Source organism: Delphinus delphis, chromosome 1, assembly GCF_949987515.2.
Source record: "Delphinus delphis chromosome 1, mDelDel1.2, whole genome shotgun sequence".
NCBI classification, from domain to species: Eukaryota; Metazoa; Chordata; class Mammalia; order Artiodactyla; family Delphinidae; genus Delphinus; species Delphinus delphis.
In genome coordinates, this window is record NC_082683.1 from 96,365,658 (window position 1) to 96,508,343 (window position 142,686).

General features: G+C 43.9%; 5 protein-coding genes across 11 annotated transcripts in view; 3 read left to right on the plus strand and 2 right to left on the minus strand.

Annotated features, from left to right (window-relative positions):
* The first annotated feature begins 15,882 nt into the window (after positions 1-15,882).
* Positions 15,883-35,972, plus strand: RBM15 (RNA binding motif protein 15). Of its 3 annotated transcripts, XM_060026939.1 has the most exons (4): positions 15,883-18,915; positions 22,943-24,501; positions 31,005-31,164; positions 31,621-35,972. In XM_060026939.1, the coding sequence occupies exons 1-2, from the start codon at positions 16,050-16,052 to the stop codon at positions 22,963-22,965; spliced, it is 2,889 nt and encodes a 962-aa protein (XP_059882922.1). In that variant the 5' UTR covers positions 15,883-16,049; the 3' UTR covers positions 22,966-24,501; positions 31,005-31,164; positions 31,621-35,972. The 3 variants fall into 3 exon arrangements, with proteins under 3 accessions (XP_059882922.1, XP_059882931.1, XP_059882913.1); XM_060026948.1 differs by having other exon boundaries at positions 15,883-19,335; positions 31,005-35,972; XM_060026930.1 differs by having other exon boundaries at positions 31,005-35,972.
* Positions 33,720-59,617, minus strand: SLC16A4 (solute carrier family 16 member 4). 5 transcript variants are annotated; one of them, XR_009521482.1, is made up of 10 exons: positions 59,306-59,617; positions 57,980-58,098; positions 53,591-53,723; positions 52,722-52,865; positions 52,383-52,544; positions 50,590-51,105; positions 48,470-48,681; positions 47,308-47,401; positions 37,595-37,831; positions 33,762-33,880 (listed from the first exon to the last, which is right to left on the minus strand). XR_009521482.1 is itself a non-coding variant. In XM_060026991.1 (9 exons), the coding sequence occupies exons 2-9, from the start codon at positions 58,064-58,066 to the stop codon at positions 33,837-33,839; spliced, it is 1,392 nt and encodes a 463-aa protein (XP_059882974.1). In that variant the 5' UTR covers positions 58,067-58,098; positions 59,306-59,617; the 3' UTR covers positions 33,720-33,836. The 5 variants fall into 5 exon arrangements, 4 of the variants coding, with proteins under 4 accessions (XP_059882974.1, XP_059882943.1, XP_059882954.1 ...); XM_060026991.1 differs by lacking the exon at positions 37,595-37,831 and having other exon boundaries at positions 33,720-33,880; XM_060026960.1 differs by lacking the exon at positions 33,762-33,880 and having other exon boundaries at positions 36,157-37,831.
* Positions 59,618-68,079: 8,462 nt separating this feature from the next.
* Positions 68,080-72,420, minus strand: LAMTOR5 (late endosomal/lysosomal adaptor, MAPK and MTOR activator 5). The gene is made up of 4 exons (XM_060027004.1): positions 72,287-72,420; positions 71,366-71,427; positions 69,344-69,461; positions 68,080-68,411 (listed from the first exon to the last, which is right to left on the minus strand). Exons 1-4 carry the CDS (start codon positions 72,319-72,321, stop codon positions 68,351-68,353), a joined length of 276 nt encoding a protein of 91 aa, XP_059882987.1. The 5' UTR covers positions 72,322-72,420; the 3' UTR covers positions 68,080-68,350.
* Positions 72,421-110,497: 38,077 nt separating this feature from the next.
* On the plus strand, positions 110,498-114,911 carry PROK1 (prokineticin 1). Its single transcript, XM_060008297.1, has 3 exons — positions 110,498-110,569; positions 113,134-113,259; positions 114,792-114,911. The coding sequence occupies exons 1-3, from the start codon at positions 110,498-110,500 to the stop codon at positions 114,909-114,911; spliced, it is 318 nt and encodes a 105-aa protein (XP_059864280.1).
* A 27,218-nt stretch (positions 114,912-142,129) lies between these two features.
* Positions 142,130-142,686, plus strand: part of LOC132421913 (chymosin) — an 11,854-nt gene continuing 11,297 nt past the window's right edge. The window contains exon 1 of the mRNA XM_060006759.1: positions 142,130-142,191. Coding sequence (XP_059862742.1) covers positions 142,130-142,191 — 62 coding nt within the window. The remainder of the gene's footprint in view (positions 142,192-142,686) is intronic.

The following is a 142,686-nucleotide window of genomic DNA, read 5'->3' on the forward strand; positions in this document are numbered from 1 at the left end:
GCTTTTCATATGCAAGAACATCTTTTTCTAAGATTATTTCTGAGTGAGTATAAATAATGGACATGGACTCAAATTTCACTCAGAGAAAAGAGATTCAATACTTACTTCCCACCTCTTGGAAGAGGCTCAGAGTTCTAGACACAAGAAGGCTTCTTAGACTGCATAGTCCCTGCGTGGGTAAAGAGGGTGAAAACTGCTTCTCTGGTGTCCAGTGAGCTGGCATAAGAGTATCTTCATGATCCCAGGACTCATATTATAGTGCCCTGGTTCTCCTTTAGAAAATGACAATTCATACACATTTATGGTGTGCTCCAGCTTTCAGTAGCAGAGTGATCTTGTTAGGAGCCCTGGCTTTGGTGTCAGACTGACATGGGATAAGTTACTTCATTTCTATTGGCCTCAGTTTCCACTCTATAAAACAGATCAATAATAGCATCTACTTACAGGGTTAATATGAGGAGTAAATGAGATAACACCTAAGAAACGCTTTAGAATCTTGCTGGATACATGACAAATGTTCAACCAGTGTGAACTAGTATTAGCCTAAGACTTACTAGCAAGTTTAGGATATTGGGATGAATCTGCATTTATCTCAAGACATAAGGCAGAATTGAATTTATTTTTAAATAAACACATTGCCTAAGTTGTCTCCATACCTTTGTCTCTTCTTCCTTTCCTATTTACCTTTCTATTTACATTATCTAGTTCTATAGACTTTCAGAGAGAAAGGTCACAAGATATAAACTTGCTTGGAGTTTCTTATGTGAAAAAAGAAGGAAAGTCAATATGGAAATTCTCTCCAGCATTCCCTGGTTATTTATAAAATCTACCCAGAGCAGGAAACAAAACTCTAAATATAAAAACCACGTGAAAACTTCCATTTAGGGAGCTCCAAAGTGCTTTATTTTTAATTTATTGTTATGACTGTGGAGGCTATTGTTAAATTTCAGACACTGTGGGGTGGTAGGAAAATCCCAAGTGAATTTTGCCCACAACCATTCTGGGGTCCAAGGGAGGAGGGGTTGCTGTGAGTGGCCTTCAGAGCCCAAGCACACACAAAGGTGCCTGAGTGGTGGCTTCTGGCGGTGCACTTTGGGGATGCCTTTCCCTCTGCCCAAAGCAGTAATGACTCTGCAAACAGAAAGATGCTCCTCTGGGGGATTCCTGCCCAGGTGTGCCCTGGGTGTAAGAAAGCTATATCCGGGTTTCTGATGCTCTGAGGGCAGGAAGACAGCTCTTGTTCCCATGGGCTTCCAGAGAATGCACCAACATTTATCTCCCTCCCTCGACAATGGCTAGAATGCTGCCTCTCCAGGCAAAAATAATTGCTTACCATAATTACACTTGGCATTTGGGTAACACTTTATGGCCACTAATTAGTTAAATGTACACAGCACCCTGTGAGACCAAAGGATCCCTGGCTCTGCTTTATGGGGGGGGAACAAAGGGACGGGGAGTAACCTCAGGCTGTGGCTCAAGTCAGACTGGGCTTGTGCCCAGCGCCTGCTCCCGCCCCAGACCCAGCACAGCAAGCTCTGCACAGCTGGCAAGGGTTTTAGCTTTCTTCTTCCCCAGAGGGACAAGGAAGTGGTGGTTTCCTAAACCATTCATTCTGCTTTGGTAATGGATATTGGAAATGGTACTCTCTGAGCAATCTCTACAGTAACCAGAGGCTCTGGTTAACCAATCGCCAAGCATCTCTTGAGGTCCAGCTGTAAGTATGTGGGGACTTATCTCTGTGCTGATGTCCTGGGGAAAAGGCATGCCTCCATTCCTCCCCCAAAGAGTGCATAACCTAGCTTGGGTGGAGTGAGGCAAAATAACGTACAGGAAATAATTAGAGTGTAAGACAAAATGGAGAGAGTGACATGGAATGGAGTTTGCTGAAGGTTAAAAGAAAGAAGGACTTGAAGGTGAGCCTGGGAGCACTAAGGAGAAGGTGAGCCTTGGGTGGTGTGATTGAAGAGACAAGGGTACCAGTGAATGTGGAGAATGTGGAGGACTCTGTTGTCCCCGCTCCTGGGAATGCTGTGAGCAGACACCTGCCGCTGTCAGCCATTTCAGGGCTTTCCTCAACTACAGAGAGCTGCCTTACCCCCAAGGTCACGATCCTTTCCACAGTGGTCTGATGACTAAACAATGCAGAAATACAAAGGCCCAGGCATCTCAGCTCATCTTGGGACAACTCTGAAGGCCACAAATTAGTGAGACCTTCTAACTCCAGAGCCCCCCATGGGGTCAGCTGAGGCTGGCGTTGGGTCTGATTGCAGGTCCACATTTCCTTCCTCCCAATCCTAGCTCTTTCCCTTTCCTTCCACAGGCGTCAATCTCAAAGTCACTACTTAAGAAACACCCTGCATGCTGAACTTTTTCCAGGGAACCCACTATCAGAAAGTTAGGTAAATGGATTTCCATTAGGGACCACTCCAGAATGTTGAGCAGGAAAGTCGGATGTGGGCTTTGGTAAAGACTAACCAGGCTAGAGCATGTAAAATGGGTAAGAGCAAGGGAGAGGGTGGAGGTGAGAAGACCAGCTCGGGGCCAGCTGGACCAAAGGGAATGCAGGCAATGAAGAGAATCCAAGAAATCCATATGAAGAAGGAAGAAAAGACAGGATTTGGTAGCAGGTTATTTTTCAGAGAAAGAAAGGTCAGAGATAAAAGGGTTAGTCTATGTTGTTTTTTTAAGTTATCACATTACCAAAATAATAAGATTACAGGATGGAGGACTATTGTCCTAAATTCTGTTTTAGACTTGAGTTTGAGGTGACAATGAGACTTCCCAGTGAGATATCTTGTGGGCAATTGTGTATCTAAAACAGGAGAGTGGATAAGAGGTCAGGATTGGAAAGCTTGATTTGGGAGCTATGTCAGTCTATATCTTTCAAAGATGGTCATGACAATATCTCCCATTGCACATGCTCTTCTACATTGTGACCTGGCTACTGGCCCCATTGAGAAGTGGAGTCTAATTTCCTTGCCCTTGAACCTGGGCAGGCTTGTGAAAGCTTTGATTAATAGAGCACAGTGGAAGTTCTGCTGTGTGACTTTTGGGCCTAGGTCAGAAAAGGCCATGCAAAAAAACTAAATATAAAATTACCATATGACCCAGCAATCCCACACCTGGGCATATACCCAGAGAAAACCATAATTCAAAAAGACACATGCACCCCAATGTCCATTGCAGCACTGTTTACAATAGCCAGGTCATGGAAGTTTCCCAAATGCCCATTGACAGATGAATGGATAAAGAAGATGTGGTACATATATACAATGGAATATTACTCAGCCATAAAAAGGAATGAAACTGGGTCATTTGTAGAGATGTGGGTGGACCTAGAGACTGTCATACAGAGTGACATAAGTCAGAAAGAGAAAAACAAATATCGTAGATTAACGCTTATATGTGGAATCTAGAAAACTGGTAAAGATGAACCAGTTTGCAAGGCAGAAATAGAGACACAGATGTAGAGAACAAACGTATGGACACCAAGGGGGGAAAGTGGGGTTGGGGGTGGTGGTGGTGGGATGAATTGGGAGATTGGGATTGACATATATACACTAATATGTGTAAAATAGATAACTAATAAGAACCTGCTGTATTAAATAAATAAATAAATAAATAAATAAGAAAAGGCCATGCAGTTTCTGCCTGGTTATCTTGGAATGGAAGCCAGATGCCACGTAAGAAGTCTGACTACCCTCAGACTACTCTGCCAGAGAGGCCGTGTGTAGCAGATTACAACCAATGTCAACTGCCAACCAAGTGAATGACTCATCTTGGATATCCAGCCCAGATGGAATGACTAAAGCCCCAGCCAACATCTGACTGCAACAACATGGGAGACCTGAAGTTTGAACCACCCAATGGAGCCCTTCTCAAATTCCTGATCCATGATTGTTTTTAGCTGCTAAGCACTGGGGTAATTTGTTACACAGCAATAGTAATCGGAACACGGGTCATTAGCATAGGAGAGAGTAGGACCTCATCATTGTGTTCTGCATAATAAGCTCCCGTCCTCTAATCTGTTCCATGACACTGCATCCTGCCTCACCTTCCCTACCCTACCACCACTCACCTTCCACGGAACTGCCAGGGTTCTTTCTTAAGTGGTTCCCAAGTAATCTTATCAAATCGCTTCCCTTCTTGAAAACCTTCCACAGTTCCAAATGGCCTGCAAAGGTCCTCAAATTTCAGTATGTACTATAAAGTGGTATGGTGGTCAACTGTAATGACTGTGGGGTGCCCAGACATTTGGTCAAATGTATTCGGGATGTGTCTGTGAGGGTGTTTCTGGATGAGATTAACATTTGAATTGGAAGACTGAATAAAGCCGATTGCCCCCCAATGTGGGCTGGCCTTATCGAATGAAAGATCTAAATAAAACAAAACGGTTGTGTAAAAGGCAACTCCTCCTACTGCCTGATTGAACTGGGATTATGGTCTTTTCCTGCCTTCAGACTCAAACTGAAAACTTCTCTCTTCATGGGTCTTGAGCCTGTTGGCTTTTGGACTGGAACTGACACCATTGGCTTTCCTGGTTCTCAGGCATTTGGACTCTGACTGGAATTTATACTGTCAGCTTTTCTGGGTCTCCAGCTTGCCGACTGCAGGTCTTGGGACATAGCTGTATCTATCTGTATCTGTATCTGTGTCTTAATCTGTATCTATATCATCTATCTTTTTTTTTTTTTTTTTTTTTTTTTTTGCAGTACACGGGCCTCTCACTGTTGTGGCCTCTCCCGTTGCGGAGCACAGGCTCTGGATGCGCAGGCTCAGCGGCCATGGCTCACGGCCCTAGCCGCTCCGCGGCATGTGGGATCTTCCCGGACCGGGGCACGAACCCGTGTCCCCTGTATCGGCAGGCGGACTCTCAACCACTGCGCCACCAGGGAAGCCCTATATCATCTATCTTTATCTATATCCTACTAGTTCTGTTTCTCTGGAGAACACTGACTAATACAGTTGGAGTCTGGGAATTGATTCCCCACGTGATTTTGATTCTGACATCGGTTGACAAACCCTAGCCTACAGGATACAGTCCTTTACAACCCAATAGTCTGCTCCCACTTCTGTTAAACATCTCACCACTACCCTCAAGAGGACAATGGCTTTGCTGCAGAACCTCTATATTCTTTATTTATCTACCAGCTTTCATAGTTTGAGCTTTAATTTCTGTAATTTGTATTATGAAAATAATAATTGTATTCTCAATATAAAAATATATAAAATGAAATTGTAAATTAATAATTTACATAATGTGCTTTTAAATATGCATGTGCATAAAATTTATAAATTAAATAGTAACAGTAGGAAAAAGTATCTCTTTCAGATAAACATCCCCGTCACCACCCCTTCCATGCCCCTGGAGAATCTGATATTCTGTCCCACTGAGCTAAAACCACTACTTTAGCCAGTAGGGCTCCCTGAAGATCCCCTAATCATGCTAGTCTCTCTTCCTGGAAGGGTTTTTGTTCCTTTGACATATATTTATTGAAGATTTAGCATGTGCCAGGCACTGTGCTATGCAACGTATCCCCCCCTTCCAGAGAGAAGCAATTGATTCTTTCTCTGAGGACCATAGCCCCTGAGTCTGTACTTGTATCCTAGCCTCGTCCTGCCATGATGTGTTAGTTGTCGCCTTCCCTAGACTGTGCAGCTTCTCAGGTCAGGGGTTGTTATCTTGCTCATATTTGTATCTCAGTCACTGGCACAGTGCCCGATACCTAGTAAGAACTCAATGAATGTTGATGAATGAGTTCATAAATGAATGATGATAGCCCAGTGTCTGGCACATCAGAGATGATCAATAAATATTGGTTGAAATGCTATAGAACTGAAAGTACGGGTCACAGAAACAAGGTCAGGAAGAATTTCAAGAAGAAAGGTTTCTTGAACGCAGTCAAAAAGATCCCAAAAGATCAAGAAGGGTGAACACTGAGGGGAAAAAGGAAACATTGGATTTGACAAAAAGGAAGTTAATGTTAAATCCTAGGAAAAAAATAGCAATTGACAAAATGTTTATCACAAAACCAACAAGTGAAGATCAGTGTTTACTTAGCTTCCGAGCGTTAGTGGTACCTCTTTACATCCTGTAACTGGGTGAGCTCCTGTGAACCCTGAAGTTTATTATGCCACAGTCTTCACTGAGTAGCCAGTTAAAATGCCCATACATTAACCATCAAAGCTTAAAAATCTTTCACTCACACTTGAATTTTAAGCTTAACCATACAGTTATCTTTCTTAAGAAAAAATGGGACCACTAGCTGAGGGGTTATTACCACATAATTTCTCTCTCCATTCATTCTTTGAGCACATATTTATTATGCTACAAGCTGTGCTGAGTAGGGTCCATTCTTCAGCTAATGGGGCAGATTCTATTAGTAGAGCTCATGTGTACTTGTGGCTCCATTTTTCAAATCCTAAATCCTAGACTTGCCGGGATTCCCAGGGCAGTTTAACTCCTGGGAAATTCCTCTTAGGAAACACTTAAACTCTTCTTACCATTTGCTGTACCAAAAACAGCACTAGCTCGGGCAGCTAGGATGTCTCCCTTGAGTGGAAACATTGCCCAGAGTACATCCTAGGGAACCCTGGTTTACATTCTGGGTCATATTAAAATGAAGGCTTCTTTACTGCAGGATTTGAGAGAGTCCTTTTTTTTTTCTTTCTTTGCCAGTCTTTTATATGCAAAGATGCATGGGGGCAGGGTCGGAGGCTTGGATAATACAGTATAAAGTGTTTTCTAAACTCATTTTTTTCTTCTTGGGACCATTTTATGGGATACTGGGAAATACTGATATAGATTATGTATGTTCATTCACTCAACAAAAATTGTTTGTGTCAGTTATGTGCCTGATGGTGTGCTGAGAACTGTGGATAATATGGTAAGTAACCAGACACACAGGACTGTCCTTATGAAGAACTGGGGGGAGAAAAAGACATAAATCAAACGCACTAAATTGTAAATCGAATATTTACAACAGTAAAATTGCAATTGTGACCGTGCAATGAAGGAGAGCCACACTACATGGCAAGTGAGAGCCTGTAATAGGGGACTTCAGTCTGGTCAGGGAAGGCTGCTCTGAGGAGGTAACCTGGAAATGATCCCTGAAGTATGAATAGGAGTTCACCCGGTGATGAGAGTGGAGAAGAGCATATGCTCTGGGATGGGAGGGAGTTCCGTGAGTGTGTGGGACAGAAAGAAGGCCAATGGGGGATGGGGAGCAAGATGAGGCTAGAATGGTATAAAGGGCCAAACCATATAGGACATTATAGGCCATGTTAGGAATTCTAGTCTTTATTTGAGGAGCAATGGAAACCATCGATTTGTGTTTTGGAAAGATCATTCAAGCTGCTGAGTGGACAACTGATTGGAGGCGGGCCAGGGTGGATCTAGGTGGACTGTTTAAAAGGCTATTGAAGTGGTCTAGGATGATGGCTATTTGGTGATGGTGGTGGAAGAGATGATGACAAGAATTCATCCTCATTGGTCTAGATCAAGTCTCTCTTCTACAAAGCAGCTGAACCCACACAGAGCTGGGTTTGTAATAATACACAGGTACCATCCACTTCACCAGAAATCTTCTCTCTGCACCTGAGGGATTGGGGGTGTAGAAAGGGGTGGTCTGCTCTTACCTCAATTCATTCAAGCAAATCACTGTATAGAAGCTTTTGTCCTCAGATTAGAGATGCTCTCTGGAGCATCTGTCATTAGGATCCAAAGAGAGCCCCTGACTGTAACCATGTTCTTTGGGGTCTGCTTTTACCCTATGGGACTATAGGTTTGTTTCCAGGCATCTGGGAATTTCAAAGCTGGGAGGTGTCACAGAGATCTTCTTCACCCTCAACTGTATGCAAGAATTTCTTCTAAAAAAAAAAAAAAAAGAATTTCTTCTACATATTTGAAAACACCTCAAACAGGTGTCCATTCATTCTATCCCCAATTACAGTAGCTATAAGCTGTCTCATCCTGTCCCCAAGCCTCTGGGGTCTTTAGAGCTTAAACACTATCTCATAACTCACCCATAATAATTGCTCTCATTCTCATATTTTACATACTCTCTCATTTCCTCACAATAGCTTCAATTTACAGAGTTTAAGTGACATGTTCACAGTAAGGAAATTTAGGGTCACACCCTTATGAAACTTTGCTTGGAACATACGATTCTACCCTGTGCATTCTACGTCGTCTGGAATTTTACAATGAACACGTATAATTCCCCTGACTACTCCAGCCCACACTGAGTTCTCTTATAACTAAACTTTTATACTTAACTTTAAATTTTTTATATTTTAATAATTCAGTGACTAATTTTAAGTGTACCTGATTTTTTTTTTTTTTTGGCGGTACGCGGGCCTCTCACTGTTGTGGCCTCTCCCATTGCGGAGCACAGGCTCCGGACGCGCAGGCTCAGCGGTCGTGGCTCACAGGCCTAGCCGCTCCGCGGCATGTGGGATCCTCCCGGACCGGGGCACAAACCCGTGTCCCCTGGATCGGCAGGCGGACTCTCAACCACTGCGCCACCAGGGAAGCCCTAAGTGTACCTGATTTTTATCCTCATCCAAGGAAATTCTGGGTAGGGATCATGTCATACAATTTCTCCCTGTATTTTCACTATGCTGGGCACATAGAACATGCTTTTAAAAAGATTGATTAATTGATTAGTTAAAGGAGCTCATAATTTTTAAAATGTCATGGAAATACTGTCTATGGTCATGCACAAACATGTGCAAATATTTGCAGAAATCCATTTCTTCTACTAGGTTATTTACAGTTGTGTTGAGGGGCTGGGTTTCCCCAAAGCTGGTTTCTTCTTGCTAATAGTGGGCTCACAGAGATAGCTTGTGAGATCTCAGAACTTAATTGCATTTGTGTGAGAAATTTTAGGTACTAAACACACCAGAAAATATAGAATCTACAACTTTTTGTCATATTCTATTAACTTTATAACCTCACCAGTGTTTATAAGTGGATGGAATTCGACATGAAAGATACAGGAAGACTACATACAACACACCATCCAGAACTCCTTAAATTGGAATCTCCACCCGACATGGGAGCAGCAAGAGGATTTTGCCTAATACCCAATAAGGAGCAGCAAATAAAGCTTTGATTGCCTCTGACTTTAGAAGTTTTGTCCAATAATTGAGAGTCTGTGAGTTCCCATCTCCTTTGCAAGTCAGCTAATTTTTGCCTCTAAATTGACTACAATCAAATGAAATACTCTCTTCCAGTTGCTATAAACTGCTGAGGTTAAAACACCATTCTTAAAGTAGGCAGATACTAACACAGTTACTATATATTTTCCCACTATGTTAGTGAGCTAAGGAATTGTCTATGTCATTTGTTGTAAAATTTTTTGTTACAATTTTCCCTGTCAAAGTATTGTATCTGTTCACAACATAGAAGGGGAGAATGGATATTGGGGAGGCAATCAGCCTCTAGTGTCACCCCTAATATGTAGGGATGACTTCAAATCAAATGCTTTCACAGACTGGGAAAAAAACCAAACCTACACATTGTATTCTTCTTAAATATTTATAAAATATATTGGATCTCTAAGCCTGTTTCCTTACCCGATAAAAAAAAGGGAGGGATTATAAGCCTGCCTATCTCCTTGGGTTGTTGTGAGGGTGAAGCAAGCCAATGCAAGGAAAGTTTTTGCAGAATGCCTGGTATGTAGTATGCGCTCAGTAAAGTCTGGCTTCTATTTTTATTATCTATTCGTGAATTATGTAATCCGATGTACTTGTTCAGATTTCAACCTGTGGGAAGGAGAGGCTGCTGCTGGAGAACGATGCATGTCATTTTCAAGAACCTGGTTCATATGGGGTACAGTGGAAAGCATCCCGCAGTGGGACTTAGTTAGTGGACTTAAGTTCTGTCCCCCACCTTGCAGACTTATGTGCCAGATTCAGAAAGCCACAGAACATAGAATTACAGGACTTTGTGGAAGGTAGATTTTGTCGAGAGAAGCCAGGACTCCAGAATTGGGCTACTACTGCTCCTTTCCCTTGGACTTTCTTTAAAACAAAACAAACAAAAAGTACCACCACCAGCAACAACTGTATTTAGCCTCTTGAACCAGTTTCCCAATCTGCAATTAAGATAATCATATTTTCCCTAACTCATATGATTGCTATGAAGATCAAATTGGATAATGTAAGTGAAATCATGAAATGACAGTTTTAATTGAACCTTGCTAAGTACCTTGAGCTTTCCATGCATTGTGTCATGTAATTTACCCAGTAGGTAGTTGTGGAAGAGACCGTTGGTGACCCCAATGCCTGTTCTCCCCCTTTTCCTTAGAAATAAGACCCCTGATTTTTAGCTGGGCTAAAGTAGATACAGAATATACTTCCCGGCTTTCCTTGCTAAGTGTGGCCAGAGGTCTACCTTCTGGCGAGTGAGATAGAATCTTATTGTGTTACTTCCAGGTAGTGTCTTAAGAGGAGGAGGACATGCTGTTGTTCCTCCCATCATCTGCCCTTTTGGGTGACTGGAATGGTTATTTGATGACTGGAATTTGAAAAGCCATATTAGATTGTGTGGTAGCGTAAGAATTGCAGGGCATCAAAATAGAAGGAAATGATCCATTCCTTGAAAGTTTTCTGATAATATGGAAGAGTCATAGTAACATTATGAATGAAAAATGCAAGTCTCAGGAAGACTACAAATACAAATTCGTATAAAGTTACAAAATAAGCAAAACGAAAATAACATATTTTTAAGGTGATGTGTGTGCATGTGCATGAGCGCCCATGCATACACACATACATATATATTAAGGAATTTTAAAGAATTCATATATATATATTTTTTCCCCAAACCTCATGACAGGGATTTTAAAATTTCTTTAAAAAACTTTAAATTCCATTAAACATTTTTTAAGTTCTTAAAACAAAACAAGGGATTTCTAAATACCAGATTCAGGATAGTAGCCATCTATGAGGGTAGGCAGTGGGTAAGGAAGAAACATTTATGTAGGTGTAAATTATTGGTAACTGTCTTTTTCTTGCATTGAATGATAGGTTCATGGGTATTCACTATGTTCTTGATAAGTAAATGAAAAGTTTAAAGGCCCATGGACGGACCATTGATGATTATGTGTCATGAACTAAGGATTATGATTAATCCAATTCTGTGTACTCAAGTTCAGAGAGAAAAGATACTAGCAATAGCAATACATGCTTACTGTGTACTGGGCACTGTTCTTTTTTTTTTTTTAGAGTAATAATTTTTTAAAAATATTTCTTTATTTATTTGGTTGCACTGAGTCTTACTTGTGGCAGGCAGGCTCCTTAGCTGCTGCACGCGTGTGGGATCTAGTCCCTGACTAGGGATCAAACCTGGGCCCCTGCTTTGGGAGCGTGGAGTCTTATACACTGCACCACCACTAGACATCTTCTAAGCTCTTAATACAGTCAGGTGACCCACGGTTGGTTGGATCCAAGGATGCAGAACCTGTGGATACTGAGGGTCAACAGTGTGTTTTAACCCATTTAATCTTCCCAGTAAAGAGGTTCTATGATTATTCCCATTTTACAGATGAGAAAATAAAGGCCCAGAGAGATTAACAGTAACTCTTGAGACCCACAGCAGAGCTAGGATTTAATCCAGGCTGGCTGTTTCCAGAGTTCATGCTCTTAGACACTGCCCTATGTCTAAATAAATGAAAGAGATAATTGTATTAGGGCTTAGTCAAGTAGGAGAAATTATAACAGAGGCTTTCTGTAACAATGTTAAAGGATGAACCACATGCACAGCTTTTTAAGTATACTAAACACCACTGAACTGTATGCTTTAAATGGGTGAATTTTATGGTACGTAAATTATATCTTAATAAAGCTGTTTTTAAAAATTCTACAAACCACAAATAAGTGACTTTATAATGCAAACTGTGTCCCAAATGATTGTTCGCTATTTTAGGGATTTCATATATGTCTATGGGTAAAATACACACTTTTTCTGCAGAGCAAACAAAACAAACCTTACTGTTAGGAAACCACTCACTTTATGAAAGAAAATGAAGCAGAAAATTTTAATCCACTACTGTGAGTGGGAAAATTTTTTTTTAAAATTCCCAGCTTCAGGCCTTTTTGTATCTGTCAGGGAAATCAAAGGGCTCTCGGCTCCCAAGATAAATTTCATATTGCAGTCATAACTGTCTCTGTATGTACTGAGGATACACAAACAGTAAAACCTAGGAAGGAAGAGGGTGGAAAGAACACATTTGATTGAAAACATATTGATACCTTTTAATTGCACAGCTTTCTTCCATGCACATAACTTTTATTTTGCTTTCCTTTTTAATCTAAAACTGATTTTAAAGGAGATGGAGAAAGCACTGCATTTAGACAGCTAGTTGTGGCCAATCTCCTGCTGGGTGCGTCCTCTAGGGCCTTTGAGTTGTACAGCTCCAAGTGGCCAACACTGACACCACAATGGGCAATGGCAGCTTTTCCTCAACACTATTTCTTCGTTTTCGACAAGGCACTAAAAGGAGAGATCAACATGCTGCTATGATAGCTTGGTAGCTTAACTCTGTTTTCATGACCGCTGAAAGATCCTTCTCACAGTCAGTTATCCTCACAAATCTGGCCATAGATCACAAGGAGACCAGATGAAAGCCTGGACTGGACCTCAACAACTCGCTCACCAACACAAGAAAAAATGTTTAAAGTCTTGGCCCTCTAAACCATGGGTCACTTTTATCCTCTCTCAGCTCTCTCTAAAGTGCATGTGTGAACATAGGCTGATATAACCTCACTAAGCCACTTCATACTTTAAAAAACACAGAGAAAATGAAAACAAAATAAATTACTTATTTTAAGTACATCTTGGATCAACATATCATGTCATTATTCAGTTCTGTCCTACCGACACACACACACACACACACACACACACACACACACACACACACACACACACACCACAGGCTATATTTTGGCTCTGTTATTGATAATGGAATCCAGTCCTTTTCCGTCTACCCATTAAACTTACCAGTCCTCTTGATACCAGACAGGCTGTCAGCTCCCCACCCCTTAGATAAACCTTCCTACTGCAGCCACATGTGGGCAGTATCTTCCATCAAGTTCCCTAGTATTTCAAATGGCAAGCCACTAAGCCTAGCAGAGCCTCAGGCACTGCCACACATACTGGTATTGCTCTCTGACTTCTCTCCCTCAATTCTTGTGCTCCCTCAGTCCCTATGATGAGATTTGGGAAACTATACTTATTTGGTCCTTTTTTTTTTTTTTTTTGATCAGTGAGTCATCTAAGCAGGTCAATTTAGGCCAAAAATAGTCACCTTGGATGGAACCTGATTTATTTGGATTGGCTATAACACTGATTAAAGTAATCAGATAATGGCTTAACTTCAACTTTGTGTTGTGTTACTATAACCTTGAAACAGATGAAAACTGAAACCCCCTAACTATGCAAAGTTTTTTCTTTTGAATAATGTGTTTTTTTAAATTCCCTAGCATCCAGATTTCTATCTGTAAGTATCATTTCTCACTAAAAGGAACCAGAACCCCTAGGAGAAATGGCTGATTCCATGTCAGGGGCAGATAAAATAATGAAGAGGGGGAAGAGCAAGAGGACAGTGTAGATGAAACAAGATTGACATGATTTGAAAACTGTTGAAATTGGGTGTTGGGCACAAGAGAATTCTTTATAGCATTCTACTTTTGTATATTTTTTAGTTTTTCCATAAAAAGTTTTTTAAGGAAAGCTAAAAATAATCGCTATTTTGAAAACAATGAAACAGCAATAGCATGCACATGGTAAACAAAAGTTTTCTTTTAATAATGCATAAAGGTATAGAATGAAAACTTGTCTTTTTCCACCTAGCCCCTCCTTAGCATGATCTCAGTAACAACTTCTAAGTATTCTCAATTAAGTTTCTATGAATATATATTAAAAAATGTACAAACACATATACAGGTATATCATTTTTTAAAACCACAAATGGTAGCATATCATACACATCGTACTATGTCTCATGAAGTTATTTCATTACCTGGTTTTAATACAATGACTATGTCTACACAATACAATATCATAGATATGCTTTTACATACTGGGCTTCTTTCAAGTTTTTTGATGTAATCAAGAGACAAAAGGCTCATATCTTCACCTTCCTCAAGATTACTTAATAAAAAGAAGGATGGCTAAGGCTGGGGTAAACAGGTTGCAGTCCCTAATCTTAAAAGTTTCAAGTTTAGGTTTCAGTTTGGGGGACCCTGTTACCTTGAAAAATGCCTTTAAAAAACATCTCATATTCTCTCCTTACAGATAGGATCTTGAGAGGTGTGGTTGAGAGGATCAATACAAGAATCCTCTTAACCTCTGCCCGGAGGATATCGGGGAGGACTGCAGAAACCTAACCCCTGTGATGAACTCAGCACTACCTCCCTTCACCAGACGGTGGGCAGCCGGACAGAGGCTGTACCTGTTATCATCTTGGTCTCCGGCACCTCGCGCAAGTGCTTTATCGTCTGACACGATGAAGATCTGTGGAAAGAAAGTTGGGTTTTAAAGCGGTTAACGATTGAAAGAACTAAAAGAGATGGGTTTACAGACAGAAAGGTGGCTGTTCTACTGGGTTCTAGTATAGACTAACCCGGGGTGGGGTGACGTACAAGAAGCCACAGAAAAAAACGCGACACATCTGCATGGAGCGTAAATTGCACTCGATTATTCAACAGGGAGGGATACTACATATGAAAAACAAACGCAGCTCTATTACGGAACTACAAAACCCCAAATCCACGTAAATTTGCAACACAAAACAGGAAGCCCTGACCCCTCCGCCCTGGCCTGACAGTCCCCACCCCGCCCGCGGGCGGCGAAACTGGAAGCATCAGTGACTCTCCTGGGTTGCCCGGGGGCACTCAGGCGAAAACGGAACACGCAGAGGAAGGCCGGCTCCCGAGCCAGGGCTGCGCCCCAGCTCCGCTGCGTCCTGGCTGCGGGTCCCCAAGAGCCCAAAACTGCCTCCGCCCCGCCCCTGACGTTAGTGTGAGCCGGCGCTTTGTGAACTGTGAACTCCCGGCCCCGCCCACCTGCCCCGCGGGCCCCTGAGCGCTTTCTGGCGCATGGGGGAGTGGGGCTTTTTCAGGCTGTTCCCGCAGAGGCCAGAGGGGCTAGGATGGTGTCCGGTGGGCCCCCCGCGACGGCTTCCTGAAGGGTGCGTGGGTCCCGACAGCCGGAGAGCCTGCCCAGACCCTTGTCCCACACAGGTAGGAAGTAGGAAGCCGAGAAGTTCTGAGGCCCGAGGACCAAAGCACAACCAAGTACGCAGCGGGACCGAACAAATGTTGGAGAGGAGAACGCAGAAAGCGTGGGGAGGCGGATCTGGTTTATGGTCACCGTCTCGCGACGTCTAACTGACGTCGCAGAGCAAGCGCGTATTCTACTCTTTCACCTTCAGGCAGCCTCCTCAGTGTAGGGGCCTACCCCTTTAAGCGAGTGATGGACAGTTATTTCGGCCTATCAATTTCCTCGTCAACGTCCAATCAGATTTAAACTTCTTTCAGCCGCCGGAGGAGTTGGAAGAAGGGGGTAGAAGGAGGGAACCCTCCCCCTCTCTTTTTCTCTCTCTCTCTCTCTCTGTCTCACACTCTGCCTCTCTCGCGAGATCGCAGTGACCCGGCCTCTCAGAAAAAAATGCTAGAACATATGGCCCGACTTCCCAAATAGTAGGCTAAAGGACGGGGTCGTAAACCAATGAAAGGGATGAGGAGGTGGGATCACCGCTTTCACCGCGCAAGAAGTACCGTTACAGGGCAGACTTTTTGTCCAATCAACGCCTCCAGACTTCGGGTCAGGTGACCATAGAGTGCGGGGGGCGGAGCTACAGTCTGGCGCGAGGAACCGTTAAGACGGACAACGACTAGAACCAATGAGATACTCTGACTAGGGCGTTGGGAACCCAATAACAGTGGTCGGGCGGGCGCCTTCCCGGAGCGCGGGGAGATGTAAAGACAGACAAATAGTTTTCCCAATGAGACTGTAGAAGAGAGGAGCTAATTGACCAATGAAGACTGCGGGGCGGGAACCTCTGCCGCGGCGGAGTCCAAGATGGCGGCGTGCGGTTCCGCTGTGTGAAACGAGCGCGGGGCGGCGGGTTAGTCAGTTTCGCGGAGAAGACCTCCGACGACCCGCTACAATGAAGGGAAAAGAGCGCTCCCCAGTCAAGCCGAAACGCTCCCGTGGTGGTGAGGACTCGACTCCCCGCGGGGAGCGGAGCAAGAAGTTAGGGGGCTCTGGTGGCAGCAATGGGAGCAGCAGTGGAAAGACCGACGGCGGCGGCGGGTCGCGGCGCAGCCTTCATCTGGACAAGTCTAGCAGCCGAGGTGGTAGCCGCGAGTACGACACCGGTGGGGGCAGCTCCAGTAGCCGCTTGCATAGTTACAGCTCCCCAAGCACCAAAAATTCCTCGGGCGGGGGCGAGTCGCGCAGCAGCTCCCGGGGTGGAGGCGGGGAGTCACGTTCCTCTGGGGCCGCCTCTTCAGCTCCTGGCGGCGGGGACGGCGGGGAATACAAGACATTGAAGATAAGCGAGTTGGGGTCTCAGCTGAGTGACGAAGCGGTGGAGGACGGACTGTTTCACGAGTTCAAACGCTTCGGTGATGTAAGTGTCAAAATCAGTCATCTCTCGGGTTCTGGCAGCGGGGATGAGCGAGTAGCCTTTGTGAACTTCCGGCGGCCAGAGGACGCGCGGGCGGCCAAGCATGCCAGAGGCCGTCTAGTGCTCTATGACCGGCCCCTGAAGATAGAAGCTGTGTATGTGAGCCGGCGCCGCAGCCGCTCCCCTTTAGACAAAGATTCTTATCCTCCGTCAGCCAGTGTTGTCGGGTCCTCTGTAGGTGGTCACCGGCACCCCCCTGGAGGAGGTGGTGGAGGCCAGAGATCACTTTCCCCTGGTGGCGCAGCCTTGGGATACAGAGACTACCGGTTGCAGCAGTTGGCTCTTGGCCGCCTGCCCCCTCCACCTCCGCCACCATTGCCCCGAGACCTGGAGAGGGAGCGAGACTACTCGTTCTATGAGAGAGTACGCCCAGCCTACAGTCTGGAGCCAAGGGTGGGAGCTGGAGCAGGTGCTGCTCCTTTCAGAGAAGTGGATGAGATCTCACCCGAGGATGATCAGCGCGCTAACCGGACGCTTTTCTTGGGCAACCTAGACATCACTGTGACAGAGAGTGATCTAAGAAGGGCTTTTGATCGTTTCGGAGTCATCACAGAAGTAGATATCAAGAGGCCTTCTCGGGGCCAGACCAGTACCTATGGTTTTCTCAAATTTGAGAACCTAGACATGTCTCACCGGGCCAAACTAGCAATGTCTGGCAAAATTATAATTCGGAATCCTATAAAAATTGGTTATGGCAAAGCTACACCCACCACCCGCCTCTGGGTAGGTGGCCTGGGTCCTTGGGTGCCTCTTGCTGCCCTGGCACGGGAGTTTGACCGATTTGGCACCATACGCACCATTGACTACCGCAAAGGTGATAGTTGGGCGTATATCCAGTACGAAAGCCTGGATGCAGCTCATGCTGCCTGGACCCATATGCGGGGCTTCCCACTTGGTGGCCCAGATCGTCGCCTTAGAGTAGACTTTGCAGACACAGAACATCGTTACCAGCAGCAATATCTGCAGCCTCTGCCCTTAACTCATTATGAACTGGTGACAGATGCTTTTGGACACCGGGCACCTGACCCTTTGAGGGGTGCTCGGGACAGGACACCACCGTTACTATACAGAGATCGTGATAGGGACCTTTATCCTGACTCCGATTGGGTGCCACCGCCGCCCCCAGTTCGTGAACGCAGCACTCGGACTGCAGCTACTGCTGTGCCTGCTTATGAGCCACTGGATAGCTTGGATCGCAGGCGGGATGGCTGGTCCTTGGACCGGGACAGAGGTGATCGAGATCTGCCCAGCAGCAGAGACCAACCTAGGAAGCGAAGGCTGCCTGAGGAGAGCGGGGGACGGCATCTGGATAGGTCCCCGGAGAGTGACCGTCCACGAAAACGTCATTGTGCACCTTCTCCTGACCGCAGTCCAGAATTGAGCAGTAGCCGGGATCGCTACAACAGTGACAATGATCGATCTTCCCGTCTTCTCTTGGAAAGGCCCTCTCCAATCAGAGACCGGCGAGGTAGTTTGGAGAAGAGCCAGGGTGACAAGCGAGACCGTAAAAACTCTGCATCAGCTGAACGGGATAGGAAGCACCGGACAGCTGCTTCCACTGAGGGAAAAAGCCCTCTGAAAAAAGAAGACCGGTCTGATGGGAGTGCACCCAGCACCAGCACTGCTTCATCGAAGCTGAAGTCCCCTTCCCAGAAACAGGATGGTGGGACAGCCCCTGCAGCAGCAGCCTCTCCCAAACTCTGTTTGGCCTGGCAGGGCATGCTTCTGTTGAAGAACAGCAACTTTCCTTCCAACATGCATCTGTTGCAGGGTGACCTCCAGGTGGCTAGTAGTCTTCTTGTGGAGGGCTCAACTGGAGGCAAAGTGGCCCAGCTCAAAATCACTCAGCGTCTTCGTTTGGACCAGCCCAAGTTGGATGAAGTAACTCGACGCATCAAAGTGGCAGGGCCCAATGGTTATGCTATTCTTCTGGCTGTGCCTGGAAGTTCTGATAGCAGGTCCTCCTCTTCTTCGGCCACCTCAGACACTGCCACCTCTACTCAGAGGCCACTTAGGAACCTCGTGTCCTATTTAAAGCAAAAGCAGGCCGCCGGGGTGATCAGCCTCCCTGTGGGGGGCAACAAAGACAAGGAAAACACCGGAGTCCTTCATGCCTTCCCACCCTGTGAGTTCTCCCAGAAGTTCCTGGATTCCCCTGCCAAGGCACTGGCCAAATCTGAAGAAGATTACCTGGTCATGATCATTGTCCGTGGTGCGTCTTAAAGTCCATATGTAACTTGTATTTAGTACTTTGACATGGTTCCTGTTTTGTGATGTGTGATGGGATACAGCATTGGATGAAATTTTCTTTTTAATTAGTTGTTTAGTTGTAGCTTTCTTCTTTTTTATATTTTTATAAACCTCTTTAAAATAGAAGTCAGGAGAGTTTAGCTATTATTTTAAGTGAAAGGGATGCCCTAAAGGTAGCAGGCAAATGGATTTACTTTAATTAGGAGTTCCCACTCTTATGAGTAACTTTTTTCCTCTTTTTCTGCAGTTTTTTTTTTTTTAAGCTTAAGCTTAAAAAAATCCTCCAAGTTACAAAACCAGAAATTTGAAAAGTCAATTTGGAAAACAAAGAGCCCACTGACTATATAAAGATGATAATATACACCTGAAAATGGCTTGATTGGTATGTAGGTAAATAATTCCTGTACCAGAAATGTTTGTGTGGCTGAAATTTGATCAGGAATCTCATTAGTATAAGCTGGTAAATCATATAGCATTGTGATTATTTTATTCAGGTATTTGAGTATTTCTCTTAAAATACGTGGTTTATTCCCAGAGAGTTTGCTTTAACATACACATTTTTATCATTGGCTCTTGAGTTCTGTATCCTGTATATGCACTTTTGGTTTGTAGCGGTAACTGTTCAGTAAAAATTGAGGAGTATGTTACAAACCACATATGTCTTATGCTTACACTAGTATGCAGGAAGTGAGTAGGTGCTTTTAAAATCAGAATTCTTTGGTCAGTTGTTGGTGTGTGGTGGTGGTTTCACTGACTTTTTCAGAGAGATGTAGCAGGTACAGTTCTAATTTAATTGTGCATATTTCAAAACTTGTGTTTTTCATCAGAGATGAGTTTTTATTTTTGTATCCATTCAAATTTCTGATTTCAATAATAGAAAGAAGAGTTGTCTGCAGGCTCATAAGTCATCTTTTGTTTCAGTGGGCATTAATCAGCCATATGTCATCGTGAAATGCCTTTGACATACTCTCCAAATTTTGCTTGTATTTTTATTTTCATATTTAAACGCTAGCAATGACATTACATTATTGAAAATACTTTGAATATCTTTGAAATTTTGTGTTTATATTTTCACTGGTGTCCAACCACAGAAAATTGAAATGTCAGTTTAGGAAAACTCTTTTTTAGTGGTTTATTTTCTCAGACACCTGGAATGAATACAAAATAATTTAGCCCATCCTGACAGTTTTTTTCCAAAACTGAAGATTATATCAACTTCTGGTTCTTAACAAGGGTTTTTGCTGCTTAACAGTAATGGGTGTTTTCCTTGTTTGTCTTTATTTTTCATCTACCCCCATCACCCCCACCCCTAGTTTCTCAGGTCATTTGTAGGTATATTTTCCCCTGTGATTTAAATGTTGAGGACTTTAGCTAAGGCCTTTGATATTTAATTATGATTAGAAACTTGAGGACCTTTGGATCATGGTCGTGTTTCTAGTCTGTGTAAGTGACTTCTTGAAAGCCTGGCAGAACCCAACTGTTTTCTTTCTGTTATCAAAGCTGATAGTTTTGAAATAGCACCAATAATAACCCAGGGAAACGTCATGTAATTTTTAATTGTCCGTTATGACAGGTGTCTAATGCATGTCAGCATGAAAGCCTCATCACTCTGTGTCATCCTTTTTGGTTTTCACTATGCATTTGTAAATTTTCTCTTTAAGTTTGGAAGTTTTTGTATTTTTTGTTTTTAAACTGGAAAAACTAGCCATTTTGAGAGAAGGAAGATACTAGGCTCTGAGCACAAAGGTCCTTGGTGTGCCTGTAGGGAAAATACCTGAAATCCTACAATTAAGACTTTTGGTCCTTTTTGCTTTTAAAAGGCTTTGCTTGACATGCTAATGTGGAGTAGACACCTGTTCAGAAACTTATGCAAGTGTGCAGTCTGTGCATAAGTGGGGTCAAAGTACAATTTGTGGCTAGATACATTTTTTTCCAGTTTAAATAATCTCACTAACCATTAACTTTTGAATATCTTTTGATAAGATGGCTGGACAAATAATTTTACTCTTTTAGGGAGTGAAGTCCATGACATCTAATTTTACTCTAATCCAAAGTGTGTGTGGTTTTTGTTTTTTTTTTTAAGTTGATGTGACAGCTTACCGAAGAGCAGAGTACTGTGGGTTTTGCTCCATGTTTGTTTGAACCTTAATCTGACATTGTGGCTTTTGTTAGATCTGGGCAGTTTGTGCTTCAATGTTTTTGAAACAATGGCTTGATACCATTTCTAAGTGTATGTATTATAACTATGTTTAGTTTAGTGTTTACCTGCAGAGTGCCATCATTCAGATGAATCTCTTAATTTGTGTTGCTCGTTCTGTTGTGCAGGTTCATAATATTGGTAAACTACTTAAAACTTCAGAGTGTAATGAAAACAAATGTCTAAAACTATCTGGTTCTAATTCTCATTAGCCAGAATTTCATAATCTCAACATTGGATGTTCTTTGTGACAACCAATTGTTTCTTTTACTTAAAAAAAATGTATTTGTTTAATTGATTTTTTTGGAACTCAGTTCAAATGAATGGAAAGAATTTCTTCAGGATATCATTAAATGACTTATTAAGTATTACTGGTAAAAAAAATAAACCATCAAGCTAATTTAGATTTTTAATCACAACTTCAAAGTTTATGAAAAATTAATCATTCAGCTCCTAGCCAATTTTTTTATATTATTTTGTTGGTTATAACTGGTATCCCTATAAAGAGTTTTCCATGCAAAAAATTTAAATTCCTGGTTTAAGATGTATATTTTGACTCTCACCTGAGAGTAGATAGAGTTTTCCCTTTAAGGATTATATCTTAAAATGTCCATCCTCTGGCTGGTATAAGCTCTTGTCACATTTTGAAGGTAATATATATACTCTGGACCTTCTTAACTCAGATCATTTGAGGTACAATAGTAAAAGTAAGTTGGGTGTTGCTTTCTGAGTCAAACACTTGTTTAGGTTTATTTAAAAACTATTTTATGAGCAGGTTTTCACTGACAATTTTTGTGTTGTTTTTTGTCTTTTTGATTTTAAATCCACTTTCTTCAGACAGTGAAATTGCTCATTTGCAGATACAGCTTGAACTGCAGTTTGGTTCCCTATAGGACCCACTCACCAAAAACTGTGGTAATAGAACTAGGAAATCTTGTTGAGAAGAGGGCCTTAATGACCTTTTTTGTGAAAAAATTTTTGGAGAGAATTTCTGGACATTTTTTTTCTGTCTCTGCCACAGTGTTTGGTTTGGAGATAGGAGTTAGGTATGAGAACAAGAAGAGAAATGGAGCTGACCCTCTTAACATTCTGGTTTTAGTGATGTGCCTAAAGGGAGAAAATGATTTCAGGTAACCACGGTGAACTGTCTAGCTTAATGAAGAGTTTTACATGTATGATGTAAACAGAGTTGGAAAGTAAAAGTCCTACAGTGTTCTTTGGCTGTTTAGCGATTGTTTGTATGAGGGTTTTCTTAAAAGAAAATAACAGCTGCTGTCTTTGGTAACACAGATGAAGGTGGATTTTTAAAAGGCTTTGTATCTTGACCCCTTTGTACAGTAATGGAGTAGGTCTGTATTGCTCCATATAAATTACAGAATGAAAATAGAGGGGGTAAAAGTTTGACTAAACTCCACCTTTTTATAGTTTCATTTTTTAAGTTATATTTAGAATATATTGATTATAAATTGATTGTAAACTTGCTTTTTTCTGATATGTTTTACTCAGTTACATGAGTACCAAGGATATTTTCAGTCCTATAATCCTCACTTAATTGCAGTCTTTAAAAAAAAATCCACCCTATTGTTTTACTTGTTGTCTATTCATACAGTAAATTCATTTCAAGGTTTGTGCCAGTGGGTATTATTGGTGCTTTTTGAAGTCAAGGTGGACTATCCAGGAAGGTCTTGTTAATGTTATGTTTAGCTATAATGGCATAGGGGAAATATATATATTTTTAATATTGTAAACGTTTGTACTGAATAACCTTTTTCCCCTCCCCCCCCCTCGCAAGCAAAACTGGTGAACAACGGATGAAGATACGGAATTCAAAGCTCTAATGGACCTTTTTGAAGAGAAGTTGTGGCTTATGTGGAGTTTACATGGGCCTCTTGATGGAAGAAAGCTAATCTGTTTAGTATTTGTGCATTTTACTAAAATGGCAGCTTAAAGTTGTGTATCTGCTATTGTGATGCCAATGCCGGTGTTTTAAGTGGAAAAAAAATGACCTTGCTTTGTGCTGTGTACACAAGATTTCTGGAAAAGAAAAACCCTTTTTATGGCTCACACAGCTTAAAAGTAGCTGTCACTCAAACGTGCGCTCACAGTTGAGCTGCTTTTGTTTTATTCTAAATAAATTGTTTCTTTTGAGGAAAATGTTTTTCTGCCTGGAAGTGAATTGACGGCAAACCTTTGACCCCTTTGTTTGCAGCTGAGGGGGTACTTGCTGCTGCTCAGATCTTGTATGTCTTGAGCAAGAAGCAGGGAGACCATCATTTTGACTATCACAGTGTGTCAATTCTGAAGGATCACTAGTGTTACTGTGACCCCCTTTGTTTGCAGTGAAGGGGATCGTTTGCTTCTCAGTCCTCAACTTGATGAGGAAATGGTGCTGTTTGCTGGCACGCAAGAAGCCGGGGCAAGCACCGTAAGCCTCACCACAGTGCACGAGTCGGGGGCTTTGCTGGTTTGAAGAGCCGGAGTTGCTGAAATTTAAGTTTTGATTTATTTTGTTCACCCATCACGTTTGGCCTTAGTTTCATTTTTAATTTGAAGAAAAGTTTGAAATTGCTTTATCTTGCTCTTAACATTTGCACCAAATTGCCAAAAGAAGGAGAAATGCTCCGCTTGCTTTTTAAATGTTAATGATGATGTTAATAAAGCCTTTCCTGACACATTTGAGGAGCTCCTCCATCTTCAGGGGCTTCTTACCAGAGTTATGCAGTGATGGGTTTAGTTCTGAATGGATGAAGAGTTCCTGAGAGCTAGCGTTTGTAATTAGAACCGTTACTTGGTATCTGTGCCTTATTTGACCTGTGGTTCCACATGCCTTGGATGTGCATGCACCGTGACGGTTTCATAGGTACGAACGCACACTCAGGCCCAGTCACTTCGGTTGGTAGTACAGATTGTGAGGAAAAAATGGAGGCATCCTTAAGGAGGAAAAAGTGTTTGCCTTTAGTTCCTGCATTATCCTGTACAGGGGCTCCTGAGCTTTGGAAGCTGTTTCCAGTACAGGAGAACAACTCCCCTGTTTGCAGCAGGAGACTTCGGTGCACAGTGACAACGCTGGAGTTCAAGAGGAAGCCAGCAGTGCTGCACCATTGGCTTCAGACACCATTGTTGTTTGCCAGTTTTAAACTTAACTAGTTGCAGACGAAGACCACCTTGAAATGCAGGCTTGTTGGGCTTGTTTTGAATTTTAACCTCGGATGGAAGAGGCCTAGTGCTGTCTGTCTCCATGCGGGATGATGATTACTTAGGCAACAGGTGATTATCAACAAAGGATGCCACGCTTATACTCTGCAAGGTGGTGTTCCAGTGGCAAACAGCTGTATAAACTCTTGTAAACAGGTAAGAGGGTTTTTAGAGGTCAAAATGCATTATAATTATTAGGGTGAGGGCTTTTAATGTTTTGGGGTATGTTTCTCTGATTGGAAGTCTTTAGGTACTCTGCTGCTGTTACTAGCTTCCTCCCCTCACCAAAGTGTTGTATTAACAAAGTTGCAGGCCAGAACTTTTGTTCTACTTGATATTTTGAGTTTTAAGTTTTAAAATTTGTTTTAACGTTTGAAAAAATTATTTTAATGTGAGAGCCAAAGTATTAAAATCCTGGTTATGGATTTGGATCTACAAAAAATTGACGTTTTCTTTTAGCCATAGCCTTCACCCTTAGTGGTGATTTAATGGTGCTGGAAGAACTCAGCTGGTGTAAAAATGTTGCTTATTACAAACACTGATTTCTAAACCTCCAAGTTAAGAATATTTTAGTATGTATAGCAAAAAAGTGTATTATCAGACTGGGAATGACAGATAACTTAGCCAAAATAGTTAATTTTGTTCTTTTTCCACAGGGAGATTTATTTAATTATAAAATTAGGTAGCTACAACGAACTTTAGGAGGTGAATGGGCAGTGTTGAGGAAGATCTAGCGCTTAACCATTTTCATTGTCCATTTAGCCCTGCCAGCCTTCTGAGCCCTTCCAGCCCCTCCCTCCAACATTAATCAAGTGTGAGGCTTTGGCCGCTTAATACAAGCACAACTTCTTGAATGTATAATACAACTTAGGTTTCCTTGCCTTATTTTAAATGGGATCACATATTTTGAAGAGAATTTTTCTTTTTCATGAGATTTTTATCTTTCATCTCTTTCCAGAGGGGAAAAGTGAAGTGCGATGGTTTTTAGGTTCTCAGTATGTCATTTCAACAGTTTTTAAAACATGAGTTGGTAAATGATCTCTCATGTACATTTCTTTAAACAGTTTATTCCTTTTGGAAATGTTAATTTCCAGTGTGTTTTCTTTCTCTGACTACTGAAAGCCCGTTAAGTAGTTTTTACAATTAGTAAAAAAATATTTAAAATCACTGGCAATTTGAGGAAGATTTTGTTACACTCTACATATTTCTCCATGTTTGGTATCTTTCTAAGATCTCAGGCTTCATCTTTCAAGAAGAAGAAAAAATGTTGCAGACAGTGCATTTGTTTATTTGTATCTGAAACCATGTCATGCAAAATGGAAGGATACACAGTTTTTTGAAACTACTCATGAAATCATTTTATTTCCAGCTGTACCATGAAGAAAAAATATTAATTGGGTTGAGTATTAGATCTAGAGTTCTGGTTTTATAAATTGGAAAGTGCCCTTTGGAATTATATGTGTGGTTTTTCCAGTGTCTTTTGTATGATCTAAATTTAGGGTTCTCCTATAAAGGAAATAGTTCCAAGAACACCCCTGAGTTGACTTGTGCTCATTTTGAAAAGTCTGGTTGTATTAAAATTGAAAATGGGGATTACCCTGAGTTTAGTAAAACAACCTAGATTTTATAAATTGCCACTTCAGTAGCTTAAGGCACATTATTATTTACAAGCTGTTTATCTGAGGCAATAAATTTAGTGCTTATGGCTTGTACAGCATCTATTTTTCTTCTTTGCAATAGGATATATGGTTATGGCTTATCTGACCATCACCACCATTTCCCATTCAAGTTTGCTCTTTTTAAGCTTTCCTGGTTAAAATAGGATTTTTACTTAAAAACTTGGATTATAACCTAGTTATACGTTCTAAGCAGAGGAGTTTATTGAGTAACAAAATTCCTTCAAACCTCAGACAAGATTGTTGCTAAGAAGCAACCAAAAAGAGATTTTGATTTTGAGGTAAAATTACTTAGCATGCTTCTGTACCCAAATGCTGTGATATTAAGCATTCAGGTAGGGTTCCTGTATAAATTAAATGCTGGCTGTATGTTAAGAACTAAGATGCTGAGTATGTAGAACAAAGTATCAAATAGTGTCTACCCCTGTCAGCAACTTGTACTCTAATTGGAGAAACTAGATATAAACAGGTAAATAGTTAAATATCAGGGGAAAAAAGTTCATAGTTTAAGACAACTATGAGAGATGTCACAGGTCAAATTTGATTAATTGAATTTTTACTGGCCATATGGGTATATGATTGAGTATATGAACTTTAAGCTGGGATGGTCAAGAAAGGCTTTACAAAATAATTTGTTAGTTAGAGAAGGATATAGAATGGTGGAGGGAGGTTGGGATTGAGATGTCAGGCCAAGAAGCATGAATAATAATAGAAGTTGATACATGGAAAAGATGCAGGCTGAGCCTAGAAAACTGGTAATGTAGTTGGGTCAACAAAATAGGGAGTCCTGAAAGGCAAGCCAGTTTTAGGCAGGTGGGGAGTGAGGATGGATAATCAGTTGAGGGGTGCTGATGTAAAGCAACAATACTAATAGCAGTCACTTATTAAATAGCATTCTGCCAAGTCCTCGACAAACATTGTCTCATCCACTTTTCACCACAGACCATAATCTGACAGCTAGTAAGTGATAGAGCCAGGGTTCTAACCAGGCTTTTGTTCTAGCCAGGGCTCTTGGTCACTGTACTGTCATACCTCACTTTTTTTCCAGCGGCTGGGATGGGATTAAAGCTGCAAACTGGAGAAAATGTCTGGATAGTGTATTTCATACTATAGTGTATCAGCATTTGAGCTTCTTGGGAAACATACAGGCCCTTGGCTCCAACCCCAGAAATTCTGGGCTTTGTTAGGGCCAACATGGCCCAGGAGTCTTTGTTCTTTTGCAAGCCCTCCGGGTAATTCTGATGTAGTCTGTGGTCAGTGGCCATGGGTTGAGCAACACTAACCCACAGAGAGTAGAGTGTTGAAGTTATGAACTTGGGGTAATGTCATATTTAAGGCATGGGAAGGGAAGATGGTGCTAGAAAAGAGGCTTAGGTAGGAGAGCCAGAATAGTGTTCAGATTCTGAAGCTGAGAGGAGCTTCCAGAAGATAAATTCAGAGCTATTGAAGAGACAAGCAGAATGAAACTGCAAATGCCGTGGAATTTATTACTTAAAATTGTCACTTAAGTAATTGTTTTATAGTCATGTAATTATATCTCCCAGGAATTCAATCTAGCTTAGTATTTAATTTTACCTTATAACTGTCTGTGAAGAAGCGTTGCTGTTGAGTTTATGAAATGCTAAAGGGGTACCAGAAAAGTTTTATGACTTGGCTGAGGGGTACATAGCCAGAAACTGATTGAAGTATCCTTGAGTTTTCAGTTAATCTAAAAAATAATGTGATTGTAGTCTATCTTGAAATTGAAAGCAATTGTAGGATTGAGTGAGTATGTGTGTGTGTACACAACGTAAGTTGTTTTCCATCAATGAACCATCACTTTTCTCTACTACCTCCTAACTAGGTTACTAATAGGATTGAGATACAATGGAATTATAGGTAAAGTTGAGTGTATCTTTGACTTGTAAATGGTTGAAAGATTTCCCATTTTGAATTATCAATACTTGGTTTGTCTTTGATTGGTGTAGCTAATTATTTAATTCTTCAAATATTTAGGTACCTGTTATGTATCAGGTAGTATTCTAGGTATTGGGAGTATATTGGTGAGGAAAACAGCTCCTTATGTCTCATGGAGCTCATATTCTGATGAAAGAAGGGAGGTAGGTAGTAAACTAAGTTAGGGCCTTGTTGCCAAGAACAAAGGGTTTAGATTATATTCTAAAGCTGAATGCAATGGAAAGCCATTGGAGGTTTTAAGCAGGGGGATGAAGTGATTTGATCAAGATTTGACTACGTGTCTCAGGGAAGTAACAAATAAATGTCTTTCAGATTTCTTTCAATTATTCCCAAGATCTAGAATACTGCCTCGTATATAATAGGTACCCAGATATTTGAAGAATTAATTAATTAGCTACAGAAATTGAAGACAAACAGTATGAGTAATTCAAAACAGGAAATCTTTCAACCATTTACACATCAAAGATAAATGAACATTTCAAATTCTCTGCAAGACGGTGAATATGTTCTTGCTCAGAGATAAGCAGTGTTCTTTTATTTAAATACTGTAATAGAGATTTTATTTCTTCTTCAGGCTCATAATTGTTGACTACCCTGAGTTCTTCCTCCTTGTACATCCTCATTTTCTCAACATGTCATTTTTTATTCTTTCTGCTTTCAGCAAACTGTCATGACAGTTTACACTATAGTCACATATAGTTTCTGCTATAACACACTGACCATGTTTTCTGTATTTCATAACTTGTAATTTTTCTAGTGGTGTCAAACCAAACTTCAATACTAAAAATCAATTTAGAGGGTTTTTGTGGAATGGCTGTCATCCTATGCAAGCCAGTTACATGTGTGTATACAGTTTTAAAGTAGTGAATTAGTATCTGACCTTTCTCACGTAACCAGCAGATTTTCCTTTTACCCAAGCAAGGGGCTTAATAAAAAGCTGTCATGCATAAGCTTGTTATTGCATCTATGTTCAGGGTAGAAATATTATTACAGGTAAAATTAACACTTTGAGGCACCATATACATATATATTTTTATTACATATTTTTAAGGCATATTGAGAAAAGTGTTGTTTGATAAAATTGTATTTTAGCATATAGAAATTGACTGTCAGTAGTTTTACCTTGCTCCCAAGATAAGCATATCGTTTGTGTATATTCTTTTATAGAGAAACACTTCAATAAATACACTCTTTAGAATTTTTCTGCATTTTGTAGCAGAGGTCTCAAACCTGGCTATGCATTAAAATCACCCGAGGAACTTTTCAGTACCAATAGCTGGGAGTCTCTCGTAGATTATTTAAATTGATCTAGGTACAGTGGGGCTCTGCCAAGGCCCCACTGTTGTTTTAAGTGCCCACGTTGATTCCAGTATGTAGCCAGGGTTGAGAACCACTGCCCTAGAGACAAATCTTAAACATACAGACCAACACACGCACAATCAGCCTCTTAAAAACTGTTGGAACATCAAAGCGAAAAACTTTCAGAGTATAATTTGGGTTCAGTAGAGTATGTATATTGTTTAGTCTTCTAGAATTTCTGCTGTTGAAAGTGTGGCCCTCAGACCAGTTGTAATAGCATCACTTAGAAGCTTGTTAAGAAATGTAGAATTGCAAGGCCTCACACAGACCCACTGAATGGACTCAGATCCCTAGGTGATTCCTCTGTACTGGAAGGTTTGAGAAGTACTTATTAAGATGCAGATATATAAATGTCCTTTGTAATAAAAATGGGTGATTAGAATCTTATCCCTCATGCATAAGATTCTCAGATTTGTGCATTAGTCAATGACATTTACTTTAAAGATTTAAAAAAAATATTTCAATAAGAAAAGTAAGAACAAGAGTTCATAGGTAGTGAGCTTCTGGTGACCAGAGAATTACCAGAGGGTCTCTGCCACCAAGATAGGGGAGGGGTTATTGTTGTCTATCCTAGTTGGTTGGTTCTTGCTTATTTTGTTACACTTTTATTTTTTTCTCTCCCTCCTATTCTGTTCTAGCCCACTCTTTTCATTGTGAGATAGAATATGTTATTTTTTTATAGATACAGATGAGGATATTTGAGACACTGTACTGATAGGTACCCCATAATTTAGAAAATTTGGTAGAGGTAGGTTCAGAGCTTTCTATGGAGGGGATGGATATGGACAGGACTGAGGAGTGGTTCCTAATTGCTTTTGTTTTTAATTGTATGATAATAACTTCATTAATAAACTGATTTTCCTCACATAGCAACAAGAATCTAATTATGTTAAAGTTCACAGTGACAAATAATAAATACTAAGATTTGTATATATTGAAGGGAATGGACCAATGTGAATGTTCAGAAAATACTGTAAATTGCATGATATCAATTTAGATACAGAAATGCTATTTTTAATGCATAAGTTTTTATGATAAAAAATTCTAAAATACATTAACCAAGCAACCATGTTGATATCAAATAAAAAATTGCAGCCAGATTATTCTCATCCCACCATTTTTTAATTTTTAAATTGGCATGTGTTTTAGAGGGATTTTTCATTAAGCACAGCAATGTCAGCGTCTCTAGAAAACTTTGCTAGGGTGGTTTTATGATTTATAGATTTCTCCTGAGACATGAGAGGTGCTTTTTTATTTTTTAGTGGAGACTTAACCTGTATCATTTATTTCTCCTGACAAATTTCATTTGTGAAGTTTACCCTCTGCAGTGTTATTAATCTTACTGGAAATTCATTCCACGAAAAGGATGAATTCATCTGAACTTTAAGGTTTGGTGGTTGAAAATACTTTATTTCTGTGATACATGAGTGTTTTTTTCTTTAATATTAATGGTTTAAAGTTATTTTGAACCTTCAGAGACGCCTTTTCTTCTATTTGCTGCTCCTTAAGTTTAGAGATATCTGAAGCCCTAATTTAAAAAAAAATTTAACACATGGTATTGGATCTACCTCCTCTATTTTTTTTTAATAGCCAAGTTTAAAGGAGGGAACATTTCTAAGTATAGTAATTGGTTAAAATGTCTTTTTTTCCTCCTGGGTTTCTTTTTAGGAACTACTGACAATCAAAAACCTATAGCCGACTTTGGGATATGGCTTTATTATTCAGCAACTAAAAGATGAGTTCTAATTGGCAGACTTCTGGCACTGGCACTTGTCCTTCTGTTTCTATAGAAACTGGGTTGGAAGTCAGAGCTGCACAAAGGGAATGGGTAAGTTTCTTTTAAACTCCATATTTATAAACCCGTATTAACTGTGGCATGGTATCAGTTTTCACATAAGGATATATACATTAGTGTACTAGAACGCAAATATGAACTACTGATTTTTACTTGAGTGGAAACTGACATCAAGTCATTAAATGTAATAGGAGGGTTTAAATATGGATTTATTTTTCTCATGACTCTGACTTCACATTTCTTGAAGCAGTGAACTCAATATGATAATTTTCACTTTCACTTATATCTCATTTCGGGGTGATAAAATTGGTTTTTATCCTCTTAGATCTTTATTGTCGTTTTCTGGTAAGTGATATAAAATATGTACAGAGGACATTTAAAAAGTCTGCATGAATTGTAAGTCTCTTCTCTGGGGCAAAGTCTGATTCTTTCCATTATAAAACAAGTACTGTACAACTGACTAGTTTTTTAGCTTCTCTCCTCTCTTAGCCAAGCAGGACGAGGTCGTCTGTTGGGCACATACATGTGTTCTCATCCAGGCAGACACCCATTAATCATAGAACCTAAGACACCTGGCAGTTGGTGAGTTCTCTTATTACTATGGCTTCAGAGGACTATGCTGCACAGCTGGGGCATTTAGCCTTGAAATGGTTTAATCAAGTGTGATAAACTCCTCTGATCTACAGGTTGGTGTTTGTAAATTAATTTATACTAAACTTTGACTAGTTGGGATATTGAAGGAAGGTAATATTAGCTCTTGTTCTTTAAAACTTATCTATCATTTCCTTGCTCATGAAATACTGCTCTTAAGGGATAGATTTCTCTTTTCCTTACTAAGAGAATGTTGAAGTCGGTTGACACCAACCAAAGAGTGGGACATCTTGGCTTTATTTTGGCCCAAATTGTTAGTTTTGTAAAAATAGTGTAAAAGCGAAAGTTGGAAATTTTTCAATAGGGAAAGTTAATTCAGTTTTTAAAATTTCACTTCACAAGTCCTTGGTCAGTTAATGCCTGAAAGTGGATTTTCATTAAAACTGTATGCCTCCCTGCCTTAAGTACTACTGTGTATCCTCTTTGTTTCTATGTGTTCACTGGAGCTTGAATGATGTAAAAATAAATTGAATTTGTGACTGTTGGTAAATGTGGACAGAAAAAACTTTAGTCTCTAGCTGCCTGCTGTCAAGTATCCAGACATCCAGATGTGTCTTTACTCCTTAGTAAGGGTGGCCAGCTTGTCCTGCTTTTAAAACGGAGAGTCATAGGTCGCAGGAACTCACTGATTTCCAGGCAAGCCAGACAGTTGGTCACCCTGTCTTATTCTCTGCATGCCTGAAACAATGTCACTAGGTTGTTACTGATCATCGTTTTGGATAGAAGTAGATTTTTACGTTATGTTAGCTTCTGTTGGAATGTACCAGAGAGTAAGTTCTTCTTTTTAAAGAAATGATAGTCTTATTTGTCTCAGTGATCCTAGGTAATGCCAGCTTCCCTCTCATAGAAATAAAACATGAATTTTATTTTATTTATTTATTTATTTATTTTTTGCGGTACGCGGACCTCTCACTGTTGTGGCCTCTCCCGTTGCGGAGCACAGGCTCTGGACGCTCAGGCTCAGCGGCTGTGGCTCACGGGCCCAGCCGCTCCGCGGCACGTGGGATCCTCCCGGACCGGGGCACGTACCCGTGTCCCCTGCATCGGCAGGCGGACTCTCAACCACTGGGCCATCAGGGAAGCCCTAAAACATGAATTTTAAACTGACCGATTTAAAGGTGATTACAAGGACTTTTGTCGTTTTTCATTTGTGTCCCCATGTTAAGACCATGGGTGATAAATGTGAGACATTTAGGTAGATATTTGTGGTGAATGAGTAGCCAAATGAGGCAAATATTTATGTATATATGTCTTAAAGCCGTATACAAGTTGATTCTGTTTTAAGAGAAACCCTCAAGGCTTTTAATAAGTATTGGGCTTTGGTTTTATAATGAGGTCCTCAGAGGAACTAGGTTTGGATTTTTAAAAATTAGATCTAAAATCAAATATTAATACACAGTGTGCTTTTTTTTTTCTCATGGAAAAAGCCAGTTTTACAATTAGGCAAGTTTATGTGCTAAGGAGCTAATTTTTTGCAAACAAACATAGCATCACATATGTTAATATGCCTAGATTATTTGAAAAATATCACAAATTATTTCAGTCCATTTAAGTAATTGTTGCTTTTATTATACTTTTAGAAAATCATTAAAGAAGAAAAGCCAGGGGCTGTGATCTAATCAGCGTTGTTAATTAGTTTTCAGAATTGGCTCCATTAGGACTAGCTTTGTAACTTTAGGCAAATAACTTGGTCTTAATTTGCTTTTGTCCTTAGGTGTAAGACAGGAATATTAATACCTATCCATCTTCCTCATAGGATTGGCATGATGCTGATGAGGTAATAGGTGGGAAAGAACTTTAAAAACTTAAAAGTACTATAAGGTGGAGTTTTATTTATTTATTTATTTATAAATTTATTTATTTTATTTATTTTTGGCTGTATTGGGTCTTCATTGCTGTGCACAGGCTTTCTCTAGTTGCCGCAAGCCGGGGCTACTCTTCATTGTGCGTGGGCTTCTCATTGCGGTGGCTTCTGTTGTTGCGGAGCACTGGCTCTAGGCGTGCAGGCTTCAGTAGTTGTGGTGCACGGGCTCAGTAGTTGTGGCTCACGGGCTCTAGAGAGCAGGCTCAGTAGTTGGGGCACACGGGCTTAGTTGCTCTGTGTGGGTAGAGTTTTAGTATCAGAAATAGTATTTCCTGAACAACGTATATAGAAAATTCCTTTTACAGTGGTGGTATGACATTTTCTTAGAGTAAGAACAGCAAGAAATGGTATCTTAATAGTTTTAAATATCTCAGCAAGTAACTGTGAAGGAAGTATTATTGAACTTTTATGTTCAAGTTATGCTCTACTAAATATGTATATTTATAGATAATACTTTATATACTTTATAAACATTTCAACTAATATTTTAGTATTGAGGAATTATAAGTGGCACATACTTAGGCATTACCTTCTTTGGTCAGGGTTGGTGAATATTGGAAGACCTAAAAAAGTTCATTATCTTTAACAACTACATTATTATTGCATTGTAGCAGATGTGTTTTGTGGCTTTAATTTGTTTGTTTTGGTTCTTAGGTATTTTGCATCCTCATTTTCATTTCAATCTAGATATTAAAAGTTTATGCCAATTTGAGTTAGAACAAATTTATTATAAGATAACTGCTTACAATTAAATTAGCTTCGTAATCTTGTGACACTGCTAAGCAGCCAGGGTTGTCTGAAGGGGAAAGTGTAGGGTTTTTTGTCAGTTTGAGTTTGAGTTATGACTCCTCTATTTACTGGGTGTTTAATTACTTTGACCTTAAGTTTATTCATTTGTAAAATAGTCATCATAGTATTTTCTTCCAAAGTTTGTGAATATTAAATTAAGATTAAATATAAAATGTGTCTGCCTCAGTGACTAGTATGTATTAGATGTTGAAATAAAGTTCTTCACCAGCCTACTTCTCCAGACACATGCTAAGCCTCTTTGTTTCCTCTTTGTCCCATGGGATATCTTGAGGGGGAAGGAGATAGAAAATCAGTGTACTCTTGCTTTTCTTGAAACCCTGTATCTGTCCGAGATAGTATTTGTAGATTATGGTTACTTAGAAATGTGTTAACATCTTATAATATTGTTCAAGGGCAGGAGTAAATGAATAGGAACATTTAAAGTTAATTGTTAATATAGTGAATACATTAGTTATGAAGTCTTTAGCTTCCTGTAGTCTAGGGAGTCAGTCTTTCTTGATCCATACCGCCCAGGTTTAGAGGGGCTGTTAGCATGGAGTAGGATGAAGAACTGCCCTGTTGTGTAAGAGTCATAAAGCCTATGTAAATCAGAATTCAACTTGGAGTTCTTTAGTTGGTTCTACTTTTACTGTTTTGTGGGTTATTTTATTTTATTTTTTTTTGGCCGCGCGGCTTGCAGGATCTCAGTTCCCCAACCAGGGATTGAACCCCGCCCATGGCAGTGAAAGCCCTGAATGCTAAGCACTAGGCCACCAGGGAACTCCCTGTAGTTGGTTCTGCTTAAAATGTATAGTTTGCTTTCATAGGAGGAAAGAATCTAGTTGCCCTAGGTAGTTAACGTCTTTTGAGAACAGTTATTGCTCAAGAGGGAAGGGGGGACGGATAGAGTGGTTCCTAGTAAATCATTGATTTTCTTAATCTTGTGCTTTGATGTAGAAAGAAGAAAGGAAATTATCAGCTACTGTGTATGAAGGGTATTTTGCTTGGTACAAGTATGTTTTCATTTAATCCTCATAGTATAGCTGTGAGGTAGCTTGGTGGAATCCTCATTTTACAGAGGAGGAAATTGGGACTCAGAGAGGCTAACTTTCACGAGGTTACATAGTAACAGGTAGCAGAGCTTGGATTTATTATTATTTTTGCTGTTTGTGTGAGGCGGTACTGTTTCTGCTCTATTCATATTGTCTTACATCTGAAATGTAAAAAGAATGTTAGACATTTACATTTAAGTGTAAAACCTATACATTTTAAATAGGACCGACTGCATTTTTTAAGATAACCCAGATTTGAACCCAGATTAATTTGGTTCCAGAATTGGTGCTGGCCCTTGGAAAATAGATCCATCTTGTTGATCTTGCAGACTGATGGAAAAGATTGACATGTCAGCTCATATATAGTGCTCTGTTAAAAGTTAGATGGGGAAAGGGTAAGCTGCGACAAAGCGAGAGAGAGGCATGGACATATATACACTACCAAACGTAAAAGAGATAGCTAGTGAGAAGCAGCCGCATAGCACAGGGAGATCAGCTTGGTGCTTTGTGACAGCCTGGAGGGGTGGGATAGGGAGGGTGGGAGGGAGGGAGAAGCAAGAGGGAAGAGATATGGGAACATATGTATATGTATAACTGATTCACTTTGTTATAGAGCAGAAACTAACACACCATTGTAAAGCAATTATACTCCAATAAAGATAAAAAAAAAAAAGTTAGGGCTTCCCTGGTGGCGCAGTGGTTGAGAATCTGCCTGCTAATGCAGGAGACACGGGTTCGAGCCCTGGTCTGGGAGGATCCCACAGGCCGTGGAGCAACTAGTCCCGTGAGCCACAACTACTGAGCCTGCGCGTCTGGAGCTTGTGCTCCGCACCAAGAGAGGCCTCGATAGTGAGAGGCCCGCACACCGCTATGAAGAGTGGCCCCCACTTGCCACAGCTAGAGAAAGCCCACGCACAGAAATGAAGACCCAATGCAGCCAAAAATTAATTAATTAATTTAAAAAAAAGTTAGATGAGATTACAGAGGAGAGAATGACAATGCTGGGGGAGGTTTTCCAGAGGCTTTTGGTGAGTCAGATTGTGAAGGATAAGTGAGACCGTGCCTGGTGGAGAATGGCAAGCCATTGGGATTGTAACTGGTGGCACAGCTTGTACAAAGGCACACGTAGAGAGTGAGAGGGTGTGGCATTTTGGAGCTAAAACCAGGCTTTCAGTTTAGGATTTTTCTCTATAGGGAATTAATAGATATTTCAAAGCAGAGAGGAATGGAAAGATGGAATAATAATAGTAATAATAGTCTTGAGGACCATTCTGAAGGAGATTCTAGAGGAGGTTGGTATTGCAGAGAACTCTAGGGTGGTCTTTTTTTCCTTTTAAAATCACCCAGATAATGAAGAGCTCTCTATCCACATGTAGTTGCTTAGTCTAAGTGACATTAATTAGTTAACATAATTATTCCATATTTAAGAAACATCTTTTGGTTTATCTCCCGTTAAGAGCCACCTATTCAACTTTCATATAAAACTTGTTCTGAAGATATGTCTAGATATTTAGCTTGAACATTCCAGATAATTAGATATAGTGAAAAAGTAACATTGTTTGGATGAGTAGGAATACTATTCAAATGATCTTGCAATAAAGGTTTGTTGTTTGTGGGGTTTTTTCTTTTTTTAGCAGTTCTTATTTATTTTTTTATTACATAGCAATACATGTTTATTATAGAAAATTTAAGAAACAAAATAATGAAAGAAAACAAAGATTACCTCTAGTTAAGAAGCAAAGATAAACTATTTGGGGGGTGTATACTCTTCCAGTCACTAAACAATGTTTCAATGTTCATTCACATTCCAGAGTTCAATGACTGTTTAATACTGCTCTGTATGAAGGAAAATGGTTTTCTGTCTTTACATATTTTTGCGACTGAATTACCATGGCACAGCTGAGAGTTTGGTTAATTTATTATTACAGTACATTCTGATTTTCATTTAATATCTAAAGTAACTGCTTCAACTGATTAAAATTTTAGCCTATTTGATTAAATACTAACAGAGTTTAATTTAAGTTGCTATTACTCTTTTCTTACCACCAGTTAGACATTCTTCAGAGTGCTAAAGCAAAAAGGAACCTTAAAAAATTATGTGGTTCACCTTCTTAGTTTACAAATGCGGGTACTTTTCTTCCATGCTTTTGTTTCCAGTGACTTTTAGTTTAGACTTTGTTTTGTTAAGCTCTCACTTGATTGCAGTCCTCTCTCTTTCTGGTCAGACTGTTTTTCCATCTCTCAGCCAATGGTACAAAGAAAAGGGAAACTGAAGAGAGGAGATAGCATATGCCCGAGAGGTAGAAGGAGCCGGTGTATGTCTGGGTATAATCATATAACCAGCCTATACGGAAGGAAGGATTTCTGTTAGTGATGCAAACCTTTCCATTAGTAGTTCCCAGCCATGAACCCTTCCTTGAAGGAAGGAGCCTCCTGTACTTACTAGTCTGTATTGTGACCCATTAGAAAGTTAGTCAAGCTGCTTACCTGTCTTATTTTCTATTGATGAAGTTAAATCAATTCCATCTGAGTTAGGGGTTTAAACGTTGGGTTAAAAGTAATCGTGAACCCAGAGCCCATCTCCAGTCTTGTAATGGAAGTTGGAGAAAATTAGGAACACGTACCATTTCATTTTACAATGAATTTTATTAGAAGACCACTATTCTTATGAAGAAAAGTATTGTGAATTACTATTTTCCAAAGAAAAAAGTGAGAACTGATTATTATCTTTTTTTCCTTCACTGAACAGACATTTGAATTCTTACTGTGTTCCCAGCAACGTGCTGGGTGTTGAGGATATGATAATGAGCCAAAACAGACATGGTCCCTGCCCTCATAGACCATATAGTTTAGTGGGGATTTGGTATTAACCGCATAAATTACACCTGCGATAAAGGCTGTGAGGGGATGGATGGTTCAGGAGGTTATGAGAACAAATGAAAAGGAACTGACTTACTTGGCCAAGTGGGTTAAACAATGACGATAATTCCCCCTGAAATCTCAAAGTGCTCTTTTAAAAGCAAGAATTGGGAGGGTCCTCAAAATCATTTGGCTAATGGCACATACTAGAACTTCTTAGGTGAAACGCTTTTTTTAAAAAAAAGTGTGAGTTTGTGGTGGCAAAGAATATTTGTGCAAGGCACCAATGTTTATACGTTATTGCAAAAGTCAACCCTGTGAAAAAGGCAAATAATGTCTCAATATTATTATGAAAATAGTTTTGACCTCAGGCTCCCTAAAAAGGGCTCAGGACCTCTCGGGGAGTCACAGTCTTTTCTAGATTATTGTATGCATATTATGTTTGTAGATGCAAACTTACAATATGACTTTTATAAGTTTTTATATTTAAAATCTTGAAAAACCTTAAGTCAAGGATGTTATTCTGATCATTTATTCAAAAAATTTTGGTACTCTATGCCAGCACAGTTCTGGTTACTAGGGATAAACCCATGGGCAAAAATGGATGAAAATATCTGTCTGCATGGAGCTTACATTGTATCTTTTGATTTTCACTTATGTCTTGGAACATGATTTCTCACTGGATGTGTAGAGTATACCCTTTTTTTTTTTTTTTTTTTGGTCTGATTGTGTGTCTCTATCTCCTCTCCTTTTTATTCTCTCACTTGGCTGTGATAGAGACTTTCAATTTTTGTTTGTTTGCTTCATTAGCTTTTTGTTTCCTTTTCTTAATGTAATGAATGAATGGAATGTTTTATTTAAATTCAGCTAACTTTAACTTGCTTTTACTGTTTGATCAGTGACCTCAATTAAATGTTTCTTGGAGTTAAGCAAAATAGTGAAACCGACTGGGACAAGTCTTTGTATTATGTTGATTGACCTTTAGATATCTAAGAAACGGTTGACCAATCTGTCAGTTTTTCTAGAAATTTCTATGAAGGAGGAACTGTGGAAAGCAGCAGCACCCTCTCTTATCCTTTGTCATTCTTGCCTTCGTCCCTTAGTATAGCAATTTACCAGTTTATATATAACCTGTGAATTGTAAGACAGGGGTATTTGAAGTAACACTCTAGGAAAAGACTACAAATTCTTGGAGAGGGAGGTAGATAGTGCTGCTGAAAGGTCAGGAGGGTAAAGCTAAAAATAGTGAAACTGAGTTGTTTTATAAATCCTGGAGGGACTAAAACAGTTTAAGAGAAAACTGCTTATAAGCCTTTCATTTCACATACATTTAAAGTCAGAATGTTGTTTCTGAAATGTGAAAGATTAAGATATATTTAGTGTATTTTCTTACCAGGGCAGGGAATTACTTAGCATGCTTTAGAACTGTTTCCATGTATTTCCATGCAAAGTTTTTATTTATTTATTTATTTATGCATGTATGTATGTATGTATGTATGTATGTATGTATGTATGTCGTGTCGCACAGCTTGCAGAATCTTAGTTCCCCAACCAGGGATTGTACCTGGGCCCCTGGCAGTGAGAGCGCTGAGTCCTAACCACTGGACTGCCAGGGAATAACCAATGCAAAGTTTAATGAAATAATTTGTTTTAAATCTGTTTCTCCCATTCATGCTTGATTATTGAGAGATTAGTATATTTTAAAATTCTGTCTCTAAGATCTAATTGCCATTCCATACGATAATAATGTGCAGTTGAGTATTTAGTTTTAAGATGTTATTTATAATAGCAAATATGAGGTGAAATGTAAGATGCAGGACTATAGTGTACTATTATTAATTAATTGTCCTATGAAAATATTAGCTTCATAATCAAGCTTAAATTTAAGTGGCTACTAGGTAAATTAAATTCATAGCTTTGCTGCTTTAACCAAACATCTCTGTTTGGTTGGAATAATTAGCCTTTCCCCACCATTGAAAGTAAAATAAGACTGTATAGGGAATTGGCTGGCAGTCCTGTGGTTAGGACTCCTCACTTCCACTGCACGGAACGCGGGTTCGATCCCTGGTCAGGGAGCTAAGATCCTACACGCCACGTGGTGCAGCCAAAAAAAAAAAAGAAGACTGTATATTTGATCTGATTTTATTAGGTCTTTGTACTTTTTTTATAATAGCACGAAATAGATGTATACAAATGCACTTTCAACCCTAAACAGTTTCAGGGTTATTGTTGGTAGTTCAGAAACCACTGCATTCTAATCATTTTCAAATGGAAATACACGCATAAGTTGACATTCAAAAGACTGGGTTTCTTTGTGGTCATAGCAAAAGCATTGTGAGTGGCAGAGAATACTAGCCACAGTCCAGGAAAGCGTGCAATGGATCTGAGCCTCCACTCCATGCTAAGGAATACTGTATGTAGCCAGCATTCTGAGGAGTACGCTGCCTACTGGTGCAGACTTCCTAAGCTGAAGTCCCCTCTAAGCATTTCCTTGGTGTCTCCAGACTACCTGCATCAGATTCACTTAAGATGCATGTTAATTGTGCAAATTCATTGGCTTCCTAAGCGTACTTCCTCCTAGGTGGCACCCAGTTGATTCTTACATACAATAAAGTTGTTGTCCAAATTACTTCTTTATAGCTGTAACCCTTGTTCTGGGTAGGAATATCTAATAATGTTTCCTGTGATAATTTAAAACAACTAAGAAGATAGGCCTCAGCTTCCTTAAACAGTTTTGCAAACCAGTTTTCTTACAGTCAACAAAAAAGGGATTGGAATAATCTTTTAAGTTTGATGTTTAATATAGAATCTAAATTCATTTTTTTAAATGTCAACATTTTAAAAACGATACTCTATATCATTTTATGGGTTAAGCCATACACGTTTAAAAATGAGTTTAACATCTTGTCTAAAAAGTATTCATATCTGATATCTCAGAAGTTGATTTTTAGCTGATTTATGAATCCTTTTCAATAGGATTACTACTGTAAGTTTATTATTGGTCATCTTGTTAAGATTTGAAATACCCCTAGAAGGCCGTTAATTCCAAAGTTCCTTGATGGTAGTTCAAATTAGTTGTTGAGGATTCTGTAAGTGACTGGCCGGTGTTGAACCAGAGCTTCTAGCTGTTAGGCTGTAGAATAGTGGCAGACTTCCAAGGTGTGCAGAGACAATGAACTTCTCACATTCTTGGGGTCACTGGAGCTGCCCACTGGCTGTTAGCAGCCTTGTCATTTTACTTAGGGTGTGCTGTACAAATATTTCCTGTATGTACCATGAAGGGAAAAATCTTGGGAAACATGGTTTAGCAAATATAAACCTCAGTGCCTTTTAAGACAGGAGCTCTCTAAAGGCCTCATGATAGAAATTTGCCATAAGATTTACTGGTAGTGCTATAAGTATTGGCTCTGTGTTGTAAGTTTTATTAAGAGGATTGTGGTCTGTGTTAGGATTTTGAAACTTGATTCCTTGGCCTTGCAAGGAAAGGACTACCTCCCCCTTCTCCTTTTTAAACCACAATAGAGAGCTATTTGGAATTTATTTTTGATGCTTTTGTAGGGATTCATTAATCCTAGGAATGCTGTATCAAAGTAAAATTCTGTAGGTTTTGTTGCTTATGGGGAAAATAACCACTGGATAAAGAAATGATTTACATTGTTTCCTTTTGCCTCTTCAGGGTATAATATATTTCTCAGGATCTAAAGGACAGAGAACTTTGTTCTGCCTTCTTACTTGTCCCCCGTATCCCCAATCTCCAAAATGGATTTATAGCAGACCAAAAGGTTGAGTTGCTTGTGTGTTTGTTTTCCAAATAAAATTTCAGGCCGTAGAGAAATTCTCAACTGATAGGCCAAGATGACTGATAAAACTCTAGAGGGCATGGTTGATAAAAGGTGGAGTGAGGACTGGGTGGAATATCTGTTTAACATTGTATCTGAAATGAGGATGTAATAGAGATAGGAAATGACCTGTCATTTCATGAGGAGATGAACTTGTCGGTGTTCATGGGACAGAGAGACAAGCTTAGATGGATGAATTTCCATTTTAGCCATTGTCTTTTCTTGTAAAAACGCAGATAAAGAGTTAATGCAGGACTTCCCTGGTGGCGCAGTGGTTAAGAATCCGCCTGCCAATGCAGGGGACACGGGTTCGAGCCCTGGTCCTGGAAGATCCCTCATGCCGCGGAGCAACTAAGCCCATGCGCCGCAACTACTGTGCCCACATGCCACAACTACTGAAGCCCGCGTGCCCAGAGCCCATGCTCCGCAATAAGAGAATGAGAAACCCACGCACTGAAACTAAGAGTAGCCCCTGCTTGCTGCAACTAGAGAAAGCCCATGTGCAGCAATGAAAACCCCACTCAGCCAAAAATAAATAAAACTACATAAATAAATTTATAAAAAAGAAAAAAACTCGGAAAAAGTTAATGCAAAATTACCAGTTTTGCCCCATGGTGTTTCTGATGAATTGTGAGGTTGAATAATAATAGCAGGAGGGCTTCCCTGGTGGCGCAGTGGTTGAGAGTCTGCCTGCCTATGCAGGGGACGTGGGTTCATGCCCCGGTCTGGGAAGATCCTACATGCCGCAGAGCGGCTGGGCCCGTGAGCCATGGCCGCTGAGCCTGCGCGTCCAGAGCCTGTGCTCCGCAACGGGAGAGGCCACAACAGTGAGAGGCCCGCGTACCGAAAAAAAAAAAAATAAAAAAATAATAATAGCAAGAGAGAGATGTACTTCTTCTTTAGGAACTAGTTACCTTTAGCTTATTCTGGAGTACAATCAACTTATAATTATTTGGCATTAGAAACAACTCTCCTTGAATTTATTGAAAAAAATTATTTTTGTGAAATATCTGCTTGATTGAGTGAAGCTTTACTATATTTTAAGGTCATTTTTATTATACCAAAGCTTAGGGTGCCTTCATTTAAAGGTAAGAAAATGGAGACATGGGTTACAGTGGCTCAACCGAATTTTCAATTAATGAAGTGGAAGAAGAATGCAGGTTCTAACAATTCTCAGTTTTAGACATTTTAGACTAAGTCCTAATGTTAAGCAGTGTATGTGGCTGACAGAGTGAATGCTGTACCATGATCCAATAAGGTATGAAAGAACATTGAACAAATAATTTTGTCTTCTCTTTGTCCATGTGGCAGCTAGTAGAGTTCTGTGCTAATAAGTTGCTTAATAATTATTGAATGAATACTGAGTTACAATCAAATAATTATTTGTGAACCAAACAAAAACAAAATAAATGAACAAACCAAACCAAACAGACATGTAGATACAGAGAATAGGGTAGTTGTTATCAGAGGGGAAGGGGCAGGAGGGAGGGCTAAATGGATAAGGGAAATCACCTGTATGGATGGAAAATAAATTTTTGGTGGTGAAAACAAAAACAAAATTATTTATGGCATTTTAAGGGAGTTTTCAGAGATTTGTGATTTAAATTTTTTATATTAAAATAAATATTAGCATAATATATGCACTCATCAGTTGGGAAAGGGGGGTGTATGTGGAAGAGAGAGGAACTACATTCGGTGGTTTTGTTTTATAGGCAGCTGATATGGGCTGTTGGTGGTTTTATTTTTATTTGTTTATTTATTTGTTTGTTTGTTTGCGGTACATGGGCCTCTCACTGTTGTGGCCCCTCCCGTTGCGGAGCACAGGCTCCAGACGCGCAGGCTCAGCGGCCGTGGCTCACGGGCCCAGCCGCTCCGTGGCATGTGGGATCTTCCCGGACCGGGGCACGAACCCGTGTCCCCTGCATCGGCAGGCGGACTCTCAACCACTGTGCCACCAGGGAAGCCCAAGTGGTTTTATTTTTAAATGAAACTGAACAGCCCTTAGCATTTTGAGCTCATATGTCAAATACCTCAGGTACAGGACTAGGAATTTAACATAAGTAACTTATAGCTGTCTTGTACATGGGAGAATACGACTGTATACTTGTTTTTTTTGCCGAAGGCACTATTTTTGTATTTAGATTGCTTTCTGCAGGTGTACTTTTGTTAACAGGGGTCTATTAGAAATGTATATTAAGTTTTAAAAATATTAATACTTTTTATTTTTCCACAACCTTCCAAGGCTTCCATCTTGGTGTCAGTGTATAGTTCTGGATGCCATCTACCAGCAAAAAACAGCATTTGGGTTTGGATGAACAGCGACATTTGGTCTACCCTTGGGTCTACTGACCACCTAGGTCAGGAAACTAGAAAAACCCTGAAACTGGTCCAGTCTGAAGCAGGCCATATTATTAACTAAAATTGAATTTGTTGCTGAGTATTGGCAGGAATAGGGAGAGCTGTGGGGTGGAGCGGGCAGGGTGGTCACTTGTGGGGAGTGGCGGGGGATAATTTTTAAACTATTATTTATTTCAATGCCTGTCAATTTTAACCAAGATCTGATGGAGAATTTTGTTGCCACTGTATTTCTTATCATAATCACCATTACAAAAGATGTATAAATAATTTTCTTGCCCATATGCTCTATTTACATTTTTTTAAAGAAAAAAGTAACTTTAGAAAATCTCGGTTATATGATTCCTTGGGTTTCCTATGCTTTATATTCCCCTTTCCTTGAATTTTTAAAATATGCTGTATAGAACTAACTTGTTTTTCTTCTTTATTTCCATACAGGAAGGAGAAAATTATTATTCATGTACCATTTTTAACTAGTCTTTTGACTGAGGATTATTGTGAAACATTTTACTGTTTGCTAGATTCCTTATTTTAAATGCCTGTAATCTTTTATAGGAATTTCACCTTTTGTAATTTGGTAATAACAAGTCTAGGTAAGTAAAAAATGAGGATCTCATACAGTTCGGAAGATCTAAGTTTGGTTTAGAATTTAATATTTTATAACCAGTAAGCCTTTTGATTTAGTTAAAGCTAAAGACAGTAACGTAACTTGCCTGTACCAGTTGAGGGTTGAGTGGATCTGTAGCTCAGTATTTCTGATGTTCTTTAGTAGTTGCTGCTGGAGTCAGAAGTTAGGAACAAATCTAATGGCCTTTGTAAAACCCTCTTGTCACTTCACAGAGCAAGGACCTACAGCAAGGGCTCTCCCGAAGTCTCCCTTCAGCAAGAAGCCTAGCACTACATTGTAGTCAATGAGAAACCGTGGTACAGAGCAGGAAACTTAACTGAATTATATATTATTATCATAATCTTGTTTAAGATACTCTGAGCAACTCCCAGACTAAAAACCTGTACTTAAGCTTTCAGCAATAGCCTTATCACTTCCTTTGACTTTTTTGTAGAACTTAAGAAATTTATGATTGCCTAAATAACATTTTCAGAGTTAGCAGGTAAAAATTCTACCATGAGCTCTGTCTTTATCCTCACATACAGTGCTAGGGTATCATGGATATTGGGTAATAAAAGGCTTGTAACTTTTTTTTTTGACTCACTAATAGTAAGAAATGTGTTTTACATCACATATGTTTTCTGTTACATAGGTGTGTGTGCGTGTGAAATAAGTTTCACAATAAAGTGATGCACTCTGATTTCTAATCTGCTCGTGGTCCTTTTTTATTAAAAAAAAAAAATTTTAAAGATCATGACCAACAAATTGGTTTCAAGACCCACACATACATCTATAGCTTTTTCCTTTTAAGTAATACTCCTCACAAAACTTGCTTTGTCTTCTCATACATTGAACTCTTTAAATATTTTTAAATGTATACAAAAACATTTATCTCTAAACATGTTGTAGTTTTGTTATTTGCCTTCATCATTTGAATAAGATATTCTGTGCCCTGGTATTTGTTACTTCCCTACACTTTTGGCCTAATAGGCTTGAAAAGTTCCAAGGCATCATTAGGACAGCCAGTGAAGAAGGGTCAAAATTGAAAAAAATTCATCAGCAAACTGTATTTGAACTCTGTATTTCACTGACCTGGATACTAGCCATAGAGTAGCTCTGCTAGCCACCTCTGGTGCTTGGTCTTTTACCACTCCCTGTATAACAATTCTGGGCTATAAAATTCTAGCCTGTTTTCCAGTTACGAAGTATTGGCTGAGTTAGAGCTCATGGGAAGAGGTGTGTTCATAAATGCAAATAAGGACTTAGTTGTGTATTTGTGTAATTTTTTCCTTTAGATAGGTATACCTAAATTGAAACTCAGATAGTGGTACATTGTTTTACCTTCAGTAATAATTTCTTTTATTAAGTTTTTATACTTTTGATATTTGCCTTTAAGTCTTAAGTTCATAGAGGTGTAAATCTAATGTCATGATAAAACTTAGTTTAAAAAAATGATAGTGGGACAAGATCAGACCCTTTTTCTGTCTTCAGGACTGAGGGAAGCAGAAGTAAGTTTTAGGCTGAATTCCTTTTTGTGGATGATTGGAAATGCTGTACTAATTTGTAATTCAACTATATTGAGAACCTATAGTGTAAGATACTAAAGCTTAAGTCTGTTTCCTAAAGAAATTTGTGTGAGTAGGCAGTCTTTTAATAGTCTTAGATTAAATGTTCAGCAAGCACAAAATGTCCCAATAGGTAAAAAGTGAATGTAAAACAATGCTTCAGTCTTAAAGTTGACTTAAAAACAGAACTCCCCCAAGTTTTACTCTACTTGTATTTAATGTTCTCCAGTGGCCCCACATATCCTCTCCACAGATTCTGGCCTTAATCCAAGACAGCTTTTGTTTGTTTTTGTTTTTAACCATCATAGGTCTTTGGGCATCTGATAAATTGTCTCCCCAGAGAAGTAGATATACACACAATCCCTGCTCTAAGACTCCCAAGAGAATGTAAGAATCTGCCTAGTGCACATCTGTTGAATTAACCCTGAGATTCTCCTGGATTAGTGATGGAGTTGTGAGCGTTGGTATAGGAACAGCAGAGATAATCATCAGTTTCTTTTAACCTGATAACGTCATTACGTGTTACCATTAATCATGGATCAGCATTTTGTTTCATTGCTTTTCAAGTTTACTCAGAATGTGGGTAAGCTGTTACCTGCTAAAGGTGGTCCAGAAAGGACAGCCATCCCAGCAAAGAAACTGGCAAGCCCCAAGAACCTGTGTACCATAGAATTCCCAGACAGATCAACCTGCAGGGATTAGAATCCAATGTTAGCCATATTGAGGGTGAAATTCTGTGGAGACCTTTGCCTACAGAGGGGCAAATACTGTGTATGTCATCTGAAACTGTGAACAGTTGACTTCTGAGGTGATTTGGATGGCATTTTACCCTGATATTATGAAAGAGCTGAGGCAGATAAGGAATAGTAATTTCAGTAGGCAGACAGTGTTTTCATTTTATTAGTAAGGAACGTTGGTTTTTGTTTCTTTTTAAAAATCTTTTAATTGGTTCAGGGATACTTTTTTCCCCTGAACCTCACTGCTCTTCTCTGTTAGGAAATGGTATTTACAGTTGGAGCTGACAGTGGTATTATTGAATCCACCTATGGCTGAATACCAACCATTGGTTTATAAGAAATCAGATATCACAGGAGTTGATTTCAGCTTTAGAAAGTTTGATTTTTGCTTAAGCCTCATATAAGATCCTGCAGCACTTATGCTAATATTGATATCAGGTCAGAAGATTCCGGGGGATTCTGTTGCAGCACACTGGGTACCTAGTTCTAAGAACCCATGGGGTTCCAAGAAAAACCCAGAAGTATTTGTATAACTCAGTTCCGTTCAGGTCTAGGACTTTATGTCAATTTGGGGTAAAGATGGAGAGGAGTTAAAAACACAATGTCCTTATTAAAGTATAGAGAACTCTCTACAAAAGAGAAGCCAGTGCTGGTCAGGAAGCCCTTTTTTCTTTTAAGGAACTCTTCCAAGATGTGTCTTAGAACCAAAGAAATGTCTGGACCTGAAGTAAAGAAGTGAACAGAAGTCTAACCTGGGAGACTGATAAGCAAAATGGAATCCTTCTGATCCCTATTTTGCTCTTCTTTCCTGTCCCACGTCCCACGGGGGGATAGTCCTCTCACCCCCCCCGGCCCCACCCCCCCAAGGTGAGATGAATAGCTGGATAAGATATAGCTACAAGGTTTCTGAGTATGTTTTTAATTATAAAATTAATACAAAATATGTTTTCTCTTTTGGGGAGGTGATTGTTAACACTTTTACTAAATGGTGTAAGAACATTAATGAGTACGTCTACTCACCAGTACAGGAAGTATCAATGCCAGGTAACCACCGGAGAAAATGGCAAAGAAGATGGTATAGGTCATAAGTAGTGGAAATGTGGTGGCAAAAGGAGCAAGCAGGTTAGTGATGCCACAGAGGATGAGGTAAGACTTGTGGTAATGATACTTCTTGATCCAGTTTTGATCAGCAACCCATCCGGAGATAATCTGACTGACTGTCTCAATGATACCTGGAACAATATTGAAAAGGTCTTATGAAATCCTAATTCCATTTTCCTAGCCCCTTTGAAAACTGTAAATGCATAAGGCATCTTTTCCTAAGTAATATGACTTCATCCTGAGGCTGGGACATAAGAGAAAAAAAAACGGTTCCATTTGTCTATCAATAGATTCTGTCATTTACTTACCTATTCCAGACACATCAATAAAATACCAGAAAGACTCCTTCAGAGTTGGGTAGAGGACTCACCAGGTATTTTTTCTCACTGTGTTTGGGAAACTCATACCACCAAACTGGGAATACCAGGTTATAGAGAACGCTGGGCTCAGTAGGCCTCCCTTGAAGTGGTGAGGAAGTGAGATTTCTTGAAGATTAGTAAACCCACAGGTTAGTGTCCTGGGGAAGTCATATGGTGGACGACTGGAGTATAAATAATAAAGTCTTATGGTGAAGAAAAAAAACAGATGTTGAGACTTATAATTGTATGAGGTTTTGGTAATTAAGTCCTTCTCCAAAGGCTATTATGTTTAACTTGAAAATATGTAGAAAGTCTGGAAATGGGACATCATCTCTTGAACACTGGAACTATGGTGTAACTTGAATAAAATTTAAGAATAACATTTTTCACTTAGTTTTATGATAACAGAACATTCTTATCCTTTATCCTATTATATGTTAATATAGCAGTTAAATACTGAAAGAGATTTTCACCAAGAGGAGCATGAGCTGCAGTTGTTTTATACTTAAAATTCTCCTGTGGTTCAAACATAAATTGCTCCACAAAAAGGAATTAAAAATTCTTACTGCCATCTCTGTATTTTTACAGTTATTTCTAGGATACATATTGAAACTTTATTATGTTCTTTGGTCCTGCTGTAAAGCCCTAATCTGATCTAAATTGATACTACCAGACACTTTAGTGGAAAAAAAGTCAGTTTAGCTATGTATCTTTTTCTTGGGTACACAAGTTTTATTTGACTGAAGCAGTTGGAAATGGGGTGCAGTCAGTTTTGCAAGGGCTTGGTAAATAGGCTTTTCCAGAAATTAGCAAGAGAAAAGTTAATGTTGAGCTACTGAGAATTTCCAGATAGAGCAAACCAGTTCCATTTCATTCATTTTCATTTTTTTAGACTCCCTATTTTGTCAGTTGAAAGAATCCATATCTTCTAGATCAAGCATTCTGTTTCCATACATTTTTATAAGTACTCAACTAAAATGATTTTTTTTTCATTCTAAATGTCAGCCTACCCATTAATGACTAGCCTTAGTATGCTTATTTATCTTATCCTCTTACTTTGAGTTAAAGGGGGGAAAATTCTTAGCTACGAATACTACTAGAACATTATTGAATGCTTACAGTAGTTCATGTACTATTCTGAACTCTACATGCATTACTTGCTTAATCCTAATAACCTTCTGAGAGTAGATGCTATTATTCATGTATTACAAGGAAATTGAGACACAGAGAAGGCAAGTATCTTGCCCAAGGTCACACTGTCATACACTGCAAAAACTTGAACCTGGAAAGTCTAGCTCCAGAACCAATCCTTTCAACCACTGAACTGTACAGCCTACCTAGGATTGTTTTTGCTTGCTAAAATGGCTGTTGTCACTGAGAACCAGCTTTCTAAAGTTCGGTATCCAACAAATACTTAGATACTGACATATGAAAATAAGACTTGCTTTGGGGTCCGCTGTCTGGTAGGGAAGAGCCTGTGTGCAAGATGCAGTGACAGGTTGGAGGGAAAGTCCTGCTGCTCCCACCAGCCTCAAAAAACTTGCTTTTCTGGCCTTCCCACAACTCTTTTTAAAAAAAAAAATATTATTCTTAAGCTTTTTAAAAATTAAATTTAATAAATTTTTGTGAAATTAAGTTCATTTCTCCTTTTGAGGGTGAGGTTGAAGTAGACTTTCTTACCAGCTACAGAAACGAGGTAGGAGGCGTCCATGATATTAATCCCCAGTGTTTTGGCTCTGGCTATCAGGTGAAAGGTAGGGATGAAATATGCCAACTGACTGAGGAGAAAAGACCACGTAAATATGTAGAAAAAAGGATTCTTAAGAAGAGAAAAATCAAAGAGTTTTTGTTTGCAGCTCCACAAAATAGTCTTATTCCCATAACTTTCTTCATTAGTGTTTTGGAAGAGTCTGTTCCTGTTAGGTTCATTGTTGAACTCTTCATTTTGATTTTGTGAGACTGTTAAACTTATACCAGGTTGTCCATCCTGCATAGTATTGTCCCTGATGGCAGACTCTTGTATCTCATTGCGGCATGATGTTTCTGTCCCACATGCTGCCTCTGGACCACTTGCAGAAAAACTGCTACTTTTATCTTTAATATCGGAATTGCTCTCGCTTTTGATATGGGTGGGTCTCAAGAGCATACTAGAAGGCACCAAATGCAATGTGATTGCTCCAAATAATATAAGGGCACCTAAACAGGAGAGAGACATTGAGAAGTTAAGCTAAAAATTACCTCTCTCATTTCACAATACTCTGTATGCTTAGGCTCAGAAGAGGCCCCACCACTAAATATTCAGTCATAGTGCAGTAATTCCTGAAAACACTGCTTTGTCCTTGTATTTAGCTGAAAGTATTTAAATCCATTAACTTAACTGTTAGCCGTACACACTGCTGTATCCTTGTGAAAACAGGGAGTCCTTGCAGATAGAAAAGGGGAAAGCTGTGCCACTAGGGGGCATGGAAGGAGAGTTATTTGTGCTAAAGGAAAAAAATGGTTTGGGGTGGGGGGAAGTCATTTCAAATGTTAGAAAATTACAGTGTGTTTTAAATATCCTGAAGGGAGGGTGTAGATTTAGGTACAGAAAATACAGAATTAGGTAACGGGAATCATTTGGAAACTGCCTTAGAAGAGGAGATAGCCTGTCATCCCGTGATGTTTTAAATATCCTAGAAAGAAGACATGCCAGTGTTGCCTTTGAAGCTTAGTAGTTGCTTGACTTCAGCATGTCCTGACCAAAGCTGTGACTTGGGTGTGTTGCTTCTAGAGATAGAATTAACTGTAGGTTCTGCTATCCTGTCTTACGGATTTGTCAGCTGGTCTTGTTTACCATGAGACTACTGGTGGTTTTTTTAATCAGGAAAGGAAAAGTTCAACAAAACTGCTCTGTAGATAGGAATAGGCTTATATATTCACATATATGTACATATACATAGATTTTTTCCCCAATACTTTGAGGTTATTTTAATCCAAATGTTTTATCTCAGGTATGAAGAAAATTGTGGAGTGAATGGTTTTTATTCGTGAAAATTTATAGTTGACAGTATATAAAAGATTAAGTATTAAGGAACATAATCCTCTTTTCACTCAGTTTTTTCCCGTCTATTTTAGTGAATCTGATGGAGGAGACTTTTTTAAATGCAGATTTTTTTCTTAAAGAGAAAATTTGAAGAGAATGATTTGAGTAGAGGATCCTTGTTTCCGCAGGAATACCGCTTTCCCTGCAAAGGTGTGTTTCCCCAGCCGCATAGATTGCCCTCCATCCCCTCAGACTTGAACTCTATGGTGAACTCTGAGTTGCCTGCATGGCGGGCAAAGCCTGCAAGTAGTTCAGAGTCTCTTTTGCCATATATTCTCCAAGGAAGAATACTTTACTTTAGAATCATGCTCACTTCCTCTGTAGTCATCATAGAGAGGGCTCAACATTAAATCTTACAGAGTTGATGGTTCAGAAACTTAGAATGACTCACCTGTCCAGTCATATAGATCTATCAGGACTTTTGTAAAAGGCGCTAACAGAAATGTCAGTCCCATCCCTGAACGGGCAATAGCTGTAGAAAGAGCTAATCGTTTTTTGAAGTATTTGGTAGTGACCACAGCAGCGACTTGGTACAAGAAAGCAGAACCCAAACCTAAAAGAAAAACATAATAGCTTGGAATCACTTTCACATTAAGTGGCTTGGTACTGGACAAGATATTCTCCTGGACCTGAGATAATATAAGTAGGTCTTTTGAACTCATGGAGAGTAAAAGGGAAGGTTCCTGGTTCCATTTTTTTCTTTAAGTCTTAACTTTTACAATGGACTCACCAGGTAAAAATCCCATAGTCACACAAAGAAAGGGAATGCTTGTAGCCCAGCTGCTGATCAGATATCCACCAGTAACAAGGAAAGCCCCAAGAATGGAGGCAGTTTTCTCTCCAATTATGTCACAAGTAACAGCAACTAGGGGACCTTGGGAAAAGAAACAAATGCTAGTTAAATGTGCTCTGGCATCCCTTGTCTTCTGGTGTGCAGTTTAAATGGGCAACTGAAGGGAAATAAGAGGACTCTACATTTGTGTATCCTTCAAAAAGGTGTCTGTATTGAGTTTCTTAATATTCCCAGCCCCACACTATTTTGCTTTTAGGAAGAAGTTTTGTTGATTTTTGTTTGTTTTAAAGAAAAAATTGTAAATAAGCAGGTTTGGAAAGGAAGCTTGCTGAAAATGCATTATGAAACCTCTGCAAAAAAAGGTTGCCTCTAGTGACCTATGACTAGAACAAAGTTCAATTATTTATCTACACCATGTTCTAGCTCCAACTAGAACTAAAGGAAGAGGAATTGGTTCTGTCTTTTAGAGCTTTATGGTCAGAGCTTTATGGTCGACATTCCAGTTGAGAGACTGGCTTACTGGACCTATATTAAGACACTGTTGAAAGAAACAAGGCATGAAAATTGAATCATGGAATTAAATAGTTGGATTCTTCACCTTTCTTTGTTTAAGCACTAATTTGTCTAGTTTTTCCAAGTCAAGCGGAGGCTAAACACTGCAAGTCCTTTTCTCAGCTTTACATGTTGATAAATGAACCTGAGTTTTAGCAAATCTTCAGTCTTGATTGACTGACAGGTGAGTCTTCTTGGAATTGCCCTTTGGTGGTCCTTTTCCTTGGACAGCAAGCTTATTGATGGCTTTATACCTGCAGAAAAACGAAGCGATGACATGATGGATCCAATCCAACCAGTTTGCTCTGAGGTGCCTTCAAACTCTTCTTGAAAAACCACAAAGAAAATTGCAAAAGTCTTGGTCATCCCCATCACGAATACATTTACCTAAATCAAAGCAGACCAAAGAGTCCAAGTCAGGTGGTGAGTAAGCCATTACAGGGGAGGTTGGAACTGCTGGAGGCTCTGATTCTCTGTGTAACCTGTATTTTACCAGTTTGTTTGCCAGTTCCTCTTTGTAACATTTTAAATTTTAGGGGCGGGTTGTCCACTTAGAGTGTCTAATCACTTTACATGAAGGCATCTCATTTAATTCTCATTACAAAGGCATGGAATAGGTGTGTCAATATTGTATTAGAAATTCAGAAAATTGAGATTTAGCTTAAAAGTTGCTCAAGTTGGGGATGCTGGAGCTAAGACTTGAACCCAGATAGACTGACTCCAGACCAACCACTATACCATCCTGTTACAGTAGCATCTGTTAAAAACAGCTAATTCCAGTTACCTTTGTGAGAGATGTGTGTTGATCCAAAAGAATTGTTCTGTCAGTCCTTAGGTTAGCTTTGCTTTAACTCTGCTTTTGAGCTGAGTACCCTCCCTCACCTGGTATATAAATACGGCAACCATAATAATTTATCACCCAGTTGAAGCTCTTTGAGAGTGAAAAGTAGTGCTATTAATTGATGCCTGGACAGCAAGGGTAATGAGGATGTATGGTCACCTTACGGTTGGGTCATGTGCCCCCACCCTTTTTTTCTGTCCCATCTAACCCTTTTGCCCGCACCACCCTCATTCCTTCCACTAGGCGGAGCTCCTCTTTTGAGGTCAGGTTTTCTTTCAGTGGAGTACCAGCAGTTGTTTCTTGGAATTCTGATTAGAAGGGGGGCAGTGAGGAGCAAGGGTCTGAGGGGAACTAGAAGGGAGGCCTAGCCAGGCTCTGCAGTCAGTCAAAGCCCAGGAGCCACATGTACTCACTCTTGTCTCCAGGGGCTTCTTAGTGGCCCCTTTCCTTTCCTTTTTTTCAGTGGCCTTGGTGTTTCAAGGCCACTTTCTCTGCTGTCAAGCTGGCTATGCATTGTGGAAGGACCACAGATCCTGGGTTCCTTTTCACTGATTCTTTCTCTGTTCACCTGGTGAATATTTCCCCCTGTGGTTCTGCAGTCATCTCACTTTATACCTGCCCCATAGACAACCATTCAGTCTCAAGGTTTTAATTACCACCCTTGAACTCATGGTGTAGTTGTGAATACTGTGTTCCATCTGCAGTCAGCCTGCCTTGGCCAGAATCCTGGCTCTGCTTCCTATTAGGGGTGTGACCTTGGGCAAACTACGTAAGTTAAGCTTCCTCTTTTATAAAGTAGAGGAAAAGTAAATGTCACCTAGCTCATAGTACTGTGAAAACTGAGAAAATTCTGGTAAAGTAATACTTAGCACTTAATACTCAAACTATTAACTATGTTTTTGTTATCTTGTGTAACCATTCTGCTCTCCCAAGAGCTCGAGACTCATATTAATGTCTACCATATCTTTCTAACTCAGGTTAACTTATCCAAAACTAAACTCATCTTTCTCTTATCCCATGCCTACTCTTCCTTTTCATTTCTCTTGATTAGTACCATCCACCCACTCACCCAAATCAGAGACCTACCTCCACTTAGGAACCTCCTTCCCTCAGCCTCTACCTACTGAATAAAATAACCAAGGCCTTCCCCTCCAACCTCTCTGCTAGACTCTTACTTCAGACAAGTATTATTTCTTGTTTGGAATAAGGGACTAGGAATCAGTGGTGGTGCTCCAAGGTTGCAAAAGATGGGGTGGTGAGGAGGAAGTCCCTTAATGTACTTTTTCCCATTCTGATTTGATAGAAGCTACAAGACTTTCCTTATTTAGAGTGAACAATGCTATGGACACCAGGGCTATATATTCAAAAATGGAAAAAGCATTTTATCAAGCACTTTGTAATCATAACGTGCCTTAAACACACCCCTATCAGGAAATGAGGCTAGAGAATATACATGAACCTTAAATGACCCAGACTTGTTCCTTTCAGTTTAAAATACAGGGCGGTGATTGCCTCCTCTCATGAGCAGGGAATGTGACAATGAGGCATCATTCTGTAAAATTACCCTTCCTCTTTTTCTGTGGACATGGGTTCTGTGCTGGCATCTACACGATGCTGGCCTCTATGTTCTTAGCCATCTGAGTTTGGCTAGCTACTGGTCCCCCCAATTTAGTACCTTTCCTCTCTGGTCTTTCCCTGGTGTCTGGGCATAGCAGCTGTAAGTGGATATGACTTGTCTCTAATAACTGGGTCTGTGCCTACCACTGTGTATATCAAGAAGGCCAAGGACATAGCCTTTTTAGCCACCCTGCCTCCCTCCCTTAACTTGTAACCTTCCAACTTTGTTTCTGTTTTGACTCAGAGCTATTAAAAATCTTTTCCCCAAGGTCCAGATATTCCCTTAGTTAACTAAGCAGACTAGATAAATCTATATTATACTATTTCATCTCGTGTTTTGGACCAAGGTTGATGGGTTTCAGTCCTGTTCCAGAGTCCACATCAGACACTGTACATGGGCTTACCCCGTCATCCATCCATCCATCCTCCCATCTGTCAACAGGTATATATTGAGTGCCTACTGTGTTCCAGGCTATTTACTAGGGCTTACAGTGGTGAGCAAACAGACTTGGCCCCTGTGCTCATGGAACATTCAGTCCTGGGACACAGGCTGAATACAGAAAACAATCATGCAAATATGTAGTTATAAAGTATGGTAAGTTAGAATATGAGTCATTTTTTTAAAAAAAGTAGAGAGCTCCTGAAGAACATGTTGTTATTGGGTTTTTCACTCATCTTTTCAGGAGCTCATCTATTATAGAAAAGTAGACTTGTAACTTATGCAGACACAAAAGCATTGTCATCTTAAGTACCCACATTACCACTGTGGGTGATTGGCCTGAGTTAACTGTTAACATTTTGAGGACCCAAAATGTTTTTTTTGTGTGTGTGCTTTTATAAGTAGCATCACACCCAAAAAAGTGGGACATTGTTTATTAATCTGGTTGTTAGACAGCTTTTCTTACCAGCAACTAAATTGATCAAATAACTTCCTATCCTCAGAGGATAATACAGGAAAAGGAGTTATTGGGGAGAAAGGTGGGAGAATTAGAGATCCTCACCAACAATGCCAGGTCTGCAAAGCCTGTGATGTGGGGAGGTGGCCCAGTCACAGGAAGGCTCTCAGACCTAGGGTGTCCTTAGTTGCCTTTTTAGTAACACTTCTGGGAGGAAAAAAAAGATTCCACATTCTTTGGTAATCAAGCTAATGTTTAACAAATAGTCCTGTGGTTCGGAGTTTTGTATTATGTATATCCTGGCTGAGGACTTCTTGCCCTCCTTTCCCCTTCTCTGTCATAAGGGAGGAGGTGTGGTATTTCCACATTGTGGGCTTCAGGGTAGTTAGTAGTCACCAGGACCTGCACTCCCTTCCCTGGGAGCTTCTTACTGTAGGGCTGGGCTGGGGAGGAGGATCAGGAGGGAAGGGTGTCTTTGTGAATACATCTCAAAGTTAACTTACTTGGGAACACTTATGAGGAATTGGGGAGCTGGTGCCATTCTCAGGGTGGTTTGGGATATAGCTGTGATGGGATTCACCAGTCCCATCAGAATAAGCATGCTGAGTCACATCACCACTGCCTCACATAACGACCCCAAGAGCTTCTGGGAGGAGGAAGGAAAGAAGTTAATTAAAAAACAGAGTGCGGAGTCCAGCTGCTTATGGATGAAGGAGAAAAATCAGGCTCCAGTTTCAGAATCCACATCATCCTCTCCCTTTCCAGGCATGTCAGAAATATACATTGGGCCTAACTCTAGCATAAGTTATGGTTGGCGGGGATGGGTTGGGAAGTAGACAGCAGGCAGAACAGAAGAAAAGTCCCTGCCCCCTAGGAGAGACGGAGGATGCTTCCAGCAGGGTTACGTCTATGCTGGGCTGAGCTGGGGAACCCCCTCCCCACCCACCCCTGCAAAAGCACTTTTTAGTGGTTTCCAGTGCTACTTATGGGATGGTTAAATGTACGATTGTCCCCAAATCCTAATTGCCATGCAGCGAGGGCAGAGCTGCTGATGGTAACTGGAGCACTCTGTAGGTTTAAGGAGGGGTGGGAGACAGGATGGAATGCTTCTGCTTTCACTCAAGGAGGACATTTTCAACTTTCTCTTGGGTTCATTGGCAGTTCCTGGCCTTGCTCTAACCCCCTTTCCATTCAAATGTCAAGGATTTCATAAGTGATCTTAGTCTGCTCTGAGCCTTTCTCAGGGAGCCTTCTTTCAGACAGTAGCAAAGGGGAAAGTAAATTCTTACCAGGAAGAAATGAAACACAACCATCCATCCCCAACCTCCATCCAGGGTTTTCGTGTAGGGTCGGACCTTCCCCTCCCTCTTCAGCATGATGCTTCGTTTGTTTTAAATGCAGAAGATTCCTGTGACGAATCCAAGACAGAGTTGACTCAGTTGACAAAATGATCTTAACTTATTTCCTCTGTGGTATAAAACCACTTGTACTGTAATTTTTTTTCAGCCCACCTCTGAAACTAGATGATTTCTCCTCATTTCTAAAGTTTACAGACTCTCTGGAGTTTATAGACTCTCTGATCTCAACCTCAAAAATACAAGCAGGGCTTTGTACCATTTGGGGGATTTTTGTGGAGGTCTGCTGCCTGGCTTCCCCTGGAAGTCCACAGGGAGCTGACAGTTCTCTTGGAGTATGTCCTTAGTTACATATAAAGTCTGCCCGACTAGACTGTCCCCTTATCCTCGTTTATTCCATAATCATGATCCAGGCAGAACCATGGGAGAAATGAGAAAAAGATAACAAAAGGCTGTGATGTGAGGGACATCAAAGCCACCACATAAATCTCTCTTCCACCAGTTTGAACGGCCTCTGAAAGATGACCACTCAGTTCACTTCAGGCAGGAATAGCAAAGGAGTTGATCGCAAAGCCTGACCTCACTGATTGTGGAGTGGCCATTCCTTGCACTATTCTCCCCTCAGGTCTGCAAACCAAATCCTAGGGCAAACTGTGCACCATCCTCTGGGTAAGCTCTTGACTTTAGAGAAATAAAAAAGGGATGGGGAACTTCAGGTTTGGAAATTCCCTTTCACAGCACTTGCTAAAATGAAAATATTCTAATGGACTAAATAGACATGACAACAACATGTTCCTCGAATGGATCCCAGGCCAGAAAAAAGTTGGAAAGGACTTCAGGAGTTGCGTTGGGGAAATTGGAATGAGGACTGTATAGCAGACCAGGTTAGATCTCTTAGGGGTGATGGTGGTCTCGTGGTTCTGCCGAAGAATGTGCTTGTTCTTAGGAGGAGTGTGCTAAGAAGCTCAGGAGTGAAGTGTCATAGAGTCTGCTACCTTCTCAAAAGTGGTTCAGTAAAATAAATATATAGAGAGAGGAAAAGCAAAGAGAAAATGTAGATACTCTGAGAGAGAGGGCGGTATTCTTTATTTGCCACCGGCAGGTAGGCAGGCAGGCTCTTTCTTCCTGGGAAGGAGAATCTGCCGGCACGGCGTGTGGTATGGCCGTCTGTCTGGTGAGCAGGCCGCGCAGGGAGAGATGCCGGTTGTTCAAAACACTATAGAGGACCAACCCCAACACACAGTCCCATTTTCATCCTACCTTTGATGTGGTGTGTAGCAAGGGAATCCTCCACAGACTTGAGACAATCTGGGAAGAAAAAGAAACTATACAATTTTCCAGAATGTTGCTCTTTTTCTAAGGCGTTTCATTCTTCTGCCCTGTGAAAACAAGCAAGCATTGTGAGAGCCCAGGGTTAGAGCCAATTTAGGCACTCCTGCCAGTGGACTTTACTTCCTGAGGGGAGGAGGAAAGACTGTAATTTGACATCATCCTAGGCCCTCCCTCCACCCAAAAGCAAGCATCAGAGTAAACCAAGTAGAAAATCCTTTGGGTAACTGTTGCTGATTAAACCTGGAGGCCGTCGCACTAAGGTGGCTCTAATGCCAAGTTGGCCTATGTTAGCAAACCAAAATCAAAACAGGGTTATGAAATGGAAACCTAAGGATAACCAGTCACAAACAGCCAGTCAGGAATTAAGCTGTGGCCCATTAATGACGTTCTTGCTTCGCTTCTGCCCTCTCTATAAAAGCCTCTCCCTGAGCTCCCGTTGGTGGAGCGCTCCTAACATCTTCCAGTTTGACACTGCCTGGTTTGAATCCAGTTTTGTTCAAATAAACTCTTAAAATTTTTAATATACCTCAGTTTGTCTTTTAACAGTTCTGGTGTCAGAAGAGGGAACAAAGGAAGGAGACCCCGAGCAGCCAGAGATAGGTATCTGCTGAGCCCCTTGGCTTGCTGGTTTCTAGCTGCCTCTGGAGGTGTGGGTAAGTCCCTCTCCCACCCCAGCTCCACAAGCTTTTGCAGTATGAACTGTCAGACTTTAGTTGCGCCTTTCTTCTTCCAGACTGGATCCAGAAACTGGCTGGAGTCAGCCTGGGTCCGGGGTCAGACTGGGTTGGACTTAAACTGGGCTGGTCCTGTGTGAGGTCTCAGGTGAATGAAATTTTGTTTTAAGGGTGAACAAGTAGGCTATCCTTACCAAAGACAACCTTGTACTACAGTAGCCACAGTTTATCCACTTATGAGGTGCCCTAGAGAAAAAGGGACCCCAGCCAACCCTTACAATAAGGGTGGAGGGAAAATTATTCTTCCTCCTCTACAGTTTCTGGTGACCAGGATGACACCTGCTGGGACACTCCACTTGCTTTAGAGCCTGCTGATGGGATCCCAGGAAAGCTGGCAGAAGCCCATAAAGGGTGAGAATTCTTACCAAAGGCAGTTCTCCTGGACCTCCACCTGTGGTGCCTGGTTGAGAGAGGAAGGTACAATTTCACAGTGTTCCTTCCATTCTAGATTCAGATTGGCAGGAGAAAAATGTTTGTAAGAATTAGATCTTTGGGGGCTTCCCTGGTGGCATAGTGGTTAAGAATCCGCCTGCCAATGCAGGGGACATGGGTTCGATCCCTGGTCCAGGAAGATCCCACATACCGCGGCGCAACCAAGCCCGTGTGCCACAACTACTGAGCCTGTGCTCTAGAGCCCTCGAGCCACAGCTACTGAGCCCATGTGCCTAGAACCCATGCTCCGCAACAAGAGAAGCCACCACAATGAGAAGCCCGCGCACCGCAATGAAGAGTAGTCCCCACTCACCGCAACTAGAGAAAGCCCGCGTGTAGCAATGAAGACCCAATGAAGCCAAAAATAAATAAATAAAATTTATTATAAAAAATAAAAGAATTAGATCTTTGAATGGTGGCTTGTGAACTTTCATTTAAGTCCCCACTGGTTCTTGGACTTTTTACTCCCAGGGACAGCTATAGCTTTCTCATTTATCTTGTTATGTCCTGAGAACTTGGCTTGGCTTTCTGCCCATCAGGGCACACAGGTTGGCAGTTCTTATGTGTGCAGGCAGCTCAGCTGTCACATTGGGGACCCCCAAAATATGGCTGGACAGAAATGTGGGTCACCAGCCACCAGGGGAATTGTCTGTCTTTCTTTTTTTTTTTTTTTTTTTTTTTTTTTTGCGGTACACGGGCCTCTCACTGCTGTGGCCTCTCCCGTCGCGGAGCACAGGCTCCGGATGCGCAGGCCCAGTGGCCATGGCTCATGGGCCTAGCCGCTCCACGGCATGTGGGATCTTCCCGGACCGGGGCACGAACCCGTGTCCCCTGCATCGGCAGGCGGACTCTCAACCACTGCGCCACCAGGGAAGCCCTAAGTCTGTCTTTCTTTGATTATCTTTGGGAATGGCTCTGGATCTTGGGGCTGGGGGAGTAATATCTTTTGTACTTTCTTTGGGGATGCCTCTTGCATCCATGGTTAAACTATGGTTTTGTTTTTGAGTCATTTGATAGGGATACCTTTGGTTTAAAAGTAAAAGAAAAGTTTGTTTAGTATTGCCAGGAATAGTTACTGTTTGTCCCACCTAAAACGTGTTAATAAAATATTTAAAAGGATTTTCTTAGTGATCTTTCTGGTTAGAAGTTGGCCACTCTGGGGAGTTCCTTGATGGCCTAGTGGTTAGGATTTGGTGCTTTCACTGTGGAGGCCGGGGCTCAATCCCTGGTCGGGGAACCATCCCACATGCCATCCCGCTTGCTGCGTAGCGCGGCCAAAATGCAAAAAAAAAAAAAAAAAAAAAAAAAAGTTGGTTACTTTGGAAGCTGATATTCAGAGCCTGATAGGAACTGTTTTTAAGGGCTTCTCCACGAAGCTGAAATGAAATTATGTACCCAGAGGGAAAGAAAAACATTCTGAGGCCACTGTGGAAGAATTTACTAAAACATTCAAAAGATGCACAGCTCCAAATCTGGAACATAGGAATCTTTTAATTTTCATCTTAGTTGGAAATCTCCCTGACATAAAGAAGCAAATTGAAGATAATATAGTTGGATGGGTGGGTTCACTGGGCCTCAGGTGGCAACCCAGTTCTTTGAGGAATAAAGAACAACTACTTGTCTTACAAATCGAGTTTTGACAGGAACAGAAATGCAGCTCTAGAAACAATGAAAAGTCTATCCTTTTTACCAATCTCAAAACCTCCTCTATGCAGCTCAGAAGGCTTACAGATATTATAAAACATCTGGATTTAGGGAATAAAAGAGTTCTTCTTGGTGGAACTTACATCCTTTTTCTGTGCCTTTGAGCTTTGAGATGTAAGCATTCTGCATCTCGAGTATTTAGAGCCATTTCTTTGAAATGTGGACTTCAGGGAGGTGATTCTTATTAGAAGGACAAAAACAAAAGTATGTGGGGGGCGATTTGGAAACTAGGTGAAAGTTCTACTGAGTTAAATTATGGATATTCATTGACTAGATCATTTCCAAGTAAGATAAAATACTGAAACATTAATTACTGAACACAAATTTATCTACTTTTGGCATTTTATCTACTTTGGCTTCTTATTACAGAGGAACTAAAGATATTTGGGTTTATTGGTAAACGTGTTTTATGCCATATGGAAAAATTTACTGTGAGGGAGAATATACTTCTGGAAATTATGAAATGTATTTATAAATGTGCCAATCCACAGAATGCTAGTGTAACAGTCCACAGTTGCTTGCTTCTTAGTTTTCACTAGGAAGTAAGGATTCTAAGGGTTACGAATTCTAATCGTTATATGTAATTTAAAACTACTAAAATATAGGGGTGAAAGGAAACAACTGTGTGAAAAGTAGGAAGGAAAGTAGAATGTGTCTAGGGGGTAAGGAAAGGTATGGAAAGACTTTATTAAAAGTCTTTTTGTCATTTGCAGAGAGTTATTGTTTTACTCTGATGCTTTCACAGAAATGCTTCTTTGTCTTTAGAGATTCATGGAAAGATCTAGAATACAGATTTCTGATAAGTTTAAGAGCATAAAAGTGAACTGGGTAAGAATTTTCAGAGCTAATGAAAAAACTGGGTTCATCCTGAACAAGAATTAATAACATATGATTAAATGAACTGATGAGGATGATTATAATGTTTTTTACAACTTTTTCTTTGAAACACTGCTGATTCCTTAATGTTTTGTTTTCCAAATTTAAGGAAACCTTTCTGTCTTAAGGCAGTTTGGTAAATTATACCTTTGTAAACAAAAGTGAAACGTTTTTTTCCCTACCTGATCCCTCCAGAATTTGGAAATTTGTTGTGTAGTCTTATTTTCATGGCAATATAGTGATTTATATAAGCCCAATAAGAATATGTTCTTATAACAGGACACAATTGGAAGCCTTGGTTATATTACCAAGGCTTTGACTAGAATGTCATATTTGAGAATATGCATAAAATCAGATATGACCGGACAGTTTTAAGGAACTAAGGCTGACTTTATGGAGGCAATAAAGCTCCTAAGAAAAACTGGCCTGGCATCTTGTTTATAGGGTTCCAAGAAACCTTACCAGGTGAGTAAGGAAGGTCACTTCCTGGCAGGCCCGAGAACCTCAGGATATCTTAGGGACCTTGAGAAGAGAGGAATTCACCCAAATCTATAGGTATTCCAGATGAAGTCTGAAATGACAAATCCTTGACTTGACTGCTTAATCTGGAGAGCCTTTAAAAGTTCAATCTAAGATCCCTTATGAAAAGTCCTAGCAAAACAGATTTAAAAAGAGCCTGTATGGTCAATTACTCTTCCTACTGCACCTCTGTAAATAACCAGCCCAAGTTTTATGAGACTAGACTTATTCTGCAAACAAATTAGCCTTACTGTGATTATCTTTGATAGAAATGGGGGTGATTATAAAAAAAATTATGTTGTAGTAGAAAATTATAATACGATCTTGTGGATATCAGATTCTAGTCCTATTCACTGTCTTTGAGCTTTTGTTATATACCTGTAAACCGGACTGGATCCTGAATTGTTCTAGTTTTCTCAAATATCTGGCTACTCTCCAAACTAAGATTTCCAGTTTTCTCCTACCCTTCTGATTTGAAATCACTAAGAACAAAGACTACCCTTGAACCTCCTTAGAAGGGACCGTACCAAGTCAGCAGTCAAACTTCAGGGCCTTAAACCTTGGGTCCGTATCTCCCAGTTAAAAAGGGCTCCTCCAGACTCTTGGAACTGTACAACTGGAGACCTAAAATTAAAATTGGCTTATGGAGGTTCCTCTCCAGAAGCAGATAGCATCTTGAGATGAACAGCTCTCCCGAGATCACGGATCAAGATCTTTATTTCCTATTTGAAACCTTTATTCGTTTTGCCTTTTCACTACTTGCTTTTTTCTCTCTGTTAATGCACGGTAAGACAATGCTTCTCTGGCAACTATCGCTGGATCTTGCTAAGGCCATACCTACAGAACAGAAGTCCCTAGGTTTTCTTGGTAAGATAATTTGAGATAGTAGAATTGCTTTAGATTACTTGTTGGCTAAACAAGGAAGAGTCTGTGCCATAGCAAATACCTCATGCTGTAGCTGGATCAACACCTCTGGTAGTGTAGCAAATGCAAGAAATTAACAAGCCACTTGGCTGAGGCAACAGGAGGCCATTAGACTAAGGTGGCTCTAGTGCTGTGTGGCCTACATAAGCAAACCAAAACCTAAGCCTGTCAATGCCTCAAGGTTATGAAATGAAAACCTAAGGACAACCAGCCACATACAGCCAACTAGGCTTTAAGCTGTAGCCAATCAATAATTTCCTTGCTTTGCTTCTGCATTTTCTCTGCAAAAGCTTCTTCTTGATCTCCTGAATGGAAGAGCGCTCCTAACCTCCTCTGGTTTGTCAGCACCAGCTTCACATCGATTTTTGCTCAGATAAGCTCTTATCATTTTTAATATGCCTCAGTTTATCTTTTAACATTATGCTCAAGGCAGGGAGTGAGGCCCCAGAGTTGGGCGATACATTTCCTGGCCTATAAATGGCAATCTGCAGCACATTTGTGTACCTTCTGTGTAATGACTGAAGATTCTGGTTAGTACCTTGGAGTTCCAAGCCCTCTTTTAATTACTTTTCTATACACGTTACCTTAACTCCAAACACCTCCCATGAAAGGTGTATACTTATATTTAATTTTAATGAAACTTTTTTTTCTATTGCATTTTGGAAATGGTTAAGGCTGAGTCTCCTAGAACATTACTGGGACAATTCAGTTTTCTTATCCCATTTCCTTCCTCTGCTCCACCCTCCACATCAAAAAAGAAAAAAAGTCAACAGGAAATTGCCTTTCATCTTCCCAGCACCAACGTTCCAGGTTTTAAACCAGAGTGTATTTTAGGCTGATGTGTGTTTTTCTGGTTTTATCTGGAAAATCTGCACATATTTATTATGCATGTTTCTTAAAAGGTAAGGGGCTTCTCAGGCTCTTAAAACCAACTCTATAATATTTTTGATTCAAGCGCTAGCAGAAGCACAGCTTAGTGGTTTGGGAAGATGGCCTCTAAGTTAACAATGGAAAAGATTATGCAATTACGTGGGCCTGGTGGTAAGGATCAAACAAACCTTCAGCAGAAGACAAAACCCAAAAGAGGGAAGGTGAGTGTTTTTCAGAGAGTTATATGTAGTTACTAACGTAATCTAGAAAACATTTTTTAGTAAACATCTGTAAGACTTTGTTTTTGGTAGGTACTTGTTGCTCTTTTAAAGCAGGGCTATCTATGATTCTGATCACAGGATGACGTGAGGCTAGCTTTGTATTGCTAGAGAGCTCTGATGCTGAGGGCTGGGTCAGATTTGAAATGTGGCAGAACAATGAGTCATTCCCAGAGGCTAGGAAAGCTGCAAAGATGCTGTCAGAGTTGAACCCTTTGAAACATGTCTTTCATACAGAAAGCTTTGAGGTATAGTGGGAAATGCAGACTTTGTTAGAATCTCAACTTTGCCATTATTTAAGCCTGCACACTCTGGGCAAGTTACCCTCTCTGAATCTGTTTCCAAACCTGTAAAATGTGGCTAATATTATTTACAAGTTTGTTGTGAGGACTGTGTATATACAGTAACTGCACATTAACAGACCTGCTGTTGGTACTTAGTTCATTAAAAATGGTTCTTATTAATCATGTGGGGCTTTATATCAAGAGCAAAGAGTTCTTAAGCCACCATTGGGATATTAGTTAAATTTTGACATCTGTACCCAATCGACTTAATAAAGCTTATACGATTTTTAACTAAAATAATTCCCTCAACCTCTGACTTTCTAACTCTTGGCCCTAAAGTTATTCAGCAAGGATGCAGCATGATTTTCCTGTCACCACTATTACCCTCACCCCACTGATAAATACAGTCCATGAAACTTTTTGGCACTTAGGGACTTAGAGTATAATACGAGCACTACCGAGATTTTATTTTCCCTGTCCTCACTCTTTGTGAAGAAATGAGTTAAGATTTGGGGAGGGTTCCCACCATTCCTTAAATTATAAGAGATCACTGTGCTTAAACTAGCACTTTATATATTTGTAGTTGCTTGATATTTTTGAATAAATGATATATATTCTTTGTATACTGTCAAATATTATATTGCTAGACAGCAATACGAGCTGCATTCAAATTCAACGAAATGAAGTCTTTTGTATCTTCTTATGCACCATTCTGTTGAGAATGATAAAGTCTGAAGAGAAGATAATGTCCTATACTTTCAAACTGGTAGATTTTCTTCTGGCCAAACATACCTACTTCTGTAGTAGTCTGGCTGTTAAAAGTAAGGCTCTGACTTGGAGGCTTGGGTCCAAATGGCGACTCTGCTAATTCCTTAGCCTTAGTTACACAAATGCAAAATGGGTCAAATTAGAGTACCTACCATATAGGGTTGTTTTTGACAACTATGTATGAAACTTTTATGCTTCCCTGTAATATTAGAAGAGTTTGTCAAGTTTACAAAAAAAAATTCCTACTGCCATCTTTATTACAACACATTGAATTCAGGAAAAATTCTTTGCAGATTTGATATCCTTTTGTTACATTGTATTCAATATTTTGTATTTATTTAGTTCTGCTCAATTTTTAATCCTTAAGAGTTTAAACTTTTTCTCCATACAGGTTTTTTTCATCCTTTATTAATTCCTAAATGCATTATTGTTTTTGTCACTATTGCAAATGTTTTCTTATTTTCTATTTTGAGGTATAGAAGCTTTTTCACTTTTTGTAAGTTGATCTTCATCTTGTAATTCTGCTGAATTTTTTATTAGTTCAGGTGGTGTTTTTATTAGTTCATGTTTTTTAATTAAAACTGTTTTATTGTGGTAAAATACATAAAATCTACAATCTTAACCATTTTTTTATGTTAACCATTTTTAAGTGTACAGTTTAGAGGTATTAAATACATTGATATTATTGTTGCCACCATCACCACCATCCATCTCTAGAACTCTTTTCATCTTGTAAAACTGAAACTCTGTACCCATTAAACAGTAGCTCCCCATTTTTTCCCCTCACCCTAGCAACCACCATTCTACTATGTCTATGAATTTGACTGCTCTAGGTACCTCATATAGGTGGAATCATACAGGATTTGTCTTTTTGTGACTGGCTTATTTTACTTAGCATAGAGTCCTCCATGCTATAGCATGTGTCAAAATCTCTTTCCTTTTTTAACACTGAATAATATTCCATGGTATGTATATACATTTTGTTTATGCATTCACCCATCAACAGACATTTGAGTTGCTTCCACCTCTTTGCTATTGAGAACCCATATAGGGTTGTTAACGAGAACTGAATGTGTTCCTGGCATATAGTAAGTACTTATGATATCTATTATTATGTTTTTATTATGGGGTAGGCATATGCTTGACTTGTTTTATATATCCATGGATGTTTCTGTGAGAATCTATGTATTTCAGGAGCTTCCGAAACAGAATGGTTTGGAGCAGTTACCTTTTTAAGAAAGATTACAATTTGATAATTGAAAAAATAAACATTTGATAAGAGTTTAAAGAATTCAGAAAAGATCCAAGCTTTCCTCCAACCAGTTTTATTAAACATAACAAAATTCTGTATACAAAGTGACCTAAACTTGCTTCAAAACATACTTCCCTTAACTAGTATTTTGATAAGTCAATTTTGATAAGTCAGAGTGTCAAAAAGCAGCTTACTCTAAAATTAATAGAAAAGTGCCTAATGCACATTACATGAATGGCCTAATTACTGGAACTCTAATAGCTCTATAAGATAATTAACATAAGGTACGATTGAGTCCCCATGACAAGCTGCTGGAGAACTGATACAAGATGTCAAGAGGCCATTTTGTGCACTGCCACTGTGATGCCATCGTGTTTCTGGATCATAATGTTCCTGAAAGGCAAAGTGGAAGATATTCAGTAAAGTGTTCCAAGTGGGAGTCGACGTAAGATTAAAGATGCTGTTTGGTTTAGGACACAACTAAAAAAATAATACTTACTTTTCTATGTATGAAAGCAATATCTAAATACAATAAAACATTTGGGAAATACAGAAAAGTATAAAATATAAAAACGAAATTAATTCTATAATCCTATCACTCAAAGACAACCACTATTAATATTTTCCTTTTTTAATATGCATGTATACCATATATACATTTTTTCTCACTTTACAGAACTGTGATCATAATGTGCATAGTTTATTTATTTATTTAAAATTTTTATTTATTTTTGGCTGTGTCAGGTCTTAGTTGCAGCACAGAGGGATCTTTCATGGCAGCACGAAGGTTCTTCATTGCGGCACACGGGCTCTCTGGTTGTGGCACGTGGGCTCAGTAGTTGCAGCGTGCAGGCTTAGTTGCTCCGCGGCATGTGGGATCTTAGTTTCCTGACCAGGGATCGAACCCGCATCCCCTGCATTGGAAGGCGGATTCTCAACCACTGGACCACCAGGGAAGTCCCTGTGCATGGTTCTGCTTTTTTCATTTACTATTATTCTGAGGACCCTCACTTGGAATGTCTTTGGTATTTCTATTACTACAGACATTGTTTCTGTTCTTTGTTTAGTCTTCCTCTGTGTTATTTATTGCTTCTTTTATCGATAGTTCATGACTCCTCTTACTCTTCATTTAAATGTCTTTGTGGTGTGAAAGCACATTAGCTTTAGAGATCAATCCATCTGCTCCTGTGGTCCAAAGGGTAGAACCTTCCTCCACGTACTTTGAGAAATCACTGATGAACACAGGGCAAGCCCCAGTCAAGTTTCCCAGGGATTGATTTTTCTGAATGAAAAGGAAAGGAAGGGATCTGCTGCCATCTACTCACCCATTATCTGATTCTAGACACACCACAGGAATATCAGTGGGGTCTGAGGTTAGCTTAGCTGCTTGCTGGGCTAAAACAGATATCACCCCAGCATGCTCATCTGACAGGGTTCCGCGGCCTGGAAGACAGAGATGATATCAGGTTGCCTGACTGTCCAAAAATGAGTATAGACGTATAGTAGAACTGAATTGAATTATTCACAAAAAGAAGGTTCAGCTCATGGTCTCTTAGGTTAGGTACTGACATAAAATGATTCTGCCCTGATACTCAGTGGTTCCATCAGTGAGAAAGCCAATAACAGCTTTTAAGTCAGTAAAAGGCCATAACACTCAATTTTCCAAGTCATTCCCATCACCATCTCTAAACACTTTCTCAAGCATATAAGGAAGCTGTAATTCAAGTCAATCTGAAAGCAAACTGAAACGAAGAAATTCATAGGTGAGACTGACAAAAACCAGTAAGGGCAAGAGACTTGTTGAAACTAATTAATTCCTCATGGAAAATCTGATTTCCTTTTACTGAGATCAACCTCAAAGGATATAAAGATCTTTACTCAGGAGTTTGGCTGTAAGATCACCTTAACGGCATGTATAAATATTCTGTGAGCAATTATTTTCACTAGAATAAACTGGTTTTTCAAATAGCAACAGAATTGGCTTTTTACTAATGTTTGTTTTAGCCTGTAGATAATAACTAAATCTTGGATGTCAGGTACAAAACGTAATTACTAAGTTTACAATATCTTTCTGTATATAAAGGCAACACAAGCCCATCTGCCTGAAACTAACTCAGGTAATAGACATGCCAGTATGGCAGAGTTGATGGATTTACTGTTGTTACATAAAACATTAACTGGACACACAGTGCAGTCTTTTGGGTGAAGTTTTCTTGAAGGAGTACATTTAGTTTTACATTTCTGCACTTGAATTTCAGTCTTTCCTTTGTGAGCCTGGCAAGTGCCTCAAAAAAAAATCTGCCTTTTTTCTTCCAACTAAACTGATTTGTGTGTAAAACCTGAGTTACAGACTACTTCCTTCAATTACCCTCCCAGCAAAAATTCAGAGCTTTAAAAAGTCCTGCAGTACAGAGGAGTAAGGAGCAAGGTGTCCTGGGTTTACTAGTTCTGACATTACTTAGCTGAAGGCTTCCATTGTTACCTTTCTGGATTTATTTTCTCATCAGTAATTGTTACCATTTATTGAGCATTATGTCTGGGTTCTGTGCTGAGTGCTTTACATATATAATTTTATAGTATTCTGATTAAGAGGCTTCTGAGCCAGACTCAAATCCTAGCTCAACTACTTACTAGCTGTATGGCCTTAGGCAAGTTAGTGAACCTCTGTGCCTCCATTTCTTTATCTGCCTAACAGGGTAGTCATGAGGATTAAATGACTTAGTATACACAAAGCACTTAGAACGGTGCCTGGCACATAGTAAGAGCTCAATAAATGCAATTCCATAATAATAATTCTTATTAAGCAACAGCTCAGTAAAGAAACTGAGGCTCAGAAAGGTTCTTTTTGGTCCAAGCTGACACCACTAGTAAATGGAAGAGCAAGGGGTTGAAGCTAGGTGTGTCCAACCCTACAGCCCCCATTTTTACTACCTACTCACTCTTAAGTGAAGTTGGACTAAAAAGTAACACCACCCATCTAGCAGGGTTATTGTGAAAATTAGAGATAATGTATACAAAGCTTCACAGTCCCACCATATGGCAGAAATTCAATAAATGGTAACTGCTGTCATTATCTGAAGTCCTTTCTAGACCCAATTTAAAATGATTAAAATACTACTCTAGTAGAAATGACTCTGTAGTGCTAGAACTGCAAGGAACATTTCTACCTTTATAGAGAAGTTTCAATTTCCTAATTTTGTTATTTGGGGATGATCTCTACGCTTGCAAAAGTCCCCAGAAAGTGGCAGGGTAACAGGAAATAAAAACTAGAGAATAATAGCACACTAGGCTCCCAGTCAACATCAAATGCTGTGCAATCCACCAAAGGGTTGATGTGAGATACTTACAGCCCAAATTGAGTCCTTGTGAATCTGTGCACAGGACTCCAACAATGGATGGATTCTTCATTCTAATTCCAGGAACGCAGGAAGAAGAAAGCAAATGATGTGGGAAAATGAATTTAAATAATTATAACACAAATATGCTTTCTCTGTACCAGGCATTGTTGTAGTACTTGAAGTCAGTGTTAATCTTTTTTCACTATCGCCCACCCCTGTCCCAGGAAAAATTAAATTACAATTAACTGAATTAAATAGTTAAACCAGTTTCTCTCTCATGAGAATAAAGACCGTGCCCAGGTACTGTTGAGCTCTGGAGGGCCACAAACATTGCAATAGTTGGGATTTTGTTGCCTTCGTTAAAAATGCATATGTTAACATACTAACTCATTTGAAACAACTGTTGACAAACTCTTAAGTAACACGGGCTGCCTCCTGGAGGGGTAGTGGGAAGCTGAGGGGCACTGATGCGAGGGAGGTGTTTCCCTGTACGCCTTCTATTTTTCCAACTTTGGATTTTCCGTAGATATTACTCATTCGAAAAATTTAACGGATGCCTTTCAGCAAGTAACTGGTTACACCCGGAAGGAAATAATACGCTGTGTGTGTTTACGTTTATAAGGCAGGGCTCTGCACAAGTGGTACTTCCTTCTCCCAAACGAACCCGGTTCCTAAAACTCCCAAAGAACGACCCTGTCCGGACAATTTCAGCACGAGAGTCGGGTTTGGGCTCGGGCCGCGGAGACCCGCTCAGGAGGGAATGTGCGGAGCCCCGGCGGGATTTAATTCCGGGTCATTTCGCACCCACACCGGAGGCCCCGGGACAGGGCGTCCCCAAGACGCCCGGCCGGCGCTCGCAGCTTGCGCCCTCTGTCCCGTTCAAATCCCCCAGCCGCGACCCCAGGACAGGCCTACGAGAATACTACTCACGTGTCCTCCAAGTGCTGCTCTAAAGTTGCCTCCATGCCGCCGTGAGTCGCCTTCTTCTTCGCCGCTGGTCTCGGGTGCCCCTCGGTCGTTCACATGACGCGAGAGGGCCGTGGGCAGGAACGGTGCCTCCAAAGGGACAAAATTCGTGGCGCAGCCTTCGCGTTGTGTCCAGGATGACATCTTTACGCGCCCGCCACCGCGAGCCGGGCGGAGGTTCTGCTGCCTGTGCAACAGGCGAGGGGACGGCGCGGAATGCCGCCGTGGGAGGGAGGCATGCGGTCGTCCCTCGGAGCCGGCCTCCTGGCCTGTCCCTCTGTCTCCTCCATACAGACCTTTGGATTACAATTCCACCGACTCCAAGAAGTCGGGCCAGACCCTGTTGAAGTTTTACAACAACCCGGGCGGCCCGACGGGGTCTCATCCAGGCGGTGGGGCAGAGAGAGACAAGAGAGACACAGGACCCCGGTGAAAGGCTTACAGGGGAAAAGACTGGACACAGGGACTAGAGGACGAGATGGAACAATGCTAATAGGTATGGGGAAAGTGTCGGGATTTTAACGAAAACGTTGGTTCTTCCCCTTTGGCGAGGGCTTGGGAAAGAACGTGTCACTTGTGATAAATAAATAATCTTTAAAAAAGTTAATTATAAAAGCAGTTTTAAAAAATAAGGAAAGAAAGCCCACCCATAGCCTCTGTCCAGAGTTGACTATTAATCCCTTGGAGAATATTCTTTCAGCCAATTGTCTTTGCAGATGTATGCTTTTAATGTTGTTGTTGTTGTTTCTTTTTTAAGCAAAATTGACACACATACTGGACATACAATTCTGTAGCTGACCCTTTTCACAGAATTTAGCATAAATGTCTTTTCATGTCAGTAAGTATTCATTTACACAACCTCTGTAACACTTACAAAATAGTCCATATTATAACTGTTAATTGATTTAACCAACCCATATCAATGTGCAGTTAGGTTGCTTATAGTTTTATTGTTATTTTGGGTTCTTTGGCTATTACAAATGCTGGATGAATATCCTTATAGCCAAATATTTGTGCAGTTTAAAATTTTCCTTATGAGTTACTAGAATGGAATTATTGGGTCAAAGAATATTGACATTTTTAAGGCTTTTAAAATACACTTACAAATTGCCCCGAAGAAAGGTGGTAACAATTTACACTCAGATTGGTAGCATTCTGATGAAAATGGGAGTATGTCCAGAGGTCACCCATCGCCCATAAGCCAATACCCACTCCTTGTGCTTAAGTCCTCCTAACATCACTCCTGGAGCTACCTTTTCTCCAACCCTCTTACCTCCAGCTTTTACTCACAGCCCACCTTCTGTTCTGGGGCCCAGCTTCAAGGCTTCTCTCGACTTGAATTCACAGTCCCTCTTCATTCCCTAGCTGTGATGGTGAGAAACTTGCAGCTGCCTTAAAATTCCAGTCTTGAATATTGTAATTCAGGAGTGTTAGACTCCTGCCCTAGAGAAATGATTTATATTAACCTCGGGGTCACATAATATGGGCCATTTAAATTTTAGAAAAAGCTGTTTAAAGCTACCCTTAAAAGATAGCATCAGAAAATGTGAGGAGCCGGCCTGCTTGCTGCTGAAGTCCTGCCCCAGGCAGCTCGGCACCACAGTAGCGCCCCCTTGTGGTCCCAATGTGGTGTAAGCTTTGCTGGACTGGGGCATCTCAGCTCTGGCTTTCTAACCCTCAGGGCAGCGACGTCCAATAGCAACGGAATGTGAGCCAGCCACAGCTGTAATTTTAAATGGCCTGGTAGCCACGCTAAAAAAAGTAAAACAGGTGAAATTAATTTTAATAATATATTTTATTTATCCAAATACTATGTCCAAAATATTATCATTTCATGATGTAATCAATTTTTAAAATACAGAGATGTTTTGCATTCCCCTGCCCCACCCCGGACTAAGTCTTCAAAATCCGGTGTATATTTTACACTGACAGCGTGTTTCAATTCAGACTAGCCACACTTCAAGTGCTCAATAGCTATGTGTGTGATGGGTGGCTACCATTGGTTAATGCAGCTCTAGGATATCTGTGATTATCTCAAAGCCAGATCAGTGATTATAGGATTCCCGGAAAAGCTGGTGATCACTTTTTACGTGCTAAGGAAGGCCTCCAAGGGGAAAATGAGCATGTAGGAAGAGGATGACTGCTGGCTCAAGCATCCTTGTTGCTCCGGAGGTGGGAAGGCAGGCTATTCCACACCACCCCCTCTTTCTGTGTCTTCTTGCTGTTTTGTCCCTGTAGAAGGAGCGGTGGCTTATGTAAGCTGGGGAAGTGCTGTTGGCTGGAGTGATGGTTAGTTGGACAAGGTGTCTGACCCCTAATTGTTTTCTACTTCAGCTTGTGAGGTATTTGATGATTCTTTATTCTCAGTTTTGAGTACTGATAACCATCTTGGGTGTGACAGGAGAAGTCCCAGGACACCCATATCAGAGTACTTGCCTCATTGCATTGTAATTTTTTATATGTTTACTTTCCAAGACAGAAAGGCTGTTTTCTCCATTTCTGCATCCTGAGCGCTGTGGAGCACAATAGGACTCCAGTAATACTTACTGAAGAATCTTGATGGGTTTTTTGAGAAAAAGACTGTGTTATGTAAAGAAGCTTTTAAGTCCTCAACTTTAACCACCTTTATCCTCTTCTCCCTCCCCCACTCCATAAACAAGCTCTTGGAAAATGGAAATTCCAGGAGGGTGCTGCAGAGATTGCCCATGCCCACATGTCCTGACTGGGAAAGGGGAGATGAGAAGCTGGGTGGTGTGAACCAGACCTTGTAGTTCATCTCAGGGCTGTTGGCCTGAGACCCTAAGCGCTCTTCTTTGACCTATCAGGAGCAGAATCCTCGGGGCGGGGGCGGTCCATTTAAAAAGTGACACTCTAGTGTCACTAGCCCTTCCCTGGGTGCAGAGGGCCCTGCTGCGCCAGGGCCAGCCCCCTTGGTCACTCTTTCAAGTGCTTAGGGGTCGCAGGCCTGCAGTAGAATGAGCCTGAAGCTGGGCTGGGAACGAGCCCTCACATGCCACCAGGGGGCACCAAGGCCATGGAAAACTCTGCTCAGGCTGGAGGATCCTAAGTGAGTTACAGGGACCCACGAGCCTCCTGAGCTGGTACAGCTTGCAGAGGACAGCACTAGGCTAGACTGGTGGCCTCGGAGTCAGGCGATGTAGAATTGGATCCTGGCTTAGCCACTGCCTACACATGTGTCCCCAAGCCTCAGGGGCTCATCTGTGACATGGTAACACCATTACCTGCCTCATCAGGTTGTGGGGAGGATGATATGAGATTTTTCATGTAAGAGGGCCGGTGCATTGTGGGAGTCAATCAGTAAGGTTTGCTAAATCTCAGTAAGAAGACCCATATGTCTCCTCAAGTTGCCTACAGTCTAGGCGAGGACACACATGAGCAAACAACTAACAGTTCAAAGATGATAAGAGCCGAATGACCACTACAGACCTCAAGCAATCTAGTGTTCATGTGGGTGTGAGGTCGCAGGGCTGCATTTAAACGAGATGATGAAATATGTGTTATTATACTTTTCTAGGGTGTGTAAAATTAATAAAACAGTGAGAAAAAAAAATCACCTGAAATCCTAGCCCTAACCCTAATGACATGAACGTGAAAAGCCAAATGGAATGGGATGGGATTTGGAAGGTGGAGATGGGGAAAGGCATGTCCCAAGGTTCACAGGAGTCCTGCCAGCTAAAGCCTCTCACTCCACATGAGCTACTGGATAGGACACTGGGGTGCAGCCCCCTGTCTTCCGATCGTGGACACTGCCTGAGAGCTGAGTCCTAGATCCAAAGCCTAACTCCTGATAGTAATAAGAGCAGTAATACCCTTAGCAGTTCGTACACATGGAGGGACAGCTGCGTGCCGGGCATTTCACAGGCCTCATTAGTCCTGAGAACCTTTTTGAAGTAGCTACTGTCACTGTCCTCACTTAAGAGTTAAAAAAACTCCCTGAGGCTCAGAAGATCAATCCTTGCTCAGGACCAGCCTGCTTGTGAGTGGTGGAGCCTCACCATTAACCTGCCCCCTGTGCTGCCTCAACTTCTCTTATGTCGTCAGCAACACAATCCTGGAGACGTGAGAGGGTTCTGGAGGCCCAGTCCAGCTCTCTTATTCTCTAGAGAAGAAATCTGAGGCTCAGAGAGGGGAAGTGGCTAATTTAGAACTTGAACATGGAATTCTTAACCCTCCATGTGGTGTTCTAACTATATGGTGTTGCTACAGGTTGTCTTAAAGCTTTAGTTAAACCAGTTTTAGAGACACTCGTGTTGAATTGTGTCTCCCCAAAATTCATATGTTGAAGTCCTAGCCCCCAGTACTTCAGAATATCACCTTATTTGGAAACAGGGTCTTTACAGAGGTAATCAAGGTAAAATGAGGTCATAAGGGTGGGCCCTAATTCGCTATGACTGATGTCCTTATAAAAAGAAATTTGGACACAGACATTCGTAGAGGGAAGACAATGTAAAAAGACAGAGGGAGAAGACAGCCATCTCCAAGCCAAAGAGAGAGGCCTGGAGCAGCCCTCAGAAGGACACCTTGATTTTGAACATCTAGACTCCACAACTGTGAGGCAATAACTTTCTGTTGTTTAGGCCATTCAGTCTGTGGTACTGTGTTATGACAGCCCTGGGAAACCAATATACTCATATATCCATAAAGTCCACAAGTCAATGTCTGTGATCACAGGCGTTTGGCAGCCCTTAATTATAGAGAAACTGGTTGGGAGGCTCACACTCTCAGAGGCAAAAGGATAGAGCAGATAATCATTCCAGCTTGCTCCCAGCCTTGACACTTGGCTAACTAAGATGTTTTTCTTGCATTGGCCAACAGTGGTGGCATGACCCATTTGACTGTGGCCTTCTAGAGCCTGTTTTATATCTCCCTGAGCCTGGCCTATAAAAGGTGCTCAATAAATGTGTGCAGAGGGGATAGTGGGAAAATAGGCTTCTGGCCACCCTGGTCCAAGCCTCTCCAAGCAATGGGTTGGGCAGGGGAGTAGGGTACAGGCTATCAGTGGATGGAAGTTGAAATTGAGCACTGCCTCCTAAAGTTTATAGCTAAGCCCCAATTTTGGAAGACACAAGCAAAATATATTTTAGATGACTCAGGGTGGGCCAAGGACATTTCAGTTCAGGAAGCTGTTTTCCTGCTGCTTTATTAATTTTGCTACTGAGGATAGATGAGATGCAGACTTCCATATCCAAGTCTTCATTAGATGCCCGGTTGATGCAGCCATGACAAATGGGAATGAAGCCCTTATGAATAAAAAAAAGATCAGCCCAGTATAAAAAATTGTAGACTAGAGAAAAGGAAATTTAGAGGAGCTGATAAAATACCCTATCCTTAATCAGACTGTCTGCATCACACATCAAATCAGCCTTAATGCCAAGATTTATTGGCCCTTGGGATTGTGTAAATGAAATAAGTGCTTGAAAATGAATGGGAAAGGAATTACCTGTATTAAAATGTATTTGCAGTGCCGACCTGCACACTGATGCTTTTAGTTAAATGCAGGCTTTCAGCTTCTTTGGCTACCCCTCACTGTCTACCCAGCATGGACTCCCTTAGCCCCTGGGGAGTTTCAGAAAACATGCTTGTGGGGTAATAATGTGTCCCCTTGTCAATCATGGCTGCCACTGTCCTGGAAAAATCCTTCTTGGGCAGTGAAATATCTTCGTGTCTTTATTTCAGCGTCTACAAACTTAGTGAAGTGTTACTGGTCCTTACTTCAGAGTACAGAATGTTGTGAAGACAAGATGACCCATCTAGTTCTGCACACCCTGCCATGAAGAGTGGAGCGAGAAGATTTTTTGTCGGCTGCCACCGTCTCTCTTGGAATCTGAATTTAGCTTCGGGAGCTTACCTATTGTTACAACACTGAATTACCCTCTTATAAGACCTTGGACAAGTCCTCTAATGCCTTGATGTCTCAGATTTTTTTCAATTCTCCCTGAAGATAAGAATAGTATCCACCTCATAGCGGTGGTGTGGGAACTCCATGAGACGATGCATGTGAAGCCCCTCACACAGTCTCTGGGGCCACCGCAGACAGTGAACAGGTGAGAGCTGCTATCGTTGCCAGGACCTCAGGAAATGATAGCTGAGGCAAAGTTGAACTAGACTGTCGTTCAGGGCTCTTAGTTGCAAGCAACAGAAGCTGACTTTGGCTTATAGAGTAGGAAAGGAAATTTTAAAATGACACTGGTAGCTCACGGTTACCCAGTTGTTGGGAGGGCTGGAGAGCTCAGTCTAAGCTTCCAGTGACAAAGCTCCAAGCCCACCATGCCACCCCTGCCACTGGTCTTGTGGCAGCCCACAACAGCGTGCGGCACCAAGGCCGTTACTGTGGCAGGAACCTAACCTTATGCTTGCTACGCCCCGAAGCCAGACCCCCTCTGCTGCTGCCCTTGCCAGCAAAGTGGAATTTTCCCAGAGCCTCTGAATTGAAGTCTTGTGTGGGTAAGTTTAAGCAATGCAGCCTGGATCACATCCCTGGCTTTAGTTGCAAAGGAGGCTGAAGAGGAAATGTCTGCTTTCTATATCTGTTCTGCAGGTGCCTGAGCAAAGCAAAGGTATTCACCTGGGGCCGGGCAGCAAGAGAGCATTTCAAGTGTCGCCTACAGGGAGGGGGCTTCCTTCTTTGCGTGAGGGAGAGCTCTTAGGTGAGGCACGCACAGCTCCTTCCATACCTCAGAGAGCAACTTTCCACGCCCTGGCAAGGGGAGGGGAGAGCTATCTGCCCTTTCTTCTGCTTGAGTATAAGAATATGAAATTCGAGAGGTTGGTCATTTTGCTTTGTGCTTCTAGAGATAAGGGCCATGAAATGCATCTCAGAGTATGTATGTCCGCCAGCTTCGTGCTGTGTCCTCACTGTAGATCTGTAGTTTCATTTTTTAAAATTGATTTCTCACTCCTAGTTTGCCAAATTCTATGTGGGTAGTAGTAATAAATCAGGCAGAGCTTCCTCACTCAAGGAGTTTATGTTCTATACAGTAAATAAGCTAGAGATCATGGAAAAAACAAAACAAAACCCAAGTTTTATTTTGGGTAAGAGAAGCTGTTTGAACCAATGATCATTACCAACAACAACCTGAGTGTTTGGCCCAGACCCGAGTCTGGGGCCACATTGTAAGGAAAGGACTCAGTGGGGCAGGCAGAGCTGCTTCTGGGAGGGAGAAGACACACGAACGAGTGAGTGAGAGAGAGAAGGATGAAAAGAGAAACACCAAACCCTCAAGGTCAAGGGCTTATCAGAACTTGAGTGTGTTGTCTTTGCCCTCCATGGTCCCTAGGAAAGCATCTAGCACACAGAAAGTGTCCAGCAAATGTTCTGTTAGGCGGGGAATCCCTTTGAAAATCTCAGGAAAGTGACCCTCTCCAACCCTTCATCTGTCCATTATTCTAGCTCCCAAGGAGCCAGTAGAAAGTGGGGGCAGGGACGCAATCACAGTGGCAAAAGCAGTGAAGGCAGTGGACAGTCTTCATAACTTACCTGACTGAAAATGGATTTCAGGGCTTCCCTGGTGGCGGAGTGGTTGAGAGTCTGCCTGCCAATGCAGGGGACACGGGTTCGTGCCCCGGTCTGGGAAGATCCCACATGCCGCGGAGCGGCTGGGCCCGTGAGCCGTGGCAGCTGAGCCTGCGTCCGGAGCCTGTGCCCCGCAGTGGGAGAGGACACAGCAGTGAGAGGCCCACGTCCCGCAAAAAAAAAAAAAAAAAAAGAAAATGGATTTCATCTCTCTAGGCCTTAGTTTTAATATCTGTAAACTTGGTTGGTTTCTCACTCAAGAACATTGCATTTGCTCTTGTACTTAAAGATAAAAAATTAACATTTACAAAGCACATCTCTTCACACACATTATCTCTTGTTAATTCCACAGTCATCCCATCAGGGATCTCCATCCTCATTTTGTGGATGAAGTAACTGAGGTCTGGAGGGGTCTATAGCTTGTCAAGGCCGTAGAACCTGAGAGTGTCCATGGCTTTGGGACTCCAGAGCTAGGGCCGGCCAGTCTCCAGGATGTAGATCCCAGGTGAATCCGTCTCTCTGCAACTGTCTCCTCAACCAGTCCAGACAGCACAGGCCTGTAAGCCGGACCCAGAAAGTGGCAGAGGCTGCTCTCTCCCCATCTCCCCTCCCAGCAGTGGGAGGACTTGTCTTGTCTACTCCTTTAGACACCAGGAGTAAATCAATTGACACATTAATTCTGGGCTGTCAGCATTCCCCCCAGGAGAAAGTCAGAGTCAGGGAGACTAATGTCTCATTGATCTTTCCAGTTGCCAAAGGGGAAGGGAGATGAATGTAATCCCATCTGTCAAGGTGGAGAAGGGCCCGTCTGAACGCAGGCTGGATGACTTTAAGGAGATAACAGTTTATCACTCTCTGGACAAGCAAATATGAAAGTAGGACAGCCTTCTCTATGAGTTGGTAGAAACATTGGTCAGCAAAGAGAAGGCCTGGAGAAATGAGTGGCACGATCTCTGGCCTTTGTTCCACTTGTCCTTCCCCTAGGACTTCGTGTTCTTTGTGTACACACAACTGCACAAGTGGGACAAAACCCACCCCTGACCCCCAAGAAATAGTTAACATTTGTTGAGGATTGATTATTGCCAGGTGCTGTACTAAGTGTTTTATATTTACTATCGAGCAGCTTTCTGAGGTGTTATTATGAGCACCATTTTACGGATGTGGAAACTGAGGCTCAGAGAGGTTGAGTGAGTTGCCCAAGGTTGCTGAACTAGTGAAAGGTGAAAGGGTGGAGGCTGGCTCACCCTGAGTCTGCCCTCAACCACTCAGAGAACACACTGGTTACCCAGCCAGGAAAGTAGCCCAGCAGCCCTGCTTCGAGATCACTGAGTCTTCACTCACTCCTTCCTTGGTCAGCCCCTTAGGGAGCCCTGCTGACCCCAACGGGGAGGTGTCTTTACCAGTGGTAGAGGCTGAGCCAAGTCTGAGGGGCTGGGATGCCTGGAGGCCTCAGTCAGGGTGTCTGGACAGCTGAGGCTCTGGGAGCGGTAGAGGAGTGGGCAGGCCCAAGGCCATGGGTCTCAGCAGCACGCAAGGCACAGGCTCTGCTGAGGCTCCTCTGGGTTACCGCTGTGCATGGGTTCCCATGGAGGAGGGGGAGGTCAGCGACAGCCTCTCAGCAAGCCAGAAGCTGGGACATCCAGTGTCAAGCCACCATACAGGCTGCCGTGGCCGCCGAGAGCCTGAGGAAATGCCACGGCCATGGGCTAGGAAGCTCAGGTGAGAATGGCCTGGGGCCCACAACAATGTGATCTCAAAAACCCAAGGAGGGGGCTTCCCTGGTGGTGCAGTGGTTGGGAGTCCGCCTGCCGATGCAGGGGACGCGGGTTCGTGCCCCGGTCCAGGAAGATCCCACATGCCGCGGAGCAGCTGGGCCTGTGAGCCATGGCCGCTGAGCCTGCGTGTCCGGAGCCTGTGCTCCGCAACGGGAGAGGCCACAACAGTGAGAGGCCCGTGTAACGCAAAAAAAAAAAAAACCCAAGGAGGAATGTGCACACCTGAGATCCTCAGGGAACACAAGTCTCAGCGTTAAATTCAAGCGGTTCAGAAGCACCCTGCAGAGTAAAGATCCCCAAAGAGAGGGGCTTTGCCGCCAGCTGTGGCTGGGGACACTCTGCCAAGGCAAAGGTCACTTGAGGGTGGCAGTTCTCATCCTCTGTGGCCAGAAGTTAAGGTTTCTAATTAATACCACTTTGGATCAGACAGAGGTGGCTGCTCTGTCCTGGGCTTGTTTGCTGTTTATCCCTGTGATTGATGCTGGTAACCTTTAGAGTCTGTCAGGGAGATATTTCATGGAGGCCCCATGTGGTGGGATGGAGACAGCCAGGAAATGCAATTCCCTAGTTAAGGCAGAATCAGAGATGAATCTAAAGTATGGATGGAAAGGCCTAGGCCCTTTCTAGCCTCTTGTCAGGTAGGGGAAGGGGGTGTGGTGGAGGTGGAGGCTTGAGAGGACCTGGAGCTGTAGCAGGGACCTGTCCTGAAGAGAAATGACATATGAAAGAGGCAAGAGGCTTTTTTTTCCCTAAGGCTTTCTCATGGAAAGTGTCACATCTGTGTTGGCCAATAGACTTTGCTGGCTAAGACACACAAGAAAGGAAGCAAACAGGAAGGAAAACACTCTTCCTGCTGTTTCCGCGGTCTTTAATGTTCGCTCCAAACCACCATGTCTATCTGCCAAAAGTCTACCCATTAATCATAAGGCTGATTTCAAAAGTGAAAAGGTGTTTGAATCCCTCGATTAGAGATGATCTTCACCCCGACACCCACAGCACTTTGTATGTTACTGTCAAAGCATAATGTTCACACATTTAAAAACATGGCTCTCATAAAATATGGAATGGGCAGGTGTCAAAGATTTAGTAATTCATGAATGAGGGAACCAATAAGTTGGCAAAGCTGGTTCAAAGAGCATTTTGAGGAAATGGGTATTTACAAGCACTTAAAAGGAAATGTTCAAGTACAATATCTAGGTTAAGAACAAAACTGGTTGCCCTCACATGTATGGTCAAATGATTTTTGGCAAGCATGCCAAGACCATTCAGTGGGGAAAAGATGGTCTTTTTTAACAACTGGTGCTGGGAAAGTGGAACACCCATGTGTAAAAGAATGAAGTTGAATTCTTACCTTATACCATGTACTGAAGTTAACTCTAAGCAGATCAAAAGACCTAAATGGAAAAGCTAAAGCTATCAAACTCAGAAGAAAACATAAGGGAAAAACTTCATGACGTTGGATTTGGCAATGATTTCTTGGATATGACACCAAAAGCACAGGAAGCAAAAGAAAAAAATAGATAAGTTGGACTATATCAAAATTAAAAACTTTTGTGCATGGAAGCAAACTATCAGCAGAGTGAAAAGACAGCCCATGGAATGGGAGAAAACATTTGCAAATCGTGTATCAGATAAGGGGTTAATATCCAGAATATATAAAAGAACTCCTGCAACTCAACAACAAAAAACCCCAAACAACCTGGTTTAAAAAATGGGCATAGGACTTGAATAGACATTTCTCCAAAGAAGATATACAAATGGCCAATAAGCACATGAAAAGATACTCAACATCACTAATCACTGGGGAAGTACAAATCAAAACCACAATGAGATACCTTATACCCATTAGAATAAAAAAAACAAAAAGTAGCAAGTGTTGGGAAGGATCCGGAGAAATTGGAACCTTTGTGCACTGTTGGTGGGAATGTACAACAGGACAGCCACTGTGGAAAACAGTATGGTAGTTCCACAAAAAATTAGACGTAGAGTTATTATATGATCCATCAGTTCCACTTCTGGATATATATCCACAAGAACGGAAAGCAGAGTCTCAACAGATGTTTGAACACCCAAGTTTATAGGAGTATTATTCACAATAGCCAAAAGGTGGAAGCAGCCCAAGTGTCCATGGACAGACGAATGGATGAGCAAAATGTGGTGTATATGTACAATGAAATATGATTCAGCCTTAAAAAGGAAAGAAACTCTGACACATGCTACAATAGGAATGAAACTTAAGGACATTATACTAAGTGAAATAAACCAGTCTCATGGACAAGTACTGCACGATTCCACTAATATGAGATATGTAGCATAGTCAAATTCATAGAGACCGAAAGTAGACTTTGGTTGCCAGGTGCTGGTGGGAGGGGAGAATGGGGAGTTATGTTTAATGGGTGTAGAGTGTCAGTGTTGCAGGATGAAAAGAGTCCTTGAGATGGATGGCGGTGATGGTTGCACAATGTGAATATAGTTAATGACACAGCTGTACACTTAAAAATGGTTAAGATGGTAAAACTTTATGTTATGTGTATTTTATCCCAATTAAAAACAAAACAGCTGGTTAATGTCTTACAAGGCAGTTAAAAAAATCAGTCTTTAATGTTATGCTTTCTATTGAATAGACATTATTTATATCTTTACTGGACATGGTCTACAAGTTAACATGTAACTTCACAGAGTCTGAGCCCTTAATTAATGGTAAATAGCCATTAAACAAAGATACCTTCCCCTGGGTGATTAAATAATCCTTGGGTGGACTTGCGAAACAATGACCAAATGACATTGGAAGGACTTACTGTCCTCTTGTGGCCACATTTCCAGGTTTTGAATTATTAGTATTATTTCTTAACATCACAGTCCTGTACATCCTTGCTTTTCCCACCAGTCCCTCGAGGGTAGGGGCTCTGTCTTATTCAGCTTTGCCTTCTCACTGTGTGCTCTGGTTTGCTGAATGGAACTGAAGAAGGACCAATGGGATAGAGCCACTTGGGAGCAGAAGACCTGCATTTAGCTGTGTCTGTGACCATGACTATAGTCTCACCCATCAAATGAGGACATGGCATCTGAGTCCCGGGTGCAATGCTGGGCACTGGGGGTGCTGTCTAATCTCAGGGTTTCCGTCCAGCTCTAAGATGCTCGGATCCTAGTTTGGTCATCATCACACAAGAGAGGATGCAAACACATAAATGAAACATATAATGAACACACACAAGTGCCTTTTTCAGGTGCACATAATACACAGAGGCATTTTTTTCTAGCTTTTCTTAGAAGAGCCATTCTTGATGCCACGTGACGTCTGTGGCCCTGGCTCCTGGGTTGGAAGGTGCACAAAGATGTGCTGTTTGTAGCTTTGCTAGAGAGGGAAGAGCTACAGTTTGCTGGAGGCAGGAGCACCTCCTCCCAGCAGCTGGGGGGCCCTGGGTCAGCCGGCCTCAGAGGGACAGTACCCGACCTCCAAGTCTGCCCTTGAGAAAGGAATTATATTGTCTTATTTTGCTGTTTTCAATTAATTTCTTGACAGATTCTGGCTGTTCCTCTTCTTGTTTTTCTTAGGACAGGAGGACTCCCGGTGATTTATTAAGAAGGTGAAATTATGTGCCCGGTTGGGAACTCTGGGGAGCTCTTGCTGAAATTGAGCGTTCTGGAGCCGGATTTACAAGGCAGAATGGACCTGGGACTGCTCCTTGTGGCAGAAGCTGCTGGGCCACTGTGGATGGTCCTTCCCACGTTGCACGATGTCCCCAAAGCCCTTGGAGCCATGCTCAGCCCCATCCTGGTATCCCCTGTGTCCCTCGTGCCTCTGCCATGGAGGTCCAACCGCTTTACTTGGCTGTGGGTCTCATCAACTTGCAGGTGAATCCATCTATCCCCCCTCCCATCCTGGCTTGGCCCCCTACTCATAAGCACTTACACAGTATTTCACAAAGAACATGTCTGCTGGCTGTGTCCCAGACTCTTGAATGTTAGCTCACATTAGTCATGGCCACGGATGCGGCTGGAATCTTGCTGACCAGGTCCCCAAGGTCTCTGCTGGTCTGTACTCCCCATGCTTGGGTTGGAGGCACTGCGGAGGGTTTGGATGGTGAGTGTGGGCACCTCCCAGCTGCACCATTTCCTGGCATCCACCAGGCTGCCTCACGTCAACTCTAGACCCTCGGTCTCAGCAGGGGAAACCACAAATCTCTCCCTAGCACCACAATCATCTTTTACTGGCTGCTAAGCACCCTTGCTCTGAAAACAATAACCAACCACCATAAAAACAGTAGGTCTGCCTTCTCTGTCTAAGCATGTACTGTGTAGGTGCTTTAGGGAGAGCCCCAGAGGCCAGGGAGGACACCAGCTAAGATGGGACAGAATGAGGATTATTATTAGTTCTAAATAATTCCAATACTCATGTTCTTTTTTATTATTCCCTTTCCCACTCCTTTCTAATTATTCTAAAGTAACATTTACTTCATTTTCTATTACCGAAAGAACGTGTGCGCAAATAGAAAACAGAAAATGTAGAAACGTATGAAGACAAAAGAACCACCAAGACAAATAAACCAAACCCAGGGTCATTAGCAGTTCCTCCTTGCCAAGATAAAATGTGAACATTTTAGTTCCTCTCTTTTCCGTCTTGTTCTTTGTGTGTGTCCATGCCTTCACACACACACACACACACACACACACACACACACACGTGTAAAATGGGGATTACATTGTAGATTCTTTTTTGTTTCTAGCTTTTTCCACTTAGCCATATAATGTTAACATTTCCCCACATCAATAAAGGAGCTTCAGTCCTGGGCTCATTAACTCATCCAAGGCATGTTCTGCCCAACTTTGTTTTCTTCTGTGTCCAGCCATATGCCTCCTCTCTGGGCTTCACCCCAGGGGGACACAGAGCCTTTTCCAGCAGACTGAGCTTGTTGGTACTGAGGGGCTTGCTTTGCAAGTGACACATACTCCTTTTGTCTGTAAATCTATCGAACTGTATGCAGGATGGGCCTGTCATCTTGTTCAAATCCTATGAGAGAGAGAGAGAGAGAGAGAGAGCGCCTTTTCCACAAGGAGGCTCCAAGGCTGTGTGCACACCCCTCTGTCCATGCTGGATTTGGAACCAGAACAGCAAGAGCAGAGAATGGGGCCCAGCCCTGTTAGGATGGCTGACCCCCTTCCAGCCACTCCAGTCCTGTTTCCTAAAGGGAATTAATTGTTGGTCTCGGGGAAAGAATTCTCAAAGGACTGTTGCAGGGACATGGTAGGAACTGTTGACCTTGAGACCTGTACATGCTAGGTCTTATTTTCAGCTGAAATGAACCACTAACTGAGGGAAAAGAAGAGTATTTCACTTTGTGGTGAATCCTCTGAGCCTACGGGAATCATCTTGGCCCATGTTTATGTGTCACCTGGCCTCCGTCCAGGGGGGCCACGTCCTTAGAAAGGATTGGCAGTCCAGGAGGCAAGGTTCCTGGGCAGCCTTTCCAAGGTTCAGCCCTGACCTCTTTGCCAAAGGGTGTTTTTTTTTTGCGGTACGCGGGCCTCTCACTGTTGTGGCCTCTCCCGTTGCAGAGCACAGGCTCCGGACGCGCAGGCTCAGTGGCCATGGCTCATGGGCCCAGCCCCTCCGCGGCATGTGGGATCTTCCCAGACCGGGGCACGAACCCGCATCCCCTGCATTGGCAGGCAGACTCTCAACCACTGCGCCACCAGGGAAGCCCTGTTTGTTTGTTTTAAGCAGTTTATTTCATGAACCACTAGAGCTGGGGAAAACGTTGATGAGTCATAACCCCATTCCCAGCACCAACAATCTATAGCTCTCAAAGGAAGAACTGTAATTCCAACTCGTTGACCTGAACCAGGAGGCTAAATGCACTGCTAGAATTCATTTCTGTGATTAGAGACAAAAACATAACTGGGGCCTCCTATTAGGAGTTGAAACTCCCTTGATCCTGAGCCTTCGGCTGTTATCTCATTGATATTTTCAAGGATAAATCCAGTATAAATGGATTATTTCTGAACAGAGTCCCGTGATTAGAAAATACATGGCACGTGTGCCAACAGTTTCCCATGCTGTACGCATGACAGACACCACCAGTCAGTGCTGGCGCTCTCTCCCACGGAGCCCAGAGATGACTTCAGACCCAGTCTCAACACATTCCTCTAGGCAGCCATTATAATCAATCAGCATTGGCGTATGGAATGAAATCATTTGACTTTCCTGAATTAGTTTATAATCATAGGGAGGATTTCCTTTTTTGTTTGTCTGTTTGTTTTTCCCAATAAGAATGAGGGCAGAGTATGGAGGTTCCTTAAAAAACTAAAAATAGATTTGCCATATGATACAGCAATCCCGCTCCTGGGTATGTATCCGGAGAAAAGTCTAATTCAAAAAGGTACATGTACCCCAATGTTCATAACAGCACTATTTACAATAGCCAGGACATGGAAGAAACCTAAATGTCCATCAACAGATGAATGGCTAAAGAAGATGTTAGATATGTATACAATGGACTATTAGCCATTAAAAAAAGAATGAAAAAATGCCATTTGAGGTGACATGAATGGACCTAGAGATGATCATGCTAAGTGAAGAAAATCAGAAAGAGAAAGACAAATATCACATGATATCACTTATATGTGGAATCTAAAACATGATACAAATGAACTTACAAAACAGAAACAGATGCACAGACATAGAAAACAAATTTATAGTTATCAAAGGGGAAAGAGTGGGGAGGGATAAATTAGGAGTTTGGGATTAAGAGATACACACTACTATAAACAACAGGGTCCTACTGTATAGCACAGGGAACTATATTCACTATCCTGTAGTAAAAACCATAATGGAAAAGGCTATGAAAAAGAATATGTATACACCTTGCTGTACATCAGAAACTAACCCAGAAAGGTGGAGGGAGATGGAGGAAGTTGGGTTAAGGAGAGCCACGCGTCTTTTTCTGCTCTTACCATTTTCTGGTTTAAGACTTGATATGACTCTTCTCACGTTGCCACAGGCAGCCTCTGTTCCTGCCTGTTCCTCATCCAGCCCTAGGACTTTTTCCATCTCTAGGCAGGGCAGCTTGAAGCGGGGCTGGGGTTTCCTTCTTCCTGAGGGTAGGCAAGGGGCAGAGCTCTGTCCCTGGTGATTTGCAGCTGGCCCATGCCCTCGGGTCGGGTAGTGACCCCTGGCTGGCTGTGCTTCCCAAGACCCCCTACTTTAAATGATTCAACTGTGCCACTCCATACCCTGCTGATCTCAAGATGTTCTCAAGAAAAGTTATGTTCATTTGCTAACTCTTATTATTATTATTAATTTTTTGCGGTACGCGGGCCTCTCACTGTTGTGGCCTCTCCCATTGCAGAGCACAGGCTCTGGACGCGCAGGCTCAGCGGCCATGGCTCACGGGCCCAGCCGCTCCGCGGCATGTGGGATCCTCCCGGACCGGGACACGAACCCGTGTCCCCTGCATCGGCAGGCGGACTCTCAACCACTGCGCCACCAGGGGAGCCCCAGTCGGTAACTCTTACATGAGAAAAAAAAATAGAGGAAAGTAGAAGATGTCCCTCGGCTGAAGAGGGTCCCCAATATGCCGCCAAGAGAATTATTTGTTTTTAATTTAACTGCTTTTATTTAATGAAATATTTCAACATGGGTTGAAGAATAATACTAAAACAATCACCCACATACTCTCTGCGGCTTCAGAAATTGAAGGATTATTCTTTCATGAGAAGAAGAGAGTCATGCAGGGCCTGAACTGGGCCAGGGGCCCCCCGGGGCTCTCCAGGAGGACGCAGCTGACTTATTTCAGTGGGCAATTGGCCAGCTCAGATTTATGACCCAATATAGAGCAGCTTCCATTTATTGTATTGCTCAGTCAGCACCGGCTGGAAATGATACCTGCTTCCTTTCTGTGAGGCCCTGCCTCTGTGTCCTCACGGGCTGCGCGGGCAGGTGGCTCCTGCAGCTGTCTGCTCTGATGCTCCACCATCGCCGTGTTCGGACCACCCTGAGTTTTTACTTTCCACGCGTTTCCATGGCTCATCCTGTGTGAGGGACTGTGGAGCTCACTCTTTTCCGGGGACTGGGAAACAACCATTTGCTTCCTCACGGCAACTCACAGACCACAGCCTTTTGGGTTTTTAATGACAGAGCCCAGAACGGGCAGGAGGGCTGTGTTGGGTCTTGCGCTTATATTAGCTCTTCCAGGTGGATGGGTTCCTCGTAGGAGAAGACGAACTGTTTCATTTTTTCTTTCTCGTGTTTTCGCCCTCACCAGGGACCTGGACTTTGCATCCCAGCCAGGGGGGTTGGGACCTTGCTAGCATCTGCAAGTGCAAAAGCTGTACTCAAAGAAGGTTTTCACAGTACGTATTGTTTTAATGACCATCTGGGTGATGCTTGCTAACCTTCCCTCTGCAGCAGGCCACTCAGAGCACACCTGACTATGTTCTTCTCTTCTCAAAACCCTTCAGGGGTCCCCATTGCCTTGAATTTGATTAAAAGTCCAAGTTTGGGCATTCAGTTCCTTCATGAACTCCTGCCTGCTTACCCACCGAATCTGGTCTCTCACTCCTTCTTGCATTGAATTTTTAACTAAATTAAAAAAAAACTTTAAACTAAACACTAAACTGAGTTCATTTCTGCACATTCCCCCGCACGCTCCCCCCTCCCTCCAAAATCAGGCTCTGCTCATTCCCAGGATGCTTTTCAACTTCCCTCACCTTCCAACCTGCCTGATACCACACCCCGCCCCCCCCGGCCCCGGCCCACATCCCACTAACAACGGTCTGCGCTCAGTGAGGCCATGTGGACGGCTCTGTTGTGGGGAACTGTCACACTTACCCTGGTGGCCATCTCTCTGAGCACAGGTCAGAGCCTCTAGTCTTGAGCACAGTGCCGGTCACGTGGTAATCCTATTGCACAATAACCAATATCAAGGCTGCAAAGGACAAAGAACTTTATTTGGGGTCTTAAGAATTGCAGTTTGGGAGAAAGATTTGGGTAAAACTGAAAAAGTGTTCTGGGGAAATAAAAACAATCAGGGGCTTATAAAGGCAAGAGCCATGAGGCTGCCTTCTGACACAAGAAAGGAAATATTTGTCCTTCAGGGATAGACCATCACAGGTTGTTTTAGGGTAAGGGTCTGATAAGCATCTTGAGTTTCTGGCAGAAGTTCTGGATGACTTTGTCAGGACACTAAGTGGTCAAAAGGTCAGCTTCCACCCAGGCTGGGACGTGCATAAGTCACACTTCCTCAGAGGCCTCCTGGCTCTGTTTTAGAGAGCTCACTTACCAAAACCGACTCCATTTTGATTTCCTTTTCACAATCCCTAGTAGGTGTCCATCGAGTGGACGCAAGGTCTTGGGGTCATTCCTCAGCCTGAGATCCTGACTCCAACCCCAGGTTGTCTTCTACCTTCTGCTGGAGCCCACTGACCAGTCCCCCAGTTCTCAGAAGCAGATTCTTCAGTGTTTTGACTTAGTCACTCAACCCACGAGGACTGAGTAGGTGTCAGCCTAGTTGGGCTGGGGGGTGGGGACAAAGGTGCTCACACTTTGACTGGAGCCACGTGGAAACAGTGACAACAAAATCCAGTGAGAGAGGTTGAGGGATAAGTGCTGAGGAGGCCAGAGGAGGACGCTGCCCACTGTCTGGTTGCTCCTTCCCAGTGTCCTTCCCTGGGCTCCTTCCTCAACCTCTCCCAGGTCCCCAGTCTCTCTGCCCCTACTACACATTCTCTAGGAAATTGCAGCCACGCCAAGGTGTCTACCTTTCCACTGATGACTCCTAAGTATTCAGGCCCAACCTCTCTGTGAGGATCAGAGAGGTTCAGTGACTTGGCCGAGGCCACACAGTGACGAGCAGCAGAGACGGGGCTTGCTCTCAGGCAGAGTGCTGCACCCCTCGAATCTGCTCTTTGCTCCTCAGGTCCACTCCCCCACTTCTTTGCCTTGCTTTGCCTCCTGGAGGCTGACCTGGGGAATGGCCTCCATGGGCTCCTGTGCTGGCTGGTCTCCAGTTGGCTTTGGCTAGTAGGTCCCTCACACCACTGGAGGAAAGGAAGAAAATGGAACTAGGCATTTATTCCTCTGGCATGCTCCCGGTGAGGTCACCTGGGTTGGCAGTCCCTTGGCCAGAAGGTCGCAGAACCTCTCAAGAGAACTCCTCTACGTGGTTCTCTCCTTCTGGTCTATGCAACGGTCTTCTCCCTTGTCTTCTGGCCTGGAACTCCTCCCCTCTGCCGTTACCAGCCCCAAGTTGCTGCACTAGCCCTCGTCTTTCCCCTACACCAAGCCCACACACACTTTTACGAGAAAACTCTCCCTGCACTGTCCTAATTTGAGTCCCTTCCCATTTCTTGTGGGGACCCTGACCGATGCGTGTTCCTTCTCCTGCACATCCTGAATTGGTGAATTATATTGACTCCTACACATTTCTCCAAACGTCCATCATCTGCTACTCTTCCTCCCCCTTCACCCTACTCTCACACCCACAAGTTTCTCAGGTCTGTCCCATGGTCCCACCCCACCTCTGCCACGTAAGGCTGGGCTTTCTCCACCCTCACCCCATCTATTGACATAGCCTCCTGGTTGACAGAGCATCTCCACACTTGACTCCGCTCATCCATCTCGTCCTTGCTGAAGATTCCTTCAAATATAATAGTTCTTCGTCATCCACAAGAAGAAATCTACCTGTATCAGCATGCCTGACCAGGCTCCAGTCTCATCCCTGCTGCTCGTCACTTCCAATCCGTATCCCTGTGCACTGCCCCCAAATGCACTGGGCTCTGTCTGTCTTTCTGCCTTCATAAACATGACTTGTGCTGGCTGGAGCTTCTTCTCTCCACGTCTGTTGAGTGAACTCCACTCAGCCTCTGGCTCCAGCACCCCCTCCTCCAAGGGGCCTGTTCCTTTGGCCGCCGCTGAACCTAGTGCTTTGATGATAGCCTGTCCGTTTCCTGGAATGGATCGCCTGTTTGCTCACCAGCTTCTCCACCTGATGTATGGCAGAGCAGGAGTTGAATCCAAGAGCTGATTCCCAAGCTTACGCCCCTTCCACCACCCTGTACCCTGCTCCCCACAAGAATAGCTACTTCATGGGGTTATTGGGGATAATGCCTGAAACACAGCAGGAGCTCAATACATACTGTTATGAATGAGAGACCAGGCTGGGAGTCCCCCTATCTCATCTCTTATTTTCTGTGCATCTCCTGGTCCTTCTGGTCTCCTGCCTCCCACACTTAAAGTACGTTTCTGGACAAACTGCTGAGGCTCTAGTCAGAGATGAAGCTCCGTCAGGAAGATTGGATACTGGGCCAGCTGTCAGGGAGCCTGGCTTGTCAGGTCTGAAATTGAAAATGTTAGTGATGGGCAGCACTTCAGATGAGTCTCTCTGTGTGTGTGTGTGTGTGTGTGTGTGTGTGTGTGTCTGCGTCAACGTGCTGAGGAGGTGCTATCCATCGGGGTAGGAAGATGGAACTTGCCCCCCAGCAGTCTTGCCTAGCTGCTGGTCTCACTCGACTCTATCTCTAAATTCCTAGTTTCTTTGAAAATCCCACATGGGTCCTTCCCAGAACCAGAAAAATTATTTTTCTTTCTTTCTGAAATAGGGCACCTTAATTCCATGACTCTACTTGCCTAGCATTGAGAGACCTCGTCCACCTCCCATGTTTTGTTATATGTGGTGGAATTTCATTTTTAGGGGAAACCGCTACAGTTCAGCCTGTAGAAGCTGAAGGAAAGAGCAGAGAGCCGGTCATTATGGGGACATAGGGAATTACAGGGCTCCTTCCCCTGCTTAGTGGGGATGTAGTTGATGAAAGGGATAACTGTTATTAACCTCATCTCCTCTCTCCTCCCAAATACCAAGAACAGAGAGGAGCTGCTTCCTGAGCTCAGCCTCGCTGCTCGCACACCAGAACCCATCCCCTTAGAGACCCGCATTTGCCAGGTGGGCTGTTGGGTGGAGTGAGGGGAGATCGTGCCTTTTTTCTGATGTCCCTCACAAGCATCAGTATCTGAGTGAAACCAGAGAGCCCCTGCCTCAGATGGCTGGGACCTGAGCATCCTTTTCCTCCTTTCCCTCCTCCTGGCCCTAGTAGGAACCTGCAAGTTAGAGGTGGAAACAAGTCAAGGGCTTTGGTGAGCCTGGCATTTTTCTTAGTCCTCTCCATCCTCCCTGCCCTTCCTGTCATGGCGCCTGCTGACAGTAATTTCCCAATAGATTGTTTCTCCTGGATAAAGAAGATGTGGTACACATATACAATGGAATACTACTCAATCATAAAAAAGAATGAAATAATACCATCTGCAGCAACATGGCTGGACCTAGAGATTATCATACTAAATAAAGTAAGTCAGAAAGAGAAAGACAAATAGCATATGATACCACTTATAGGTGGAATCTAAAATATGGTAAGCTGTGACAAAGCCAGAGAGAGGCATGGACATATATACACTACCAAACGTAAAATAGATAGCTAGTGGGAAGTAGCCGCATAGCACGGGGAGATCAGCTTGGTGCTTTGTGACCACCTGGAGGGGTGGGATAGGGAGGGTGGGAGGGAGGGAGACGCAAGAGGGAAGAGATATGGGGACATATGTATATGCATAACTGATTCACTTTGTTATAAAGCAGAAACTAACACACCATTGTAAAGCAATTATACTCCAATAAAGATGTAAAAAACAAAACAAAACAAATGAACTTATTCACAAAACAGAAATAGAGGCACTGACATAGAAAGCAAATTTATAGTTACTAAAGGGGAAAGAGGGAGAAGGGATAAATTAAGAGTTTGGGATTAGTAACAGATACACACTACTGTATATAAAACAGATACTCACCAAGGACCTACTGCATAGCACAGGGAACTATATTCAATAGCATGCAACAAACTATAATGGAAAAGAATATGAAAAAGAGTATGTATGTATGTATCTATCTATCTGTCTGAATCACTTTGTTGTATACCTGAATCTAACACAACATAGTAAATCAACTATACTTCAATAAAAATAAATACATACATACATACATGAGTAAATAAAAGGATGCTCCTCCTGGCCTCCCAGTTCATGGCAGTGTTGGTAGGGGTAGGGGTGTGACGTGGAAGCCTGGGGCGTGGGAGAAAGAGGCCTACTGGAAGGGTCTGGCTTTGGTTGCTGCTACTGACTCAGTCCCAGGCCTTTCCCCGTATTTCCAGTTCATCAGCCTAATGTCCCCAGAGCCAGTCCCCACCCAGGCCTTCCTGGAAATGAAGTCATGTCAACAGACTCACAGGAGTATTTCATGGCTGCCTTTCTAAGGAGGTTATGTAGGATGTCAACATGCTCTCTCCTTGCCCTGCTGCCCTCACAACCCCTCACTTATCTCTTTTCCCTGCTTCTCCTTTTCCTTTTTGGTGGTAAAATATACATAACATAAAATTTATCATTTTAATTATCTTTTGAATGCACAGTTCAGTGTTAAATACTCTGTTTTATCCTTGCTCTTAGCAGCCTGAATGAGAAACTCTTTCCTGGGTCAAAGGGGAGAGTCAGCTTGGATGTCCAATATCTCCCATTTAAATTAAGAGCTTCCGTTCCGTGTTAAAAAGAAACTGAGGCACATTAAAAATTTTCGAGCGTATTTGAACATATATCCATCCGAATCAGGCAGCACAAAACCAAAGGTGGTTAAGAGCACACCACTGACAGGAGCTAGGGGCAAACTTTTTATAGAGAAGATGTTGAAGCAAAATGAAGGAATTACTTGCTTGGCTGTAGCTGAAGCAGTTGCCTGACTTGGGAAAGCTCAGTTGCTGTTTGTGATCGGTTGTCCCTAAGTGTCATTTTCTCAGTTTCGAGTACATTGATTCTGACTTAGGTTTGGGGGTGCTTAGGTAGCTACCAAGGCATCAGAACCACCCCAATCTAATGACCTCCTTGTTTACTTACCCAATAATAGCCCATTTGATAGATGTAAATTTCCTGCTGAGCCTGTCTTTCATCAGCTGAAGGCTAATGGGAGGCCTTTTTATTTTTTCAAATAAAAAATTGAAGTGAGCTGGTCCTGATTTCAGAGTGTGCCAACCTACTCTTCCCAGCATGTATAAGGGAAGACTCAGAGCCTACAACGCCCTGAAGGCCACTGGTTTCTGTAGCACAGGTACCGCTGGGGGAGGGGGCACTGGTCCGTGGATGTGGAGGCTTGAGGCCTCAGCTGCTTAGAGTGAGGATGGGTCTTTCGCCAGAAGCTTGAACCTGTTTGGAATGGAGCAAGGTTCCATCTGTGGATGGAGGCCCAAGCCCCCTGACGGGCAGCCCTGGTGTCAGGGTACTTTTGGCCACCAGAAATAGAAGGCACTGACTTCAAGCAACTTAACATGTGGTCAAATCAGGGATCCAGATTCTTTTCATCTTTCCGCTCTGTCATCCTCGGCACTGGATTTTTCTGAAGACTGGTTACCTTGATAGGCCGAATCCTCCAATCCCAATGACGGGAGAAACAGGCACCATGCCCCTGGGTATCATCTGGGAGAAACAAAACACTCTCCAAGCACAGACTTTACGTCCTTCTCTTTAGGCTGGTTGGGCCAACTTAAGTCCTGCATCCACCCTGGAGCCACAGTGGTTACTGGGTGAGCGACGTGATGGGCTGATTTGACCTATGTATACCCAGCGCTGGTACGAGGAGTAACCGTCACTTTCCTGAGTCACAGTTTGTAAGCTCCCTGGGGGTTGTGCTACGTGGAGAAGAGGTACACACTGAATGAAATTTGGTTTCTGTTAGGAGGAAAGATGTGGGAAATGGTCTCCTAGAGCAGTGTTTTTCAAACTATGGTTTAACCCATTGGTGGTCATGAAATCAGGTTACATTATGGCCCACAGGCCAAATTCAGCCCACCACCCATTTTTGTAAATAAAGTTTTATTGGAGCACAGCAGGGCCCATTTCTTTCCTGTCGTCTATGGCAGCTTTCCCACCACAATGGAAACCTTGAGTAGTTACAGCAGAGATTATATGGTCCTCAAAGTCTTAAAGAGTTACTAACTAGACCTTTACAGAAAAAGTTTACTGATCCCTGACTAAAGAGTTGCAACAAGCATTAAAGGATGAAACAGACTAGAGTATCGGAAAATATCAGAGTGCATTGCATGTGACAAGAATGAGTATTACTGAATGAAAGCTTTCAATTTTATATAAACATACATCCATACTTGTGGGTGCTGGGCTATAATTTATTTCTTAAGGTAGATCATAGTAAAACAGTGAAAAACTGCTCTAGAGCACTGATTATTTTCCTTTTTTCTTTCTTTCTTTTTCCTTTCTTTCTTGTTTCTGTCTTTGTTTCTTTCTTTCTTTCTTCTTTTTCTCAAGGTATAATTGACATATAACATTATATTAGTTTCTGTACCATGTAATGATTTGATGTTTGTATACATTGTGAAATAAAAGCACCATTCATTTTTCACATAGAAATAGCTTCTTTTTTTTTTTTTTTTTTTTTTTTTTTTGCGGTACGCGGGCCTCTCACTGTTGTGGCCTCTCCCGTTGCAGAGCACAGGCTCCGGACGCGCAGGCTCAGCGGCCATGGCTCACGGGCCCAGCCGCTCCGCGGCATGTGGGATCCTCCCGGACTGGGGCACAAACCCGTGTCCCCTGCATCGGCAGGCGGACTCTCAACCACTGCGCCACCAGGGAAGCCCGAAATAGCTTTTTAAGGAGGTCGGTTTGTAATAGTGCTGTCCCTTGGTTTGGGTGTCACCTACCTACCTGAGAGGCTAGGTGATGAGAGGCTAGGGCAGATGCCTTGAGTTAACAAGAGGGGCCATGAAACCAGTTTTTGGTAGTGACCTGGGAGTGCCGGCTGAGCAGGAGTCTGGCAAGAAGAAAGCTGGCTGGCAGAGTCAGACTCAGGAGGGTCCATGCTGGGAGGCGGAGGCCCTCACTGTAGGTTCCACCACAACCCAGCCCAGCAAGTCCCCTGCCTCTTGTCAAAGTGAAGGAAGACCTCTGAGCTGCTGCTATGCTAACAGTCTGTGACTTTCAGAGGGACGTCCACCTCATTCCATGGATGGAAAACCAAGGACCAGAGGAGACCCCCCTCCGAGAACTCAGGGGCAGGATTAGGGGCTCTAGCCACTCAGGGGCTTTCTACCCACCTTCCTCCTGACCCTGAGTTTCCTTTGGCTCAAGCTCCATCTCTACCTAGGAATTTGCTTGTGTGGACTGGACCAGATGGGAACTGTCTGGGAGTACTGATCGCCGGGCTTTCCTCTTCAGAGGACCCTGCTCTGACCTGCACAAAGGGGAGGAAATCTCTCCAGCTGCCCGGGAAAGGGAGTCTGGCCCACCACAGGTTTCCCTGTTTCTGGGCCTCTGACGGTTAGCAATTGTCTTCCTTGTCCTCCATCTCTGGGCCATCCTCTTGCTGAGCTGGGAGTAATTAGAGTGCAAGCAGGCTGAAGTCGCCCAACTGTCTCCCAGACCTCCCTGCCCTGCTGTTAGCAAGGCAGCACGAGCCTGTTTATGGCTGCTGCCACTTCAAAGACATTGCTAGGCTCCTATAGACGGGTGGCTTTGACATTTATAGGGGAACCAACCAGTTCATGAAACAGAGAGATTTCTGGTGCCTGGGAGATACTCTTATGGGAAGAAGAAATCCATCCCAGATAGGAATGTTCAGAAATTTGTTGGAAATATCCAGCCAAGGGCACATACTAACCCCATGCTTCTTTTTTTTTTTTTTTTTAACATCTTTATTGGAGTATAATTGCTTTACAATGGTGTGTTAGTTTCTGCTGTATAACAAAGTCAATCAGCTATATGTATACATATACCCCCATATCTCCTCCCTCTTGCATCTCCCTCCCACCCTCCCTATCCCACCCCTCTAGGTGGACACAAAGCACCGAGCTGATCTCCCTGTGCTATGCAGCTGCTTCCCACTAGCTAGCTATTTTACATTTGGTAGTGTATATATGTCCACGTCACTCTCTCACTTCGTCCCAGCTTACCCTTCCCCCTCAAGTTCATTCTCTACGTCTGCATCTTTATTCCTATCCTGCCCCTAGGTTCTTCAGAACCTTTTTTTTTTTTTTTAGATTCCATATATATGTGTTAGCATACAGTATTTCTGATGTAACCTCATGGCTAGACAGGCAGAGGGCTCTGAGCATGTCCATGGAGAGGAGGCCTCAGTAATGCCACCCAGATGAGGGGACTCCATCTCAGCAGGTGTCCTGGGGGACTGGGCTCTCCTTTCTAGAACTGCCTCTAGGGCTTTAAGGGAATATTCAAGACCAGTTGCCCAGTGGTCTTTTAACAAGTCAAAGCACAAGTCCTTTGAAAAAGTGAACTGACATGGAACCCCAGGATGTGACAGCTGAGGGTAGCTGCTCTGCGGGACAGAGTAGGGGCCCTTGGCTGGACCTCACTAGCCGTGGGAGCTCCCCCTCCCCCAGGAGAGTCCCTGAGGCACAGCGTCTGCAAACTCCTATTTTGTGGAGGATGCAGATGAAGTCTGAAGATGGTGAGTAGCAAGCTGACTTGGGTTTCCCCAGAAGCAGAGGCTGAGACAAACATGTGGTTGCTGGTGGTTTATTTGGGAGGTGATTCTAACAAATAGGAGTGAGGAGTAGGGGAAAGGAGGCAGGGAAGGAGGGAATGCTAATGAAAAATGTGTTCTCTCTGATACAGCCTGGATTCTTCCAGGGTCTTCTAGGTTGGTTGGAGCATTTATCGGCTGGCTCCCATCCTCCTGGTTGAAGGCTTCCTGGGACTGGGTAGAAATTAACTCCCTGTACTTGCAGGCTGAGCTCCTGCAGGGCAGAGAAGATGTTGGGGTCTCAGATGGGAAGAAGTGGTCTTCCGGAGACCGACCCTGTCAGCACAGGTAAATCTGAGCTCGTGTGGAACTTTCCATCTCAGCTGACCCTGAAATCAGAGACAAGCCCAGGGGATGTGACATCCGTCATGAGGCCCCAACAGAGCCTGCTATGAGGGACTTGTCCAAGGTCCAGAAAATCAGTGAGCTGGGCCTAGGAGCAGGGCTCACCAAGCAAGAATAACAGGAGGTTTCTGTGTATGTAACTGACTGTGCACCATCAGACACAGACATAAAATCAGACACATCTCTCTCCCTGTCTCATACACACACTCAGACATTTGACCCTTAGCATTCGCAAGGACTGTGGAAATGAACAAAGACCAAAGGAGGAAAGCAGAGACTATTTATTCTGAGCTTACTATTGCAAGGGAGTCAGCCACCAGCCTTGGGTTTTGGCAGGGACACAAAGGCAGGCAGAAGAGTGGGAAAGCTCTATAGTGGGAAAAAGATGGCTTCAGGTGTGCCCTGTTTGGAGACCGCTGGCTGAGGGAAGCTGTAGGTGAGCCGACAGGGGGCATCCTGTGTGATTGGCTAGGGGAGTATATTTGGCTTTCTCTGGTTGGTCAAAAATTAGGGAAGCTGTTCGTTATTAATCCAGTCCTGGGCATCTAGAGCTGATTGTTTATGCAGGTTATCGTTGGGCTTCTTGGACTATTGCTAGAGACAGCAAGCACGCTTCCTACAAGCCTGACTTCTAACCGGCTTCCTGGGCCAGTTACTCTAGCTAAGGGGTGAGTTCCTGGGCTGGTGGCTTCAGATATTGGGGGTCAGAGTTCTGTTTTTATATATGGTCTGGCCACTGCCCATTTGTATATTCAGTCTCTTAGGATCTTAAAAGCTACCAAAGGCAAGAATTGTCTCTGCCTCTCTCCCAGACAGTAAGCCGTGTTCCTGTTCTGAACACATCTGGAAACAAGAGGCTCCCTGCCTCTGTGCATCTCATATCTCTACCTGCTGGAATCGTCTTCCTTGTCCTGGGCTCAAACCTTCTCCCAGTAACTTCCACACTGTCATCCCGCTTTTCGCCCCCTGGAGCAACGCAGAGCGAGCTTCAGCCACCTTCCTTCTAGCGGCCTTTCTCCTATGTAAGAGGCCGTGTAGCATGGCGGTCAGGAGTAGGCGTTTAAAGTCAGACTTGGGGTCAGATTCCAGCCCTGTGACTTGCCATCTGTTTGACTTGGATAATTACCAAGCTTCCATTTTCTCAGCTATGAAGTGGGTAATGATACCTCCTCAGGACTGCGGTAAGCATTAAATCAGGTGGTACTGTAGACGGCTCAGTAATGGAGTGCTACTGAGGTCGCCTTCATGCCTGCTTTTCCAGGCTAAGCACCTAAAGCCCCCTCGCCTCTCCCTCACTTGGTTGCTTGGTTGCCATTTCAAGACCTCCAGCCCACATACCCCCTCTGGCTACAAATGGGCCTGTGGTGAGATGGGGAGGCAGCGCAGGTTCTGGGACTCTGCCACCTAGGGCTAGAGGGTCTGGAAGCTGAGGGGTGAGGGTGGTGGGAGAAGGGACAACTCATGGGCTGTCTGGGGAGACAGGTGGTCAGGAGATTAGCAGGCAGCACTTCTGGGTGGGACCCAAGGACTGTAAGGCAGGTGGGGTAGGAAACTGTCCTGCCCATCATCTAACCTTCAAACTCAACTCGGATCCCCACAGTTTGGGAACACAGTCTAAGAGACAAGGGCCCCCAGGCATTCTCCCTAAGTCCAGACTGTGGAGCAAGCCTCTGGGCTCAAGGCCCCTTGCTGTCCTGTCCCTCTTGTGCCCCAGAGTCCCTCGAATATGAACCTCCATGGAGCAGGGAAAGGGCTGGACTGGACAGCAATAAACCTGGCTTTGTGGGTGGGTGGGAGAGACCCAGAGTGGGACAGGGGAGGGGCCATGGGATGGAATAATGTGGTGGGGCTGGGAGAAGACAGTGGAGTTTATTGATCTCCTCTGTGTCCCTTCTTCAGTCCTTACTGGCTGATCTGCCAGCCTGGCAGTTCCCAAGTGAGCCCGCATCCTGGGTCTGATGCTGGCCAGGCACTGAGGCGGTACAAGCATGGCTTATGATGGGCGGGCATGGCCGCCTCCTTTCCAGGCTTCTGCCAAACCAACACGGATTTTCTTTAACAAGAGTCCCAACCCCAAGACCTGAGAAGATGGTCATGTTACTGTCGTTTTCGACTTTAGACCTAAATGATGGGGGTTCCCTCTGGGCTGAGGACCGATGTCCCACTTCCGGGAAAGACATCACAGTTGGCAAGTGTGTTAGCACGCCCTCTCCCTTTGGGCGTCTCAAAAACACGGGAGGGGAGGAGTGAGGGAATCCTGGCTAATGTAAGTGGCAGAGCCAGGATCCAAAACCAGGCTTCTTCGTTCTACACCTCCTTCTCTTCTTCCTCTGCCATAGCTGGATGGAGAGTTTGGACTCTGCTGCTGTCTTGTGATGTGGCTTCAGGAGATTCCATAACCCTTCTGAGCTGAGCTCCTTCTCTGTGGAGTGAGGAGGTAGGGAGACACTAAGTTGCCTTGGGACTCAGACTTGAGAGTGAAAATGCCAAGGGGTACCTACAGTGGATGCTGGCGAGAGTGGAACGAAGGCCTCTCCTTCCCATAGCTGGCTTCTCCCGGACGCCGTCGGCCAGCCTGGGCCTATCGTAACTCTGGGCAGTGACACCAGTGTCCTTACAATGCCTGGGACTTTAAGCTCCTATGTAGACCCTGAGGAATTGTGATGGAGGAGTTTAGTCAAAATAATCAGATGCCACCGGGCCCTCAGATTTCCATTAGGAAAAAAGTGTTCCTTTTTCTTAGAAGAGGTTACGAAATAAACCAACAGGGGCTTCCCTGGTGGCACAGTGGTTAGGAATCCACCTGCCAATGCAGGGGACATGGGTTCGAGCCCTGGTCTGGGAAGATCCCACATGCGGCGGAGCAGTGAAGCCTGTGCGCCACAACTACTGAGCCTGCGCTCTGGAGCCCGCGAGCCACAACTACTGAAGCCCACATGCAGCAACTACTGAAGCCTGTGAGCCTGGAGCCCGTGCTCCACAACAGGAGAAGCCACCACAATGAGAGGGCCGCACACTGCAACGAAGAGTAGCCCCTGCTCACTGCAACTGGAGAAAGCCCGCTTGCAGCAGTGAAGACCCAACCCAGCCAAAAATAAATAAATAAGATAAATAAATTTTAAAAAAAGAAAAAGAAATAAACAAACAAACATAAGCTGTAAATTCCTGGGGCGTCTTCAAGAAGCCAAGATAAATGAGAACTAGTCATCCTGCCTGACCCCTGAGCGGTGAAGCTGGTGGACTATCTGTTTATTTCTGGTCCCCTGGGTTCACTTGCTCTGGACCGTCTGAGAAGCCTGTTCACTTCCCAAGGTGAGGGCAGAGCAATGTCTCTATTCAAACGTGCTCTTCAGAGAGGCCATCTCTGTGGCGATTGCTTGTAGAGGAAATGGGGTGTTTTGATGTGCTGTCGGGTGGCCAGAACCTGGCCGTGTGGGTCCCCATTCCAGGAGCATCCCTGATGGGACCCCCGCTGGAAGAGATGAGGAACAGAAAGAGATGGATAGCCTTTGCGTGAGTGTCTGTGCTAGTTTCCTACGGCTGCCTAACAAGTTGCCCCAAACCTGATGGCTTAAAACAACAGGAATGTATTCTCTCACAGTTCTGGAGGCCAGAAGTCTGAAATCAAGGTGTTGGCAGGGCCATTTGCCCTCCTAGGCTCTGGGGGAGAATCTTCCCTTGCCTCTTCTAGCTGCTGGTAGCTCTTAGCATTCCTTGGCTTGTGATAGCATAACTCCATCTTCACATGGCCTTCTCCTCTTTTCTCCCTAATAAGGACACGTGCCATTGGAGTTAGGACTCACTGGGTAACCCAGGATGATCTCATGTCAAGATCCTCTACTTAATTACATTTGCAAAAACCCTTTTTCCAAATAAGGTCACATTCACAGGTTGGAGTGGGATGGGGTCATGTCTTTTGGGGGCCACCTTTCAACCTGCAATAGTGTCTAAGCACTCTGCCCCGTTGTGTCATGTACTTTTCACAATGCACCTGGGAGGAGGGTATCATTCTCATTTTTCAGAAGAGAAAACTGAGGTTCAGAGAGGTGTGATAACTTCTGCAAGTTTATACCCATCAGTAAGTGGCCGGACTGGGATGGGAACCTAGGGCTTATACACCCAGACAAGAAGGAAGGAGACCAGCATGTGGAAGGTATGGAGGAACAAAGCAGATTGGCCCAAGGAGGAGCTGTGAGCGGTTTTGTGTTGCTGGAAAGGGGAATGTGTGAGGGTGGGGGTGATGGAGATGAAGCTGGAGGGGGAGCAGGGCTGGGCCATTCATACCCTTGGCTGCCGGCCCGAGGAGTTTGGGCTTGATCCTGAGGTTGGTGAGGACTCCTTGGAGAACTTTGAGTGAAGACCAGATCTCTGGGCTGTATGGAAGATGGGTAAGCCTGGAAGGAGGGGGCCAGTCAGGAAGATGTTAGGAGATGCTGGTGGTGAAGACGGAAATGGTGGTAGAGTCTGAGGTCCAGGGGAGGGCTGAGTGACAGGATGACATGACTGATGAAAGCAGGGAAATTCAGGAATCTAGGAAACTCCCAGGTTGGGCCACTGAGTGTGTTGCGGTGTCACTATTGGAGAAGGGAACACAACAGGAAGGATGGGGCGGCGGGCACCCATGCTTTGTAGCTGCGCGAGAGCTTTGAACACCTTCCCTGTGTTCAGTTATGAGTTGATTACTTCCCAGGGTCCTTGCAGAAGGGCACGTGTGGGATCTGCGCCCTGTAACCAGCCCACGTGTGCCTTCCCTTCTGTAGGAACGAAGCAGCAGGAAGAAAGTGGCTCTGCGTGGGGCCTGGATGTCAGCCGATCTGCCCCGGGGGAGACACTTTCCTTGTTAGCCGATTCTGTGGTGTGGTTCTGGGCACTGTTCCTGGATGTGAAGCTCCATCCTGTTTCTCCAGCCATTCAGTGAACTACTTACTAATCTTTATTAATTCCCTTTTGCTTAAGCCAGCGGACTGATTCTGTTATTTGCAACTAAGAACCCTGAGCAATACGAGTGGGTTTAGGCGTGAGAGTGATAAAGGATGCTGGAGGAAGGGGCATGTGAAAGCGAGGTGCCCGGCTATCAGCGTGTGACATCCAATGGGCTGCTGGCTAGACAGGCAGGAGCTGGGGTGGTCGGGGTGGAGAAAAGTCGGGGGTCATCAGAACGTAGGTGGCTGTGAAGCTCCCTTGGGTGCGGGGGGAGGGACAGGGGGCTAGTGGGAGTGCAGCCCCAGGGCATCTCTGGAGGAGATTGAGAAGGGTGGGGGGACCTGGAGAAAGCGATGTCATGACAAGTAAGAGAAGGATTTAAAGAAAGAGTAGGTGCCTGTGTCAACACCTGCAAGTGTGCCAGATGTGGATTGAAAATGGCGCTTTGTATTTGGCATTTTTTTTGCTTTTTATTATTTTAATTTAAGTTTTTTTCTTTCTTTTCTTTTTTTTTGGCCGTGTGGTATGCAGGATCTTAGTTCCCTGACCAAGGATCAAACCCGCACCCCCTGGATTGGGAGTGCAGAGTCTTAACCGCTGGACCACTGGCGAAGTCCCTGTTTATTTTTTTAAAAAAATATTTTATTGAATTAATTAATTTATTTTGGCCGCACCTCATGGCTTGTGGGATCTTAGATCCCCAACCAGGGATTGAACCTGGGCCCTCGGCAGTGAACATGGAGTCTTAACCACTGGACCACCAGGGAATTCCCTATTTTTTATCTTTTAATTAAAAAATTTTATTGAAGTATAGTTGACTTAACAATATGGTGTTAATTTCCGCTGTGTATTTGGCATTTAGAGGACAAGGGCAGCTTAGAGGAAGTGGTTTCACTGGTGGGGTAGGAAGAGAAGTGAGGCTGGAGAGGGCTGAGGAGGGGAAAGGAGGAGAGGAAGGTGGTCTATCTACCTAGAAGCTCACTGTGTGGGGAAGGAGAGGAACAAGGTGCAAGCTGAAGGAGAGAGCAGGGCCGCGTTCAAGGGTAAGTTCAAGGGCAGCGGCTGTGAGCGAGAGCTTGTGACGTGGACAGTGTCAGGGTGACCGCGGGTGACGGGTCCAGGTTGTGGGATGTTTCTTCTTAGGTACTTGATAGTCTCTGATACATTGTAATCATGTCTTCCATTTAACTCCGTCTTCCAGTTGTAGAATAAAGCAGTCTCGTGATCAGTCACTGGAACCTCAGTTAGACAGTCGGGATGGAAGTAACTTGGTGGGGACTCAAGATTCAAGGACTGATGGGAACCTGGTCCTTGGTTTTAAAAATCCAGCGAGTTCTGAAGATGAGGTAGATGGGGTACAAGTTGTCTGTGGGTTAGGGAGACTCAGGGGCCTAGGATGGAATCTACCTGGATCCAGATCAGGAGCCAGTTCACCTTGTGACCCCTTCTTGTGGGAACAGCCGCTAACAGCATTAGTCCTGTTGTTCTGTGTGACCCCAGGCACTGCACTCTGCCTGCTCTAATTGGCCGCTTCAGCTGCTTCTGCTTCTTTTTGACAACTTTTCCCCCGAATGTGTCCAGCCTAAGGTCCTAGCTAAGTTTGGCTAGCCTGAACTTATGACCCTGTACCTCACTGAACCTAGTCTCTTCTCTAAGTCTCCTCACGCTGCTTCAGGAGTTTTTAGGTATTTTTGTACTATGGGCGCCTTGGAAGCCCATGACTCCCACTTAGAATAGTGTTTTAAAATGTATAAAATAAAATATGTAGGATTAGAAAGCATTATATTGAATATATAAATATATTTAAATATATATATTTATATATATTATATATATTTATATATAAATATATTTATATTGAATATATAAATATTTATATTAAAAACAAATCTGTGATGTGGTCATATATGTGCTTCTTTATTAACATATCGAATAACACAGTCTAGACTAACAGCTACCATGATTTCAATGTCGTGATGAGCAGAGATATTTTGAGCTACGTGCAACAATAGCATATGGCATTAAAAGATCTGTGATTTCTCTTGGTGACAAGAACACAGGTACTATGAATACTTCTGTGTGTGTGGCCTACGGTTAGAAGAGAAGAAAGTGTTACAATTCAGTTAGCAGTTAGTGATAATAGGATGCAATTATTTTTTCTACCCAAGTTCATGGATCCTCTGAATTCTGTTCATCAACTGCTTGGGGAGCTGTGACCCCAGGTTAAGAACTTCTGGCCTGGATGCTCCAGTTTCCATTGTTTGATCGCTTATTTCTTTTTTTGGCCACACTGCGTGGCTTGCGGGATCCTAGTTCCCCAGCCAGGGATGGAACCCGTGCCCCCTGCCGTGGAAGCGTGGAGTCCTAACCACTGGACCACCAGCGAAGTCCCTGGTTGCTTATTTCTTTCTTCAGTGAGTCAGAGTCAGCTCTTATTTAATCATTAACTACTAACGAACCACTGATAAAGTGATCACATGTGTCACTCTCAGGCAGGAGCAGTATGGCCCCTGGACATGTCCTCGCTTTCTAGTTTGCAGAGCCATGGCCTCATGGTAGAGCTGGAAAGGGCCTCGGACCCTCTAGGAGCCAAACTTATCCCATGTAGGAGGGTGAGCGACCTCAGGGACTGTGCCAGGTCAGGGCTACCTGGGCCTGCACCTCCATCCCAGGGCTTTCCCATGCCATAGGCTTTTCCTATGCCCGAGCGAGTGAGCGGCCCTTGCTCACCACACACACACACACACACACACACACACACACGGTTGTATAAACAGTCCCGCAAAATGGTGACACTGGCACCACAGCACTAATGCAGAGAAGCAGGGGCCCGGCCCAGACACGAGGCAGCTCTCTCCTACAAATGCCCACCCGCCTCACTCCCTCTGGCCATGAAGGAGGTGGGAAAGGTTTGCCCAGCACATCTTCTCCCCAGCTTTCCTCTCCCTCAAGGGAGGCAAGTACAGCGTCAACACTTGTCACCATTTCCCCGCTTTCACCACTGTCTTCACCTCTGACCTCCTGCTACGGTCTCTGGTTCCTGCCGGCTTAGCTCAGGGCCCTTCTCTCCTTCCCACTCTCCTTTTCTGCACTACACCTGTCAGCCAAAAAGTAACCCTCATCTGGCTAACACATGTCAAGGATACTGTTGAAATCCACCTGGCAGAGGACAGGAGAGCTCTCAGTTCCAGAGGGAAATTAGACCTGACGGCCGTGAGCTCCTGGCCCTGACTTGTGGAAAGCTCTCTGTGAAAGTCTGCTTACATGAGTTATTGGGCCCAAAACTCCAAAGCTCCCTGGAGTCTCCTCTGGGGTTTCTACCAAGTCACTGCCTATCCCTCGCCTTCCTCTAATTAAACTGGCTTTTCCTCAAGCAACAGTATTCGAGAGAAATAAAGTGCTTTCAATCAATGTTATTGGTCCTGTTTGCAGCAGTATTTCTTGTTACCATTCTTCATGCCATTGTGTGGGATAATTAGTTTGGGGGGGTTGTGGGGAGCGAGGGAGGGGGTGAGAATGGGAGGTGAGGGCGGAATGGGGGTGCTAGCCTGAGAATCGCTGTCATCTAACGTTGTGTCTTGGGATGCGACCTGTGTGAGGCGGGCAGTCTGTGTGGGGCGTCCCGAGCGTGCAGGGCTGCCTCTGTGCCCCCTCCCAGCGCCCGGCACCATGCCGCCTTCTCCCTTGGTAAGTTGCTGGCAGGTGGTGGTGTCTTGGTTCTCCTGTCGTGTGCCTGGCTCAGTGCCACGGTGTACGGATGGGCTGTAGACACTTGTCATTTTGATTCTCACCTTGCAGGAAAATTTCATATGAAGGCAGACAGGCCCATCTTTTTACAATAGAAATTGCCAATAGTTGAAAATGCTGCTGTGTGCCAAGCGTTGTGCTGAGAACTTCACAAGCACCATCTCGCTTAACTCTCCAAAAGCAGCCAGAGAGATCCTTCAAAGTGTAAATCACATCCTGCCCCTCCTCTGCTCCAGACACTCCAAGGGCACCCATCACACTTGTTGTCAGGCCCCTACCATGTCCTACAAGGCTGGTATGGCATGACCCCTGGCTCCTGCTTCAACAGCATCCCCTCCTCTCCCTTCCCCTGTTCACCACACTCCTTACTGCTCCCGGAACTGGCCAAGAAGGGCCTGCCACAGGGCCTTTGCACCGCTTCTTCCCCCCAGGCTCTGCCCAGCTCACTTCTTCACTTCATCAGTCTTCTCAAGTGTCTCTTTGGAGAGACCCTCACCCCATCTAAAGCACCACCCGTGTCACGCTCTGTCATCTTCCCTGCCTTCCTTTTTTTTTTTTTTAACATCTTTATTGGAGTATAATTGCTTTACAATGTTGTGTTAGTTTCTGTTATATAACAAAGCCTGCCTTCCTTTTTAATAGCACTCCACAAACCTAGCCATGTTATTACAAATCTATTTGTTTATTTGTCTATTACCTGTCTCCCCCACATGAGGGCAGGGACCTTGTTTTGTTCACTGCTCTATTTCCAGCACCAAGAACGGTGCCTTCAATATAGTAGTTGTGAAGAAATATATAGTCAACGAATAAATAATGGACGAATACTCACAAAACCCCATGATGTAAGTGCTACTCTTAACTCCGTGTTATAGATGAGAAAACTGAGGCTTAGAGAGATTCTCGCTATTCTCAGGGTCATAAAACTAATGACCCTGGAATAAGAAGTCAACGCCCCAGTCTGTCTCTGGGGTCTTATCTGAGCTGCTGTGCTGGGTCCTCTCTCTTTGCACTCATAAATACCTGTCAGCGTGTCTATGTGGGAGCCCTATTCCCCTGAGACACTCCAAGAAAAAAGTGTTTGGTGGATGAATCTGTTTAGGAAATAACTACAAGTTGCATTTCTCTGCTTGGTTTTTCAAATACTTGTTAGCCTATGAAAGGCTCTGAAAAATCCTTCAGTAAAAAAGCTAGTTGAACTGTGTAATCAGTGTTTCCCAGAGCTTCACCTGTGGAAATCTTATGTTTATGTATTTCTGTGCGTAACACCTATTAGCATATTGGGGGACGTAACTTGGGTGCCAATGGCTTTTATCACTGTGGAGAGAAGCGGGGATTGTCTGGTAAAGGGTCCTGGGAGCTCTCTGGGTCGGCTGGCATGGGGAGATCTGGGCTAGGTGCTTCCCCACACAGCAGGAGGGGCCGTGCCCAGAGTCACCTTCCCCAGGACTGGTGTCTGCATCCACGGTGTTTGTTCGCCCTTGGATAAGGCCACTCTCATGCTCAACGCATAAAACAGGAGGGCGCGTGGCTCCTGGTACCTTTTAGCTGCAGCCCAGCCCAAGCACGCTTTTCCACAGGGACCTGTGGCCTGGCTCATCTTCTGCCCTCTGGTTCCTGAGCCTCTTAGAGGGCGATTCCTTGTGAGTTTTTCAGGAACATCAACCCCACAAGCCTGGCCTTGTTTTCTCACTGTCTCATGTCTCCCCACTGGAATTTTAACCTTCTAGGGGACCATGGACACTGCCTTCCCACTGTGTCCTCTCAGCCCCCAGCTCGTGCTGAGCAGACAGTTAAGTGCCCAGATTGTTCTTGTTGGCTTGCGTGTGAGGGAATGATCCTGAGCGTCTGTCGCATGGTTTGGCGCAGGGAAGGGTAAATGGCGATGCTGTAAATCCCTTGATTTATTGCCAAAGCCTTCCCCACCCCGCCCCAAGCAGAATAGAAGGATGTCCCAGAGGCAGAGAGTACTGCGGGGTACGATGCACGGAGCCGACTGGATCTCTGCGTCCTGAGAGTCAGAGCAACTGTCACTGCCGCCGATGGTTCATTTATTGGTTTTCGTGGTGATTTGATGTCATTAGGGATTCAGGTCTCATCTCCATCTCTGAGATCATCTGAATAACAGTGTGAAGAGGAAGAGAATAGAGGAGACAGGCGTCCACGGGCAGCCTGGATCGGACGGTATAAATCTCTGGGGAGAGCCTGGCCTTCCCAGCTGGCGGGCTTGAGGCTGAGCGGGGCCGGCAGTGTTTGCCATCACCCCAAAGTGACCATGAGAGGTACCACGCGAGTCTCAGTCATGCTCCTCCTTGTGACTGTGTCCGACTGTGCCGTGATCACAGGGGTAAGTCGTCCAATATTCTCTACTCCCTGGGTTTTGGGAGGACGTCAGGGTCTGCGTGGGTTGGGAGCCAGGAACCGAACAGGAGGCAAACCAAGGGCGTGGGGAGCCAGCCACCAGACAGCACTTCCGAGAGGCATTTCACAGAATTTTCACGTTAGTTAGACCTCACTCTGCTAAAGGGCATCTGCTTTTGAGAAACTGTGTGTAAATCAGATTCTGCTCTCAGTGCATTAGGAGAGCATTGCAAATTCTGAAGTTTGGAACTTTGGTCAAAAGAAGATTCCTATTGTGTAATAATGACTTCTTTTAGAATGTGGATTAGCACCCCCTAATCTATCTTTTGTGTAAACTTTGGTTTTCATGTATGGTCTAGACCACACGTCAAGTGTAATTTACGTAGCAAGTTGACTTAAAGGCTGTGACCTTATTTAGCTTCTATTGGGTACGTTTAATCTCTGCTGTCTCTACTCTTAAAGAAAGCCTGTCCTGAAACTCTTTCTTTCCCTTATGGTTTATGTGTTTTCACTCGGTGCCCAGGTCTGATAAGAATAAGGGCGATGCCAACACCTGGCTGAGTGACCCAGAAGCAAGTGTCGGATAACAAGTAGAAATCCGGTCCCACTGTGGGCACACCCGGGCGGGCACATCATGGTATTCAAGACACCCCAACTGTGGTTCTCTCTCAGAAGTTTGGCTTCACCTGGACCTACCCTCACATGGGCACATGTTGTGTGACAGTGGTGGGACAATTCTTACCAAAACAGAAAGTAATGGCTTACCCGAGAGTTTTCCAGATAAAAGCCACCAGAAAAAAAAGAAAAGAGGGACATTCACTTTTGTTTCAACTTCCTCTAACTTTTTACACAGAGAATGGAAATGTAGAGAAAGGCCAAACCATTCCTGGAATTGAATTAATTTTAATGTTCACAGAAAAGGAAATTTCTTTCTTCTCTCTTTTAGAGGAAAAAGACTGAGTTTCAAAGGAGAACAAGTATCAAAGGCAAGCCAAAGCTTTGGAGACCCAGAGCATAAATACAACTGTCAGGGCAGAATTGTACCTAATGAATGTAAACCACCAAAGGCTGTCTTCCTATTGTGTAGCTTGGAGATCAGGAGGGTAAGAGCAGAGGATAGAAGCCGTGGTTACCCTGCCGAGAGGGACGGGTGCAGCGGGTTGACCCTGAGTCTGGCCAGGGATGGGGAAGCAGAGGGGCGTGGGAGGCAGGTCTGAGAGATGAGGAAATATCTTCCTAGGAAAGGCTCCAGTTTGACACTTTGCAAAGCACAGAAGGAGAGGAAGCTGCGGTAAGAGGACACACATGACAGACCCGACCACAGGTAGTTAGAACTGTTCCCTCTGCGCTCCGGGCCTTGCTGCTGCCCTGAGTCTGACCCTCAGGAAGAGGCTGGGTTCTACCATCCCCGCACTCCCCTGCTCCCAGGACTGTGACCATCCCAAATGCAGGCCTGGGGGGTCCCTCTTCCCAGAGGGCGACAGCGATGCCCCACCTATCTGGTGGAAGAGTCAGGTGGGGTCTACTCGGCCCTAACCCTGAGCTTTCAGGGACCGGCTGGTGTGTGAGAAGTACCCTCGCTAGGCTGGAGACCGGAGTGGCGAGGTGACTGCCGCCTACACCTCCTCTGCGTGACGAGCAGCCCCGGCATCTCCCACCTTCCTCCTGGGGCCGAGCACATTGTGGGTCTTACAGTTCCTGCCTTGCCCCACAGGCAGCCAGAGGGCCCTCCATGGCCTTGTGTTGGTAAATAAGAGCCCAAACCCCGCTCCCAATTTTGGTTCAGAAAAGCCGCAAAGCTTCTCTGGAAGTGGAAAGCCTGGGTGCTTCTCCAGTGTGGCCTCCTGTGAGTCTGGAGCCGTTCCGTTCTGTCTTTCCCGATCCAGGCTTTTGTTTAAAGCGGGCTTGGGTGGCTTTACAGACGGCACCTTCCAGGTCACTTAGTCCCTGCTCTGGGAGCCCAGCCCAGAGGGGTCCATCCCTCTCTGGGGGCCAGGCAGGCCAGCAGAGAAGCCCCAGGGGAAACACCTGTCAAGGGGTGCTGGACCCTCAGATGAGGCTGGGCTTCTAGTGAGGACCGAGGGGGACACCATGGGCAGGGGAGGCACCAACCCTGAGTGCTGCCAGGTGAGGGCTGGAGAGTCCACATCCACAGAAACTCAGCACTGACCCCCTGGGGTGCAGGCCATTGGGGCCCTCCCCCGCCTGAGGATTTGAATTAATTCAACCCCACCAGCATCCACGGAGCATCTCCTGTGCTAGAAAACCTCCACCTCCTAAGCTCTAGTCCCGTTGGAAGAGGACAGCCTCCCTGCCGAGTGGCCTCGAAGGAGTTGGGGGCTCCTCCGATCCAGCTCTGCTGCCCAGCTGAGCCCCGAGCACCCTGCCGAGAGAGGCGCGGGGGCAGCAGTGCCCTAGGTGTCCCGGGAGGCCGCGGCCTGGGTGCTGTTCCCAGCACCTCTCTCAAGGGCTTTTGGATGTGCGTTGCCTCTGGTTTCTCTGGGTTGGGCCTAATGGGCACTAACGACCCCTTTGTCTTCCACCCCGCAGGCCTGCGAGTGGGACGTCCAGTGCAGGGCGGGCACCTGCTGCGCAGTCAGCCTGTGGCTGCGTGGGCTGCGGGTGTGCACCCCGCTGGGGTGGGAAGGAGAGGAGTGCTACCCCGGCAGCCACAAGGTACTGCTCACACTTGCTCAGGGCACAAGGCCACGAGCCAGAGCCGGCACTGGACCGCAGTGTTCTGACTCCAGTCTAGGAATATCTCACTGCCTCCTTGCTTTGGGGGTGGCCTGGGGTGCAGTGGGGTCCCAATCACATAGCCTGTTAGACCTGGGGGCTGGGACCCCAGCTCCTCATTTGCTGAAGGGTCCTGGGCATCAGTCACCTCATGCATACAACGAGGGGAGTAGACGACACGTCTGATGTTTGTTGCTGGTCTGATGAATTCCAGCTCTGAGAGGCTCCTGAATGCCCTTTGCTGCACGGCATCCTTCCCTCAAGAACACGACGTGGGAAGACTGTAAAATGGGCTCCCAGCCAGGGCCTGGGGTGGGGGAGGGGCAGGGTGAGGCTGGCCAGGCCCCTGGTGCACACACTTTAAGGAGGTTCACCCTTCTGTGCCCCAGGTGCCCAGCGCCTGCCTTGCTCCCTCAGGAGCTCCCAGCAGAGAGGGCACAGAAAGGCCACAAGGCCTTTGCTTCTGAACGTGAGGTGGATGCAGCAGCAACTGTGGGCTTGTACACCCTTCCCGGGGCTTCCTGTGCTCCAGGACGCCCTTCAAGCCCCTCTGGGGAGCACACCTGCACCCAGGGGCATCATCCGGCTGTGGTCCTCCCTGGCAGGGTCTGCCTGGGAGTGAGGAGGTGGGGGGAGACAGACGGGACAGAGTACAGTCCTCGTGGTCCTGGGGTGTGTCAGGGGGTTCAGCCGCAGATCTATATGCCCAAAGCAGGCAGCAGAGGTGATACAAGCTAATGCGGAGTGCTTGCTATGTGCCACCCTTCGTATTAAGTGCTCTTTGCAAGTTTAAACCTCTTCAGGTTTACAGTGTAAACCCCTTTACAACCATAGGTGGTCGCCTCTATTATTAATCCATTTTACAGACAATAAATTGAGGCACAGAGAAGCTAAATAACTTGTCAGTTGCCACACAGCTGGGAAGTGGCAGACCTAGGACTGGAGCCCAGGCTGCCTGACTGCCTATGCTCTGAACCTCTCCTATTCATCCCCTTTGAGGAAAGCTCAGTGGTTTCGCCCTCCTCTGGGTGTGAATCACCCGGCAGGGACCACGTCCTGTGTAGCTGCATCCCCGGCACCCAACACGGGATGGAGAGTATAACGGGTGAGCTATAAGTGATAGTCAGTTACGGATGTAGGTGTGAGTTTGTGAGTGGTCACGTGTGCTGGGTCAGCGAGGGGCCCCGGGTGGGCAATGTGAGGGCCTGTGGGGTTTTAGGGCTGTGGCTGTTCACAGTGTGTCACAGCCAGATTGCCTGCGTTCAAATCCTGGCTCCTCCACACGTTGGCTGTGTGATTTTGGCACGTTGCTTAGCCACTCTGTGCCTCAGTTTCCTCCTCTGTAAAACTGTTTTTGTTGTGCTGGGATGGTGGCAGTGAGACATTGGCCAGGGCTGGGCCGGCCAGAGGCTCCTGCCCTGGGGACCATCTCCCTTTGGTGAAGGTGCCACCCTCTTCTCTTCTCTCCCCAGGTCCCTTTCTTCAGAAAACGCCAGCACCACACCTGCCCCTGCCTGCCCAGCCTGCTGTGCTCCAGAGGTCGGGATGGCAGGTACCGCTGCTCCACTGACTTGAAGAACGTCAACTTGTAGGAGCTTGTCTGGTCTCCCGACACCCACTGGGCCTCTTCCTGAGCACAGGCTGGGGTGGTCTCTCTTGGACTTTTATTTCTGCCCTGTGGCCCAATCCTGCAACCCACTGCTGTCGCATCCCCACTCCCCGCACTGCCTACCTACCCCCCTCCTCCCTAGCGCACACAGGTGCACCCACGAGACACGCGCCACAGGGTGACCTGCAGGGTCCAGGCTGGTGGCTGTGGTCCTGGGAGTAGTCTGTGTGCACTGCTCAGGCTGCCTGCGGGGCTGCTAGTAGCAGGAACATATTCCTTCCTCATGTCTCCGTCTGCCTGCCCTGCCTCTCTCCGTCCTGCACATACTCCTCTGCCTGAGTCGGTGAGCTCGAGGAAGGCGTGGGGAGCCAGGAGGTCAGTCGCCCTCCAGACGGCTTCTATGGGGCCAGCCTGTGGCCTGCCCCCCGGGCCAGAACTGTGGGCCTCCAAGGCCCCTCGTAGCGCAAGTTACGTTACCCAGCGATGCCCCCAGTCCCACCGCCTCCCCATGAAACGCAGACGGTGGTGGTTCAGTCTAAACGAGCTGTTGACATTTTAGGTGGCAATGAGGGAGTTACCTTCGACAGCTCCTTCCAAGGGTCAAGAGCAGGTCTGTGACCTTGAGGAGGCCTCTGGCATCTGGTCAGCTTGGGGAGGGGTCAGGAGCGGGGGTGGGGCAGGCCGATCACTGATTTCGGACACAGGAGGCAACTACCATCCAGGACCACAGCCAGGCTGCATGTGCCCCGCATCTAAACAAGTCATCTTCTCTAGAGAGTGAGGTCTGCCTGAAGTTCAAAGCAGTTTGTCTGGGCGTTATATCACTGGTCTCCATCTCGTCTGAAACACCAGCCTCACTCAGCACCTCACATCTGGCCCCTGCCCGAGGCTTGCCCAGGTCAGCATGCTGATGCTAGAAGCTGTGCACACTGACCACTAGTTGCAGAATAAAAGCATGAAAAAGGGGCGAGTGGCCATGGTGTTCCTGCTGCACTGGTGTGGGGACGTGGGGAGGGGACAGGACTGGGCTGTGTCCAGGTAGGAGAGAGATGCAACTGGAGTTCCTCCACCCAGCTGGGGCAATTTTTTGGAGAAAGTGGATTCAGGGTCTCTTTTAATGAAGGGTTCAAGGCAGCTCAGTGGACTCTGGGCGGAGAGGGTGTGGTTCAGATGGATTGGATACAGGTGGGGGCCGTGAGCTGGCATCTGGGTGGGAAGACCACTAGTGAGCTCAGGACGGTGGCAGCTCCCTTTTCTGAAATTTAGTCCCTTTTGTTTAGTGTCAAATACTTGATGCCACTCAGTTCACCGTGTGTGGGTGAGAAAGTCCATATCAAGGATGGGCTGGTGAGGCCCTGAGCCTGTGTCTGAACCAGGGGCTGGGAATATCTCCTAAGTGCCAGGCTACTATCCCCATGGTGCCTTCTCACCTCAATCCCTAGTCTAGGAAAATGCAAAACATAAGATGAAAACACGAATAAAATATCTAGGAATAAACCTACCTAAGGAGACAAAAAACCTGTATGCAGTAAATTATAAGACACTGATGAAAAATATTAAAGATGACACAAATAGATACAGAGATATGCCATGTTCTTGGATTGGAAGAATCAACATTGTGAAAATGACTCTACTACCCAAAGCAATCTACAGATTCAGTGCAATCCCTATCAAACTACCACTGGCATTTTTCACAGAACTAGAACAAAAAATTTCACAATTTGTATGGAAACACAAAAGATTCCAAATAGCCAAAGCAATCTTCAGAAAGAAAAACAGAGCTGGAGGAATCAGGCTCCCTGACTTCAGACTATACTACAAAACTACAGTAATCAAGAAAGTATGGTACTGGCACAAAAACAGAAATATAGATCAGTGGAACAGGATAGAAAGCCCAGAGATAAACCCATGCACATATGGTCACCTTATCTTTGATAAAGGAGGCAAGAATATACAGTGGAGAAAAGACAGCCTCTTCAATAAGTGGTGCTAGGAAAACTGGACAGTTACATGTAAAAGTATAAAATTGGAACACTCCTTAACACCATACACAAAAATAAACTCAAAATAGATTAAAGACCTAAATGTAAGGCCAGACACTATCAAACTCTTAGAGGAAAACATAGGCAGAACACTCTATGACATAAATCACAGCAACATCCTTTCTGACCCACCTCCTAGAGAAATGGAAATCAAAACAAAAATAAACAAATGGGACCTAATGAAACTTAAAAGCTTTTGCACAGCAAAGGAAACCATAAGCAAGACGAAAAGACAGCCCTCAGAATGGGAGAAAATATTTGCAAATAAAGCAACTGACAAAGGATTAATCTCCAAAATTTACAAGCAGCTCATGCAGCTCAATATCAAAAAAACAAACAACCCAATCCAAAAATGGGCAGAAGACCTAAATAGACATTTCTCCAAAGAAGATATACAGATTGCCAACAAACATATGAAAGAATGCTCAACATCATTAATCATTAGAGAAATGCAAATCAAAACTACAATGAGATATCATCTCACACTGGTCAGAATGGCCATCACCAAAAAATCTACAAACAGTAAATGCTGGAGAGGGTGTGGAGAAAAGGGAACCCTCTTGCACTGTTGGTGGGAATGTAAATTGATACAGCCACTATGGAGAACAGTATGGAGCTTCCTTAAAAAACTAAAAATAAAACTACCATACGACCCAGCAATCCCACTACTGGGCATATACTCTGAGAAAACGATAATTCAAAAAGAGACATGTACCAAAATGTTCATTGCAGCTCTATTTACAACAGCCAGGACATGGAAGCAACCTAAGTGTCCATCGACAGATGAATGGGTAAAGAAGATGTGGCACACATATACAATGAAATATTACTCAGCCATAAAAAGAAACAAAATTGAGTTATTTGTAGTGAGGTGGATGGACCTAGTCTGTCATACAGAGTGAAGTAAGTCAGAAAGAGGAAAACAAATACCGTATGCTAACACATATATATGGAATCTAAGAAAAAAAAATGGTCATGAAGAACCTAGGGGCAAGATGGGAATAAAGACACAGATCTACTAGAGAATGGACTTGAGGATATGAGGAGGGGGAAGGGTAAGCTGTGACAAAGTGAGAGAGAGGCATGGACATATATACACTACCAAACGTAAAATAGATAGCTAGTGGGAAGCAGCCCATAGCACAGGGAGATCAGCTCGGTGCTTTGGGACCACCTAGAGGGATGGGATAGGGATGGTGGGAGGGAGGGAGACGTAAGAGGGAAGAGATGTGGGAACATATGTATATGTATAACTGATTCACTTTGTTATAAAGCAGAAACTAACACACCGTTGTAAAGCAATTATACTCCAATAAAGATGTTAAAAAAAAAAGATGAAAACATGTTGTGTCCTTGTGTTTCTCAGAAGCCTCTGAGAAAACTGGTTTCTGAGGTCTAGGGGCTCCTGGCTTCCCTTATTTGCCCTTGACCCTGTCACAGCTCTGCCCAGGGCGTACTCAGGACAGGCTTTTCTGCAGGACCCACCCAGCCCGGGCCTGTGCCCCACACAGGGCGTGTTCTTCAGTTTGGCTCTGTTGACAGATACTGACTCCTGCTCTGCGGACTTGTCCCCTTCTTCCAGCCCGTGAGTCTCCTTGCCCCTGACTTTCAGGCTCAGGTACTGGCTACAGAGTTCCTTTCCACGTCCAGGAATCCAGTTTGCCCATCCTGTCCTTTGGATCTCCAGGAACCGCTGGCTGCTGCCAGGTCATGCTGTGTGTGAGGCCTTTCCCAGTCCTGCCACCCTCTGCAAGCAGAGCCAGCCTGGGTGGGGCACCGCTGCAGGCTTCAGTGCAGGGAGCGGAGGGGCGGGGTGGCTGCAGGCACGAGGGGCACCCCTCTCCATCCCCACAGGGAGCTGGCTGATCTGCAGACCCATGGATGGGCCGAACCTTCCCTTTACACTAACTGGACCGATTCTCACTTTCTGTATCAGAATTTCAAGGAATGGATAATTGGTCTCTGCTCCAGTTCCCTGTTATTTTTCCTGAAGACTGGAGAGAACACAGGGGAGGCTGGGGAGGCTAAGAAAAGTATATTTGTGAGAATTCTTTATATTCAAGGATATATTCTTCATAAACATAGTTATAAAAAGAATCAAATTATAAGAATAATATATCCATAATAAGAATATATTCTAGACGAATTAAGAGTTAGAATTAGGTGAAGTAAATGGGCAGCCCTTCAAGATGTGGGTCCCTTTAGTGACAGCCTGACTTTCCCTTATTTGCTGCAACCCTTCCTTCCCAACTGGTGGAGTCTTGTGCCATCTATTGGCTAAAGTGGGGATGGCACAGAAGAGCTGAGGTGGGAAAGATGGAAGCATCAGAACGATGAAACCTCTCAAAGCAGATGGGAACCACTCCCCAGACATTCCAAGTGTTAGATTCAATCAGAGGTTTAGAGGGACAACATTTCCACCTCTGTAAAGAGGGCTTCCACAGTAAGGAGCGCATGATAAATGCTTAATTGCCCCTTTGGGTCTGGTCCCACCTTACAAACTTCTTTCCTGGAAGCCTCTGTCATCTTCCTGTAAGACATCTCCTCTCACGGCTTCTCCAGGATTAGGAAAGTGGAGGTGGATGGGAGTCAGAGGAAGATGACTGGATGCCCCACTGGCCTGTCTGTGTGCACCAGGGCACGGCACAGGAAGAGCTGCCTCTCTCCCCAAATCTTAGTTTTCTCTGCTGGTCATGATGGTTAGTGCTTCCACTGCCCCCTAGTATCAAGTCTGAAGCTCAAGAGAAGTCTAGACTTTTCTGTCTCCTACTGTCCCTTCTTCCTGAGCTCCTTGTCAACTGGCCACCAAATTCTGTTTCTATTACCTCTAAAAGGTCTCTCGACCCTGCCCCTTCTCCCTCCAGCCATTGCTGTGTCTGAGCCCTCATCCTGCCTGGTGTGGTCTGGGGCAACTGCTTCCACCTATTCTCTCTGCCTCCAGGTTCCCCTTAACTTCCACCCCTGCGTGTCCACCAGTCATCCTTCTAGGCAGCGCATTTCCCCAGTTCTTTCCCCATGAAAAATTCCCCCAATGGCTTCTCAGCAACAAAGGAGAAAGCCCAGTCTACTCAGGGAGCGAAAAGTCCCTTGTGGTCCAGCCCTGTCACCCTCTCTCTGTCTCTCCCACCCTCCCCACCAGGCTTCCCGGCCTCAGGACTGTCTCAGTTTGTGGAGGATGCCACGTGTGTCTTTGCCCAGGCTGCTCCCTCTGTGGGGAATGCTCTGCTTTCCTCTGATGTCTGGTGACTTCCACGTATCCTGCAGGTCAACTCAAATGCATCCCCCACCTCCACCGCATCCATCAACACGAAGGACACACTGCAGACGGCGAGTTGGCACTCGCTCTTAGAAAGCATCCAGTCTAGGTCAGCCTCCACCGCGGGAGAAGGAAGGGCAGTGTCTGAGTCCTGTTTGTGTCCTCAGGGTTGAACGGTAGAGGCCCCGGGCTGGAGCAGCTGCACAGCCACAGGACAGAGGCTCCAGACAGCTGATCCTGGGTAGGAATGGGGTGAAATATGACCCACTCCTTGTTCCAATCCTGGTCGGGGGCCATCCCTAGCCTCAGAAGCTCAAAGCCGTAGAGTCACTGCGGAGAACAACTTTTAGGTGGGCAAAGACTCGGCTTCCCCCTTGGCCCCCTGAGGCCCCTCTCGACCTCTGCAAGTTGCCACTGAAGACTTTCACTCAAAGTTTATAAAGAAAGGGCCCCATGGGAGGCTGCAGCCAGCCATGAGCCTGAGAGAAGAGTGTGTGGGCCTCAGGAGGACCACTGGGCCCAGGCCACAGGAGGTCCTCCATCCAGAAGATTCTTTCTTGTCTCAGCCCCCTACTTGGAAGGCTCCGCTGCCCATGGATCATAGGGACTTTCGTTTCATTTAAATATTAGTGCAACTTGGAGGAAAAACATAGGTGTGGTTCTTAAAAGGGATCAGAGCCCCCGGAGGGCCTTGCTTCATCCTGGGCAGGAAAAAGCTTCCGACTGGTGAGGACAGAGGGGCCTCTATCTGGGGGCTGAAGATCAGTGAGAAGGATTAGTGAGAAGGGCCTAAGCAGAGAGAAACGCTGATGAGTACGAAGGCGCGGGCACAGTTCTGACAAGAGACAAGGCATAGAGGAGCCTGTGAGATTCTGTCACGAAACTAAGTCCCGAGGACCAAGTACACAACTCTGTCAAATGGCAGCTTGACATTTTCTTGTCATTTTGCATTTTGCTCTGTTGGCGAATCTCACAGAATTAGCAGCAGAGTTGCCTTGCTACTGGGGTGACACAGTGGTTAACAGCACAAGACTGTGTGACGTTGAACCCTGGTCAGGCTGCTAATTAGATAGGGACTGTGGGCAATTTACTAAGCTTCCCTGCCTCAGTTTCCCTGTCTGTAAAATGCCAATATACTAATAATAGTGTAACTGAGCAGCACCCTATGGGGCCTTCCCGGGACAAATCTCCCCATGTCCTCCACCTGCTTCTTCTTTTTTTTTTTTTTTTTTTTGCAGTACACGGGCCTCTCACTGTTGTGGCCTCTCCTGTTGCGAAGCACAGGCTCCGGACGCGCAGGCTCAGCAGCCATGGCTCACAGGCCCAGCCGCTCCGCGGCATGTGGGATCCTCCCGGACCGGGGCACGAACCCACGTCCCCTGCATCGGCAGGCGGACTCTCAACCACTGCGCCACCAGGGAAGCCCCCGCCTGCTTCTTGTTTGTACAAAAACTTTAGCTTCCTAGGCCTTCCCTGAGTTCCAGAGAATAAATGTAGTCAGAGAAGTGAGAAAATGCAGAAAGGAAAACAGTCAAGCAAGACAAAATAATAATAGTTTAGCCATTAAACAAAGTCAAGGACTGGAGATAATAGCCTGAGCCATGTTCTCTGAGCAGTTCTGCAGATACTGAAACCCCCAGCAGGTGGGAGAAGTTAACTGTGTGCTGCCCACAAGCACGTAGACCCCAGACTGGTTGGAACCGGAAGGCTGATGATGCTGACCCCCCTTTACCTCACCACCAACCAATCCGAAGAATGTCCATGAGCTGATCACACACCGCACAACCCTCTCCCTCACTCTGTCTTTAAAAACCTTTCCCTGAAAGCCACTGGGGAGTTTGCATCCTTTGAGTCTTAACTGCCCGGACTCCCTGCAATAAACACTGCACTTTCCTTCACCACAACCTGGTGAAGTAGACTGGTGTCGGTAGACTGGCTTTACTGAGCACAGGCAAGGAGACCCAAGTTTGGTTACGTAACAATACTACCTACCTCTTAGGGGTGCTGTGAGGATTAAATGTCAGTGCACGCAAAGTGCTTAGGATAGCCCTGGCCCTTGGAAGCATTGTGGGAATGTTTTATACATTTTTTTGTTTATTTATGAAGACGTCTCAGACAGTCAGTACTGGGATCGCTCTGCCTGACACACTAAGGCAGTGTTACCTGGGGCATCTCCTCAGTGAGGTAAACTCATAAAACTGCCAGGAAGAAACAAAAACCTGCTCTTGGATGCATTTTCCTTCCCCAGAATTTGAACACGGTAGGAAGAAATCCTGGTTTGTCCGGATCACGCTCCATTATTATTATGTCGTTTAAAAGCACAGGTTTGGGACTTCCCTTGTGGTCCAGTGGGTAAGACCCTGTGCTCCCAGTGCAAGGGGCCCAGGTTCAATCCTGGTCAGGGAACTAGATCCCGCACGCATGTCGCAAATCAGAGTTTGCATGCCGCAGCTCAGGGTTTGCATGCCGCAACTAAAAATGATTCCGCATGCCACAACGAAGATCCCGCGTGATGCAACTAAGACCTGGTGCGGCCAAAATAAATAAATAAATATTAAAAAAATTTAAAAAATAGAAGCACAGGCTTATGTGGGAAAAGCTCAATAACACTCCATTTGGGAACATAGATACACAAATCTTATCTAAGAGCTTCTTAATACCCTGCTTATACACATGAGTCACTGTTTCCAAGTACAAAGGAATGTTTGCTCAATATGGGCTATGATCTTAATACTGCGTTATTCAATTTTTTTTTTCTAGAAAAAGCATAAGGAGAGTGGGCTCTGAATTTTATTCTGGCTCTTCCCAGATTGTGTTCAAATTAAACCTGCCAAAGCATGTGTGTCCCCTGAGATAGGCATCTCGGTGGCTGGTGGCCCCAGTAACTAGGAAATGTCATTCACTCCATAGACCTGTAGTGTCCAAGCCTCAGTGTACACAGAAGCCCAAAGCATGATGTTAAATGCTGGTTCCTGGGTTACCTCCAGAGACCCAGATTCAGTGGAGCCTTTAACAAGCCCCCTCCAGCTGTGACTGATGCAGGTGGTCCCTGCACCTCCACCCCCCGAGAAACGTTGCCCTACCCTGTCTGTCACCCCTACCTTTGGAGGAAATAAACATATAATGAAAATGCTACTTTTCCCCCCAAGGGACTGAGAGACTACTTTCCATTAGGAAAAGCTCCAGTCAATCTAGAGTGTGGCCTTTATATTAAAACAAGGATGGGCAAGACAGGAGAGAAGACAGGGAGAAGGGGGTAGAGGCTGGGCCTGGGTCTGTGTCCATCCAGAATTAGATTTCAAAGTGGGTGTGACTGTCCCTGGGAAAACCTTAGTCACCCAAGTGGCAAAGGGGGAAGAGGACCACAAAGAGAGGGGACCCCCAAGAGGCTATAATTTTCCATCACTTGAAGGCGGACTGCTGGGGCCCCACCTGTTTGCTAGGAAGACCTGCAGGTGAGGCGGCAGCACTGGTGCCCCAAGGCCCCCGCTAGGAGGCGAACACGTGTCCTACATATGCTCCCAGGCCCCCATCTGGGGCCCAGCTGCAAGAGACCCGCATCTGAGCTGCCAAACGGACGCTCGGTGTCAGCTGGGGGTGTTGGGGAATCAGGGCAGCAGAAAATAAGGTCCAGGCCCCTTGGCTTGGGGTTGTCCCGCCCCAGGAGCCTGCTGGGGACGGGAATTTCCGTAAGGAGCCCCAGGGGCAGAGGTAGCCCACAGCTCACTCCCAGGTGAGGCGAGGGGAATCACACATCTGAGAGCGCAGGTCAGGATGCCTTATCTGGCCTCACTAGCCTCCAGGGAGGGACACTGAGAAGGCGCCTGGGGGAGGCCTCATGGGGAGGGGCAGAGGTAGGATCGTCTCAGGGGGTAGGGGATGGGGAGACTACGCTCTTGGGAGGATTTGGCCCCAGCAGGGCACTGAGCCCCAGCTGGGCTCCCTGAAGAGCCTTCGGTGGACAAGATGGCCCCAGGGCCCTAACTGTCAACGGGCAGCTGCGAGGTCACTTAGTGGTGGTCTGTCAGTAGTCTGCTCCCGGGGTATTTGGTCCTTCCTTTCCTTAGGGCCTGTGGGCACCTCTGATCGTGGGAAAGGCCTCCTGTGGCCACCACGCCCCTGGACAGCCTGCACCCTCCTAGGAGCCCTGGACCAGGGGAGACCCATGGAGACTGCAGTCTGTGGGCCAGGAAGGCCTTCACTGGTTGCCCCAGGGATGCCCTGAGCTCCTTGGGAGCTGGGGACAATCAGAAATGGGGCCATATGCTGCCCCCAGCATCTCCCGCCCTCCTTCCCAGACGCTGCTTTCCCCACGTCCTACCTGTCTTCTCCTCTCCACGGGGTGCTCTGTCCCTCCCCTCCCCTTCTGTCTGGTTGTCCAGTCCTTCCTGGTGGCACTGGGACCAAAGGTTCAGATTCTCAACTCAGCTCCCTGAGGGGTCAGGGGTTCTCAGAGTCTGTTTGCACCTCTGCTCCTTGGGGACAGTGACTTCTGCCACCTCACCGGGTTGTAATGAGGTGGACCCCACAGCAATGCTGCCCAACCCTCCTTGGTGGTGGACATCACTTGAGGGTGCTCGTTAGGTTCCCAGAGTCCTGTGCTCTGTCCCAGAGCTGCTGGATCCAAATTCCTGGAAAGGGGGGCCTGGGGTTTTAGCTGCTTGAAAAACAATGGAAAGGGATTAAGCAAGGAGACCCCAGCGACTCCCTCTTCTTGGTCAGATCCTGACTCTGCCCACCACTTGCTACCTGGACCTCAGGGAAGCAGCTAATTTTTTTTTTTTTTTTGAAGCAGCTAATTTTTAACCTCAGTTTCCTCCTCTGTGAAATGGCATTCCCACTGGGACTTCCCTCGCAGGGTTTTTGTGGGCCCAGAATGAGATGGTGCAAACCTTGGGCACAGTGAGCTCGTGCACTGACAGTGCTCTGTAGGCCGATAGAGGGATTTTCCTTCTGTTCATATAAAGTGGGTTTTGTGCCCCTTCAATAGAGAATGGTGTCTGTACCAATCAGTCACCAAGAGCAAGTATAGAAACTGGACTGTGAACTTAGTCAAGATGGGATGAGACAGCCTATGTCCCCTCCCTCCTCTGACCCATCATGAAATGGGCCAGGTGGGAGGGAGGCTGACCTCCCACAGGGAGGAAGCAGGTCAGAGCTACTCTAGGACCCTCCCTCCCAGTCTACCATTGCTGTCTTTCTTTTTTTTTTTTTTTTAACATTTTAAACACCACCTCAAATAGACCCACCCAGGACTTTAGTGCCCAATGTAGTCCCTTCATTCCATAAACCATCACATGGAGTCAGTCTATTCAGTTCAAAATGAAAATTCTAACTCGGGCTATTTATAATTCCCACGATGGAACGGGTGTCAGTTTCAAAGCAGTCATACCAGGTGTCGACTTGGAAGCTGAAAGGGAGACAAGCATTATTATAAATGAATGTTGCCAGTGATTAATACTTGATATTTTTAACACACATTCATCTCAGAGGAAAAGACCCTCTTTACTTAGTGTGGCCGGATGTTGTGCAGTCCTCCCACTGACGAGGGGTTGCCAGAAATCTTTGTGCGTAGCTTCAGGCAAAGGTCTGACTGACGAAGTAAAAAAGTGAGCTCTGAAGTCAGATCCTCTGTAGACCTGCCTCGTCAGGCGGATTCTGTCAGGTTTGGGCATCCTGCACTCCCTTCGCGCAGCTCATCCTTTCTCCTCCGTGCCTCCTGCTTCAGTTCTGGGCTGGTTCGGGCTGGAGAAACCACTGGTTGGTTCCATCATGGCCCAGGAGTCAGAGACCTTTCTTGAGTTTGGGCTCTGCCCATGAGTGAAGTGGCTCACCGTGGAGACCGACGCTGGCGGCTGCCCGCAGACCTGTCTTATTTTGTCTGCACAGTGTAAAAAATAAATGGTTACCTGTATTTAAAAGTTGGTATATTTCCCCCCAAAGTTGCATTTCCTGTATCTCTTAGAAAATGGGAAGTCTGTGGCATCCCATTGGGTTCCCACAGTGGCACTAACTGGTGGGAGTGGTAGCCAGCTGTCTGTAGTGGTTTATTTTTTAACATCTTTATTGGAGTATAACGGCTTTACAGTGGTGTGTTGGTTTCTGCTGCATAACAAAGTGAATCAGCTATACATATACATATATCCCCATATCTCCTCCCTCTTGCGTCTCCCTCCCACACTCCCTATCCCACCCCTCTAGGCGGTCACAAAGCACCGAGCTGATCTCCCTGTGCCATGCGGCTGCTTCCCACTAGCTATCTATTTTACATTTGGTAGTGTATATATGTCAATGCCACTCTCTTACTTTGTCCCAGCTTACCCTTCCCCCTCCCCGTGTCCTCAAGTCCATTCTCTACATCTGCGTCTTTATTCTTGTCCTGCCCCTAGGTTCTTCAGAACCATTTTTTTTTTTTTTTTAGAAAAAATAGATTCCATATACATGTGTTAGCATATGGTATTTGTTTTTCTCTTTCTGACTTCACTCTGTATGACAGACTCTAGGTCCATCCACCTCATACAAATAACTCAATTTCGTTTCTTTTTATGGCTGAGTAATATTCCATTGTATATATGTGCCACATCTTCTTTATCCATTCATCTCTTGATGGACACTTAGGTTGCTTCCATGTCCTGGCTATTGTAAACAGTGCTGTGATGAACATTGTGGTATATGACTCTTTTTGAATTATGGTTTTCTCAGGGTATATGCCCAGTAGTGGGATTGCTGGGTCGTATGGTAGTTCTATTTTTAATTTTTTAAGGAATCTCCATACTGTTCTCCATAGTGGCTGTATCAATTTACATTCCCACCAACAGTGCAAGAGGGTTCCCTTTTCTCCACACCCTCTCCAGCATTTATTGTTTGTAGATTTTTTGATGATGGCCATTCTGACCGGTGTGAGATGATAACTCATTGTAGTTTTGATTTGCATTTCTCTAATGATTAATGATGTTGAGCATTCTTTCATGTGTTTGTTGCCAATCTGTATATCTTCTTTGGAGAAATGTTTATTTAGGTCTTCTGCCCATTTTTGGATTGGGTTGTTTGTTTTTTTGATATTGAGCTGCATGAATTGCCTGTATATATTGGAGATTAATCCTTTGTCGGTTGTTTCATTTGCAAATATTTTCTCCCATTCTGCGGGTTGTCTTTTCATCTTGTTTATGGTTTCCTTTGCTGTGCAAAAGCTTTTACGTTTCATTAGGTCCCATTCATTTATTCTTGTTTTTATTTCCACTTCTCTAGGAGGTGGGTCAAAAAGGATCTTGCTGTGATGTATGCCATAGAGTGTTCTGCCTATGTTTTCCTCTAAGAGTTTGATAGTGTCTGGCCTTACATTTAGGTCTTTAATCCATTTTGAGTTTATTTTTGTGTATGGTGTTAGGGAGTGTTCTAATTTCATTCTTTTACATTTAGCTGTCCAGTTTTCCTAGCACCACTTATTGAAGAGGCTGTCTTTTCTCCATTGTATATTCTTGCCTCCTTTATCAAAGATAAGGTGGCCATATGTGTGTGGGTTTATCTCTGGGCTTTCTATCCTGTTCCATTGATCTGTATTTCTGCTTTTGTGCCAGTTTGGTAGTGGTTTAAACACACCTGAACCCACCACACACATGTCCGGGTCTCCACCACACCTGCCTCAGGGTGGCCACTGGGTGGCTGGGATTCACATCTGACCTGCAAATAATTTGTTTGGTCCACACAGTGTCGACTGCATCATGCTTAAAATGTTTGGAAGGGAATTAAATTAATTGTGTATTTCTATTTTTTGATATCTACTTTACAAATTAGAATTGGAAACACAATCTCTAGTACCCTATAGACTCATATTATGTTACATGCTTAACCCATAATTTAGTTAAAGCAAAGATTCTTGGTAGAATCTCTGGCAGATGATTTTCCTTACACTGTCTGTCATACTCTCTTGCATTACCTGCCTGGCCCCTGTGGGCTTCTGAGCTCGCTCCTTTTGCCCAGGGTCACTAATCCTCAGGTTTCTCATCCATGAAATGAAGCCCAAGTAGGGTGGAGTAGAAAAATCACAGGTTTTGGAGTCAAATGGGTCCTGGATTGAAATCCTGGCACCACCGTATTCTAATCTGGGAGCTGGGTAAGTGACTTAACTTCGTTAAACTTCATTTTTCTCACTTGTAAAATATGGGTAATGATATCCACTCTGTATGCCTTTGGTGGTGATTAGAAGAGAGGAGAATAATAAGGGCGTACATTTATTGAATGCCTACTGTCAACCAGGCACCTGACATAGGCTCATTTATCATCACAAAAACCCCACAAGGTAGATGTTTACAGATGAGGATGATGAGGTTTGGAGGAGTGGGGATCACATGACCAAGGGTAAGTCTGGGGCACCTGACACCAAGTGAGCACTCAAGGACTGAGGGCTGTGTCAGTCTCCTCCAGTTCTGGAAACCCCATGACTCAGACTCTGGGTCCTTCCCTTTTTACAATGGTGCTGGTCCCTGGGGAGCCACTCCAGGGAGGGGCTAGTTTTCCAGATGTTCAAAGAGAGGATGTAACATGTGGAGTTGTCCATCTTTTACATTGTGAGTTTTAAAGAGAAGTATATCACATTTTATATTTGGTTCATGAGAGAGTTGTTTTTATTTTGTTTTAATTTTTGAATTTTATTTTATTACTATTTTATACAGCAGGTTCTTATTAGTCATCAGTTTTATACACATCAGTGTATACATGTCAATCCCAATCGCCCAATTCATCACACTACCATCCCGCCCCCCACCCCATGGCTTTCCCCCCTTGGTGGCCATACATTTGTTCTCTACATCTGTGTCAACTTCTGGCCTGAAAACCGGTTCATCTGTACCATTTTTCTAGGTTCCATGTACATGCATTAATATACGATATTTGTTTTTCTCTTTCTGACTTACTTCACTCTGCATGACAGTCTCTAGATCCATCCACATCTCAAAAAATGACTCAATTTCGTTCCTTTTTATGGCTGAGTAATATTCCATTGTATATATGTACCACATCTTCTTTATCCATTCATCACTTGATGGGCATTTAGGTTGCTTCCATGACCTGGCTACTGTAAATAGTGCTGCAATGAACATTGTGGTGCATGTGTCTTTTTGAATTATGGTTTTCTCAGGGTATATGCCCAGTAGTGGGATTGCTGGGTGGTATGGTAGTTCTGTTTTTAGTTTTTTAAGGAACCTCCATACTGTTCTCCATAGTGGCTGTATCAATTTACATTCCCACCAACAGTGCAAGAGGGTTCCCTTCTCTCCACACCCTCTCCACCATTTGTTGTTTGTAGATCTTCTGATAATGCCCATTCTAACCGGTGTGAGGTGATACCCCATTGTAGTTTTGATTTGCATTTCTCTAATAATTAGTGATGTTGAGCAGCTTTTCATGTGCTTCTTGGCCATCTGTATGTCTTCTTTGGAGAAATGTCTATTTAGGTCTTCTGCCCATTTTTTGATTGGGATTTTTTTTTAATAATGAGCTGCTTCAGCTGTTTATATATTTTGGAGATTAATCCTTTGTCCATTGATTCATTTGCAAATATTTTCTCCCATTCTGATGGTTGTCTTTTCGTCGTTTGTAGTTTCCTTTTCTTTGCAAAAGCTTTTAAGTTTCATTAGGTCCCATTGGTTTATTTTTGTTTTCATTTCCATTACTCTAGGAGGTGGATCAAAAAAGATCTTGCTATGATTTATGTCAAAGAGTGTTCTTCCTATGTTTTCCTCTAAGAGTTTTATAATGTCCGTTGTTACATTTAGGTCTCTAATCCATTTTGAGTTTATTTTTGTGTATGGTGTTAGGGAGTGTTCTAATTTTATACTTTTACATGTAGCGTCCAGTTTTCTCAGCACCACTTATTAAAGAGACTGTCTTTTCTCCATTTATATCCTTGCCTCCTTTGTCATAGATTAGTTGACCATAGGTGCGTGGGTTTATCTCTGGGCTTTCTATCCTCTTCCATTGATCTATATTTCTGTTTTTGTGCCAGTACCATATTGTCTTGATTACTGTAGCTTTGTAGTATAGTCTGAAGTCAGGGAGTCTGATTCCTCCAGCTCCATTTTTTTCCCTCGAGACTGCTTTGGCTATTCGTGGTCTTTTGTGTCTCCATACAAATTTTAAGATTTTTTTTTTCTAGTTCTGTAAAAAATGCCATTGATAGTTTGATAGGGATTGCATTGAATCTGTAGATTGCTTTGGGTAGTATAGTCATTTTCACAATATTGATTCTTCCAATCCAAGAACATGGTATAGCCCTCCATCTGTTGGTATCATCTTTAATTTCTTTCATCAGTGTCTTATAATTTTCTGCATACAGGTGTTTTGTCTCCCTAGGTAGGTTTATTCCTAAGTACCTTATTCTTTTTGTTGCAATGGTAAATGCGAGTGTTTCCTTAATTTCTCTCTCAGATTTTTCATCATTAGTGTATAGGAATGCCAGAGATTTCTGTGCATTAATTTTGTATCCTGCAAATTTACCAGATTCATTGATTAGCTCTAGTAGTTTTCTGGTGGCATCTTTAGGATTCTCTATGTATAGTATCATGTCATCTGCAAACAGTGACAGTTTTACTTCTTCTTTTCCAATTTGTATTCCTTTTATTTCTTTTTCTTCTATGATTTCCATGGCTAGGACTTCCAAAACTATGTTGAATAATAGTGGTGAGAGTGGACATCCTTATCTTGTTCCTGATCTTAGAGGAAATGCTTTCAGTTTTTCACCATTGAGAATGATGTTTGCTGTGGGTTTGCAATATGTGGCCTTTATTATGTTGAGGTAGGTTCCCTCTATGCCCACTTTCTGGAGAGTTTTTATCATAAATGGGTGTTGAATTTTGTCAAAAGCTTTTTCTGCATCTGTTGAGATGATCATATGGTTTTTATTCTTCAATTTGTTAATATGGTATATCACATGGATTGATTTGCGTATATTGAAGAATCCTTGCATCCTTGGGATAAATCCCACTTGATCATGGTGTATGATCCTTTTAATGTGTTGTTGGATTCTGTTTGCTAGTATTTTGTTGAGGATTTTTGTATCTATATTCATCAGTGATATTGGTCTGTAATTTTCTTTTTTTTGTAGTATCTTTGTCTGGTTTTGGTATCAGGGTGATGGTGGCCTCATAGAATGAGTTTGGGAGTATGCCTTCCTCTGCAATTGTTTGGAAGAGTTTGAAAAGGATGGGTGGTAGCTCTTCTCTAATTGTTTGATAGAATTCACCTGTGAAGCCATCTGGTCCTGGACTTTTGTTTGTTGGAAGTTTTTTTTTTTTTTTTTTTTTTTTTTTTTTTTGTGGTAGGCGGGCCTCTCACTGTTGTGGCCTCTCCCATTGCGGAACACAGGCTCCAGATACACAGGCTCAGTGGCCATGGCTCATGGGCCCAGCCGCTCCGCGGCATGTGGGATCTTCCTGGACCGGGGCACGAACCCGTGTCCCCTGCATTGGCAGGCGAACTGTCAACCACTGCGCCACCAGGGAAGCCCTGTTGGAAGATTTTAAATCACAGTTTCAATGTCATTACTTGTGATTGGTCTGTTCATATTTTCTATTGCTTCCTGGTTCAGTCTTGGAAGGTTACACCTGTCTAAGAATTTGTCCATTTCTTCCAGGCTGTCTATTTTGTTGGCATAGAGTTGCCTGTAGTAGTCTCTTAGGGTGTTTTGTATTTCTGCGGTGTCTGTTGTAACTTCTCCTTTTTCATTTCTAATTTTATTGATTTGAGTCCTCTCCCTCTTTTTCTTGATGAGTCTGGCTAATGGTTTATCAATTTTGTTTATCTTCTCAAAGAACCAGCTTTTGGTTTTATTGATCTTTGCTATTGTTTTCTTTGTTTCTATTTCATTTATTTCTGCTCTGATCTTTATGATTTCTTTCCTTCTGCTAACTTTGGGTTTTGTTTGTTCTTCTTTCTCTAGTTCTTTTAGGTATAAGGTTATATTGTTTATTTGAGATTTTTCTTGTTTCTTGAGGTAGGCTTGTATAGCTATAAACTTCCCTCTTAGAACTGCTTTTTCTGCCTCCCATAGGTTTTGGCTCGTCGTGTTTTCATTGTCATTTGTCTCAAGGTATTTTTTGATTTCCTCTTTGATTTCTTCAGTGATCTCTTGGTTATTTAGTAACATATTGTTTAGCCTCCATGTGTTTGTGTTTTTTACGTTTTTTTCCTGTAATTCATTTCTAACCTCATAGCGTTGTGGTCAGAAAAGATGCTCGATATGATTTCAATTTTCTTAAATTTACTGAGGCTTGATTTGTGACCCAAGATGTGATCTATCCTGGAGAATGTACCGTGAGCACTTGAGAAGAAAGTGTAATGTGCTGTTTTTGGATGGAATGTCCTATATATATCAATTAAATCTATCTGATCTGTTGTGTCATATAAAGCTTGTGTTTCTTTATTAATTTGCTGTCTGGATGATCTGTGCATTGGTGTAAGTGAGGTATTAAAGTCCCCCACTATTATTGTGTTACTGTCGATTTCCTCTTTTATAGGAAAAGTATTTAGGTGCTCCTATGTTGAGTGCATATATATTTATATTTGTTATATCTTCTTCTTGGATTGATCCCTTGATCATTATGTAGTGTCCTTCTTTGTCTCTTGTAACATTTTTTATTTTAAAGTCTATTTTATCTGATATGAGTATTGCTCCTCCAGCTTTCTTTTGATTTCCATTTGCATGGAATATCTTTTTCCATCCCCTCACTTCCAGTCTGTATGTGTCCCTAGGTCTGAAGTGGGTCTCTTGTAGACAGCATATATATGGGTCTTGTTTCTGTATCCATTCAGCAAGCCTGTGTCTTTTGGTTAGAGCATTTAATCCATTCACGTTTAAGGTAATTATCGATATGTATGTTCCTATGACCATTTTCTTAATTGTTTTGGGTTTGTTTTTGTAGATCCTTTTCTTCTGTTGTGTTTCCCACTTAGAGAAGTTCCTTTAGCATTTGTTGTAGAGCTGGTTTGGTGGTGCTGAATTCTCTTAGCTTTTGCTTGTCTGTAAAGCTTTTGATTTCTCTGTCGAATTTGAATGAGATCCTTGCCGGGTAGAGTAATCTTGGTTGTAGGTTATTCCCTTTCATCATTTTAATTATATCACGCCACTCCCTTCTGGCTTGTAGAGTTTGTGTTGAGAAATCAGCTGTTAACCTTATGGGAGTTCCCTTGTATGTTATTTGTCATTTTCCTCTGCTGCTTTCAATAATTTTTCTTTGTCTTTAATTTTTGCCAATTTGATTACTATGTGTCTCAGCATGTTTCTCCTTGGGTTTATCCTGTATGGGACTCGCTGCACTTCCTGGACTTGGGTGGCTATTTCCTTTCCCATGTTAGGGAAGTTTTCAACTATAATCTCTTCAAATATTTTCTCTGTTCCTTTCTCTCTCTCTTCTCCTTCTGGGACCCCTATAATGTGAATGTTGTTGCGTTTAATGTTGTCCCAAAGGGCTCTTTGGCTGTCTTCATTTCTTTTCATTCTTTTTTCTTTATTCTGTTCCATGACAGTGAATTCCACCTTTCTGTCTTCCAGATCATTTATCCATTCTTCTGCCTCAGTTATTCTGCTATTGATTCCTTCTAGTGTAGTTTTCATTTCAGTTATTGTATTATTCATCTCTTTTTTTTTTCTTTAATTCTTCTAGGTCTTTGTCAAACCTTTCTTGCATCTTCTCGATCTTTGCCTCCATTCTTTTTCCAAGGTCCTGGATCATCTTCACTATCATTATTCTGAATTCTTTTTCTGGAAGGTTGCCTATCTCCACTTCATTTAGTTGTTTTTCCACGGTTTTATCTTGTTCCTTCATCTGGTACAAAGCCCTCTGCCTTTTTATCTTGTCTATCTTTCTGTGAATGTTGTTTTAGCTCCACAGGCTGCAGCATTGTAGTTCTTCTTGCTTCTGCTGTCTGCCCTCTGGTAGATGAGGCTATCTAAGAGGCTCGTGTAAATTTCCTGATGTGAGGGACTGGTGGTGGGTAGAGCTGACTGTTGCTCTGGTGGGCAGAGCTCAGTAAAACTTTAATCCGCTTGACTGTTGATGGGTGGAGCTGGGTTCCCTCCTTGTTGCTTGTTTGGCCTGAGGCAACCCAACACTGGAGCCTACCTGGGCTCTTTGGTGGGGCTAATGACAGACTCTGGGAGGGCTCACACCAAGGAGTACTTCCCAGAACTTCTGCTGCCAGTGTCCTTGTCCCCACGGTGAGCCACAGCCACCCCCCGCCTCTGCAGGAGACCCTCCAACACTAGCAGGTAGGTCTGGTTCAGTCTCCCCTGGGGTCACTGCTTCTTCCCCTGTGTACCGATGTGCACACTACTTCGTGTGTGACCTCCAAGAGTGAAGTCTCTGTTTCCCCCAGTCCCGTCAAAGTCCTGCAATCAAATCTCACTATCCTTCAAAGTCTGATTCTCTAGGAATTCCTCCTCCCATTGCCAACCCCCAGGTTGGGAAGCCTGATGTGGGGCTCAGAACCTTCACTCCAGTGGGTGGACTTCTGTGGTATAAGTGTTCTCCAGTCTGTGAGTCACCCACCCAGCAGTTATGGGATTTGATTTTACTGTGATTGCGCCCCTCCTATCATCTCATTGTGGCTTCTCCTTTGTCTTTGATGTGGGGTATCTTTTTTGGTGAGTTCCAGTGTCTTCCTGTTGATGATTGTCCAGCAGCTAGTTGTGATTCTGGTGTTCTTACAAGAAGGAGTGAGAGCACGTCCTTCTACTCTGCCATCTTGGTTCCTCTCCTCGTGTGTTTCTTTTTAGTTACAAGTGAACTTTAATTTTTTAAATTGTGGTAAAATGCACATAACATAAATTTAGCATTTTAACCATTTTTAAGTGTACAGTTCAGTGGCATTAAGTACATTCACATTGTCTTGCAGCCATCAACTATCCATCTCCATAACTCTTTTCTTCTTGCAAAACTGAAAAATTTATACCCATTGAACAATAACTCCCCATTTCCTTCCTCCTCCCACATCCTGGCAACCACCATTCTGCTTACTGTCTTTATGAATCTGACTACTCTAAGTGCCCCATATAAGTGGAATTACACAGTATTTGTCCTTTTGAAACTGGCTTATTTCACTTGGCATAATGTCTTCAAGTTTCATACACATTGTAGCATGTGTCAGAATTTCCTTCCTTTTTTTTTTTTTTTTGCTTTTTAATAATTTTAGTTTTTCTAATTTTGTGTTAATTTCCCATAGCACCTTGGCAATGTTGAAAATACAAGGATGTACTCATTTTAACATAATGTGCATGAGCATGTGTCACACCATTGACGGGGGACGGGGAGCAGTTTTGACAACAAGAACAAACCTAAGCAATAGACAAGAGAAGCCAGATAACTGGTTCTGACTCCCAACCCTGAACATTTAAGGGATATCACTCAAGGGACGCCTGAATCAGGCAAAAAACAAAATGCAATAATGGTGTGGATTGTTTCTTATACTAATCAGTGTTTTGTGGTGCAAAACTGAAAATAAAACCATTTTATTGTATACATAGCCTGTTAATATCTCACTTGTACTTTCAGGACCATCTACTCAACAAGTTGCAGCTTTTAAAAATAAAATTGAAGCTATTTAATAATCAGGTGGGTTTTAAAAGAGAATACACTCTCAACTTGAAATCAAATTCTCTTTCAACTTCTTAAAATGTCCTCATTTAATTAATGAGGACTGAAATATCTATGTATCTTCTTGAAATCTGACTAAATTAGCACACACCAAAAAGCCCAAAGTTAAATTAATGGCCGCCAAGTTGTAAGGAATTTCTTTTCTAAGCCTGAATAATCTTCCACTGTATGTATCTACCACATTGTGTTTACCGATTCATCCATCTAACCTTAGGTTGCTTCCACCTTTTGGTTATTGTGAATGATGCTGCTGCTGCTACAAACATGGGTGTACAAATATCTTTTTGAGATTTTACTTTCAATTCTTTTGGTTATATAATTGCTGTATCATATGATAATTCTGTTTAATTTTTTGAGGAACTGCTACACTGATCTCCATAGTGGCTGCACCATTTTACATTGCCACCAACAATATAGAAGTGTTCCAATTTCTCTGTATTTTTACCAACCTTTGTTATTTTCTGGGGTTTGTTTTATTTATTTTGATAGCCATCCTAATGGCTGTGAGCTAATATCTCTCTGTGGTTTTATTTTCATTTCCTTAATGATTAGTGATGTTGAGCATCTTTTCATATGTTTCCTGGCCATTTGTACATCTTCTTTGAAAAAATGTCTATTCAAGTCCTTTGCCCATCTTGTACTCGGGTTACTTGTTTTTTTTGCGTGTGTTGTTTAGTTGCAGGAAGTCTTTATGTATTCTGGATGTTAACCCCTTATCGGATATTTGGTTTGTTTGCAAATATTTTCTCCCATTCTGTGGGTTGATTTTCACTCTGTGGATAGTGTCCTTTGATACACAACGTCTTTTGTTTTGTTGTAGTTTATGTTTTGTTGCCTGTGCTTTTGGCATCATATCCAAGAAATCATCGTCAAATCCAATGTCATGAAGCTTTTGAAGTTGAAAGTTTGGATCAATTCTTCTCCCCAACTATCTAGTGATTCTTTAAAACTGTATTTATAAAGTAAACATTCATGATCTCAAGATGCGTGATACAGATTCTGTTTCGTTGTCCTGCAGTGGCTCGTCTTCTCCCCGCCCACCTTTATTGTCCCCTTTTAGCCCTGCTTTGTCCGGTCATGATTGTGGGCGTCTTGTGAAGCTGGAGGCACAGTTGGGAGGGACCTGATTTCTACCAGAGAATCTTCCCATCCTTTTCTTCCTCTCTTCCACCCCACTTTTCTTCCTCTTTTCAACTCCCTACTGAAAAAACAGCCCCAAATGGGATTTAGGAAGCTTCCAGCCCCACTTCTCAAAGCCTTAGCTGAATGGCTTTCCCTTGGAGCAGGGCCCTGGGTGCTGAGTAGCTGGTTCTTTTGCTGTTTTGTTTCCATCCTCTTCCTTCTGAATATGCTGGATGTCAAAGTTATAAATAAGGAATTTGTTTGGAGAGGTCTTTAGATTATCTCAATCTTTAAAAACTTTTTATTTACAAATAATTTCAAATTTACAGAAATATAAAGAATTCCTGAGACCTTCACCCAGATATCCCAAATGTTGATACCTGACCACACCTGCTTTATTCTCTCTCTCTCTGTATATATATGCATATATATATATATTTATTTCTGATCTCTTAGAAAGTAAGTTACAGACACAATGCTCCTTTACTTCAGTATATCTCCCCAAATCAAGGACATTTCCTTATAAATATTAAAATCAAAATCAGTACAAATATCAAAGCCAGGAAATTGACATCGATACAATAGTATTAGTTTTTGACCAAGTCCTCTTCCCCAACTATTTAGTGATTCTTTAACACTGTATTTATAAAGCAAAACATGATCTCAAGATGCATGAGCCAGTGATCCAGAGACTTGGTTTGCTGGTGGCCCCGAGTTCTGCATCGGAGCTGGGGATTGCCTTGACCCTTCCCTCTCTCCCATCCTCCCCTTTCTGCCTCCCATTCTGAAAGCACAGGGCTTCCCTGTTGCAGTTTCCCATAACTCACAATGTGCTCTCCCGTGTGTACAGGGCAGGGTCCCTAACCCCACCCTTCTCCCAAGAGGACCTGGCAATTCCATGAGGCATTGGGCAGACATTCTCAGGGCTCAGGTCACTTGATGCAGAACAAACAGAGTTGCGGGTTTGGAGGCTGGGTGCTGGTCTCCCCCCCAAATTTCTGCTGACCATGGCTGGAGGACCGGCCAGTGTATCACTCACAGGGATCACTTTGGGGGCAGGAGGGGAGAAGGGTAGGGACTTACAAATGTGCAGGGCAGTCTTCTGATGTGTTTTCTAGGTTTCTGCCCTTCTGAAGTCTCTCCCAGCTGAGCTGCATTAAAGACCCTAGGACCCCTCCCACCTTCCTCAGCCCCAGACTTGTTGAGTGTGGATGTGATGTCATGTTCACTGAACTGCAGGATTTTGGTGCTGGGAGGGTCATGTGGTCAGACTGAAAGACTGCACCGTCAAGAATCAAACCGACCCAAGTTTCAATCCCAGCTCCGTTTATCATTAGCTGAGTGATATTGAAAATTAGTTAAGCTTTCTAAGCTCCTGTTTGCTCATCTGTGACATGGAGACCTTTGAAAAGAGTAAATGCATGGTGTCTGACACTAACTAAGCCCATGATGCATGGTATAGGCTTTAAGTGTGGCTGAATAATATTTTGAGGTACTGATTTATGACTTTTTAAAAAACTCCTCTCATTTTTCTCCTTTCTCTTTTCTTCAGGAAAGGAAAAGCCAGCTTCCCTCAGGGAAGATGTGGCAGGGCAGAAAGCAGAAGGGACCTGCAGGGTTTCCAGGTCAAGATGTGTTTCTCCTGAAGTCCTGGGGGAATTTGGGGCTCCTCAGAGGGTGTAGAAGGCAGAGGCAGGGGAGTCAGGCAGATTCTGAGTGGCGGGGACCTGGACCCTGCTTCCTGTCAGTGGCGCAGGTAGGTGGCAAGATCAGGGTGGAGTGGCCGCGTGGCCTGTCTTGGGGAGGATGACCATGGAAGCTTCCAGAAGGCTGGGGGCTCAGGTGAGACACGGAGGCAACAGGGACCCAGGCAGGGACAAGGAAAGACCACAGGGCATTGCTGCCCACCCACGCCCCCGTAAACTTGGTGGGCTGGAGAGTCACGTGTGCCAAAGCACATCTGTGGGGCACTGTGCAAAAATGGCTAAGGTTAATTTGCCCCTCAGTCTGGAGGGCTCCGGGCACAGGGCAGAAATTCAAATGATTTATAGAGCACAAAAAGAACTGCTGCTGTGGACACATCTGAGCTTGTAAATCCCACATTTCACAGATGAGGAACCGAGGCCGGGGAACGATTGTTCAAGGTTTGTTGTTCGAGGATTGTTCAACGATTGTTCAATGATTGTTCAAATGTTCAAGGTCACACAACCGCAGTTGCTATGCCTCCTACTTGTAGAAGGCCTAACAAACAGCAGCCCTGGACTCTCTTATCTTTGACCCTCACATGACCCTCTCAGTGTCATTGTCTCTACCCTACAGAAGAGGAAACTGAGGCACACAGAAGTAAAGGGATTCGCTCAAGGTCACAACACCATGTGGCAGACCCAGAGTTCAAGCCCAGGGTAATTACACATGGAGACCCAGGATTCAAGTCCGGGATCATTCCACGTGTACTTTACAGAAACCACGCTCCCCTGCCAACGAGTCCCTGCAGAGGAGGTGTCTGGCCCTTTGGATCACAACAGGGTCACATACCAGGGCCAATTTGTCCCCCACCCGACTGTGGCTCCCTGGGGGTGGAGATGACACCAGCTCCACGCCTCTGTCCAGTGTGAGCCCTTAGGAGATTCTCAGGATGTGTTGAGCTGGTGTTGTTGCCACTCACGTCTGAGTGGAGGTCACAAGGTTGGGTACCCAGGAAAGGCTGTCCCTGGGCCCTGATTTTGTTTGAGCCACTTTTGTGGGTCAGTTCCCAGACTCGAGGAATCTAGACCGAGGAGAGTCGCTCCCACCTGGCTCTGGGTACCCAGTGATGAAATCTTATCGTGGCTTTTCTAAAAGCTTTTTGCAGTTTTTGGCCTGCTTCCCGGGGATATACAGTCCTAACATCCTGTGCAGTCTGGGGCAGCCTTCCTGATAGCGTGCACTTGAATGCTGTCAGAATGATCCCAATCTTGTGAATAAACACGGAGAAACCAGTGCTTTGGTTCTTGGCTTTGAGGGTCACCTTGCTGACGGAGAGGGGGCTGAGCCTGACTTCCAAGACTCATTGTTCAGTAGTGTTTGCTGCTGGGTCAGGCTGGGCCACTGGTGACATGGAGCGGGGTGGTATAGCACTCTTGCCTGATGTGCTGACCCCTGTGGGTCCCAGCCCCAGATGCTACCAATGGCCCCATTGCTCATAAGTATGGCTGTCCCAAGGAATGTCCAGAAGTTGAGAGGAGTGAGCTAGAAGAAGTGCTGCCCCAGACTCGACATTGTAAACTCATGAACTTCTCACAGACTGTTGGGCCCTGTGGTATAGTGTATGTAGAGCATCAGACCAAGAGTCTTGTGGCAGTTCAAGCTCTTCTTCCTTACGGGCAAGCCCTTTAACCTCTCTGAGCCTGCATCTCTTCCTCTGCAGGACACAATAAAGATGCGGCCTGCTAGTTATTCCTCAAGAGTGGCGGCAAGACCATTCATTCATTCATTTGCTTAACCAAGCATTTAATTGAGCATCTGCTATGTGGCATGCTGGGTGCTGACGTGTGGAGGAAACAGCAGTCGGATGCAGGGCCACTGGGACAGGACACGCAGGCCCTGCCTGGCCTGGCAGGGCGGCGTTCTCAGGGAAGGAAATGGGAAACAAGCTGTACCGTCAGGTGGCGTTTTTTTCTCTCCGCTTCCCTGGTTTTGGAAAGAGAGGGTGCCTTGATGATGTCGTGAGGGTGCTTTTGGAAAGTTGCATGTGCCCATGGCTGCTTCCTGGGGCCTGAGAAGCAGCAGCATCCTGGGTTACTGGGAAAGGATATGAGGGTGGGCATTGCCATGGCCAGGGTGGGGTCTGCCTGTCCTCCTCAGGCCTGTCATAAAACACTCAGATTCCCTGTCGACTGGCCTCCTGAGGCCCTTACAAGTCAAATACAGGAGCTTCTGGATCTGCCCCTCCCAGACCACCCCCTGCCCATGTCTGGGGCCCACCATAGGCCCACCACATGCTCACCTCTTCAGCTGCCCAACCTGCCATCTCTGTTCCAGGCCCATGCTTCCCTCTTCCACACCACCAGGCCTCCCTCACTTTGCAGACATCTGTCCTACAGGGTGTGGATGGCTGGCACTCTAGCCTCCCTCACACCTGTGGTCCCAAAGCCCCTGCCTTATTCTAACTTGAGCCTGAGCTTCCAGTTCATAGCCTCCCCTCACTCCTGGGATGTGACTTCCACTTTGGTGGCTAAGTCTTTGTTTTCCTTTTTGCCCTAATTCTCTCCCAGGCTACAGGCCTGAGAGCATATCTGGCCAATCTGGCCTGGACCCTGGGACCCTCTCCTCATCACAAGCGCCTGCATGTGTGCCTCCAAGAAGCTCTTCTGCATCCTCTGTGTGTGGCTTCGATGTGCTTAACCTGTTCCCCAAACCTGACCATCACGTCATATCTTCCTCCTTCCCCTCCATGTGTGGCACATGCTTGCCCTCCCCGTTTAGCCTCCTCAGGCCTCCCAACTGTTCATGGGATCTGGTGTCTGCTCCCTCCCCTTCCCAATGCCCTTCCAACATGGAACAAAGGGCCACACCCTGGGGGAGCTGGAATCTTGGATCTGTGGCTCTCTTAGATGGAGATGACAGGCTGAACAGGCACTCTCGGCCTCAGATGCCACTTGGGGAGTAGACTGAGTGGACCCTGGAAACCTGGCCTGGGAGGACTGGGCAGGGAGACTCCAGGATAGGGCCGGCTGGGGCTCCCGTGAAGTCAGGCCCAGGGACGGGAGACAGCTAGGGCAGGAAGGGGCTCACTGGGAACAGGCCTCTTTACAGACCATAAGGTGGGACATGAGATAGGACTCTGGCAGTGGCTCCACCTGTGTTAGCCCAAGAAGTCCTGTTTGAAAGGGGAAATCAGATCAGGAAGGTGTGAGTGATATTTCCTGGCCTGAAGATCAGGCATGTGTACCCTTCAGCTTTGAAGTCCCCGGAGTGGCCCTTATCAGAGCAGGTGTTGTGTAGTCTGGGTGCTATCTTAATGTGTTTGTGGAGTGGCCTGAATTTAGGGGCTATCTCTGCAGCCTGGGCTCCCAGCCAGAGGGAACCCCGCATTCTCCATAAAGGCTGTTGGGAGTGGGCACTGGCTGGAGTTGTGGCCAGACCCAGGTCCAGGATGAGATGTCTCGTGGTGCTACTTTCAGTCCTCGCTCTCTCCCAGGGCACTGGGATCACCAGGTGGGTATCAGGCCCCAGGGGAGGGGATGGGCATCGCACGCATCGGCTCTGTGTGGGTCTCTAAATGGTCTTCCAGCCATTGTTCCCCCGGGAGTCCTCAAGGACATGCTGCAGTTTCCCAAGATAGTCGCTCCCGGTCAGTCTTGCCTTCGTGTTTTCGGCCTTTCCTTCTAAGGCGTTCCGTTACTCTCTTCAGGGCGTGATGAACAAGAACAGGGGGTCAGATGGGCTGCCTGGGGGATTAAGGGCATGGCTTCTGGAGTTAAACTGCCTGCGATTTGATCCCCAGCTCCATCACTAACGTAACTCTCTAACACCATTTAACATAAATTTGTGAAATTAGGATGACAGAAGTATCCATCGTATGGGGTTATCATGAGGGGTGTATGAGTTCGTATTTGTAAAATGCTCTGAACAGTGCCTGGCACATTGTAAGAGCTATGCGTGCATCTGTTAAACAAAATAAAGTTCTCGTTATTTTGTCCAAATCCTTTG

Excerpts from the sequence above, each read along its gene's own strand:
- LAMTOR5 (XM_060027004.1), bottom strand. The coding sequence starts at position 72,321 with ATGGAGGCAACTTTAGAGCAGCACTTGGAGGACAC. Across the intron at positions 71,428-72,286 it reads GAGCAGCACTTGGAGGACAC|AATGAAGAATCCATCCATTG; the intron begins GTGAGTAGTATT and ends TCCTGGAATTAG. Across the intron at positions 68,412-69,343 it reads TGTCTAGAATCAGATAATGG|GAACATTATGATCCAGAAAC; the intron begins GTGAGTAGATGG and ends TTTGCCTTTCAG.
- PROK1 (XM_060008297.1), top strand. The coding sequence starts at position 110,498 with ATGAGAGGTACCACGCGAGTCTCAGTCATGCTCCTCCTTGTGACTGTG. Across the intron at positions 110,570-113,133 it reads ACTGTGCCGTGATCACAGGG|GCCTGCGAGTGGGACGTCCA; the intron begins GTAAGTCGTCCA and ends TCCACCCCGCAG. Across the intron at positions 113,260-114,791 it reads GCTACCCCGGCAGCCACAAG|GTCCCTTTCTTCAGAAAACG; the intron begins GTACTGCTCACA and ends TTCTCTCCCCAG.
- RBM15 (XM_060026930.1), top strand. The coding sequence starts at position 16,050 with ATGAAGACTGCGGGGCGGGAACCTCTGCCGCGGCGGAGTCCAAGATGG. Across the intron at positions 18,916-22,942 it reads GGTCATGATCATTGTCCGTG|CAAAACTGGTGAACAACGGA; the intron begins GTGCGTCTTAAA and ends CCCCCTCGCAAG.
- SLC16A4 (XM_060026960.1), bottom strand. The coding sequence starts at position 58,066 with ATGCTGAAGAGGGAGGGGAAGGTCCGACCCTACACGAAAACCCTGGAT. Across the intron at positions 51,106-52,382 it reads AGATCTATATGACTGGACAG|GTGCCCTTATATTATTTGGA; the intron begins GTGAGTCATTCT and ends TCTCCTGTTTAG. Across the intron at positions 48,682-50,589 it reads CTACCTCGTTTCTGTAGCTG|GTATCATTGAGACAGTCAGT; the intron begins GTAAGAAAGTCT and ends ATATTGTTCCAG.